This window comes from Solea senegalensis, linkage group LG8 (assembly GCF_019176455.1).
Source record: "Solea senegalensis isolate Sse05_10M linkage group LG8, IFAPA_SoseM_1, whole genome shotgun sequence".
NCBI classification, from domain to species: domain Eukaryota; kingdom Metazoa; phylum Chordata; class Actinopteri; order Pleuronectiformes; family Soleidae; genus Solea; species Solea senegalensis.
Genome location: NC_058028.1, coordinates 393,512 through 517,996, shown reverse-complemented (window position 1 = coordinate 517,996; position 124,485 = coordinate 393,512). Strand labels below are relative to the sequence as shown.

Below are 124,485 nucleotides of genomic sequence, written 5' to 3'. Positions count from 1 at the left end.
ACAGTAAATTTAAACAGGTGAAGACAAATTCAAGTTTTAAGATCCAGCCTACATAAAGTAAAACAATCTTCAGTCGGGCCAAAAGTTAACCAACAACCCACACAAAAATGATGAGCAGCACAGACAAACCAGTTCACGCTGTGCATGTTTTTGCCTGTCATGAGACATTCACTTTATAAATGAAAAATCATGCAAATGTCAAACTAAAATGTGCTATAGAAACTAGGCTAAATGAGTAATAAATGACTTCCTGTGGAACAGCTGCGCAGAAAAACATTTGTTATTTTAGCTGGATTAAACAAGGCTTCTTGTATTTGTGACTCAAATCTAACCAAATGTAAACATGATGATTACATGAGAGGCGCTAACTGGGGCTTGACTTCACACAGAGCTACCACATACCAGGCGAGAGCCATCTGAGAGCAAAAGAAACACTAGACTTACTGCAGAAGTGGGAAATATGTCGGGCAGCAGCTTAGTTTTACAGAGCACCAAGTTAAGATCGACTTCACTGCACAGTAAACTAACTCCGAACTCACAACTGATAAAAACAGCCTCTGAAAGGCCGGAGACAGCAAGCAGCTGCCACAAAACATACAGTTTTCAAACTCAAGTGCTGAGTTTACCTTTTGATGAAATGCTATTAAGATTTGTGGGGTAGATAATCCAATAATATACTTTGCTTCAATAACAATAGAACACATTTTTATCAGTTTATCTCATTGCTTTTCCTCCTTCATTCACCCATTTAATCACAGCACATTTTCTATCATTCATCTTTCACACCCATTCACAACAACGTGGCGTTAAGTGTCTTGCCCAAGGACACATCGGCAGAGTTGGGAATCAAACCCACAAGCTTCAAGTTGAAAGATGACTCACTCTATCACTAAGCTACTGTCGCCCCCAACTGGACTAACTTGAGCTAAGATGAAGAAATCTCACCTCTGATCTTCTTCAGTCCCGAGTCAGAACTGAGATCTCCTCCAACAGGTTATTCCACGACTGAGGAGTGAGACCAGACTGAAAGTGAATCTTAAGAGGAACAATTTCTTAAAATCTGTGAAATTGATTCCCTCCAGTTTAATAAACTATAGCTGATATAAGTGAAGATCTGTAACTGGAAATGCATTTTTGAGCTATCCCTGCTTCCTATACATGAGCTCAAGCAGAAGGCCGCTGTACAACAGGTATTTCCGGGAACTATTGATCACGATGATGACGTCGAGTTTCAGAAACCTGTTGAGCAAATCTGGAACACTACAACTTGACTCATCAACAATGAGACTGTAACAACAAGCCAGGCTACACTATGTCAGTAGCATCAAGTCACCAGGTTACTATGGTAACATACAGCATATCTACCTAATTGCAATATCACTCACTGTCATATGTTTTAAAATGAAATTGTAACCTAATTCACTAGTGATACAATGACTGACTGGATCTAAATTGTGAATAACATTTCTGATCTTACTGCTTGAAAAAAGATGCATAACTATACTAAGGAATATTATTCTCTGATGTAATAATGAAGTCACAGTGACATCCATATGATCAACTGTTTCCCCTCCATACAAGCTGGAGTGTTAAAAAGCAAAAAACAAGATGGTGATCCTGGCACTCAGAGAATTAAGAAGCCTTTATTTTGATGACTACATCATCTTATAAAGTACATGTTTTGACCAGAGGCATTTGACAGTGTCTGGATCACGTTCGTGTTTTGAAGTAAGTCGAGCAACTGACAAACAGACACTCGGAATGATACCTAAGCCAGTGTTTCCCAATTCTGGTCCTCGGGGACCCCTGTCCTGCATGTTTTAGATGTTTAGATGTTCCCTCCAGCAAAACACCAGGTGCACCAGGATTGGGAAACAATTACTTTTTTCTTCTTAAACTGACAAGCTCAAATTTACAAAGATACAATCTCAAAGAGTTTGGTCACAATCTATTTAAGCCTCCAAGTGTTCCTGTGATATCACAATCACAAGCTCTTTAACCTAAAGCAGGCTACATCTTCCCTGTACAAAAACACAACTTGTCTACAAATAAAAAGAAACAGGATGTTTGAAATTCTCACACTGAACTGCAAAACTTGACCCAGTGCTTGACAATGCAAACTGAAGCCATGATGCTCAAATGAAAATATCTCTGAGCAACTTCACCCAAGTCCCACAATGATGTTGCTCAGCAGTCTAGCACTCATGTGCTTCCTTAAATCCTACTTCCTAGGTTGAGATGTTCTCCCACAATACTGTATTTATTAAGGATGCCCCAATACTGATGCAGCACATTTGTATTCGTAAAACTCCTTTTATATTGCTGCACCCGATACCACTTTGTGCAACTCCAAGTGAGCTGAGCAGGTGTGCGGCAATTATTGCATTGTCAGTATTTTGGAAATACTTTTAAATGAGCAATAATGACTAAAGTAGAGCAGGCTGCAATCTGAACTCTGCTAGACTGTCACAAAGAGGAGGAGAAAAGTAGCTTTTTCAACACAGCATTTGATAAAAGATCTAAAGAACCAACATGACGCACAGCAAAGGATTTGCCACTAAATATGAAGTATTATTAATTCTAATAGAATAGAATAGATAGAATGCCTTTATTGTCATTATACAAGTTGTACAACGAGATTTACTTGACTTCACCTTGAAAGTGCATACAGCTAACAACGAAGAACAATAACAACAACAACAACAACAACCAGTGTATGGGTCAAGGACATCAAAAAGAAAAAGTGACCCTAGTTAACGTGAGGTGGGTTTTCAGTTGCAGCGTACTACATTAAATATGAAGTATTATTAATTCAAATCTAAATCAAGTACATCTGTACCTATATTTTTGCTCACCTAAAAATGTGGTGTTCCACTGCAAAGAACATATCTGGATGTAAATACTGAGAAATAAAAGATGAAATGCTAATCTCTAATCTTATATTCATCTTTTGTTGTCAAATGTTTGCCAAATGTTTTCATTGTGAAGCAAAAATCCTCACTTTATCCTCACTTTTCCAATAGTTTTGGAGGAGACTGCAAATGTTTTAATGGCAGCAATAATATCTAATGTTGTATTTTGTTCAGTTCACGTGGAGAAAATCAAATTTGTTTTCAAAACAATCTTTTTGCTGTGATGGTATTATTAAGTACTCACTATTGGAAAGTACTGTAAGTAGGCATATTTACAGTCAATTTTTTGTGAGTAATATTTTTAGTAGAATAAATTGTTTAACATTACTGGCGGCCTTTATTGCTGTTTAAGCAATAAAGGCAGCATACATTAAAGCAGCAATAGGCAGAATCTTTGGATGGTCACATAAGCAGATAAAGTTGTTGTGTCATCACAAAATACAACAATCCAACTTCTTTTTTCATCATTTACAGGTTAGAAATATGATAAGCAGATGTCAACACAGAAAGCTTGGGTTTATCTTACAGCAGCTGTTTCAAAAAGCATTTTCTCATTTGTAAACATCACACATAATATAATATATTCAACATGTGTTTCATGTAAAAGTGGAAGCTTCAGGGCTTGACCTACTTCACACTGTCAAAACACAGCTGATAACTCTGTCCATTTTAGGCAAACTGCTTCAATGTGGCTTTTACATACAGTACATAACTTTATTTTGATAGTCGGTTTTTACATTGGCTTCAATACAATACTTTACCTATATGTCCTATGGTTAATGTATGTGTCTGTGCTTTGAGCTGCTACTGGATGGTTTAGTTTCCTGCGGGATTAATGGAGTGACTGAGTGAGTGAGTATCTGCAGGTCAGTTACTGTTAAGTGATGCAGGTCCGTTACTGTTAAGTGCTGCAGGTCAGTTACTGTTAAGTGCTGCAGGTCAGTTACTGTTAAGTGCTGCAGGTCAGTTACTATTAAGTGCTGCAGGTCAGTTACTGTTAAGTAATACAAAGCTAAATGCAAATGCTGGCTTCAATGATAACAATGGTGCCAGTGTTTTCACAAAACACATTTCCAGGCACACAAATGTCTGCCAGTTGTTGACATGCTAACCATTTTAAAATGCTAAAAGTAGCGCTTGTGCATATTTTACAAATATCACCTTTAAAACACAAACATTACAGGCCACATCATTTTACGATCCAGCAAAAATCAATGCTCTGTATTCATCACCCACACAAAGACACTCGGGACTGCAGGTGAGCTGCAAACAAAAACTCCCCGGCTATCTCGCCTTTCCAATCTCTCTGTTAAAACATTGCCTAATGACAGAGCGAGGGAGAGGAAGATTTTAATTAGTCGGCAGAGGAAGCTTCATTAAATCTCTCCGCTGGCTTCTTCCATCCTGCCAGGCACTGTTCTGATACAAAACTCCCACTGCCAGGTAGGACTACCACATAATGACAAGAGGAAGTCAGTTAAAGCGACCGCTCAGCTCACACGGCTGACGGCTTGGCCATTTTCCTGGTATATGGGGGGTATCAATCTTTGCACTGTCGATGTCACTGATTGAGTTGTGTTCTCGAGTGATGCTGTGCGACGTGTTGTCGTTAATGTTTATATGGCGAGAAGGTCATCTGTGATTTTTTTTTTTTACCATATATACTGACACATGTACAAAGAGAGATTATGTTAACCTTATGACCATCATGATAATCTGGCTGCCTGGATTTATATTGAGTCCTGAGGGCTACCGTAATGACAAGTAGATGCGTGCAATGCTCTGTTTCTAGGCTTTCCATTATCCATCCATCCATCCATCTTCTACCGCTTTATCCTCCACATGAGGGCTGCACGTGGTGCTGTGCCTATCTCAGCTGACATAGGGTGAAAGGCGGGGTAAACCCTGGACGGATCACCAGTCCATATTGGTCGGTCGAGGAGTTATGGTAACGAGACGTACGCATGCCAAATCGTGTCGTCGACGACAGGATTGTCGGAGAGAAGGGTAAAACTTAATGTACAGTACTTTCAGTCTTAGTGAAACTGCTTCAGCATCTGCTTCATAACTATACCTTGTTTTGTTTCCATTGACATATTCAATGTAGTTTTAGTTTTTGCCTTTAAGTGACCGATACGATCATTGCCATCAGACCTTCAATCTCAAATTCAACATTAACCTTATTGGTTAATCTTGACAATTGTTTATTCCCTGGTAATTTATGAATTTAGCAATCAATTTCAGATTATCAGTCTTGTTTTCTGGATGCAACAAATAATAGATACTGGTATTATGTAGTGTGTTTATTACAATTTTGACAAAATTCAATTTGAGACTACCCGAGAGCCTAATAATCAAGCAATACAGTGCAAGTACATTTGCAATTGCCAACAAGGAATGAATTTGAACAAGAAACGGATGTTTAGGACGGTTTTGCTTCAAGCTCAAACACATAAAAATCACACATAAGAAAAATGTCTGTGATGTCAATCAGAAGAAGAAAAAAAAGAAATCCTGGTCTGTGCTCCGTATTTATTTAGCACGTTTCGAGTCGGGATGACCACTCAAAGCTGCTTGACACGAGAGTTTAAGCCACGTGCGGCACATTTGCTATCACTCATCTTTCACACCCATTCACAGAGCTAAAGTTGAGGAGAAAAGTTTCTCATGCTCTTAAGTTTTCAGAATGGCCAATTAGTGAGGTTGTCTTGAATGGTAAAGAGAAGGGATGAGAAAAGAAGACGAGCGGGGGAAAAGATGTTGAGCATTTTTAAAAGTGGAGCATGAGTAACAGCCAATTTGCCAAGAGAATAAGACACATAATATAGCATATGTGAATCAGATAAAGATGAAGCCATCAACCACTACTTTCTAAACGTGGTTCTATGAATAGCACAAACCCCACTCGCATCTGTCAAAGGAAAACAGCAACACACACACACACACACACACACACTTTCCCTCTTCCAATAATCTTGCCACTTTTCTGTTCCTCTGCCAGCCATCACAGTGCATCACTTTATCCCTCTCTCAAAGCTCCCGAGAGACGAGTGTTACAGAGAGAAAAGTGAAATGACAAATTCCTATTGCTGCCTAATTGCACGGCTGAATCGATCCTGTAACAGATTCCTTCAGTGTGACACCCAGTCTCTCTGACAGCACCATCAGAGCGACAAATCAGAATACTGAGCGCGCTTTCTGTTTGTGCGCGCTTCTGCGGGCTGCTCGGCCTTCACCGTGGCAGCCTGCGGACAGCCAGACATCCCCGCGATCACTTAGACCGAAGAGAAAGGCAGATTGAGGTTCCCAAATCCATCCTACCTATCATTTTGCTGGAGAGGGACTCCGATATAGACGACGTAGAAAAAAAAGAAAAGAAAAGAAAAGATGAGACTATATGAGACAGAACGTGATGAAAGTGAATGCTCTATCAAATAGGTGCTGGAAGGATCTCGTGTGGAAGGGAATAAAATAGCAGATCTGCACAGGATGAAATGTAGGAAGAATCCTTCACAGTAAAGGTGTTTATTAAACTTCATCTTTTTTTGGGGGGCAAATACAAGAGGTGCTGCTCTCATAAGGATGGCAAATTCTATCATCGGTTGATCATCAGTTACCCTATTTGCAAGACTGTGATGGTGCAGGAGCGCAGGCAGATTTCATGTGTTTGCAACAACAATAAACATAAAATATATAATTGCTTTTGTTCAAATTCACCGGCATCTGTGACTCCGTCAAACACCTGTTTTCCAGTGGGCAACCCTCCCAAGCACCTAAACAGCTGCAAGCCATTTCCAACAGAGGTGTAAAACCCCTTCTAATAAACCAACTGCGGCGAAGGGTTTTTGCTCTTTTTTTTTTTTTCCTCCTCTTTTCCTTGGGATCCAGCTGGAGTTCTAAAAGAGGAGGCCACACAGAGGCTGCAGACCTAAGTGCCCTCCTGTTTCCTCTGGCCTACGACAGAAAACCCTTTCTCCCTCCCCACAGAGGAGAGTGCAAACGAGAGAGGAGCCTTGTGAGAGAAACTGTGCAACAGTGACTTTGAGCTGCACATGTAATATTATATTGTTGTTTATTTTTCCACTGCCCATTTACCGGAAAACCAAATAGGATACCAAGTTTACGGTAAAAAAAAGACACCAATATAGACACGGATAATGGAATAAAAAGGAGTATTATAAGGTGAAAACATAAATAGTATGTGGCTGTATAAAAGTCTGCAAGAGACTATAAAATCAGCTTGAGGCCGTTCAACTTTTCTGGTTACCTACCAAATTACAGTGGTACCACTGTTAATGTTTCTGCTATTTAATCAACTATACGTGGGTTGTGTTGTTGGAAATGAACGTGCAATACAATTCCCTGGTTCCAGATTAGATTACATTAGATTACATTAGATCACATTAGACTTTATTGATCTCATACTGGGGAAATTCACATGTCGCAGAAGCAAAAGGACAGAAACAGAACCAAATAGAACAAACTAGAACACAGTTGTTGTGCAAAGTATAGAATGAGATATACAAAAGTAGAACAAACTGTATAAAATATGCAATAAAATCCTTCATATGTTGAAAATAGGAATCCAACAAAATACATTTACATTCTGTTTTCACACCATTTTAATTAAAATACACTTTTTCTACAGGCACAGAGATCACTGGTGGATTGTTACTGATACATGACATAAGGAAAATGATAGATGTCCTGATGTTGTGATCATTGAACTTTTTTAATTCAAAAGACAATAAAAAAAAAAAGTGAACTACACTTCCCTGCCCTACTGGCCACCTGAGACCATGAAAAAGAGATCAGTATCAGATGGATTAGAGAAGGCACACACACACACACACACACACACACACACACACACACACACACACACGATGAAACAAACTGATCCCTTTCATATTCCCACACATGAACTGACCCCCCAGTTACTTCTGCACCACTGCAACTAAGACTGTTTATGTGTGTGTTTGTTCTCTTATCTGGTCTGAGAACCACAGCAGCTGCTGGAGTTTTGCACCTTTTCACAGTGCAATTTCTTTTTTTTTTTTAACTTGAATTAAAGGAGACAAAGACAGTGAAACAGGGAGAGGAAATGGTAGCGAGTCAGTGGCTCCTTGTGTGCGAGCGAGAGAAAGACAGAGGGCAGACTGGAGTCAGGTTCAAAGGTGTGGGTCTGATACTCTGGGTCTTCTTGTGCCCTGACACACACAGAATGTTAATCAGTGTGTGTGATCTGGTCCTGCTGCTGTTAACACTCTGCAGACAGGGGCTACTTTAAAACACTTATTCAAATCCATGCCGTCATGCACAGTTAGACAGGAGTCCTGGGGCCAGACATATAAATTATGTATATGCACAAAAAAAAAAAAGACTACACTGGGATGTTTCAATAGATAATGTGCTTCAACTAGGCTTTACCCCTGAACTATTATGAGTCAGACAAAGGTGCTATGGAAGTTTTTCCAGTCATCTGAGTGTTTATAAGACAAGAGGGTTTATTACACACTTTGAGCAGCGCTACATTTCCAGGGCACTTGAGGTTGATGTGTGTGAGAATGGGATGTCAAAGAGACAATTACATCAACGAGAGTAATTCTCATGTCAGCGCTATAAGTCTGACACAAGTGAGCAAATAACATGTAGTGTGCAATTTGATAAGTGTGTGTGCGCTGCGGTTTAGCCACTGGTGACATATTAACATGATCAGACCAAAGAAATGATTAGAATAAAAGAATAGGAACAGAATTTGTGATTACAACTAAAACTGTGCCAATGTAATAGAGAAATGAGCATTAAAAAGGTTAAAAAGCTTTAAAGGGCCACTTTACCCATAAAATATATCGTTTTTTTTTTACTAATTTCGAGAGATAAATGTGTTATTCGATCGTCACACAGTGGATCTGAGAGACATGTCTCATTCCCACAACAACAGAGGAAGTTGGGTTTGAAGTAAAGTAAATAAAGCTAACAAAAATTGGACGTCAAAGTCACTTCCATAAAAGCCCTACACTACTTATGACAAGATTTATGAGTGAGTCAAAGATCTGAAAAATAAAATAAATAATAAAAAAACAACAACTGGTCAAATTCAATTGATTAAACAAATACTGCAGCATCATAATGATTTGAAGTTTATTCTTCACTTGACCAAGTGGGAAAAAAAATGGGTGAAACAGCCCTTTAAGACGGTATACCTATCATAAAAAATAAAGACGTCGCACATACAGTATTTCAGTGTTTGACTGTGTTTTCAGCCTTTTCACACGACCGGAAAGCATCATGTCAGAAAGGTAATGGCACGAAACATAATAATTACAAACGCGCTCATCGTCCTCTTTCATTGTCACACCTTTATTACCCTCTTTCACTCCGAATAAAGACAAGGAGAACACTTCACCGATAGAGACAGAGGCAGATCAATCCCCCATAAAACAAGCTGCATTGGTTTATAAATCAGCTCTGCGTTCCCCGCCTCTGGTTGCTCAATAAGCATACATCAGCTTTAATGTAAGGCGTGGGGTGAGCTGCCTGCTCGCTGCAGCTGCTGATAGATACGTGCACCCAAACACACAAATATGAGAAAGAATAATGTAGAAAACATGTCGATAAGATTCAGCGAGACAGAAAAGACTCCAACACAAACACAGGCACTTATGCTCCAGAAAAAACATTACACGTCGACAAGAAATCGGAAAAATAAGAGGAGAAAACAGCACAGAGATGCACACACACACTTATAATAAATGCATACAGTTGCAGAGTGCTCTTTGTCTCTGTAACCATTGGCCTTTTCTCTGATATAAAATGCCTCTTTGGCTTTTCCGAGGTTATACAAAGTTGAGCGTGAACCATCTATTTGACTAGTTACGGAAGCCTAATGGTGCAGAGTGTTACCATTACAAAGATTAATGGCAGTTTGAAATGGCTCCACACAAAAGGCAATATTCCAACGCTCAGCTGATTTGTTGCCGAGCACCACCACTTAAATCACAACCTCAAACCGTACACGAGTGCACCCCCACAAAAAGTTACACTTCAAAATGACTCTGCGTTCATAGCTGTGCATGCAGGAAATATTTTACCTTTTTTTTTTCTTTTTTTATACATGCATTAAGTTCTCCCATCACCAGGCTTTTCCAGGTCAGGACTTTATCCATTAATACTGTTACATAAAGTGGAAGGACTGAATTTTACCCAAGAGGAAGGCGTTAAACCTAGCGAGATTAGCTGTGGCTGTAGTTCCACTGTCATTCGTCTCACCTGGCAAGATGAACAGACTGTATAAATATTGCATTGTAGGCTGCCAACACTCACGGGCTCATTGAGGGATGGGGTGTTCATGTTTAATGTCGCTGGCCGAGGGCCAGCATTCAGCATTCAGATCTATGCCGGTCCCTATGCGCTGGTGATAGTGCGTCTCCGCCACAGTTCATTTTGTAACTGCAGCAGAGCGTGTTCGGCTTATTACTTCAACAACACAAACCCCCGTAACCTCTGGACGACAGAAAACCGAACTACGACAGTGAAGCGTGATGTGTGTTTTATTCCTCTGGCGGTAACTACATGAAATTCACAGAATGTGTTAATTAAGTTTGCAATGACCTACTGTAATTCCACTGAGTTTTCACAATAACCATTTTTTTTTTTAAAGCGTGTCTACCTTCCTGTAATTTGTAACCTCATTTGTTCTCATTAGTCCTCTGACGGGGCTCTCAGGGCGCTGGGCGCTTCCACGTATCGACGTACTGTATGTCCAGTTAAAGGAGGGTGTGATCAACACATCGATGGTGTTTGGAGTAGCCAGTAGCACAGCAGGGACACAACTAAACATGGAAGACAAACGACTAGACCAATTCTGATTTCTAAATCAGATCTAGATTAGACATATGGAGTTTTTGTCATAACAGGGGTGGGTCAAAATGTGTTGCCGTCCTTCCTCGTGCAATGCGATAATCCTCGTGGTGGTGCTGCGGAGAAGTCCTGCACCTTTAACCTTTCACGGATCGTGATGTATCACTTTATAATTGTCTTGCAATATATATATGTTGATCAACACAGAATCGTTGTGTCATGTTTCCAAGGCGCTTGGAGTTCAGAATGTGAATCTTCAAATCTGGTCTGTCATGAATCCAATTTAAACAAGTCTAGAATTGTCTCTTGTGATTATTATCGGGTTGTATACGGGCGTGTAGGGGACATTTCAAGCAACATATTTGTGAATAAAGCACTAAAATATTCATTTAAATGTTATGACCAAAGTGGTCGTTTAAACGCAAAGTCTTTTATGTGCCTCGGCCTAATAAAGCCTTAACCAGTGCTGTAATTTCAGCAGTGATTTTTGAGTGTTCTGCAAGATATAAACAATAGTCAATTCGGTTCTATTATTATTTGGAATATATGCACGACGAGTCCATATGGGATGTATAGTTGAGTGATTCTCAAGTACAAATACAGGCTTCACTGTAATGGTGTTTTCATCTAACCCCTAACATTTCTACCTGTTTTACCGGAGGTGCAACCCTCCATCACCCCCAACTTCCTCACATTTAAGTTCAATCTCGGCATGAAGAAAACCCAATTACAGCCACTCCACTTTATCCATGTCCAAAATACTCCTCGTGTGGCTTAAGCCCACGTTTTAGCCTGCTCGATGAAGTTGTCAGCATTAATTCAAACAGATTCCAGCATATTCTGAGTTTTCTTTGTACGTCTGTATTCGTTGGCGGGGTCAGCCAAAGTTCACACCCAAATCCACCCTGACGGCGACGTTTTCACACCGCGGTGTTCAGTAGAACTGACCCACTTCTGCTAACGCTGCTTGCTGCATTCAATGGCTGGATTAAGTCTATCCACGGGCACACTCGTGCATGTGCGACTGTGTGTGTGTGTGTGTGTGTGTGTGTGTGTGCGTGCGTGCCGCGCTTCACTCGTGTGACTAACAAGCTTGGCTGTTGCAGTTCAGCAGATTGAGAGACACCTACTGCTAGTTAAAGCCTTTCATACCCTGAGGTCACCGGCTCCCATCATGCACTGGTGCTGCTCATACATAAGATGAGAGAGGCCAGGATCAGGGAGAGCATTAAAAACAGGTCAAAGCAGAGTCAGTGGGCTAACATTTTCTTAAAAAGTGCAACATATTTGTATCAGGTCATCTTTGTGAGTTCAAATCAAACAACAAAAACACTCTGCAAACACTTATGACAGCTGATTTTTATATCTTTATATCTTCTCAGTGCAAAAATTGCGTGTGTGCTGCCTTTGCATGGATAAAAAATAGTGTTAAATTAGTGTTTGGAGCAGGTAAATATTCCATTACATCCTGGCACCATGTCGGATGCATTCATCTCAAACACAAACAATGTTCAGAGACGCGTTTGAACGAAGCCACGGACAAAAAGGAACGACAAGAGATCACCTGAGCAAATACACTCTCACGCCAAAAACATCTAATACATTATCACTGTGCCTTCTGTTCTGCTCAAACGCAACCCTCACGCGTAACTTGGCACACATGAATTATTTCTGGATCACAACCACCGTAACAAATCAAGTCAACCTTTCAACAGCAAAAGTTGTGCATTCAATTTTGATTCATATCAATCATATCATGGCTCCTGTTGTGTCCCCAGAGTTTCTGCCGCGTGCAGTTTTCCTCCATACTGACATCCGGGTGTCTGACTACCCTTCACTCATCTGTTAAATGTAAATCATGCCTGTTACACTGAAACACCTACAGTATGAAGCGTCTCAGCTCCATGCAAGTCTCCCTCTGTATTTCTCAGCACGGCAGTGTTCGGTTGGAGCACGTCACGCGACGAGGGTCTCGTGCTTCACACGGAGAGCGATTCATTTCACGTCACAGTTCGTGTAGATAGCGGCAGCACGGCGCTCGTACAGCAGGATGGCTGCAAACTATTTGAGTGTGGCGGAAAATGCCAAGAAGTGCCTGCTAATTAAGTGCCAACCTTTCAGAAGTGGAGCCGAAGCAACCCCCGGACATACAGCGGTTTCACGCGGGATAAAGGCTTATGCAAGATCACCTAGGCAGATCACATATGGAGGCAGAGCCAGCAGTGATTTGGTAATCACTCAGAATTCCTCATTTCATTCATTGTGTAACTTGCGGTGTGTGTGCTGCCGCCTTCCTCCCGTTCTCTCGCTCTCATCCTTCCTCGACTTAACAACTTAAGGCAGATTGAGGCACGTGGCCGCCCACCCTGAGTCTGGTTTTGCTCGAGGTGCTGAGGGTTTGTATGAGTTTTAACTTGGCACTGTGGCAGAGTGATTTGTGATGGTGGGAACTGCTAAGTCTCTGGAATAACATTATAAACACACACTCACACTGTTATGACTTGGCCCTATAAATATTATCATACGATTGACATGACATGACATGACCTGACACAGATCACACTGACGTCAGATGAACTGTCATACAAAAATTCAGTGGTTTTAAATAAATTGTATACAATGATCTTTACAAATTTGGTAACACTTTAGATTAGGGAACACATATTCACCATTAATGAGTTGCTCACTAGCATGCCCATTAGTAACAGATTGGCCCTTAATTAGTCATTATTATGTACTTATTAATGCCTTATTCTGCATGGCCTTATTATACAGCCAGTAAGCCATTAACTAATAAGTAATGGCTTACTGGCTAGTACTAGTAAGTAAAGAAGTTGTTGTATATGAATTAAGATCTCAATATGCTTTGCTTAGTATGGACTTTAGAAGGTGGTAGTGTCACAAGAATAGGAAACTTTAAATTAGGGAACATGTGTTGGTTAATAAGTGTTCAACTACTAGTGAATTAGCAGTGATCAAGATGTCACTTTAGTAAGGGGAACATATTCACGTAAGTAACAAAGACTTCATTTAGAGTTATTTGGACACTATTAACACTTGAACAGACCATATTCATTAGGTGTTATTGAGGCAGTATAACTATTCTTGTCCATACTAAGCAAAGCATATTGAGATCGTAATTCATGAATTCAAGACTTCCTTACTTACTAATAATAAAGAATAATTCTGAGGTTTTTGAGTTAACGGCGTAATGGCTGTATAATAAGGCCATAGAATAAGGCATTAATAAGTACTTAATCAGGACTAATTAAGAGCCAATATGTTACTAATTTGCATGCTAATGAGCAACTTATTAATAGTGAATATGTGTTCCCTAATCTAAAGTGTTACCAAAAATGTAAATGTGTGTTATGTTGGTTATAGGTAGGGATGGGAATCGGGTCGAAATCACTGAATCTGACATAGGACGGATAAAAAAGTAAAATCGGATAGAAACCAAAAATATGGGCTGTTTCTTTTCGGGAGAACCATATTTGTTACACAGTTGGTGAATTGTGTTTTTGAAATGATTCATAGTTCATAAATGGTCTAAAATGACTGTATTGGACTAATATCTGTATCAGTAGACACTTGAGTTTGTGATGTCGGGTATTGGACATAAAAAAGTGTCATTGTCCTATCACTAGACATAGGTAAAAGTTGCTCTGCTAGTTTGAACACACACACACACACACACACACACGTTCGACATTCATGACATGAGGGGACATTGCATTGACTTACATTCATTTCCTGGAGACTTACTCTAACCCTAACCACAATTACTACTGGCCTAATCCTAATCCTAACCCTAATCTCAATCTCAGCCTAACCTTAAAACCTTCACCTTAAAATGTAGTAATTTACGTTATGGGGACTTGCTTTTTGTCCCCACAAGGAAGACAAGTCCCCATAATGTGACTGTGTAAACAGGTTTACATTAGTAATACCTGGACACACACACAGAAAACTGGTTCCCAAGAAAAAAATGCAAAAGTGATTGTGATCGTCTATGCAGGTGCGACGCCAACTTTACTGCTTAAGATGAATAATTATGTCGATGAAGCCGTGGGTCAAGGAGCTCTGACTAATGCATATACAGTCTATCAATATGCATGAGAGAAATCCAGCTACTAATGGCGACATCTTAATTAGAACTTCCAAAACTCCATCACCACCCCACTCCCTAAAGAGGGCTGTTTAAATCATCGCTTCTTTACATGGTCGATGAAACATGTGTATATTTAAATCATTATTGGGCGCATGAGTATTAAATCAGTTACTTTACCGTTGCAGGATAAACAAACTGCCACTGAGACAAAACACAGTTAATACTGATGCTGAACCCCCAGTAACCCCATCACTTTTTTTTCTCTCCTGGGGAGGAGCTGTCACCCGCGCCTAAAACGTACTTTCATTTATGACAAGTCTGCTCTTCAATCCGATGCCTGTGATGTGTTATCTGGGCCATGTCGTGCTATACATACACTTTAATGACTAATTCCATCTCTTGGCTTACATACTAAAATAGAACACACATATATCAGGGAAAAAGCAGAATCAATTGAAATGTTGCAGTGCCTGACAGGACCGTGCTCCCGGAGGGGGGAAAAGAGAGACAGATAGAAAGAAAGAAAAGAAAAGAAAAGAAAAAGAAAGAAAAAAAGAAAGAAAGACAGAAAAACATCAGACGATGTCGTCTGCTTTTGTTTTCTGAGTGGGAGAGAGTGTGTGGCGTCGAGACAGGCAGAAGCTGTGTGTGCACACGGGGCGCCGATACGTTGGGGAATTTATTTTTTCAACTGTCTTTGATCACTTCCCCGGCTTTGAAGTAACTCTCGTCGAATGGGGGGGTGGGGGAGCCAAGCAAGTCACTGCAAGTTCACGCAGCAACTAGGACTCGCAGAAACTGCAATCTGCATATATTACTCTTTTAAACTGTTAAAACGCAAAGAGATGCAGAGATCTCCTGGTGCCCAATAAACCCACCTCTCTGTTTGACAACCCCAAATAAATACTCTCCATATTTGTTCTCAATTATGGCTTTAAGAGCAACAAAATGAGCGTCTCTAATGCTCATCAAGTGAGCCATTTAAAGAGACAGTGTTGAGAGAAAGAAAAGTGTCAAAGATCTGCAGGAAAGTGAGGAAACATGTGAATCAATCCAACACATTTTAGGCATTGAAACATTCTACTCTCACACTACAGTACATTTCTTTGGATTTTGTGTATTTTTTTATCATTTTTATTGAGCTTAACATGCTTTATAATCCCCTTAACAGTCAGCATCATCGTCTCCCATAGCAAAGAAAATTGTCAAAACACGACTCACAGAAGTAAAAATCAAAAGAAAAAAAATCTAACTATTTAACCTCAACTCAGCCTCGGCTCTAATCTCACTCTAATCATAGCATTTAATTTATTCTCTAACCTCATTTTTTTTTTTTTTGCTATGAAAACCGACCAAAATGTGCCGAGCCATGCACAAGAACAATAAGTTGTCAAAAGTAGGTCAGGTGTGTGCAACTCCAAACAGCTTCTCCACTCACGGTATGATCTAGATTTAAGGTTATTGCGTCATACGGCAGAGTATGAGCAGAAGCTCCGACTTGTGTAATATTAACATATTTATAGCTGGCGGGGGGGGGGTTCATCCAGAGACCATTTAAAAATGGCAACTTTAGTCTGATTTCATATTTGTAAAACATCACCATGCTGGCAACTATTAAAGGAATAATGGTATGATTATTGTCCGCAGAAAAACTTCATGGCTTTACGAGGTAACACTTTATATTAGGGAACACACATTCACCATTAACTACATGCTTACTAACATATATAAGTAGCATACTAAGATCCTTCCCAAATGTGTGTTAATACGTGCTTAATATCTACCAATAAAGGGCTTTTATGCATGTTCGTAAGCACCAATAGTGAATATGTGTTATATCTAACATAAAGTGTTACCCTTTACGGTTATAATGCAGTGGAATTTACAACATTACCCTTGAGTGGATGACATGTCAGAAAGTTAGATAAAACAACTAATCAACAACTATTTTGATAATCGATGAATCGGTTTGAAGAACAAGATTTTCGATTGTTTAAGCCTCTTAAATGTGAGTATTTTCTTCATTTCTTTGCTCTGGATAACAAAGAAATCATTAAAAGTTCATCATTTTGGTTTGTGGACAAAACAAGACATTTGAGAACATCATCATTTCCACCTTTGACGAACACAGATTAACATTTTTTAAGGTTTTCTGATATTTTATGGACCAAGCGATTCATTGATTATGAAAACAATGGTTAGTTGCGGCTCTAGATACAACTCTCCTTTACCTGTTTTGGCTGCTGTTGGGTTACCTTGTGCTGAAAACCCCCCATCAACCACTCAACTCACTGCTGCTACAAGTGAAACATTCACATATGATTCACTGCTGCACCAGCTTAATGTTTCAGTAAGTAACTTCGGCCATTGATTAGCTAATGTAGCCATGCAGCTGTTATTTAATGCCAGGTGGCAACAAAGCATTAACGGTGTAGTTACAGTATGTGCCGCCTCGCTCTATGCTGTATCTTGTATCTTGTTGCTGTACTGCACTTTAAGCTTGGCACATCCAGGCTTTTGTTGTGCTTGTGTTCTGCCAGCTACCGCTGCAGTAACATGTCATTGTCCCACTGTTGTTCACAGAAAAATGCGTGTACGAAAATCTCTGTTTGGTGTGACAAGTAACACTGTGTGCAGCTGAGCCGTCGTGTTTTTTTTCCATAATTTGTTAAATTAAATTAGTTTAACAGACACATCCCTACTGGCAACAATACAACTTACTTACTTGACTCTAATTAAAACTGGCTTCAGAGATAATAAAGAGCAGTCAGGGAGTCTTCCAGTGTCACTTGGAGTTGGTGGAACGCTGTGGCACAACCACCGACTGTATATGAATAAGACCTCACCCACCCTCCACTGGCTGCTGCCCACTCGACGACCTCCCTGGCCTGCTCCAGATGGCAGATGGTCAACACCCGTCAGTGGGACAAAAAAGTTTGAGAGTACACTCAAGGTCAGCAGGACGGGAAGACCACGTCTTATGCAAGCGATCGCTAATGAATACTTTAAAAAAAAACCCACCACAACTTGATGAGGTTTGAATGCGAGACGTACAGCAGCCGGTTTACCTTTACACCTTTCTTAACGATATTATATTATATCATGACATTGTTTCTGAGTTCTAAGTCTCACACTTTGTCCGTATTTGTCGAAAGCGATTTTTCAGTCCGTCAAAAACACAGTTACTGTGCTCATATGTGGCATTAATACTATATCTACTGTACATTCGTTGGAGAGTCATCCGTTTGTTATGACTCACTTGATGTTAAACATATTTAATTTCAATCTTTTGACTAACGTTTAATGAATGATTTCATTCTCACCGAATTGATCATTTTCTTTACACGTCGACAGCCCGTAGTGACACTAAATGGAGCAGTGGACTGACAGCAGCTACTTGCACGGGGCACGATTCAAGCAACATCAAGCCTTTGGCAGGGAAACTCCGCGCCTTTCAGTGCTACGCTGAGCTTAATGACAACTCAGGGGAAACGGGCATTAGCATACTGCCAGCATTCAAAGAGCTTTCAATTATATTCTTTGTGATAGCTGCAAAAACAAAATGCTAATACGACGGCTATGTACACAATGAAAAAACAAACAAACAAACAACAAAAAAAACTTGTAATCAATTTCAGCCATACTGTACAATTTGCTTTTATGTAGCCATAATCACCTTCGCCTCATCCTGATCGTCATGCATTTATGTCTGGGAAGCAAGTGAAGTCGGAGTATGTAACGGAACTACATTACAGAGGTTCTCTTTGATGCAGGACAACGGAAAAGACGGTGTGACATGTTGTTGAAAACCTCCATCTATGTGTGTGTGTAGATGCTGAAAGCAGTGAAAAAGAATGTATCTGACAATCAATCATGCACCACCAGCACACACAGCCTCTCTTTCCAGACAGTCCCAATTAAGCCAGAAGGGCCATGCTTGTTAAACTAAAACCATCCCTTTCTGAAATGTCACAGTGTCTCCCTGCAGTGCGGCCCGTCTGGAAGCAGCCCGCGCGTCTCCTCGCGTGTGTTTGTTCGAGCGTGTTTTTGTGACAGCAAAATGTTGTCTCACGCGTTAACACTTTGCGCTCATTGTGAATGCCTTAGTGCGTCAGTGAGCTGTGTGGTGTTGACTGTGTGACGCAAGGTGGCTCGACACACGCCGTAGAAGCCGCTGTGTGTCTTTGCCCCCGGTGTTTGTGTGTTTTATCCGTGTGATTCATTATGTGTGTGTGTCTTTCGCCTGTGCGTTGCCCCTCTGTCTCTCTCTCTCTCTCTCGTGTGACATCTCATTTGGTGGACTGACAGGCTGAAGGCTGTGTACTGTAATTGTTGGCCGACTGTCTTCATGCTGTAATTGAAAATGTCTTGAAACTGTGTGAAACTGCAGGATGTTTATACCGGCATGCCAATTAACATGACCACGGCTGTGCCAGTTACCTGGCCAATTACCTTTTAGCCCAACTCCAAGACACCTGACTGACGGACAGCCACCGCTAGCTGGATTGAGTGAAATATTAGGACAGGATATAAAAGGCATTATATATATACAAATCAATCCTAAGTTTTGAATTATAAGATAATCCATAGAATGTCAGGAAATGGTGAAATATGTCACTCAGTGTCACCCAAACCTGTTAATAAAAGATGATAAAATGTCAACATTCACTTTACACAACAAAGAAAGCAGCAAATATTCACATTCAACACGTCAAAATCTTTTTTTTTTTTATTTAATCAATTAAAATCGCCAAAAAGTTGGCAGTTTATTCAATTTAGTCATCTATTACGAATTAATTAATCAGTTGCGGTGCTATTTGTTATTTTCACTTACTTAGTTAAGTCTGAATGCATGTGGCACAGCATCATTTACAAGTAACGTAAAAATAGGCGGCTCACATTTTACTCCAGCCAAACAAGCGCAAGAGCGACTTTGATTTGGCAAATAACAAATGACACCGAGTGAAAAAAACAAAAAAAAAACAAAAAACAGGTGCTCACACATATAAATAAAGACACACACAAACACACTGTTATTACATTATTCATAGCACTGCGGAGAGCTCTTACGGAGAACCAAACAAACACACAGGAGCTGCTGTAAAACAGCATCAGTTACATTCTCTTACAGGCAAGCAGAGAGAGAGAATATAGTCAGTCGGGCAGTGAAGGAGCCGTCTTGTACTAATACCTTGCCAAGTCCTCATGTAGATCAAAAACTAGGTCCTAATGAGATGAGAAACTGGTTCAGTTGGTTAAATTTAGGGGTTAAATTTGAGTTGTGGTTAGATTAAGGTATTAATGAACGTAAATAAATGGCCTACAGATTCCTTTTTGAACAGCTATGAGCGACTAACACTTTGTAAACTTGAGACAAATCTGTGGCGTGTTAATATTTCATCGCCCCCTGCGGCTGAGAATGTAAAATAACAGGGCAAAGGTGCCTCAGCTGCTATGTGTACAATATTTATCAATGCCAATTAATCATTAACAGACATAACATACTTCACGTTTGCAAATGTGGAAATAAAGTACTCAAACCATAAACCGTAAACCATAATTTACAGCTTTTAAAAGCTTTAAAAGTGTGACCTTATTAGAAAGTGGTACCATTTTTGTTTTATTTGTGTAAATTTGATAGCATAATCGTGTTTTTTTTGCTTTCAATCAGTGATGAATCTAATCAAATTTAATTCATATCAAGCTGTTATCGTTGCTTCAATTCAAAGTTTCATGGGGGGAGAGAAAAAAAAATATGGCACAGTTTAAGCAGCTTATGTGTTTTTCCCTCTAAGTCTTCCTCCAGTCCAAATTTGACTTCAATTTTTAAAGTTACGATCAATATTTTATGAGATCAAATACGAGCTATGAAATAATAAAGACCAAAATACGTCAAATCAAATTTTGAGACGTGTTCGGTTTTTTTTTTTTATGAACTGACACAAATCTGTGCTAAATGCAATTACATGAATTCTGCGTATTTATATTTATATTTATATATGTATATGTATATATACACATATGATATGCAATGTAATTAAGCCTGAGTAGAAAAAAAAGCCATTTACAGAAAAAAAAGTTGGGACGCTTTCTAAAAATTAAAAGAAAACTAAAATCTGTCATTTGTTGAATTTTGTTGATTTAACAGATTAGCAGAAACGTTTTCTCCCGACAAACCTAATTCACAAACACATAAAATATAATAGAATGTGACGCTTGTTAAACACTCAGAAAAAGTTGGTAAACTTTGTAAGAATGAAAGGGGTATGAAGGTTCTGGAAGGTTCCACGATTAGCAGAGGTGAGAAAACTGGGTATAAGGGAGAACCTACCAAAAGACATGTGGTACGTTCATCTTAGCAGTCATCTTAGAATCCTATGTCTGTGAGGCTCTTCCAACTTTCCATGTTGGAAATCCAACTAGAGGTGGCTTTCCAGTTTCCAACTACTGATGAGAAACTCGGAAATTCCGACTTTTGACTATAACAGGAACATATCATTAGCCTTTGTAAGCAAGGATGGGTCACACCTCACCATTTTGGGCCAACCTTTGTGAGAGATTTGACACTCAAAAGGAGTCAAAGACGATGTTTATCAGTAAAAGATTTAGGTCTTTCACCATCTGGAGTTCATAATATCATAAAAAGATTCATGAAATCAGAAGAAACCTCAGCGCATTAAGACATCGGCTGAATACACGCTAGCCCTACCGTGATTCATCATATGGTCTCAGGAGAACCTTCAAAAATCTTTGTCACTTCAAGGAATACTTCACCTATTTGCATTTAGCGTTGTATGTTGTCGAGAAATATCTTCATATTTTTTTGTTACGTGCCCACCAGTGACACTTGGTCCTGTTAGTGTAACACTTAGCAAAGTGTGGAATTAGAGTCGCAATTCCGCACATTTTAATCCCACTCGTAAGGGGACGGGACCTCATTCCCAGAATGTAAACAGTGTCCGCCATCTTTGCTAACACTTACGCTAACAGGACCAAGTGTCACTGGTGGGCACGTAACAAAAAAAAGAATGAAGATATTTCTAGACTCAGTGAAAACTGTGGGTGGGAAGCAAAATCTTTCAAAAAATACTACCCCTATTCTAGTAATACAAAGCTAAATGCAAATCGGTGAAGTATTCCTTTAAGACAATCCATCACTGGATTTTAGAAACTGAGTTCTCAGGACCTGAACTCAGTAGAAACACGTCGGGTTCTACTTGCCAAAGACCATCCAGACCAGTGTGTGTGGTGGGTATGGAGGAGCATCAGTGCTCACGGCATGGGTGATCTATGAAGGTACCATATTTATACCGTACGATATTTCAATACTGGAGACACATTATGCTCCTGTCAAGACCAGGAACTCCATGTGGCTTCATAGACATGGAATGTGTGGCTTTGACTAGTCCGCCTGAAGTCCAGAACTGACTCGCGTAAAGCACATCATGAAGAGGAGAATCACTCCCAAATGATTGTAATTTAAAGAAATGGTGCGGTGACCCAGTGGTGAAGTTTCCTCTGTAGTTTCCCAACTTTTTCTGAGTGTGTTGCAGACATCAATGTCCACCCTTTTGTCTGTAAAATAAAAGTTCAAACCTCTTACCAAAATAACACATTTTAGGTTCTATTGAAAGTGTCCCAACTTTTCTTCAAATGGGTAGAATTTAAAACTGTGGAGGAAGTCTGGACTAAAGAGCAGATGTGGAGACGAGTCTCCTCTTTAAGTAAATGTGTGACTATTCACAGCTGGAGTTAGAGCACCTACCCTGAGGCTGAGATCTGGAGCTGTGGGGGCTCTGAGGGCAGCATCTCCTCCTCTGTCCTTCTCTGGGATGGCCTCTGCCCGAAAACATCCCTGCCCTCTGAAGGGGGTGAGGGGGACTGGGAGGGGTAACTGGCTGCGGTGGAGGCGTATGACAAGTGGGCACGATAACTGGGGCTGGGCTGCATGCCGCCCTGGCTCTGAGTGGGGGAGGCGCTCAGGGATGACCTGCGCGAGAAACTGACAGTGGCCGAGGGCTGCCGGCCGATCTCAGGCATCTCCAGAGACCGAGAGGTGCGGAGGATGCTGGGGCGCGGAGGAGGCCGCACCAGAATGTCTGGAGAACCTGGCTGGGTGCTAAGCGGGCTCTGGGAGAGCGGAGAGAGGCGAGAGGGCTGGAGGACGAGCGGCGGGAGGCTGGGGTCTGCCCGGCGCCCCGCCCTCGGGCTGAGCCAGGACTGAGGACTACTACTGGGGGCTGTGCTTGGGCTCCCTGCACGGGCTGCCGGGTCGGGGTAAGGCAACACTGGTACACCCACACCGTGGGACGTGTGTCTGAGCTGGCCGAGACTTTGGGCCTGTTGCATAGCTAAACGCCTAACCGGAGGCCCTGGGGGCCTGTCTCTGCCGGGGGGAGCCACAGGAACCTCCAGCTGCAGGAGTCCAGGGCTTGTTGGATCCTTCAGGGAAGGGAGGTGCAGGCGACTAGGAGGAAGAGAGTGAGGAGGGTAAGGGGGAGGGTCAGGGAGATCCTGGGGGTGATGTAAAGGATGATGAGGTGGGTATATGAAGCGTGGACCCTCCAGACCCAGGAAGGGCAGCTCGTGAGGCTGCCAGCTGTCTGGCGAGTGCGACGGAGGGCTGTGAGTGTGAGACAGAGAGTGGCCAGAGGCAGTGTACTGATGGTGCTCCAGCTCCCCGCTCTCTTCTGGGATTGACGGGTAACCGAAGGGGCCCTCGGCGGTGCCTGGGGGGGAGGACAGAGCGGAGCTACGTGGGCTGATGTCAGGCATATAGAATGGTGGTGGAATCCCTGATTCAGCACGGCTGCCTAGATACCCATAGAACGGGCCCTGGGGGAAGCCCCTGTAGCGGGAGGCCGGGGCCTGCCCCGAGGCGTGAAGAGCACTGCTGTCTGCAAAGCTCATACCTTCCATGGCCCTGTGAAGGCGGGGGCTGTAGGTGGGGGGCTGTGTTGACTCCAGGCTGGAGGATGTTGGAGAGAGCTGGGGCCGCAGCGTGGGCATGATGGGTGGCAGCGGCCCTGGGTCAAAATCGTTCTCCTCGTCAGACTGCCGGAACTCGGGGTACATGTCAGACTCCTCTGCGAAGGGGAAGCCCTGGATGCGGCGCGGTGGCGGGCTGGTATCAACCACAAAGCGGCCGTCAGGGCCACGGCTTATCAGCTCGATAGGTGTGGTGACCTCTGCTTCGTGCTTAGAAACGCTGTATTTCTTGCTGGCTATGGCACGCTTGGTTTTCTTGTAGAAGGAGAGCTCTTTGTCTTTTTCACTCTGAGGGCTGGGCAGCTTCCTGACATAAAGGCCTGGTCCATGGGAACCCTCCGAAGAAAGAGAGCGAGGACGAGATGGAGGGGAGCTCTCTGGACTTATCTTCCCAGATGATAACCTAATGGAAATAAATGCAGAGAAAACAAATTGGCTTGATTTAAAACAAACCCAAAGGAAGCTTGTTAAAAAAGTTATTTAAAAACTATAGAAAAACTTCTTAGGCTGTAACTTAATCAGTATTTCTAAAGGGATAAGTTTGATTTTTTTTTTTTAAGTGTGGCTGTATGAAGTATTGACCATGTACACCGCTGTTTCCAGGGACCAACCTGGGAGGCAGACACTCACATGGCTGCCAGCAGGGAGGGGAAGGAAAAATAGATTTTGACTACTCAACAAAAGGCTCACCTAATAAAAGATATGACTGTATAAATCTTAAGAATATGTTTGTCACTTTCTCTTGTCATTAGGTGGCATTTTATGGCTGGAAAAGGAAGTTTGTAAATGCACCAAAGTCCATAGAGAAAATCAGCGATTTTACATCACAGCACACAGGAGTTGTTGATTCACTGCTGCCTCTGTCAGTAATTTTAAGTGTGTTGTCTTGTGACTTTGGGATTTGAAACCTTTGGATTTACTGTAGTGGCACAAACTTACCAAATAAGAAAGCAATAAATAAGCAGTTCCTGTGTTGCTGCAGTTTAAAAACACAGATTTTCTCTATGGGGTTTGGTGCAGGAGGATGAGTGGTTAGTCAAACTTCAGTTTCCAGCTAGAAAGAGGCTGTCTAAGTGTGAGCAATAAGTGACAAAAATAATCTTAAGATATTGTAGACTTAAGGTGGTGTAAATTTTATGGGAACTGAGGTGCATTGTCAAAAGCCCATACAACCACACTTCAAAAAAAAACTGAAAGATCCCTTTACACTGATCAGTTGACACGATACAAAGCCAATGCACTCTTGTCCACACAGCCATAATGAAGGGTATTATAACAATGACAGCATTTTATGACAGCAGCTAATGAATCAAGCCAGAATGATAGGACGAGAGGAGGAACAATGACGTAACTGGAAAACACTTAACTACTGAACCTTTAATCTTCTTGTCAGCATGAGATCAAATTTCCATATGCTGCACCAAATTATGACGTGAGCGAAATAAAAAAGCAGATGACATCTAACCAGGCCTCAATTTTCTCACACCAGGAGCAGAAGAGTGGACATTTACCGGGTCAGTGAATACATCACGTATATATTTACATTAGGGACCATTCACATGCATCTTCTAAAAAAAGCATAAAAAATGCTTTCTGTCAAATCAGTCGTTGCTAAACAACCGCGACCTGGGAGCTGCTGAGATGACTCTAAAGCTGTAGTGCGTAAATTTTCAAACCTAAATTTATATTTGCTAAGACGAATCTGGTCCACATTTCTGTCCACAAATGCCTGCAACATTCAAACCATTGTAAAATGAGTTGATTAAGTCTCTCACTTCACATGACTCTCTGTTTTCTCAACATAGCTGTGTTTAGATCTCATGTCGCCCACAGACACAAAGTCATTGACTTGTTTTATGCAAAGACAGACAGAGGCAACATTGAGCAGGTGAAGGACAATGGCTGCAAACAGAATATAACTGAAAACACAAAACAGCGTCAACAAAAAGATTCAGAACTAAATTCTTCTTCTTCGTAAGCACTTCTTGTCCCCCCCCCGCCTTTTCTCTGCTGCTGTTTACACACAAACGCTCCCTCAGTCAGGTCTGACAAACCTGTTTCCAAATGAAGGATTCAGCAAATAAATAATGTCACATTGTTTCTGTTTATGAAGATCAAACAGATTCAGAATAATCAACAATCAACAAAAGTTACGCACTGCAGCTTTAATTCACATTAACAGGTAGGACATTTTTGGCACTTAAGGTGGTAAGAGGGGGTTTTTGACACTAAACAAAAAATAATGAGCAAAAAGAAAAAAAAAAGACGCACTGCAGCTTTGAACCAAAAGTGGGGTGATATAAGCCCCACCTGTCAGAAGAACAATAAAATCATACTTTCCATGTTATTATCCTGACCTTAAATTTATATTTTGTTCTCTTGGTTATAGACGTAATTCCCTGGTAATACAGCAAGTAGCAGCGTTGTATTATACATGGCTCTTGAAATTCTATTTGGAAAAGACTAAAAATTATTGTGTGAATGATGTTGGTTGAAAAAGATTTCAGGTAAAAGTGAAATTGCTGTTTATACAGGTGGGACATTTTGGCTTAAGGTGGTGAGAGGGAGTATTAGACACTACAAGAAAATAATAGCGCAGAAATAAAAAAAATTATGCACTGCGGCTTTAAACTAAAAGGTTCCTCGTTTAGTTAGTAATCCAGCAGGGGACACTGTTGTATTATAAGTGGCCTGTGAAATCTATTTGGAAAAGACTAAAAATGATTATCTTTATGATCGGGAATGATTTTGGTTGAAAATAATTTCAAATAAAAGTTTAATTGCTGTTGACACAGGTAGGACATTTTTGGCGCTTAAGGTGGTGAGTGTGAGTATTGGACAAAAACAATAGAGCAAAAACAAAAAAAAAAAAATTAGGAACTGGAGCTTTAGGCAAATAAGTGTGCACATGTGAAAGGCCCCTAAAGAGTGCATATATACAGTGTTGTACTGTTACATGCAACTGAACTGATGCTAATAAAATCCCTGTGGTTTGCATGTGAAAGTGCATGCAACAGGACCAGCGTTTGAATTCGCAAAAAAGAAAGAAAGAATAATCCTTGTCAATAGTCGTTGATCATTTGTGTGCAGTGCATTAATTAACCATGCAGCCGAGCCAGTGCAGTGCAGTGCAGTGCAGCACACTCACAAGGGGCTGGCGGGTGGGGGCATGAAACTGCTCCTGGCAGGCTCGTCCCAGCAGGGCTCTACCCCGGGCAAAGGGGTGAGAGGAGGCCTGCGGTGGGAGACAAACGACACGGGCCTGGTTCACCTTTATCTAAGTCACTATCACTAACTCACAGGTCAGTGTCAACGCCCTGACTCTGCCTGGTAGAGCTGCACCAAACAGTCAAACTGACGTTATTTTTTTTACGGGTACAAATGCGATATGATTCATAACTGATACGACTCATTGTTTTTGCTTCTTATTTTCATGAAACCCACATTTAGAGACGAGTTGGGACACTTTCTAAAAAGGCAATAAACACTCAAAAAATACGAAACAGGAAGTGGATTATTTTCTACCCTTAATGTTTGCACCTGCTACTTGTTACTATCCCCGCCCCTTGGATTTCTGCCAGTTTGTCTATTCAGTTTCTTTGATATCATACCAATATTACATGCTAGATTTTGTATCTTTTCTTGAAAACAGTCTTTGGCACGTATATTCTGACGTTAGCATTACATCACCCCTAAAAAACAGAAATTTGGACTTGTCTGAACCCGTTTCTACTGTCTTTCAGTTCATCTCAGATAAGATTCGGGGGTGGAGCCACTCAGTGGTTAAGACCGGTACCCTGTGTGTGAAAAACATCATGGTCGAAATGGTCGCAAGTTCGACTCCACCCCTGGCTGATTGTACTCAATTCCATTATAAGTCGCTTTGGATAAAAGCTTCTGCTAAATGACATGTAAAAAGATTTGTGTTTGGTGCAGGAAATAATGTCTGTGTTCAAAAAATGAAAAGGGAAAAACGCGTCTCCACAATCCAAAGTGTTAGCTGCTCCAGTTTTCATCCCCTCACCTGTTAACAGTTCACTGTGGAACTTTCCAGAACAAAATTAAACTTTTCAGTCTTCCAAACTATCCCAATTAATTTATTTTATTAATTTTATAACCTCACATGTGCTATTTTCTTGTTCTAAATTTACAAATATACAATCAGATTTGTCAGAGAAAACACTCAAAGTCTTTTCTTTGTGCTCTTATCTGTTGGAAAAAGGTTAAATTCATTCAACAAAAACAGAATTTAGTATTTATTGCATTTTTTTTCAAGTGTACAAACTGTTCTAGATATGGGGTTTGTACCAAATTTAAAAACATTTAATCTTTAATTTGCAGTCTGTCCAATAAGAAAACTTTCATCTTAGTACTATTTTGAATATAATGCATATTTTAATTATTTTGTTAAGTGTGCAGCTCCACGGCCTGAACTATTTGAACAAAAATAGACAAAGGCACCTGATGCTAATGATTTTCCCCCTGAAGTCAAACATTTACTCTGCAATGGGATTTACACAGATTATTGTCACAAATTAGCTCGTTCTGAAGATTTGAAATGCACTTGTACACAGGTAACACACACACACACAGAGACACACACACACACATAGCTGAAACTGTACATTAAATGTGCATCGTTAAACACAGAGAATCATGCAGAAAAGCAGACAGTGTTTGAGGTTAAAGAACACAGATGGATCAGAAATCGATATACACACACACACACACACACACAGAGTTCTGCAGCTTTGGCAAAAAAAATGTCTGAAAAACGCTGACGTGGCTGCTTTTATTAACCGTCATCTGAGACAGAGAGTTTGCTGCTGCACATGATTCTCTACACCATCTGAAAACAACCTCAAACAATTCATATAATAAATATACTAAATAAATAAATACTTGTTCTTCTTTTTACTTCTTCTTTTTCCCTGCGTTCAGACTTGTACCGCCACCCGCTGGTGAAGTGGGATACTACAGGACCCCGACACGCGAGTACACCAGGGTCACGCGGTCATGTGTACACGGAAGTATAACACAGGCTTTAGTGCTCACATCGCACAGACCAATGTCGCAGGTACAGCCTTGGTAAATTGCCACGGGAATTTTTTGTGTTGACCATGATTTTTCTGGTTTCACAAAAAATCATTAAAACTGAAAAGTCTTCCAGGTTTGGTAAACACTGATGTATGAATGTGAATATTTTCTAATCTCGGAATGTCAACATTTTCTAATCTCTGAATGGGTATGTTTTCTAATCTCGGAATGTGAATATTTTCTAATCTCTGTACGCCAACGTTTTCTAATCTTGGAGTATGAACATTTGCTAATCTCTGAACACCAACATTTTCTAATCTCTGAATGTGATATCCAGGTTTGATTCTAAATGTAATCGTTAGTTGCAGCTCTAGATTAAAGGTCACACCTTCAAGCTTGACTAAATGTGTTTTTTTCTTTCTTCTTATGTGTTTCTGATTCATTTTATATCCCATATTGTTATGTTTTTCTATTATTTTTGTTCAAACCAAGCAAACTTCCACAAATTCAATCAGATTCTGAACATTTTCAGGACTTTTTTTTGCTCAGGTGTGTTTATACGGAATATATATATACTGTTTATAATTCCATCATATTGCTTATAGGTTGTGCTGAATAAAAGGATATAAGACGCTCTATGTTGCACATTCTTAGAGCCTAAATGCTCTGAGTGTTAAAATGTGTGTCTCGTTACAGCATTTATATGATTTTTATAAAAGGTGCAGAGAGAGGATGCACAGCAGCAGCAGCAGCAGCAGCAGCAGCAGCGTCCTCAGGTAAACGACAGCAGCAGCTGAGGTTGTCTTTACTTACGGAGACTCGATGCTTTTCCTGAAGTGTGTCACCGACAAGGGAGGATCTGAGAGGACAAAAAATATGCCTTTATTTATAAATAAAAGCCTTTTCTTCTATACAGGATCAGGACAAAGTCAGAAACATGGATGGATGGCGAGAGCGGACGTTACTTTAGAGACTGACCTGGTTTACGTTTGAGTTTGCGCCGGTGTTGTTTATTGACGAAGCACGCCGCCAGAGTGCTGAACAAAACTGCCGCTGCCAGGAAGCAGATGGTCGCCACGACGCCGGCCACCACGGGCCGAGCCAGGCCTTCTTCAGGTAACTCAGCAGGAGGGAAGGGATCTGACAATGTTCGGAAACAAAAGAACAAAAATCTGTTTTCATTTCTGTATGCAAAAGAAACACATTATTTACTATTTGATTCAGAAAATGTCAACTCCATAAAAAAGAAGAAATTTAACTCATCAATTAAGAAACATACACGTAAACATAAACGATTCCACCAGAAATGTATGTTTTACAACGAAAGGAATTTCTTTGATTAAGAAAAATAGTGCAGAATTAAAATTTTGCAAAATAAATTCATAAGTTTATTCAGAAAGTCTTTTTTGAAAAATTATCTTGTTAATTCAGAAAAACTCTTTTGTGTTAATTTTACTGTGAAGAAACGTAAACTGACCAGTGCTGGACACGCCCACCACGTTGCTGCTCTCACTGATCAGGTCGTCCATGACGGCCATGACTCGAAACTCATACCAGGAGTCCTGTCCACACACATGTGATAAATTAAAGTTATAGCATCACAAAAACTGGTCAGGCTGGTGAAAACGTGGATTCACTGACCTGAACGAGGTCTTTGGCGATGAGCTCGGTCTCCGTGGACGAGATCAGGTCGTCCAGAACCTCCCACCTCTCCCCGAGACGAAACTCCATGATGTAGCGGTCGACGGGTGACGAGTGGTTGGCCGGCGGGAGCCATGTGAGTAGGACACCGTGCTGCGTGCGATTGGCTGTGAGGCACCGTGGTGGAGTAAGAAGCACCAGTGGTTCTGGGGTACCGAGAGGAGAACCTGAGGAACCCAATTGAAATTCATCCAGGCTATTATTACATATTCAAGAGCAGTTTCCCAAACTTTCCATAGACCTTACTTTCAGAAGAAACAAGTAACCAACCAAGAAGTAACTACTGGTACCGAGAGGAGAACCTAAGGAACCCAAATGAAACATCAAGTAGGTCATTGTATCTTCAAGAGCAGAGTTTCTCAAACTTTCCATAGACCTTACTTTCAGAAGAAACAAGTAACCAACGAACCAACCAGAAGATAAGAATTACTATCGGGAAAATTAGCTCCTACATTTTTATCGACCTTATTTTCCGCACAAACATGTAAGTTGACATCCGTCATTATTTTTGTGCGAGACTTCCAATTTGGCGATTCTGGTTAGTAGCTAGCTAGCTTTACACGGCAGCAGGACAACAACTTTAAACGATAAAATGACTTCTAGAAAAACAGGTATTGTACGTGTGTGAGTCGCTATGACAGTTGGTTTAAGCGAAAGACTTTAATGGAACAGGATGGGAATATGGACACGAAGCGCTGTACGAACTTTTTGTATCTATGTGTATGGAAACGCTACTGAAGCACTGTAGAGTCTCTATGTCTGTTTTTAAAAATTAAAAAAAAAAAAATAAAGCTACAGAATATTATCCCGTACCAGAGAAGTACAAATAACAAATTTGTACAAATAATTAGTGCGTATTAACTAATTTACGGCTATATCTGTAAAACCTAATATTTGGTTAATGAATAATTTCCAAGAAATGTTCTGGTAAATTAGAAAAAAAACCTAGTTTTATTTTAAACATAAACACATAAATCTATTTAGCAAATTTACTTGGGGACCCGAAAATATTCCCCCGCGACCCATCTGTTGATCCCAGTCCCAGTGTTTGGGAACCCGCCGTTGGGAACACGCCTTTGTCCTTTCTGCAAATTCAGTCACACACTCTCTCTTCTCTCTTTACTGTTTCTCCCAGTTTTGCTGAGTCACCAGTTTTTCACACACACACCTTTAAATTGGGTTTGTGAACACGGCCGAACAAAGACTGAACCGGCGACGCCCTTGAGGCGTGACATGGTTTTAAAACACGCAGGAATCTAAAACATGTTAATCTGTTCCCTTTTTTTAACATTTTTTTTTAAAGCACGTTACTTTGTAGCAGCTTAATTTTAAGATCTCAGACTGATTCCTTTTCCTTTTCCTTTCTCACCACAAACAAACGTGAACAAGTCAAACACAGGTGGCTCAAACACCATGGACAAAGAAAATGCCGTCTCTATTGTCCGTGCTGGTTTTTAAAGGTCCACACCTAAATGGAACGGTGCCATCGTTCACATCGTTAGTTACACTTGTGCTTTTCAAAGTGTTTCTACTCTACAGGTTTTCAACAGGGCGGCGTGTGTTTATTTAAAAGGATTTGTTATATTGTAATTATGTGTTTATTTAAAATTCTGTTTAGTTTGAACTTTGAGCAAAGACACTTAAGCCCATGTTGCAGCATGTGAATGTGAGTGAGTGAGTGTGAGTGAATGAGTGAGTGTGAGGTTGTGGGTTCAATTCCTGGCTCTGCTTGTCTACATGTGTCGTTGAGCAAAGACACACCCATGATGCAGCGTGTGAATGGGTGAAAACTGTAAGGTTAAAGCCGCTCATCAAGACTAGAAAAGCTCTATATAAATACAGACCATAATACCAACTTTTCTTCTTCTTCTGATTTTATTTGGTAGTTAGAGGAAATGTAGTGGAATAAAAGTGAAAGTTGCCAGAAATATAAATAACAAAGTACAGTACAACAGTACAACACTGTACTGCAGCAGTATATATGCCAGGCATGTATGTGGCCCTGTGTGTGTGTGTGAACCCACCTGCAGTGTTGACTGTCACAACTTCACTGAACGGACCGGTGCCCAGTTTGTTCTGCGCCAACACACTGAATTGGTACTCAGTCCCAGGCTCCAGCCCCGGCACCAGCAACCAGGTCTGAGCACCAGAGACCGGCATGGAGTGCCAGTCATGAGGACCGAAGTCTGTTCTCTTTGACCTGATCACCGGAAACAAAACAAAATCAATAAGATTATGATTAAAATATGAGACCGCAAAAAATAGAGAGTAATGGTCTAACACAGAGGTTCCCAAAGCCTGGGTCTGGACCCACAGATGGGTCATGGGAGACTACATTTGGGTCCCCCAAACAAATTTGCTGAATTTTTGCAACCATTTATTACAGATTTATTTATTTGTCCGGCGCCATGTCTTCATGTGTCTTGTCATGTTTTTGAAACCAGACGTTCCTATTGGACGATTCCAGCTCTCATTGACACTGGCGTTCATCCATAAGTGCCATATTTTAACATCTAGTTTCCTTTAAATATGAAATATGTTTAGTGTTTAGTTATACTGTATGTTCATTTTCTCACAGACTTACATTCACAATTAGTTATTTCTGCGACCAGCAGCAGAGTCACCCCCTGGTCTTATACTGGGAAAAAATGCATACATTTTTCATATAAAATCTATGATGATAACTTTTTTCTCGAAATCAAAATAACTGAATTTATTGAGTTCCAAATGTAAGAAATCATTGATTTATTGAAAAATATTCAGATCTTTTAAAATATTTTTTGGTGAAGCGAAGACCACTCACACTGGACCGTACCACACGGAGAAAGTCTGCTCGAAGCCGCCGTCGTAGCCTGGTTCCCAGGACACGTTGGCAGAGGTGGTTGAGGGTAAGACATAGATATTTCCTGGAGCGTGTGGGCTGGTTCCTGAGTGAATTAAACACACACACACACATTTAAAACCTCACAAGTAGCAATTTTCTTATCAGACATTAACACACTTATAATTATTAGTTTTTATCACTCGCAGTAATTAAAGCTACGGATGTGTTAACATTTAAATTATATATATGTATAACTGCTAATTCTGAGTTCAAGTTTTAAAGGCACATTATGTCATTTCTGCTCGGTCAAAACTATAACAGAGGGTTATAGTCTCTCTCTGTGCTCATCTTGCAGGTTGCAGGATCCAGATCCAATTTCGAGGCTGTTATTATTATTATTATTATCATACATTCACCATTATTATTATGCTATAATTAGGGCCCGAGCATGACCTATTGTTCCTGTTGTGATTATTATTTTTCTCCGGTGTTGCGCTCATTTTTGAGGGGGTTAACGTGCATAAAGACTCTTGAAATTTGCCACGGAGGCGAAAAATGTGATACTGGCATAGCACACAATCCCGTTCGTAGCCCTCTCGTTGCTCTCATGATTCCAATTTTGAATGTACTTATAATCACTCCGCCCAGTCAGAAGTCAGAAATGGCTAGTCTACGGATTTGAACAAACTCGTCCTAGCACGTCTGAGCTAGCCGCGTCAAACTCAGCCTATATGTTCTAGACAAGTTAATGATTAAAAGCCATCAAAGGATTTTCTCTACATCAAAAGGCGTGACCTCAGTGCTCCAACAAATTTGACATTGGCGGGAAAACGTCCACATTATTGTTAGCTTAAGGCAGCAAACGTGGATTTTTTTGTTTTTGAGGCACTTTTACCTACCTGAAGATACCATGATACCATGATTAGGCCCAAATTTTCCATTGCTTACAACAACATTGGTCCTCAACCACATTTGACTTGCTAAGGGTTAATGATAATGAAAATATAAAGAAAGACTTTTTAAGCCAACATCCTGTTGTGTGCACTCCCACAGTGGCCACTCGTGTGTGAGCACACGTGTGAGTCAGCCAAAATGGTGACACGATGCTTGGACGAGGAAAGGAAATCATCCCTGTTTGGGTTTTTGGACCGTGCCAAATTTTAAAAAAACTGAGCAGCAGGTCACCTTTGAATGGGACTGTAGTCGAAACACTGTCAGTGACATAATAACGAGTGTGTGGAAGGACAATAAAGACTTATTTCACATTTAAATTGGTCGGGAAAAGTTTTTTGGAAACTTCCTACAATGCTCGTTGAACTGTGACTTAAACCCGTAGCGACTTCTGTGAGTGAACGCTAAAGAACAAAACAAACACACACTGCAGAGTCTGGACCTGCATGACCCTGTCTTTGTCAACACCTCAGCAAATCAGTGTAGGAGTGAAAAAGACGTCCTTGACCGAACAGACACAGGCTGACGTGACAGGATTTTAAAAAGGAGGAGTGGACACACACACACTGTAATGCAACTGTTAAAAGCTATTACAGATATAATCAACTGATATGTTAATGTCGCCGAAGCAGAAATTGGGTCAAAGTAAAGAGTTTGAAGGATAAGAGTCACCTCCTCTGCAGGGGAAGAGAAAACTAACTCAAAAAGAAAGTGGAAAAAAATTTATATATTCACGAAAGACTGTTTTAAATCAACATTAACATCAGCAGTATTTATTTTTCGGCCATGAGCTAGCCTGAGTGAACCCAGCCGAAGCTGCTAGCGATTTGGTTTGACGCTGTTTTGGCTAATTATACATATATATCCCCAGAAAAGGGGAAACAAACAAATGTTTTTGTTTTTCCATTCCAAATAATGATTGTTAGCTATTTTGCCACGCCATTCTACTTGTTGCACATGTCATTCGCCTTGTCTCCTAAAGTAAACATAGTTAATGCCAATTTATATTTCTGTTAACTGTAATCCACGGAAGTATGGACTCCAAACCTGCTTCAACTTCATCCTGTGCTTTAAATTCTTCCGGAATTCCAATCAGATAGATCAGTCATTTAAAATAAGTGGGAATTTGTTCATACCGATAACAAGGATACGCGTGCTGGCAGTGATGCTAGTGACCACATTGGTGGCGACACACTCCCATTCTCCGTGGTCTTCCTTGCCGAGGGACACAAACTGTAAGCTGCCGCTGGGGAGGATGTTGTGCTTACTCCTGCTCGGCTTCCCCACCTTCAATAGACATTTCAACAAAATTTTTCTTAAAAATTTTACTTTACAGTAAAATAATTTTACAAATTTTTCAATATGACAGAAAAGATATTCAATCACTTTACTGCACCTTTCTCCAGGTGATGGATGGTATATCAGGGTCTCCAGAAGCAGCACAGGGGATAACTAGCTCTCTGCCAGCCTCCTGACGATACTCCCCCCCAGGCCTCACGTTAAAGTAAGGGGGATCCTTGATAAACATACATGAAAATGCATCATGAAGGAATGAAGGCAAATTCTTCTGTGCTTAAAGCTGTAGTATGTGACTTTTTTTTAATTCCTTTATTGGTATTTGAGGCAGTGTAGCAAAAATACATAACTTTTAAATGTAGTCAAATGAGCTAACACAGTGCTCTCGATCGCGTGTCACCAGGAGACATTCCCACACTGCATACAGGAAGTGATTTGTTTTATGTCGAGACAGTTGGAGGCAAAGTGAGGTAACAGCAATCAAGAAGGAGTTTGACTGAAAAGTTCACAAAACGATTAAGAAGAGAATTCTACTGCTGACAAAAACCTGATCGTTCAGTAGCTTTTCTTCTCGTCTCTGCCCACCCCAGATCTGCTGCTGTGTACACACAAATGCTGCCTCAGCTTGGTCACAATAAATGCTTTTTTTTTTACTATTTGTCATAATTTTTGATCCATTTTCTTCAGTTTGGCATAGAGCCAGCAGGTGGCAGTGTTGCATTGTAAATGGCCCGTGCAGGTCTAATCAGGAAATACTGAAAATCAATTAGTTTTGTTTTTTAATGATCAGGGCGGGTGCTGAAAAGCTAACTGTTGTTTGATTGCTGTTTATACAGATGGGACATTTTTGGCACTTAAGGTGCCGAGTGGGAGTATTAGACACTACACAAAAAATAATAAAGGAAACAAAAAAATCAATGTCTCTGGTAATCAGTGACTGTATTATCCATCCAAAGTAAGTATTACCATCATGGAGTACATGGAAAATGTTGCATCAAATTTTTTTGGGGGGGGATTAAACCACTTAAAAAATATTTTTTCTAATGATCATGATCATGTATAATGTTTAATTATAGTTTCTAGAACAGTTTTCAGCTAACAAAGTTGTTTGTTATTAATCTTTTTAAAGGTTTCATAGGGGTTAAAAACTCTTAAGTAAAGGGCTGGAAAACATGTCTCTGGGAATAAATACTTTCTTAAACATACAGAAAATGAGACACTGAGACTCAAACATTAGCAGGAGTGTACCTTTAGCACCAAATTGGCAGGGGGGGACATGCCCATGGTACCCAGGGCGTTGTAAGGCACACAGGTGTAGGTGCCCAGGGAGTCTTCTGTGGCCTCCGCCACCCGGATGCTTCCATCTGGCATCAGGCTCCAACCGGGGTACTACGCGAAAAATTAAAACATGACCATTAACACACACTCAGAGAGTCCTGAACGAGAAACCCATTAATGTTTTTAAAAATGAACGAATGACGAGTGAATGATGGCTTTCAAACTGTGGGCTCCCTCTAGTGGTACTTGGAGGAACAGAAATACTTGCTATGTCCAAAGACATACACTATGTAAGCAGACGTGGTTCTAAAGGATTTTGTCCAGCACATGGAGCGCACAAATGCTCAGCAACTGACAAGCAAGAACTCCTGTTAGTATAATTTAGCTGACTCATCTGGGGTTCCTGCTAGCATGACATAGCTAGGAGAGATGCTACAAGGCTGTACATCGAACACTGTGCCTTTTTTTTACCGTATTCAATGGGATGAACTTTAGCTAAACATTTGTTTTATATGATTTTATACGATTTTACGTATTCATGTGCATCTGGGCCAAATGTTCACACTGACCTTCTCGACCCGCAGAGGATAGCCATCTTTCTCCCACTTCACTGATGTCACAGGTGGGTTGGCGTCCACCGGGCAGCGGATGATGCCAGGCAGCTTCCGAGGGACGTAGATGATCGGGGGCATGTTGATCACCCGGGCAGGATCTGGACACCAAAATACAAATGTGAATACAGGACTGTGGTTGATTCTGGATATTTATTTTCTCCCTTAAAACCATATAAAATTGCCTGTATCTGTATTTCCCATCTACCTTTGGTCATTTAATAAAATATCCACCTTCCACTAGGTGTCTCTCAGTCAAAAACAGCAACAAAAACATTGTTTTATGACTGTTATTGGTATGTAATTGTATTGGATATTTAGTTTTTTTAAAATACTAGTATGACTTTACTGGGAGTGACTCTAAAACAATGATATGAGCTCAGTCAGGGTTAGTGTTCATACTTTTTTTTTCAATGTCAAGCACCTTTTAAGCACTTTCAAGGTTAATTTTTATGATTTTCCAGGACCGTACAGCTGTTAATACGACGAAAGAATTTCCCGCAAGTGATTAATAAAGTATATTCTATTCTATTCTATTCTATTCTAATAAAAAAGATTTTATACACATTTAGCGATTAATACACTTTTGCCTAAAACAGAAGTCCGTCATTAATAAGCGACCAAACCCTGCGATCTGCTGGGATTACCAGACTCACCGAGTTAACTAAAACATAACTAGGGCTGCAACTAATGATTATTTTCATAATCGATTAATCTGTTGATTATTTCCTTGATGTATCCATTTATTGCTTGGTCCGAAACATGTCAGATTTAGCTGACTCATCTGGGGTTCCTGCTAGCATGACATAGCCAGGAGACATGCTACAAGCTAAAGGCTGTAAAAGCTGTGCTCAGACTCAATCAATAAATTATTTTATAAATTACACATGAATAACAGTTTTAAAGGATACAGTTTCAGAAAGATTTCAAGAACAGATAGCTAATCTTTTAACATAATTTAAAGGATCTCATCTGGGGTTCCTTGCTAGCATGATATAGTAAGGAGACATGCTACAAGCTAAAGGCTGTTGAACAGAGCAAAGAAACCAGAAACGATTCACATTTAAGAAGCTGAAAACGGTTTTATAGAGAGTTGTTCTGTTGTTTTACAGTTTATTTTTATAGTTTGGTTTCAGGTCTCATGTTTCTACATCCTCCTGAGAACCAAAGGGAAAAAGTGTCTTCCAATTTTCTTGTTTTTGTATGATTGATAATGATAATCCTGGACACATGTTTTCTTTTTTGGTATGTCTTGTTTATTTATCTCTGATGTACAGCTGTTATTAAAGTGCTTTATCAATTCATACCAGCAGGTGATTATTCAAGTGCATAATCAAGTATAACTATTTCCTTTTATCTTCATCTTCTATAAAATCAAAATAAAATCACCTAAATTTCACACAGTGGAACCTTTAAAGGAGACTGAAAGTGTGTATTTTGTCCCAGAGACGTATTTATTCCTTCATGTAGTGAACCAACTACAGTTTTTTCACCTGGCAGTCTCACAGATTTGTCACTTTCCCAGCATTTCATCTGAAAATCAAGCACTTTCAAGGATTTCAAGCACCTGCAGAGTCAGTCTTTGCAGGAATTGTCCAGGATGCCGGTTTTTCCTTCTGGTCTGCTCAGTCTGTAGCCAGTGATGAAATCAGTGCCTGCAGTGCTGTGAAATCCCACAGCTCTCCCTCCCTCCCTCCCTCTCTCCCTCCCTCTCTCATACCGTAGCACAGTAATCAATGACCAGCAGCAACTTGGGAGAAAATTAGCTCAACGTGCGCACATACGGCTGATGGTGGAGCGAGCGGGAGAGAGAGCAGCTGATGAGAACAGGGAGGTCAGCGTTTCAAATGTTGGAAGAGACAGAGAGGGAGAAAGAATGAGACGAGGGAGGGGAAAGATGGAGACTGAGAGACAAGGCCCTGTATCCATGTTTGAGCGTGGGAATGAGGCTGAAGAGTCAGATAATAATTCAATCATGGAGAGAGAGAGAGAGAGAGAGAGAGAGTTCTGTCTGCCACGTCTGACCTTGAAATTGTGGATAGGTTACATTGCATGGTGGCGACAGAGCAGCAGCAGCAGCAGTATGGAGGCTGCTGTGTTATCTGCTGCTGCTGCTGCTGCTGCTCCTCCTCCTTCACCACCCCCTCCCCTCCACTCCACTCCACTCCTGTTGCCACGGTAACACTTACACTGAACAGTCAGGTAGGCCGATGCTGAGGGCGAGATGCCGAGGCTGTTGCTCGGGCTGCAGGTGTACTTCCCAGCATCCTCGGGTTTGACCCGGTAGATGAGGAGGGTGCCGTCGATGAGGATGCGCACTCGCAGCTTCAGGTCACTGCAGGAAGATCAGAGGTTTTATTTAATTTTATTTTATTTCATTTCATTTTATCTAATTTAATTTTTCATTTTATTTTATTTTGTCACAGCATGAGGACATTGAGTTGCAGTAGCGTGCCATAAGAGGGCGGCAGAGAGTCAGAAGTGCAGGCTGCTGCAGCTTTGAGGAAGGAACTGTCATGGTCGCCCCAAAAACCAAAAAACAGTGCTGCCTTCTTCTTCGTCCTCTCTGCCCCTTCAAACCGTTTAAAATCAAGCACAGCCACAATGAAAGCTCATATTCTGTTTGTTTTATTTTGTAATGGAGCTGCTCTTAAAATAAAAATCACAGTTTTACCCAAATAAATCATCGAAATACACGTATGAATCACATGTGGGCAGAATGAAATGACAACAAAATGGCTGATGAACAGAAATCCTAATGTTTTAAACTGGCACTTTGTTGACTGAATGCATTCTCTAGCCCCCCCTTACCCTTAATCTAACCCTAAAACCAGGTCTTAATGCATCACAGGAGATTTTTTTGGGGTCCCCTCAATCTAATTTGTAAAATTTTCCCAACCTTAAAGATTTACATATGTATGTTTTAAATCAGTGGTTCCCAAACACTGGGTCTGGGACCCAGCAGATGGGTCGTGGGAGATTTTTTTGGGGTCCCCCAAAACTAATTTGGTAAACTTTTGCAACCTTTTAATTAAAGATTTATATTTGTATGTCTTAAATCAGTGTTTCCCAAACTTTCTAGATGGTGACCCACTTTTTAAAGATCGCAACGTAGATCACGACAAGAGCAAATTTGTGCTAAATGTAGCGACTGATTTGCAGACATGACTAATCTTAACTAATTTTAATTCAAACCATAACCACAACTCTAATCTTAGTCTAATCTTAGCCTAAACTTTACTAGTTCCTCGGAAATTTGAGGTTTTGCCTAATTGGGACCAGGTCTGGACAGGTCAGTGTTTGTGACAGAAAAAAAGGTCCTAGAGAGATTACAAATACAACCCAATAAGTAACCCTAAAACCAGGTCTTAACCCTGAAAAAGCCCTTTAAAGCTCATGACAAAAAAGATGACAAGAACACACACACACACTCACAAACTAGTTTTCATATCTTAATGAGGACACATCATAGACAGAATACATTCTTTAACCCCTTACCTTAACCTAACCTCAATTCTAACCCTAAAACCAGGTCTTAATCCTGAAAATTGTCCTCACAAAGACAGATTTGTCTGTTTTTTGGACCTCACAAAGACATAAACACAAGAACACACACACACACACACACACACACAGAGACAGTTACAGGAGCACAGAATGAGTTTGATCATAACTTTACTTCTTGAAGTAGACGTTGTCCTCCTCCCAGTACCAGGTGTAGGTCAGGTTGCCAGGATACGCCTCCGCTTGGCAGGTGAAGAGTGCATTCTGGGAAATGTTGACGGTGGCATTTTCTGGCGGTGACACGATGTATGGAGGTCCTGAGAGAGACGGGAGAAACTTTAGTTTGCATTCATAAACTTCATAATACGGCATATTTTTAACACACAGGTATCACATGCTACTAATCCGGTGGTCCCCAAATACTGGGTTGGGGACCCTTAGACGGGTCGCAGGATTTATTTTTGGGTCCAAAAAACAAATCTGTAGAATTTTTTCAAAAATTTGGAGTTAAGATTTATATTTGTATGTTTTAAATCAGTCCGTCCCAAACACTGGGCCGGGGACCCGCAGATGGGTCACAGGAGATTATTTTGGGGTCCCCCAAACTAATTTGTTAAACTTTTGCAACCTTTTAATTAAAGATTTATATTTGTATGTCTTAAATCAGTGTTTCCCAAACTTTCTAGATGGTGATCCACTTTTTAATGATCGCAATGTAGATCACGACGAGAGCAAATTTGTGCTAAATGTAGCAACTCATTTAAATAAATATCTGTATGAATGAATCATTTTCCAATGTTCAATAAATTCATTAAAACATAATTTTATCAAGTAAATTGTTTCACAAACTTTCAAACAAAATTGGTACAAGAAAATGTGCATTTACTGTATATGTGGATGAGAGTAATTAATACTGTCAGTTCCCAAAAAAGAATTGCGAACTATTCTAATGATTAATCAGTTTGAGAAATTTTCTTTCAAGATTAAAACAAGTTTTCTGATTTTTCAGCTTCTTAAATGTGAATATTTTCTGGTTTCTTTGCTCCAAGTGACAAAGAAATCATTAAAACTGAATCATTTTAGTTTATGGACAAAACAAGACATTTGAGAACATTATCATTTCCAGGTTTCCACAAAACAAATACGAAAATAATGAATTACTTGCAGCTCGTCTGCTTCCACTGTAGGAATGTTACTTTCTCTGCGACCGCGAGCACGACTCCATGTTATTTACAATACATCACGGCGGTGTGACGTCGCCGACAGTTCCAGCATCGCGAGTCTTCTGCGTGTTTCACATTGTTAACCTTTTCACCCCCGCGAACGTTTCTCTCAATAAAACAGCAGAAGCCATGAAAGGTAAGCTGTCTTTTATGAGCAGCCACAGACACAAGACTCCTGCTTATTTTCCTCCCAGCGTGCATTGCTTTACACAGCACTCCTGTGTGTGCGTGTGTATGTGTGTGTGTGTATTTTTATCTTCATGAGGAACAAGAAAAAGAAAAAAAACACACACAAGCCAAAGGAAGCGAGGACATTTTAGGAAAGTGAGTACATTTAAGGGGCTTTTTTTAAGGGTTAAGACCTAGTTTTAGTGTAAAGATCCATTTAAACGTGTACATTTTTGTCCCAACAGTTATCGCCGTCACTGTCCTACTTTCCTCTGTGTGACATTTGCGTCGGTATGGACGTTTAGGACGTCAAGAAGAAGGACATGCCTGCAAACGCGCCTGGAGTTAAGCTGCTGCTGCTGCCACCTTGTGGTAATACATTGGTTTTGCACGTGTGTGTTTGTATGTATATCTACAGTATGTAAGGATAGGAAGGTAAGGTAAGGAATAGAGGACATTTAAGGTTTTTTTTTAAGGGTTAAGACCTAGTTTTAGTGTAAAGATCCATTTAAATGTGTACATTTTTGTCCGTTTTACGTCCCTAACCTTATCTGTCCTACTTTGAATTAGATTAAACTAGAGGAGATTGGAGTAGGGTGTAATAGAGTAAATTAGACTGGATTACATTAGAGTAGGGTGTAGCAGAGTAAATTAGACTGGATTAGATTAGATTAGAGTAGGGTGGAGTAGAGTAAATTAGACTGGATTAGAATAGATTAAAGTAGGGCGGAGTAGAGTCAATTAGACTGAATTAGATGATTAGATTAGAGTAGGGTTTTTAAATTAACTTTAGGTTTAGGCTAAGAGACTAGAGAGTTTGTGTCGAATTTTAGGTGCATCTCTTTTTACAGTCTATCATTGTTTTATTGTTAAAATATGTTAAAAAGAAATGATAAATTGAGAAGATTTCACCAAGGTATACTATATTTAAATAGATTTATTGTACATTAAAATAGAATCATAATGAAAAAACTAATAAAAACACTGCAAAATAAAGATAAAAAAAAATCCCAGTTACCATGGTTAAGGTAAGGGTAAGGGTCTATGGAATGCTTAATGTCTATGATATGTCCTCACTAAGACATGAAAACAAGTCTGTGTGTGTGTGTCTCACTCACACAACAATTAAAAACAGATCACCAGAGTGAGACTCAAGGCTCCGACTAACAAATGTGTTTGTTATTGCTCTGGGTTTTAATCATTTTCATATTTAATTTTATTTTTTTATGCCAATATTCAAACAAACTCAACATCAGGAAAGTCATTTCGTTTTTCTGCTTTGTCTCACTCTGGATTTCTAATGTGTCGTTGATTCACAGAGGTTTAATGAAAACAAAGAATAAAAAAGTTCATATTTAACACAGTCTAATATGAACAGAAAAATAAAAAACTTTAAAAACATATTCAGAAAATCACAATGACGTGTGTGTGTGTGTGTGTGTTGTACAAAGTAGACTTCGCCATTACGCTGATGATCCTCTTGTTTATTTCAATCACAGGTTATCTGTAAGCCGTCGCTCACCTGTCACCACATGCTTATTTAATTCCAGATAATATCATTTTGAATGGCTGGAAATAGTATTATTAATTATTTAACCATTAATAGACGGTCAGCACTGCATGCAGCCACGGCGAGCTCGGCGAAATCTGCCGAGTCATGACGCAGTACAATACTACATATGCTATAGTACAGACTGTTTGTCTGAGTTTGACTGTTTGTCTGAGTTTTCCAAGGAACATTTCCTCTACTTTTTTATTTCATCCATTTACGATTAAGTATGGAAGCATATTGCATTCACCTAAAATAATTTTTTAAAAGGCTCTGTTTTTACAAGATTTTTTGTCGGGTCTGTTTTTACGAGATTTTATTTTTAGGTCTGTTTTTACGAGATTTTATTTTAAGGTCTGTTTTTACGAGATTTTATTTTAAGGTCTGTTTTTACGAGATTTTATTTTAAGGTCTGTTTTTATGAGATTTTTTTCAGGTCCGGTTTTCGGGGGGAAAACATTGTCTGTTTTTACAAGATTTTATTTTTAGGTCTGTTTTTACGAGATTTTATTTTAAGGTCTGTTTTTACGAGATTTTTTTCAGGTCTGTTTTTAGGGGGGAAAAAAAGGGGTCTGCTTTTACGAGATTTTTTGGGGGAGTCTCTTTTTACAAAAAAAAATTCAGGGTCTGTTTTTACAAGATTTTTCGGGTCTGTTTTTACGAGATTTTTTTCTAGCCTGTTTTAACGAGAGATTTACCTAAAGTTATTAGCATTTAAGAGATTCCCTTTATGTGTGTAGCCGTAGCTAATTCATTTATAGTCCTTGTGTCGGTTTAGGCTTTTAAAATATAAACAAATACTGAGACAAATGATCCAGAAAAGAAGATGATGAAATGAGGACGATGAAGAACAGGATATGAAATAAAGGCAAAGTCAGTTATTTAAATCACAGTTTCTATAGATTTTCCTTTTTGTTTGAGTCATACAAACTCGATAATTTTTCAACATTATAAGGCAACAATTTTACCCAGTTTCGGTTTAAAGTTTGGGAAAAAAATCAGTTTCTCGAACCGTCGGAGGAAAATCGTGGAATGGAAACAACTTGTGCGTGAACTGTGGGACAGTTGTTTGATTAACAGACGGACAGATGTGTTTACGGATAGATAATGTGTGTGTGTGTGTGTGTGTGGAGCTTCATGTGGACGACGGAGGTTAAAAACTGACTCCAGAGTCGACACAAAGACCACATTGACCTACTTCTCTGGCTCCAGTATGAAAAGACAAGCTGGAAGCACTCGCCGCTTTCTAAAAAGTGCAGTTTTATTTATTTATTTCTACAATATCTCGGGTGCCCGGAGAAGCAGGCGTGTCACGACAGCATCTGAGTCTCCAGTGAAAATATTTGTTTTTTAATATAAAAGGAGGCTGAATGTGAAAAAAAACCAAAAAGGGTTATTTATGTCATCTTGAGGATTGTATTTATCAATTTCACTTGATTTTAGCCAGTATTTATACAGATACTGATACAGGGTAACAGATCTTCTCATCCAAATCTACTGCATTTCAAAATAGTCTCACAGTCTTGTTTGGAAACTGCACCACAGCAACATATTTTTACACCTTTTCAAATGTTTCTAAATATTTGTTTCCTCTTTCATGTTTGTATAGTTTCATGTGTGTGAATGTTAAAACCAGTGTGAAATTATGTATTATATTAAATGCAATAACATCTGTTTTATGTATTAACGGTCAGTTTTTACGAGATTTTATTTCAGGGTCTGTTTTTACGAGATTTTTTTTCGGGTCTGTATTATTATATTATTATATTAAATGCAACAACATCTGTTTCATGCATTAACTTTTTTAAATATACATATTTTTAACCGTTGCTTTGACAAGATTGACGAGACGGCCTTCAGTTAAGGATGAGAATATTGTACGCATGTAATTATTACATTTTTTACAGATTATTTGTGTTACTTTAATGGTTTTATATTATATCTAAATGATATATCATATATCATTTATATATGAATAAATAAGATAGGTAAGCTATCTGTATCAGAAAATACTGGCTTTATAATGAATTTTCAAGATCCGCCGATGACCACAACATGAGGCTAAATAAACTGATACCTCAGTCACTTCTATGCTGGCGCCCTCTACTGTACAACTACTATATTTTTAACATTTCTTTATTTTGCTCAATGGAGTGAATTTATATCTACTGATTGTGAAAAATATTGTGTTCATTTCACTGCAAAAAACATTGTTGCGTGTGCGTATTGACTTGTGTAAAGTCCTAGACACACGAGAGTGCGACGCTGGGATTAAACACTGTTGAGGTAAAACTCAGTTAAAAACTCCCTGCAGCCTCTGAGCCTCTGCTCTATCAGGAGACTGAGAGACGTGAGAGGAGGCTGCTATCACGACCATCTATCTGATCTGTGTCTAACACAGTCTGCTTAATGGACCAGAGAGAGGGAGAGAGAGGGAGAGAGAGAGGTTTTCTCACACATACACACACACAAACTCACAGCCGCTCCAGACTGAGATATCGACGAACTGATACAGACACAAAAGCTGCGTTACATGCTTCAGTCCACCACAGTGTTACAGCACTTTACACTGGAACGCCACAGACAGAGCAGCGACTCACGCTTACTTTCATCATAATCTAATAATCTGCGAATCCACGAATCAATCGTTTGGTCAAGAAAATGTTTAAAAAAAAGGTTGATCAGTGAACAGTCTTTGGAACTATAAGTAACATTTGGAACTAAAAGTAGAATTTGGAACTATAAGTAAAATTTGGAACTATAAGTAGAATTTGAAAATATAAGTAGATTTTGGAACTGTAAGTAAAATTTGGAACTATACATAGATTTTGACACTGTAAGTAAAATTTGGAACTATAAGTAGATTTTGTAAATATAAGTAGATTTTGGAACTGTAAGTAAAATTTGGAACTATACATAGATTTTGGAACTGTAAGTAAAATTTGGAACTCTAAGTAGATTTTGTAAATATAAGTAGATTTTGGACTGTAAGTAAAATTTGGAACTCTAAGTAGATTTTGTAAATATAAGTAGATTTTGGAACTGTAAGTAAAATTTGGAACTATAAGTAGATTTTGGAAATATAAGTAGAATTTAAAACTATAAGTAGTCTTTGGAACTATAAGTAACATTTGGAACTAAAAGTAGAATTTGGAACTATAAGTAAAATTTGGAACTATAAGTAGAATTTGAAAATATAAGTAGCGCAATTTTGGAACTGTAAGTAAAATTTGGAACTATACATAGATTTTGACACTGTAGTAAAATTTGGAACTATAAGTAGATTTTGTAAATATAAGTAGATTTTGGAACTGTAAGTAAAATTTGGAACTATACATAGATTTTGGAACTGTAAGTAAAATTTGGAACTCTAAGTAGATTTTGTAAATATAAGTAGATTTTGGACTGTAAGTAAAATTTGGAACTCTAAGTAGATTTTGTAAATATAAGTAGATTTTGGAACTGTAAGTAAAATTTGGAACTATAAGTAGATTTTGTAAATATAAGTAGATTTTGGAACTGTAAGTAAAATTTGGAACTCTAAGTAGATTTTGTAAATATAAGTAGATTTTGGACTGTAAGTAAAATTTGGAACTCTAAGTAGATTTTGTAAATATAAGTAGATTTTGGAACTGTAAGTAAAATTTGGAACTATAAGTAGATTTTGTAAATATAAGTAGACTTTGGAACTGTAAGTAACATTTGGAACTACAAGCACTTGGACTCAATAAGCCCTATTGAGTCCAAATGCTGCTTTGAAGTATGAGCTTTAAAACCTAAACTAACTTAAACTAACTAACTTAACTTATCTGCTCTGGCATTTCTTCATTACTGTACTTAAGTACAACATTCACATATCTGTACTTTACTTTGTTATTTATATTTCTAGCAACTTGTACTTTACTCCACTACATTTCCTCTCTTTGTTACTTCTTACAACTAAATAAAATCAGAAGAAGAGTTGGTATTATGGTCTGCTTTTCTAGTCGTCCTAGTCCAGGAATTGAACCCACAACCTTCCAACTTGAACTACTTCTAAAACTTAAGTACATTTTATATCAGCACATGACTTGAGTGATACAGTAAATGTCATAGAATTTAAGACTTTTACTTAAGTAATAAATATAAAAAAAAAATGACTTCAGTAATTTTCTGTTAAAATACATTGTGTCGCGAGTTTCTGATCTGAAATTGTTTTGTCACCGTAACTATTTGTGCCGCCATCTTGACCAGAAGAAATCTTGTATCTCAGTGGGACCTTTGGTGGCTAAATAATATCCACCTGTGAAATGTGGGCTGGACCTTAAAGAAACAATAACAGTTGAAGAAACGCACTGACTATGTTAATAATCAGGTGTTTTCATTTGATGTGTGTTCATTTGATAAAAAATACCTTGAACCAGCAGACGCGTGGTGTGGAGAACTTCGCCCTGGTCGCTGTAGGCTCGGCACGTGTACGCTCCTCTGTCGTCTCTGGTGATGGCGAGGATGCTCAGACTGCCGTCGTGTACCTGCCAAGAGATTTTTTGTCAAACCTTTGCTGGTAAAGACAGTATATTATTAACGAGAAGATTCTGCGGCAACATTTTTGATCGTGCCTGCTTCTTCTTGGTGCCAATGTTGTCAGGTGCAGGACTTGACCGGGAAATGGAGAAACATTGAGGTGAATTGAACCTTTAAAACTTAGAGAGAAAGAGAGTGACTTTTGCAGCTGGTTGCACAAGCCCCTCCCCCTCAAAATGGATGGATGGACACCGGAAAGCAGAGAAATAGAGTTTTGCGTCCATATACTTGTCATTATGGTAGAACCTCAGGGTTCACAGACGTGATTCACCAGCGCGTCACACGTCAGCTTCTCAGTACCGTAATTCCAAAATGGTTGACTAACTGCCAGATATGGAAAGTGAAGGTTATCTTGGAAAAAAGAAGAACTCACTCATTGACAATTCTAAAGCCATAAAATCTAAATAAATCCAAAAAAAGAGGGTTAAACACATTCACACTGGTCAAAAAACCAGTCCAAACCCGGGTTTAAATTTAAAAAAAAATTTTTTAATCTTTTAAGTCTCCTTTTGCTAATTCTTTTACAGTGGCTGTTTTTTTTTCTTTATGGATCCTGACACAAACAGCAAATGAAACAATCATAATTCTGATTCTGTTAAATTACAGGTGATAGCTGGGAATCTAAAGAAAAACGCATCAAACACTTCACGAATGTGCCACGTTTTTAATTAACTCCAGGCCCCCTGTTCCTGCACACAGTAACCGTGGAGACGTCAAACCCGCGCGCGAGTCCCCGTGTCCAGGGCAATAAGTGTTGAAGAAACACATTAACCAAACCTAATAGAAACACCCTCATAAATAATGCAACAGGTTTTTGGGGTTTTTTTTTGCGAGCGGCTTCTGTCCATTCAAGTCACACACAGCTGTAGTCTGTCCATTCACGCAGCACACACGGAATCTGCTTCGCCTGCACAATTTTCCTCCTATTCATCTGTTCCCTCCACTGTTTTACGGCCAAGAGATGGAGCGGGTGCATCGACCACGGCTGCGTTCGACTTGTGTCAGCCCTTTTTGGCAAATGTTATCATCCTCACTCTTGATTGGTCTATCACGAGATCACACATTGTGTTTCGGCGCCGCCTCACACAAGATGAGCGAGTGTTAACTAAACACTTGTGTTTTGTGATGCGTCGTTTCAGATCTTGGAAGGGCTTTTGCATTCCATTAAAAAAATGTAAAAAAAAAAGTTGGACAAGGTTGAATCTGCAGGAGTCAGAAGTTAATTAGTTAGTTAATTAGTTAATAATTGTCATTATTCTTCTCTTTCTGTTCTTCAGACTTGTACTAATCACTTTTCACCTAGGGCTTTTCCCCCCCCTGTTTTGTTTTAAACGAATTCTTGCCGAGAAGATACTTGATTACCGACTCTTTTTATAGAATTCTAGCTGTGAGGTTCAAATGTTCAGTTACTTTAGGTGTGATTTGCTTGAATTTCCACTGCCGGCGTTCCCAAAGAAGCAGTGTTTGCCCTCATTATTTTCTGTGGAACATGAGTGAAAACTGTTTTTTCAAGACATCAAGAGATTCCAGATGATGTCATCTTCACTAGGGATGAGCTTCCAACCATTGCACAATCTCAGCAGACATAGGGCGACCACTCATCCACAAATCTTCTTGTCTTTGGAAACTGGAGAACCATCGCACATATGGGGAGAACATGCAAACTCCACACAGAATGGCCAGGGATGAGCATTTCTAGCAAACATACTATTTCATCCATCCATTGTCGACCTGAGCGGTTGACAATCCCAAGACCAAGATGGGGTCTCGGGGTAGCAGCTCAAACAGGGGGCTCCAGACTTCCCTTTCCCTGGCCACATTGTCCAGCTATGATGGAGGGATTTCCAGGTTCTCCCAGGCCAGTGAGGGGATATAATCTCTCTACTTGGTCCATGGTTTCCTCCCAGTTGGACATACCAAGAACACCTCTCTAGGGAGGCGCCCTGGTCACATCCTTACAAGGTGCCCGAACCAACTCAACTGGCTCCTTTCCACGCAAAAGAGCAGCGGTTCTCCTCCGAGTCTGAGACTGAGCTTCTCACCGGATCTGTGAGCCCATTTCGGCGGCTTATGCACATAATCTCATTCTTTTGGTCCATGCCCATCCAACCCATCCCTCATTACCATAGGTGAGGTTTGGAATGGTAGATCAAACGCTTTACCTTTTGGCTCAGCTCCCTTTTTGCCAAAACGGTGCAGCAGAGTGAATGCAACCGGCCAACCGTACTGCAACCCCTCCTCACCATGGCTGCTCCTCACGATACTGTCCAAGAATATCACAAACAGGATTGGGCAGAAGGCACAGCCCTGGTGGAGACCAAAAGCCACCGGAAACACTTACACCACGAACCTGGAGACTATTCTGCTCAGTTACTTTGGACGGAGTAGCACCAGCAGTTCCTTTGAAGCTCAGCGTTTGCTTCGGATTCTTCTTTAACAGTGCTCACGCGTTGTTTCTCCAGGTGCTCCTGAAGATTAGAATTGCTAATCTTTTGACGCTGATTCAACTGCGCCACGCAGCGCAAACTACGTGGATAGAGAAGCTGTCTTCTCTTATCACGAAATAATGGACGCAAATCTAATCTATTTTAGAATTTGAAACTCCGTGGAGAGATAGCCAGTCCACCACAGGGACACATCCAGAGACAAACAACTACACACTCACACCTACGGTCAATTTAAGTGTCCAATTTGTCTAATCCTCAAATCTGACGATGGATCAGTGGACGATGGATTTCATCCATCGGGGTCGCGGGGTAGCACCTCAAGCTCTGACCGGGGGATTTTCAGGTTCTCCCAGACATCCGCTCTCACAACTAGGGTCGACTTAGTGTCCAATTTATCCAACCCACATATTGGATGTTTTTGGACTGCGGGAGGAAACTGGAGAACCCGGAGAACATGCCATCTCCATGCAGAAAGGCCCTTGTTCCGACGGAGTCGCAAACCCAGGTCTTTTTGCCCCAAGCAAGATTGCTAACCACTACACCAACTGCGTGGCCCGAAACTCATTTACTACTTGATCCGTTACTTCCAAAACTAACTGTGGTAGTCAACGCGGTAACTTAGATACAGCAATTTCCTCTCACGGCTGATGATGTATGAACATATGTGAGAGTTAAAGGGAGGTGGAAGTTTGCAGTCAGTGAAAAAAACATGGTGAGACATGAGATGAAGGCAGAGTCTGAAGCTCCGTGACAAGCGTTTTTCCCGACATATCCGGGGGAAAAAAATGACGTCTGGCTCTGCCACAGCAGGAGCCGGCTGTCGTTGTTTTGTTTTGTTTGTGATCTGACTGCACTTTGAAGGAACGACCGTCATGATTCCACCTGGCATTTTGTCTTTTCTTACAACCGTTTCGTGGCTGTAACTCTGCACCGGATGAAGTAAATACTCTTCCACCTCCTCCTCCTCCTCCTCCTCCTCTCTAACCCTGTCTGTCACATTCCCCCCTTTCTCCGTGAACGTCTCCATGGATCTGAGCATGCGGATGAGCAAATAAACTGTCACTGCTGGCTCTCGCACAGACACGCAGGCTGTTACTGCTTCTGCTGCTTTTCTTCTCGCCATAAGAAGCCACTTCTTTCCCAGGTCTGATGAGGTCTGGAAAATGTACGAAGAAAGCAGGAAAATTCTCTCAGTAAATAACCGAGCATGGCATTTGGCTCTCGCACACTTTCATCTTTAGTGTAACATTTATATTACGACTAATGTAATATTGATGCAGGAGAAGGGGATTAATAATGCATCAGAATGCTGTCTAATCATTTACTGAGGAGGAGGATGCAGGGAAGGAAGGAGGGAGGGAGGGAGGGATGAATGGTGGAGAAAAAAAAAAGGCGAGGATGCAGACAGGCCTGTATGCTCCTGTCACTTCCTGTATGCAGTATCACACAGACAGCAGTAAAGATCTGATAGTGCCTGCAGCAGTCTGCCATATCAGTGACACTGGCCGATTTGAAGGCATGGAGGAGAAAGAGGAGGAGGAGGAGGCATCAGATATTTCCCACAGAAATTACAATTTGGAATACGTTTACGTTCCCACATCTCCGTTGATATCAAATTCAAGCACTATTCAAGGACTTTCCAGGACCAATCCCCTCAAATTCAAGGACTGAATGTGCGGTGTAACAGTTTGAGAACTGTTTTCAAATTCACACACACTTTCAAGGATTTCATTGACCAATGTCTATTTACGGACATTTTCAAAAACTTTCCAGGGCCTTGAAAATGTATTTTCAAATTCACTCATTTTCACTGATTTCAATTTAGGACAACTTCTAAAAACTTTCAAGGGCCTTGAATTTTTTCTAAAATTCTCAAACTGTCAAGGATTTCAATGACTCATGTCTATTTAGGACAATAAAAAAAAACTTCAATGGCCTTGAAAAATTGTTTTCAAATGCACACACTTTCAAGGATTTTAATAACCCATGTCTATTTCAGGACACTTTTTAAAAACTTTCAATGGCCTTGAATTTTTATTTTTCAAATTCACAAATTTTCAATTATTTTCAATGACCCATGGCTATTATGACCTATGACAATTTTCAAAAACTTTCAAGGGCCTTGCTTTTTCAACGATAAGAAACAATATGGATTGATAAAAATCTACAATGTGATTAAAAAATCCTCCATATAAATAAACTGTAGACTGTAGAAATGTAAATAAAAACCAGCACCAGCATTTTAGATGAGTCGTTAACAGTTTAAATTGTTTAAAATGTCTAAAATGACTGTATCATGTTACATGAGTAACACTTAAATAAAGTAAGTGTAAAAGTCATATGAAGACAATTTCATTTCAACTTCTTAACTTTAACAAAGATTTTCTCTCACACGTACAATTGAAAGTGACTTTGCACTTTATACTGAAGGTGAAAAACCCCTGCATCATCATCATCATCATCATCATCTATGGAAGCTTTATTTAAGTGTTAGTCATCTGTGAAGAAAAGCAGCGTGAAGAATGTCTGACACCACAAACCTGATGTTTATTGTTGACAGTTTATTTAACAGAGACACGTCTCTGTTCTCAGCCCTCGCTGAGGCTTCGCCAAAAATATCCTGCCATGACATCAGGCTGTTTGCATTTGGGAATTTATGCACAGGAATATAAAAAAAAAAGAATAAAAAAATGTGAGCAGACAAATGTGAGGTGTGGTGCCTGAGGCTGTTCTTCACACTGTTCAAATGGTTTAACCTGTATTTTTATCATTTATTACCACATTACAGAGATGTGGGAGGAAGAGCCGTAAGTTTGTGTTCCTGATTACACTGTTGTAATGTCACAGAGTACAAATACTTTGTTACTGTACTTAAATACAAGTCTGTACTGTAATTTGTTATTTGTATTTTTTAGCAACTTTTACTTTTACTCCACAACGTTTCCTCGTACACATGGTTCCGACACGCCTCGGCTCGGCTCTATATAGTTTGGTTGGAACGATAAGTAGATTTTGGAATGTTAAATAGATTTTGGAATTATAAATACATTTTGAAACTATAAGTACATTTTGGAACTATAAGTACATTTTGGAACTATAAGTACATTTTGGAACTATAAGTACATTTTGGAACTTTAAATACATTTTGAAACTATAAGTAGATTTTGGAACTAATTGTAACCCTAAGTTTTAAGTCCTTTTAACTGATTTACAATTTAAGTAGAAATACTTGGAAAATACAGTTATTAAAATGTAAATGAATAACATTCATTCAAACTAAAGTTTGCAGATTATATGACGACTACTTGCTCACTCTTTCTCTACTCTGAATCACTGTCACATAATCCATTAAGGTGTTAACAATTATCACGTTAATTGTTAAATTTCTATTCATATTCTGATACAACTACAAACTTTTCCAAACTTTCTATATGGTGACCCATATTTTTAAAGAAAAGGTAATGTAAAGGTCATGACCCAATTTACAATATCAACCATGACAAGAGCAAATGTGGATAATGTAGTGACTCATTTACAGACGTATCATGTCTGTAACAACTAATATAATTTTTGATTTGGTAAACAAATAATTTCCAATTTTAGTTACTTTTGTTATTTTTTATTTTTTAAACATATGCACATTTATCTTCAGTAAAAGGTTGGGAGCCAAAAACAAAAAAACCCACGACCCAGTCTTTGGGAACTGCTGCTGTGAAACATCATGGAGCCTCACATTTAAAGACTAAATGATAGAAAAACATCTGACATTTCTGCAGCACAACATAATAAACCCATAGGAGTTACGTTCTTTCAGTACAGATGGACTCATTGCTCGATGCCATCTGTGCTTCTATTTTTGACCACAGTCCTGAATGAGAATTATGGCGGTTCTTACTGAATATTTAGCGTTGTTCACGAGCTCCTCCCCCTCCCTCAGCCAGCTGATCATTGGTTTTGGATTTCCCTGGGCGGAGCAGCTGAGTAGAGTGCTTCCCCCTTCCTTGACTTCCACATATTGAGGTGGCGTTTCTGTGAATGAAGGCGGGGCTGTGGAGGAAAGTCGACAAAACAACAATCGTCACGACAACAATGAAGAAAAATGCCTTGTATGCTCTGTCCACTCCTTTTTTGGTGTTTCTATTATAGATGGCAGCCTCCCTACCTCCTTTAACATTAACATATTTGTATTTCCTATGTAATGCCCATCAGTTTGGTCTAAATTTGACATTTTGCACAGACATTCAACTTTATAAATAACTAGTACATTTGCACATTAAAGACAAATAAACAAAACAACTTTAAATGTTGAAAATATGGTTTTTCTTCAGTGGTGACCAGTGTTGGTGACCACCTACTGGTTCAATATTCTGCTACCTTTACTGTAAACTGCACTTCTGTCATATTGGTTTCACAGTAAATCAGTCGTACACATGATACTGCCTTAATAGACACGTTGCTATGCTAGTTTGTGTGAGTAAAATACTGCGTCAACTGGCATTGCTAACAGTGGCTAGCCTGAGATATAGGTTAGTGTTTCCTGACTTCTCAGAGTTCCTAAGTAAATGGAAATGCAGCATTAGTGAACTAACGCTGGAGCAGTAGACGGAAACACGCGTCGATAAAAAAGCGACACGGTGACATCACTGCGTTCCCAGCTGAATTTCTGATCCCACTCACGACGTCTCCGTCACCTACCGCAGCCCAATAAACCGCAGCTCCCTCGGCCGACTGCTGTCGCCGTTTCAACATAATATTTTGATGATAAATAGTATTTTATTCAAGAGAGAAAAACAAAACCCTACTGCTTTCAAGTGGGTCACTGCCTGCTGCTGTGAGCGTTTCCATGATGCACAAAAACACCCAGTCTGGAGTAAACAAATGGTCCAATTAACACACAGAGACATCTGCCAGTCCTCAGTGCCCTCTCACGTCCTCACTCTCACTGCATTATATGATACATTAGATTAATGGAGAGCCTAATAAAATGCTTGACTGGTTTATGAACCCCCTCCTTTGAGAAACACGGTCGACGGGTCAATGGCTACGGAAAACAAATCATGATGCACCATCAACGGAGGAAACCAACCTTGTGTCGCTTACTACGCTGTTTTTTTCACACCGAGCTGCTCATTCCTGTGTCCAGCACCTACTATATACATGAGCATGTGGTGCATCATGGGTAAATGTATGTACACGTTTGAACATAACACAACCACACAACATTTGAAAGAAAGAAAGAAAAAAGAATGCATGAATTCTGGGAATAAAGTCTGTAATTCTGAGTATAAATTCTGACTTTTTCCCAGAATTCTGAATTTGTCCTTTAATCTTTTCTGAGAAAATGTCAGCTCAGAATTACAACTTTCTGATCTCTTTAATCTCAGAATTCTGACTTTTTCCTTAAAGCTCAGAATTCAGACATTAATCTCAGAGTTCTGACTTTTTTCTCAGAATTCTGACTTCAAGCTTAAGTCTGTGGCCAATCCATGTGAAAAAATGCTGACTCTTTCTCTATGAACCATTTTTTTTACCATTCGAGCCAAATAAATACTGGCATTGAAAAAAAAACTTCAGTATATTTATTTAGTCAGCTGACCTATTTTTCTTTTAACAAATAACCAGGCAACCCCAGAACATGACACTTGCCCAAACAGGCTTGTATGGTGGACACAAACCAAATACTATATTATGCGTTTTTTGGCCAGGCAGTGTATAAACTGCTTGAAACCCAAAAAGGGAAAAATTCTCCAATATTCCACAAATAAATCCATGAAGGGTTGAATGAAGGGTAATTGGATTTGGGGGGTGGACACTTGAAAGATGTTCCCCTGCTGTGAAGTTGCCTCTCAAACTGAGGAAGACTCTTGAAGCAGAGGTGAATTAAGCCCAGGAGACCTTGATTCAACCTTTCTGGAAAAACCATGACCTGGACGATGAAGATCGTTCACAAACATGTTCTTAAATAAAGTAAACGTTGGTGAAAATGCAATCACAGAGCTTCACTACTTGATAACGTTGGTAATCCTGTATGCAGATGATATTTGAATTAAAATGCAGAATGTTTATCTTTACCTTGTGGCACTGCTTCTTTCACATAGTGGTGGAAGAACTTTAAGAAACAGTGTTGAAATACTAGTACTTAATATGTGGAATTAGATTTGGTTTTTGTTTAGTTGGTTAGGTTTGGTTTTTGTTTGCAATGATGGGAGTTTTGCTTTTGTACTCCAAACTAGTTTTTTGCACTCTCTGGCTTTTTGTTTATGATTCTGTCCACAGGCGGGGCTTAGGACGATGCCTGCTGAGGTTTGGAGTGACTGCTCAATGGACCGGAAGTAGACACAAGCTTGGAGTCAATTTCCACCTGAAACTCGTTTGTAAAATCTCGGATAATCTGACAAAGTAGTCATTATAAGTCTGACATTATAAGTACCTTGGATGTCGGTGGGGGAAAACTTGGGGGAACAAGTTCCAGACGGACAGTGATGCAAATACAGATTAAAGTCAGAATTTTGGAATTCTGACTTCAATCTGAATTCTGACTTTCAGAGGTAAACATTACATCACAAAACATGGTATAACAGGCCTGTTCCTACTTGATCAGTACCGAAGAATCAATAAACGTCTGAACAAATGTTGCCACTGCTGATATTTATTTAATATTGAGTCTAACTTTTGCTTTAGAATAATTGAAATTTGAAATTTGTAGCACATGCTGCTTTCATTTTCTGATTCCTAGTAAAAATATAGTTGTGGTTTACACTACGAAATCTTGGGGTGCATTTTCAAACAAACAAAATACTAAGGTACTAAGGTTACAAAAACTCCACAATTATAAATGTACAGTACTTCAGTGAGTCAATTACTTCCCACCAATGCCTTTACTTAAGGATCTGAGTGCTCCTTCGACTACAGTACTGCTGTTATTAATTCTAATCCTAATTTAGAGTTCCCTCAGGGGATTGAGCATCAGTTGAGTGTCACATGGCGGTGACAGCAGCAGCTACATCGAATCAGCGGGGAGATGTTTTCACAGCGTCAGGTGTAGCTCGGCACTGAGTGGCTGAGAAACATGGGAGTTGCTCTACAAAAGAACAAGTAAGCTGGGCATCAAACCGTCGACCTACTTCCCGTGTAACTCTTCATTGAGGTTCCGTGAAGACGCCGCTGCGGTGCCGCTGTTCTTCTCCGCAGGCCACACACACACACACAGCACGTTCTCCTTCACTGTTTGCTCACTATCTCCAGAGAGAGAGTCTGCGTTCATTTTGTTCCCCCTCACTTCCTACTCTCGTCTCTGCTCCTGCTACATATAAGTACACATTTTCATTGATTTCTCATCACAGGCCTCAAACGTTTTAGCGTAAGTTGTTACAAAGAGATAAAAGAGGCACTCAGGAGACTTTCCTCCCGCTTCTAACATCAGAATACCCATGACACGCACTTCATCACGACCATCCTCCCCTTCCTCCTTTTCCTTTCACGTAAAAAGGAACACAGATCCACCATGCTAGTGTTGCCACATTAGCTGAACATTAACTTTTTTCTTGCTGTGACCTGGTTGACAGTTATGGAGACGACATACTGATTAATCACAACTTCACAAACGGTTTGTTCCATTATGTAGAGGTCATGAGAAGTCCTAAATTTCCTGTGTAAGGAATGTCCCCAAAATGAGGAAACTTGGAGCAACCATTGAGACACACTTTTTTTAATTGCACTTCTGTCTTAAAAACACCATGTAGTCGTTATTATCAGCTGCTAATGCTAAAAAATGACCTGCGCTATGTAGGGCTGCAACTAACAATTATTTGTATTTGTTATTTTCTTGATTAAGGGTTTTCTTTTGTCCAGAAAATGTAGAAAAGTGTTGAAAAATGCCTATCAGTGTTTACCAAACCTGGAAATCACATCACAAATTCAGAAATTAGAAAATTTTCACATGCCGAGATTAGAAAATGTTTTCATTATGAGATTAGAAAATATTCACATTCCGAGATTAGAAAACGTTGGCATTCAGAGATAAGAAAATATTCACACTCTGAGATTAGAAAACATTCCCATTCAGAGATTAGAAAACATCAAGACTAGAAAAGCTCTATATAAATAGAGCCCATAATACCAACTGTTCTTCTTTTGAATTTTTTTGATAGTAACGAGTAACAGAGAGAGTTAGAGGAAATATAGTGGTGTAAAAGAAAAAGTTGCTAGATAAATAACAAAGTAAAGTTAAGTACTGAAGTACAGTCACAAAATATTTGTATTTGTTCCATTACAACACTGCAGTTAAGTAACCATAAAAAAAAAACGCAGTTTTGGTGGCCACACGTTTACATTTATAAACTCTGGTTGACTTCTCGAGTGCGACGAAAAGTTCAAACTTGATTCTAAGAAGATTAAAACTCTGTGCGTTTGGACTCGTGTGTGTGTCTGATTCAATCTGACAGCCGACAAATCAGTGACCTACTTATAGAAGCGTCACCGCGGGAGGGAAACGGCACAATCCAATAACACACTCTGCACCTACACAGGTGAGGATCAAACCGTCAGCCATTTTCTGCTTAACGCTCCTCATCCTAAAGTTAAAGTTAACATTTCATTTTTAACGATTGAGAATCAAATTATCCATCCATCCAACAAGATTCGATTACGTTTTTGAAGGCAACGATTCTCAAACCACACTTTGGTTAACATCAAATTCAAGGACTTTCCAGGACCACTTTTTCTCAAATTCAAGGACTAAATTTTAATACTAGATTGGACTTTAAATTACCCATTTTGCTTAGGACGATATTCAAAACCTTTTTCTTTAAATTCACAAACTTTCAAGGATTTCAAGGATCCGTGGGAACCCTGTTCAACGATTTTAAAGACATTAACTGCATCTTAATTTAAATATCCATCACAGGAAACAAGAACAAAAATCAAAATGCTTTTTTGAGTTTGCGATGAGCTTCACGTTTTCTCACTTTTGTGGAAGTGTGTTTAGCCGCCACCTCCGGGGGGCGCTAAGGTGCCATGTTGATGCTGTCGCAGTATTTTTGTTTGTGCAACTTTTGTGGCGGCTCGCTTCTTCCCCCGTACTTCATAGAAGACAAGGGTTTTTTTCAGATCTTAATCCAGATTACGCTGGTGGGATTTTACACTTTAGCACTAGGTCTCGCTCGGCCATTTTTGCAAAACTAATTTCAGAATTCTGACTTTCTGATTTCAATCTCAGAATTCTGACTTTAATCTCAGAATTCTGAATTTCTGACTTTGATCTCAAAATTGTAACTTTAATGTCAGAATTCCAATTTTCTGATTTTAATCTCAGAATTCCGATTTCCTGATTTTAATCTCAGAATTCTGATTTTGTGTAAATGTGTATTCTAACTTTTCCTTTAATCTCAGAATTTTACACATTTACACCAGGTTACGGTTAAGTCGTTTATTAGTTAATGATGATTGGACGCTTGTTCCACGAACATCACTGAGGTTCTACTGTAATGACAAATATATGGGTGCAATGAAAGTGCTATCTCTGCTTTCCTGTATCCATCAATCCATCCATCTTCTACCACTTTATCCTTAGTCAGTCTCTAGTTTTGGAATTTTCTAGACCGTCACAAACGGTCTAGGAGTTACGGTCATGAAAAGTACGCATGACAAAGGGTTAAATTTGCATCTTGGCATCCCAAAAGAAGGACAGTTCTCATTGGCTTGAACTTGTGTAAACGATCGCGTCCATTAGTGGGAAAATACACAGAGCTGCCGGACAAATGAGCTGACATTTAAAGCCCAGCTGGGTCAACCAAATGAGACCTAAATGCCAGCGCCATCACTAACCCAGTGACACAGTGTCTGATGGTCTGATTCTTTATGTTTCAGTGTGACGGTTAAGTTTCTGATCTATGGAAGGAGGCTGCTGATGCTTGCAGAGTAAACAGCAGAAGGAGGGACAGCGGAGACAAGACGGAACAGGAGAGGAGATGGATGGAGGGCTAAAAGAGAGGGAGAGAGAGAGTAGCCCCAGTGTCTTTTTTCGGGCACGAGGCCGTGCCATCTGACACCTGCCACTGAGTGGGCACCAATTCCCTGTCCGCTTGGCAGGAAGTGAAGGCCAGCGAACCGCGACTCAAAGGAGGAGTGTGTGTGCAAATACCAAAGGCCAAAAGGAAATGGGTGGACTCCGCGTCGGTGGAGACGCCAGACGCGAAAATGGCACCTGCTTCCCCTCACAGGCGGCCATTTAGAGGACGACGACTGCGGCATGAAAGCCTTCATACCAGTGAGATACAAACTGCTTATTTTACGGTTTTATGCAATCATTCTGACCTAATTTATGATGTTTCACAGTATTTTATATATAATAAAAAAAAAGCTTCAGTGCAGTGGTTCTCAAACGTTTTATACCAGGTAGCACCTGAGAGATAAAGTGACTCTAATTATTTCTATTTTATTTGTTTAATTTTCCTGGAATGACAGGATCTGCCTGCACCATCACCTGGCAAAAATAGGACGCGCGCAACAGACCGACGGAGCCGGTACACAACGCAAACGGAAGCTGAGACACTGACTAAAATGGATGTGTATCACTTCTGATACAGACTGCGACGGACTCTATGAAATCCTATCTGAGGGACCGAGACGCTCGGATTGAAACAAATCTGTAAAAACACCTCGTGCTTTGAATCTGTTTTGGAAAAAAATCGAATCTTTTAAAACAAGCTAGATACATAATGAATATGCTTAAAATTAAATTGAGCTGCAGTCTATAACATGTTACCAATTTTCTCAATGAACGATCACCAACAATCGAACAAATTCCCCCCACAATCACCACTTATTTATCGTACGTCGTCGCGTCCCAGAGTAAAAAAAAAAAGACATCAATTTAAAAAATTTTATTAGTCGCTTCAGCTTCAGCCAAAAGGGCTCAGAGTGTCTGATAAAAATGGAGAAGCAGAGGAAGGAGGGAGCAGAGAAAGAGTGAATACTGATGAGGCCCAGCTACACAGATGCAGGATGCTATTTACACACACACACACATACACTTACAAACTCCAAACACCACAGTGTTGTGCAGCAGCGTACGACCTTCTCACTCTCCGGCTACAACTTCATCCAGCAGACAGAAATCTCATTTAGCCGACACGCAAACACACGACGAGACGCTCAGTGTGGAACGTGATGCACTAACAAATGTACAGAAAAGTAATTTTCACTCAAAAAACAACAACAACAAAACATCAGCATTTTTTTCATTAGACAGCGATTATGCGGCGCCGTGGACTTAATACATGAAGGCTGTTGCAGTGTTTTGCATACACTGCGTCGTAATCATTATTCACACGGGGAGAGAATTACATCCATTGTAAAAAAAAACAACAAAAAAAAAACATGCCCGATCACATCGAATATGCATGAGTTTCACGCGGCGCTCGTGAGTTCGCGGACCAAAAATATACACGTGAGCGAGGCTGACGGGGCTTTTACTCACACAGAGGCGGAGACGTGTGAAAATATCTGTACCTGTTCAAGAATATCACGTCATTTTAAAGAGAAGTATTAATTCAATGACTGCAAATAAACAAATTGCAAACAGAGTATGGATTTAATCGTTCAAAAATATTGTATTTTATTTGTTTGATTGCAGTGATTGGAATTTTGTTTACTCCGACTCCTTTTCCGCGTTTGCGTTGCCTCACTTGTGGAACTCTGACAGGTTCTGATGCTGATTTTGAACTGCCGTATTGCCTGGCGGCTCATGAAAGCCGAGTCACGTAGCATCCGGAGCCCATTCTTGATAATATCGTGTATTTTTAAGGTCTCCCATTAGCCTGTTAGCATGTTAGCCTGACTACAACTGTCTTGACCATCTTCATTTTTATGATGAAAACAGCCGGAGAAGAGACGAGTTCTGCGGCATTCTGTGTCATGTGTTGACGAGTACATACAGTACATCTATAGAGGTAAACAGCGTTGTTTCCTGCCAGAGGGGGGCGCTAATTCGGTTGTGTGACGTCAGCTACCGGAGCGCTTTAGGTTGCTATCAGTGGATTTACATTATCAAGATAATCATAAATGAGGAAAATCGTTAATATTTCACAATTTGTGATTTGACAGTGACTCTTTAACTCGCTAGTGTTTTATTTTGAAGAGCCACTAGGGGGAGCCTCAATCTTTCCAGTCAATTCCAGGTCAATTGTTCAGTTTTTTACCCTAAAGTATAAGAAAAAGAAGTTTTTTGTGACAAAGCGTCTTTACGTAAGATTTTTAGATCACACAATTTATTTGTTCGTAATGTTAGTAACATATTTTTATACAACTTAACAACATTGTTTGTGACTTTATTGTCACGTAATTATTTGTAAAGATACAGACACATTAGTTTTTGCAAAATTACAATATTTATAATAGTTTTTTGGTACTGTATGTTTAGTTTTTTGTTCAGTAGATTTGTGACATTGTTTTTTAATGCATATATTTTTAATATTTGCAACATTTTGTAATTAAAAAAAAATTAAAATAAAACCTTGAGAGCCTTTCACTGAAGACTGAATACACAGTGTGACGACAAAGGACTGACTGACCTTGTGCTTTTCACTCAGAGAGAATACACACACTGTGATAAGTATATGTGCAGCTTTAACGTGTGACGCAGGATTTGACTTTTCTTTCCCCGCGTTCGCGCCCACAGACCACACAGTGCGTAATTCCCCGGTTCAGCAGCGTATATGTGTGTGTGTGTGTGAACATGTACACGTGTGTGTGTGCGTGTGATGCGATGACTCACCGTTGACGGTGAGGTGCACCCAGCTGCCGTTGTGGAAGGTGTCGTACTGTTGCTCCAGCATCAGGACCCGGCACTCGTACCAGCCCTGGTCCTCGGAGCGCACCGGGTCGATCTGCAGGGAGGCTTTCCCGTGCAGGGAGGCTCGACCTGCGCACACACACACACACAATAATTCTATTTTTATCCCTGAAATTCAGGACAAATACATGTTGTGTCACCATTCTCCAAATCCTCGATTGTTCTTGTAGCACAGATCGGTCTGTCATTTTTTAGACATTGATTTTATGTCACGATAACTCGTTTAATTTTGTCCACATGGTGTCCATGAGTGATATAATGTCAGGCCTTATTGTCAAATTTAAATCACTTATAAACAACAAGAATGTAATGAGTCATGTAGCTCTGTGTTGAAGATCTGCAGGTCTGGCAATCACTAAATCTGACCTCTGACCTCCAATAACATGATCAGCCAATGGAAGGAAACACCTTTGAAGTAAGATGTGACCTGCTCGGCATTCTGTAGCATGGCTCTAGTATTCTTCCTTAGAAACGTATAAATATTATATTATATCTACATGTTACTGGCCCAAAAAGATGAGCCATACTATGAATTTTGCTCAGACCAGAGGTCCCAAACTTGCGGCACATGGGCCAAACACGGACCCCCCAATTGATTTCCTGTGGCCCACCAATAACTATTAAATTATAATTTCAAATATAGTTATTTCTTTCTTCATGTCAATGAGAACCTTCAGAGACAAGAGACGCTAATGCTGCTAAAGTGATGTGCACCATTGTTGTTTCCACTTGGTTCCTCCCACAGTCCAAAAACAGACTTGGGGATCAGAGCTGGAAGATGTGGCCAGAGAAATGGAAGTCTGGGGCACCCTGTTAAAGCTGCAACACCGATCTTGGATAAGCGGTTAACGGTGGATCGACGGATCATCTAAAGCAATACTATACACAACCAGGGATTAGGCAAATTGGAAATTGTTAGTCTCTATGTGGCCACTGTCATGTTGTCCAGGGTGTGACCCCGCCTTTTGCCCTATGTCAGCTGGGATTGGCACCAACAACCTTGTCCGAGAGTGCAGTTTTTTGGTGATGAGTGTTAAAGCTACACGCTAAATGTGATTTAACTGGTTAGCGCCTGTGCTGGATATTTGCAAAACATGAGTTGATTGGCAGGCCAGAAAATTGGTGTAGTGGTTAGTGCTCTTGCCTTTGCAGCAAGAAGACCCGGATTCAAGCCCCGGTTGGAACACGGGCCTTTCAGCATGGAGTTTGCATGTTTTCCCCGTGTGTGCGTGGGTTTTCTCCGGGTTCTCCAGCTTCTTCCCACAGTCCAAAAACATGCAATATGGGGATTAGGTATATTGGACACTCTAAGGTGTGAGAATGAATGGTCAAAGGGTCGTTTGTCTTTATGTGTGGCCCTGCGATGGACTGGTGAATTGTCCAGGGTGTACCAAGCCTATCGCTCTATGTCAACTGAGATTGGCACAGCACCCCCCGTGACCCTGCTGTAGAAAATGGATGGATCTAAAACTGATATCTTCCTTCATCTTCTACCTCCGGAAAGGCGGGGCACACCACAGCGCGTGAAGCTGATCAATATATGAAAATACATGCATATTATGACAGAAAACGGACAGGAGCTTCTCCTTGTTTAGCTTCCTCTCTGTGCTAAAGTAACAGCTGTGGCTGCAGCTTGGCTATAAATGAACCTTATGGCTTGGAAGTTTCAGTATTTATGCATCAAACTATCCAGAAGCCAATCTAAATTAAAATGAAGCATTTTGGTGTGTGTGTGTGTGTGTGTGGAGACTGCAAAGCCAGACCAGCTCTACTTCACACAGGAACCATCTATTTCTCATAAAAAACCTTCCCCGTTTTTTTCTTCAAGGCTGAGGATAAATTGGAATTCTGAAAGGATGAAACCGCAAAGGGAAGAGAGAGGTAGTTGAGGAAATCTTCCGCTGCTAAGCTGTCCGTCTTCGAGCCTCCATCTCGCTGCTGCTCCGTCTGACGACTCGTCTGAAGCGTTTCCTTTTTTTTTTTCTCCCCCAACTTTGATGTGTAGCTGTAGTGTAAGCACTGTGTCCTGTTACTGCAGACTGACTGTCAGGCTGATATATTGATGTTGAGGGGGAGGGGCGCCGAATTGCTCTAGCAGCACTGGGTAGAAATGCAAACGATAGATACCCCTCGAACTCTGGGAACGCTGCCATCATTGGGGTGGAACACTGATGTTTTATTTTTTTTGTTAGCGGAAAATCTATAGAGCGGAGAGAGAACAGCGTTGACTGCAGTCTTGCAGTAAAATGTCTTTAAAAGTCTGTTCTGACTCTTGTCTGGACATTGGAGTGCTGAGCGTGGTGGGCGGCGGAGTGAAGGGTGTGGATCAGCCCTTAGCAGGGGACACACTACACAACTTTCACAGTCGTTAGCGATTTTGAAAAAAGACGACTGGAAAACTGGGGATCACTGACGACATGAATTGTCAAACCAACTGAAGTGCATTAAACGCCATTGCTGTTTTGATAATCCCGCTACTTCCTGTAGTCTTCTTCCTGTGTCCCACTTACTCTTTTTCATTGGTTGGTGGCAGCATGTTTTGGGTCGGTAATCAGTCCACACTACCCAATGGTGTCCAAAAAATTCAAACGTGTCTGATTGACTGCAACTGAGGTCCGGGTCGGGTCTGTTACGCTCACACAGTAACAGATTTCTGGCCATGCCGACTGTCCCCAACTCGTGCTGACTGATGTGGACTCTGTGAATTGTGGGTAAAATGGGGCAAAAGATCTCCCGAGCTTTAGTCCACATTCGTCAATATAATTAACACTGCTGTATCCACGTCAGGAGAACACTTACACAGTCCACTCATGGTCCGAGCTCATCTGTGTTCTGAGTAAATTTGCAGTCAGAGTTCAACCGCGTTCCAAGTTTAGACGTTTTCACAGGTCATTTGTTTGCCACGTTCATCCGCATTCCAAGTTCTTTCATTTACAGTCCATTCTTTTTCAGAGGTCATTCGTTTTCCACGTCCATCCACATTCCGAGGTCATTCATTTCCCATGCTCATTAGTTTTTCCGAGGGCACTCATAATCCGGGTTCTCCGTGTTCTGAGTACATTTGCAGTCGCAGTACAACCGTGTTCCGAGTTCAATCGTGTTCAGAGTTCAGTCGTTTTCAGAGTTCAGTCGTGTTCAGAGTTCAGTCGTTTTCAGAGTTCATTTATTTCCGCGCTCATCCACATTCCCAGTTCACTCGTGGTCCCAGCTCATCCATGTTTCGAGCTCATTAGATTTCCAAGCTTACCCGTTTTCAGAGTTCATTTGACTTAATTTGCTCCGTACACACGCGACACAACCTGCACCAAATGCTCGTCTACTTGCACCTGTGCATTGACTTTGTACATAATCTCAAACATTTTCACGTTCAACACCCTGAAACCCAAAGCTAAAAGACGTTAATAAAAAACATGTTCTATGACATCAGAGACCTTGACTTTCTAAACCTTAACCAGCAAAATTCGATTTCAGCCCGAACGCTTGTATTTAAGTTGCAGAATTCTTTTCATGGTATTTCTCAGATATCACCTGCAGAAAAACAAGATGAACTACCTGGAAACATCACAACTACGCCTTCTCTGGCTGTAACTGCCAACACAGAGACACAACAACAACACAACACCTTCTCGTGTACACGTAGGAAAATAATCTCATAAAAAAATATGACATTATATGACGTTTTCCAACAGTTTTCCCCTCAGCGGGAGAATGTAACACTAAAATTTCTACAGCCTGCACATCTGCAATATTGAATGCAGTTTTAAATGGATGGGCCAGAAAAAAAAAATGTAAATGTTATCATTTCCATAAAGCTGCAGGACAAACTGGCAACACCATCCAGCACAGATTTTAGTCTGTGAGAAGAGGCTGCATGCACACAGTATTTAAACCAAAACAACCTTCTCCTACCATTTCTCATTTAGCAGAGAATTAAGACGGTGGATGTGAATGAAAATATTCGAATCGTGTATCAAAATGAATAAACTGTAGGCCTTTTAATGAACACTGGACATGTTGTTCCTTAAGCCATTTATTGTCGCATTAATAGTGGGCGTTTTTTTTAGCCTGTTTTTAGCTCAAACATCAGAGAGACCGAATTTGGATTGCAGCTTCTTTTCGGGGCACAAATTTGGATTCTTTCAAAGTATAGCTTCTGTTAAAAATGTATTTGGCATCATTAGTTTTTACGAACATTTGACGAAAGGTGAGCGTTGAGATTTTGGCTTGGATTCTCGTTTTATTAAATCCCTGAAGGAGTTTATGTTGTCATCTGTGTGGGTTTATCTGTAGGTTTGTCCTTCTTTTAGCAACTTCCTGTATGTTTTTGACAGATCAAGCGGAGTATTTTTGTCATGAGTACCCCTTGATTGCGTCAGAAAAAAATCAGGGTTCCCACACCTTTGTTGACATCAAATTCAAGGACTTTCCAGGAACAATTCCCTCAAATTCAAGGACCGAATGTGCTGACACAACTTAAGATGGGAGGCGCGACTTGTAAGAGCTTGTCTTTGTCCATGATGGCGTCCACTTTTATTGATTTGCAGCACGCTCTGCATCTGGACAAGTGATTGTCCTTTTTGGGATCTTGGTCAAAGTCAGCCTTTGTCATTTTCTTTGGTGAGACAGAGATCTTGGATTTTGGACAGTGTCCACAACGCGGTGAGAAATTATGACTCCACATTTGCAGGCCTGGTCTACATACATCAAGCAGTGAAGACATTTACCTAAATACCAACTCGCACAAAATTCAAGCACTTTCCATGACCCATGTTTATTTAGGGACGATTTTCAAGACCTTTCAATGGCCTTGAAACATTTACAAGGATTTCAAGGACCCGTGGGCACGGAAAAAACCTGTCATAAATTATCAGATTTGATCAGAAATTTATGTATCGTGGACTTTGTGGTAATTTGAATGTCACATGGTTCAGATGTGCACATCTCAGCGGCATCTTAACAGATCAAGATGAATTTTGTCTTGTTTATGTAAGACGGTAATAGCTAAAAGAAGGTGAAGTTTTACACAGATCCACCAAGTTTTCTGGATCCAGTGGATGAAAATGTAGAAATATGAAGTGAAGTCTCAGGAACCCGCAAAGCTAGGGTTTTTCTTTAAAGTTTGACCTCACTATTCAAGATTCCAGGCTGAAAACTGAACATTTTCTGTTCCTCCCAATCCTCTTCCACTGGAAAAAAATGGCCTGTCATTTCAGCACAATGCTCCAAAATGTGTTGATACTCAGAATGTTACGGGCGCTTCGTGGGATTTAGGTGTAAATAAAGCCCCGGTGCAGTTCGCTGAAGCCTTTACAGTAAAGAGACACAGAGAGAGTGAAAAACTGCGGCGTTTTATTGAGCTGCACTTTGTTCTGTTCTAACACGGCGGTTGAGGGCAGAGCAGAAACGTCTGCTGCGTCTACAGTAAGTGCACAAAGAGAAATAACTGTGTCTCAGCAATTTATGACTGCACTGCACATACATGCTTCCCTGCACACGGCAGTGATGATGCAGCACAGACTCTACAGAGTCTGTGCAGCACATCACAGAAAGAAAAATGGACCGGACAATGTACATACAGCCAGAGAAAAACTACGAGGCTGCTTCGTGTGGAGAATTAAAACATTTTAACACAGATATATTTAGATATCTTATGTTATTTGGTTTTATTTTTAAGTTGAAAAAGTTTTAAAAAAACATTTTCTTTAATTAGCGTAAAAGTAAAGTAAAGTAAATCCACACTTAGTGCTGAATACTGAGCCACTTTTCACTGCCTTCTAATATTACACAAAAACTCTGCATGTGACACTGGTTTGCAGTAATTAACCAAAACTATAATTAGTGCAACCTATAACCTATAACCTTTTATATTTTTATCAATAAAAGTGAAGCATGGGTTACTCTGTAGTGGTGGGAGGGGCCCATAAAGGCATGGCCTGCAAAAATTGCACAAAAGTCCAAAGTATTCGAGGATTATTTGAAGCCTAATGTTCTAATTGTTTGCTTTTCAAATATCCGCAGTCTACCTGCAGTACCATCACGGGACACAAAAGGGAAACCACAGTGTTTTCCTGTTTCTTACCAGTGTACTTTGGATCCACATGAGGAGGGTAGAAGCGGTAGTTGATGAAGAAGGGAATAGGCACTCCGAACTTGAACCACTCCACCACATAGGGGGGCTGCTGGCCGTCCAGGGGAGGGGACACGTCACACCCCAGGATCACGCTCTCTCCGGCGCGCGCCGTCACAAACCGGGGCTCGTCTCTCACTGCGTGGGCACCTGAGAGAGGAAGAAGAAGGAGGAGGATGAAGAATTTGCAAATAAAGCATAAAGGAAAAAAACGTTCAAAAAAAGGCACATTTTCGCCATTTTACAACAAATTGGCGTCAGCGGACCTTCGTGAACCAGCTTTGGAAACAGCCACTTAATGTCAAATATCAACCTACATCAGCTTCAGTCTATGACATCTTAAGAATATGTCTTTTTTCTAATTGTAGGCAGCATTTTCTGACCGGAAACTGAAGTTTCCAATCTCACACACCAAAGCCCAGGGAGTGTTTTTTTTCTTTCTGTCCACACGTTGGATGATGAAAACGTCGCCACTCAAACAGCAAATGCCTCACACAACCACACGTCCACAAACCCGAACTGACCCTTAATCAGGCCTTTTTTCCCTAAGATAATTTCGGCAAACACAGGATTGGTAACTGAAGGGTTAAGGAGCCCTGAGCACTCATGGACCACAACAAGCTCGCAGTAAACACTGAATTGCCACCACACACATGCTTTTCATCAGCTTTCCTCACTCCTCTCCACCATCATCTGTCGCCTCTATCTGCTGGTGAGTTTTCTTGTGGCTGAGCCACACTGTTACTACAAATGAGCTGCCAAAGCCTCCCATTGATCATGGCTGGCCGTTGCTCAAATGAGCTTTACTATGAGCCTCACCAGGCCTGGCGTTTAGCCATAAATGTCCAGGCACTCTGCCGTGTGTTGACCTATCAGATGACTGAAAGGTCGGCATACCTGCCTCAGCAGAACGCTCACTCCGGAAATGGATTTTCTCCAGCTGCCACCCCCGCTCTCATTGAACCTGCATCTCCAGCAATCGGAGCGGGCAGCGCCGACCGTCCACGCACCCCTGACCGCCCGCATCCCCACCCGACCCTGCCCAGGGGGAAAATCACTTCAGGGATCAAGAGACATGCTGACGTTTCACTTCTCACTCCGGAGAAACGCCAGCTGAATAACGTGGTGCTTTCATTAGCAGAATCATTTGCATTATCAGGGGAAAATTTCTTTACAAGGAACAAACAGTCCACGCTGGCACCGTCCACGTTACCGTCTGCTTCATGTTCCGCCACCATCACTGTTGTGTGAAATGGAAATTTCATGAGTGCACGCGCCAGGACTTTTCAAGTGTGCACGCTGAACTAAAAAATAAAAAATATACGTTCACCCATAAAGAAATACAAAAAAAACAAAAAAACAACCATCCCCGAAGGCCATACGCACGATCAATGAGTGATTGTGTTCACCGGTTTAATCCGTGACACAGTTAATCCACTTAATTCTTTTCAACCAGCGCAGATCTTGGACTGAAACAGAGCAGATTTAATCATATTACATGTTTTCAAGTAAATCTTTGGTTCACATCAGGTTACACCTTAGTAAGAAGGTAAAAAGCAGCCTTTCTACATGAAGCCCCGGCTCTCTTCATGTAGTAAAACAGTCAACAGCACTGCTAGCGTTGTGGCAAAGACCCCAAATTATTTTGTAGAAAATTAAAATAAAAAAAAAACTCAATAAAACCTCATAACTGAATTAAAAATGTGCTGTCTAAGCTAACCTAGCCTAGCACAAGAGCAACAAGGGTGAAAAGAGGTGAGCTTTTCACGATAAACTTACTCTTTGCTGAATGTAGCTTGATATTCACAGTACAGACAGAATGAAAATGACAGACAGGTTTGTTTGTTTTGAATAAATAGTCTTGAAATTAAGCCCTGACTCACACTCCTCATGTGGTAAAACAGTCAACAGCACTGCTAGCTTTGTGGCAAAGACAACAAATTATTTTGAAGAAAATTGTAAAAAAAATAACTTAATAAAATCTCATAACTGAATCCAGAATTTGCTTTCCAAGCTAGAAGTTATTAGCTCCGCTTAGCACAAGAACCAGAAACAAAGGGTAAAAAGAGGTTGGCTTTACGATAAGCTAACTCTTTGCTGAATGTAGCTTGATATTCACAGTACAGACAGAAGGAAAACGACAGGGAGGTTTGTTTGTTTTCACTTGACATGAAGCGCAGACTCACTCTCTTCATGTGGTAAAACTATTATTTTCGCTGCAAACAGTTCAGGTTACTGGAGTTTTAGCAGCTCTGGTTTCTCAACGACTTTATTTTTGGATCCTGATGTCGAGGGGAGCACGTTCTGTTTCCAGAGCTTAAAGATTTGTGTCAATGCAATATGCTATGCAATGCTACAGCTAATAACACTCCGGTTTAAATCAGCACATTCTCTGTCACTCCTTTGAATTTCCGTTTTTGGTGTAGCAGTTACTATGAGGGTTTATTTAAGGGAGAAAGATACAGACGAGATAAAAAATGAGGTCCATACTGAAGCTTTTGTAGATGCACAGAGATCAATACAGTTAAGAAAAGACAGCAACACAAGATTGCTTTGGCACCGATAACTTCAATTCAACTTAAGTGGAAATCCTCCTCCCCCCCAAAAGAAAATACACAGAGGCAGAAATCAAGCAGCTAATAAATCCAGGAGACCAATATGTTTTATGAATCTGTCCTCGACACAGAACGGATTTACCGCGGCGATCGTGAAACCCTGACGAGTAACAGTTCAGTCACCTGTCAGATAAATCATCACAATGACAGGTTGGTCATGTATGAAAAGCAATAACTCGCCGTTGCCGGTCGAACGGGCAAAGTCACAGCAGGTTAGCGAATGATTATCTTCATTATCGATTAACCTGCCCAAGGTTTGACAAATGACCCTTTAATTTGGTCTTTAAATGGTCTTAAAATATCTCAAATTTTGAATTCATATATGTTTACATGTGCAAAACTTCTTCATTTTGTAAAGATTAATTTCCAAGAATTATTTTCTCGCAAAAAACGAAACAGTAGGTGTCATCATAACAAACAAAGGAGACATTTACCTAAATATTTTACTAACTTCACTTCTCTCTTGCACAAAATTCAAGCACTTTCAAGGACCAATGTCTATTAAGGTGATTTTCAAAAACTTTCAAGGTCCTTGAAATTCTGTTTTTAAATTCACACACTTTCAACGATTTAAATAACCCATTTCCATTTAGGGCAATTTTCAAAAACTTTCAAGGTCCTTGAATTTTTTTTTTTTCAAATTCACACACAGGATTTCAAGAACACATGTGTATTTATGGCGATTTTCAACGATCTGCGGGAACCCTGAACAACCATCATGAACCAATGAGAGACATCAGTCTGACATAAACCTGTCCTCACCGCCAAAACAATCGCTGCAGCAGCAGCAGCAGTGCAGGGGCATGTGAGGTTACATCTGCATCAGATTTCAACTCTCCTTTTGTTTTTTTTCTTTTAAAGTTGCATCGAATTACAGAAAATGGCTCTTTTCCAGCACTTCACCCCAAGCGAGCGATGATCACAGATTTGTACACTAAATAGATTCTCGCTGCAGTTTGGGGCTTTGATAATCAGGCAGAGCTGAGCTGGAGAAAGTGTTTTGACAGTAATGAGCCTCAATGACACACTGAACAACATCCAGGAAATACTGTATATGAAAAACTGTAGTGTGGAGCTCAATGAGAGACACTTTTAAACAAGCAGTGTTTTTAAATGTCTCTCCTTTAAAAGTAAAAAAAAAAACAGTGCAATATTTTCACCAAGAAACACTAAAATCTAATATTTACCTCATGCTCAAATTTGATCCAGCATATGAGCGAGGAGGAGAATTACTCACTGCAGCTACTAAACGTGTTACGTGACCCAAGTGAGACATTGTTGAAACACATGCAAGACATATTTTTGAATCATGGCAATGAAGAAGAACGACAAGAATCCGTGTATCGTTCGCTCATTCGTTCAAAATAAAAATTTAAAATAGATAAAGAAACAGTTGAAAAACGAAATGGAACAAATCTGCTGACTCACCTGCTAGCTTAGCAATTTCGAAACTGTGCAATTTCGGAACTGACTAAATCCAAGTTTAAACATCATTGTAACTGGTTTAAACAGGTTTTAGTTAGTTTAAACCCATTGCTGCAATTTAACTGTTCTATTTTTAATTATTTGCCAGTTTAAACCGTCTTTGAGGTCTTATTTTATCATAGATAATATAAGTTAGTATCAGTTAATAAGTTAGCAAGTTGATATTAGTGAGCCATGTCATGTTTTAAATCTGTAGCACAGCAATACTGAGATATTTTTCCCCAAACCGTTTATGCAGGCGGAGGGAATTTCCCGGTATGTGTGGCGTAATATTCGTTCAGACTTGATTTTCTGGATAAAGTGACAGCCGTAGTGAGGACACGAGACCCGCGTCATGCCAGACAGAGCTCACAATGTGGAGGATGTAATGGAATATAGACTGGACGGAGGCTCAAGGACGTGCAGCCACTGGGCTGGACGGGATACTGACAGGGCAGTAATTGAATGCCAGACTGTGTGTGCTGAAGGTCACGCAAGAGAATAGTCTCTGTGTGTGAGTGTGTGCGTACATCTATCAGTGTTAACCTGGGTCTGTAAAATTCAATATAAATAACAACTGGACTACAATAGAATAAACAACAGTGTGTTTAAATTACAGATTGGGACTGTCAATTTTTCCAGGTTTTTATCAATATTCAGATGCCGAATGTAAAGGAAGCCGATAAAAAAAGCCATGAGCATTGACAAGATTGTGAATTATAATCAAACACTTTCCCACTGGTCACAAATCTGTGTAATCCCAGGTTTAAACTGATGAAAACCAGGTTCAAACAGGTCAGGCCACGATTAAGCTGGTTTTTGACCAGAGGAACCGGGTTCAACCCGCTGACCTGAGTGGAAACAACGACCTCAGTGACTCCTGCTTTTTACTTTGGTTCAGGGACAATTCAAGATAGACTTGGCCTCTTCATTATTAAGCTCACTTTAATAGAAAATGTCCCTCCCTTTCAGGCAAGCAATGCTCAGTCAGGGATGGAATAGATGTGCTGACACCTGCTCAAACACAAAGCAAGGACAGAGAGAAAGAGAGAGAGAGAGGATGTGTGAAATCGGCCCGTCTTGCCAAAAACGGCACAGAGGGTGAACCCACATCGCTCGGCACTGCGCTGCCAGAGCTGCACATGACAGAGCATCTTTGGCAGAAGCTGTAAATCACAGTATTTCCTCAGTCCAGTCATGATTCACTGATTTTTCAGAGCCGCTCAGTGAAAAACATGAGTTTTAAACGTTTTGGCCAAAGTGTTTCAAGGTAATTACACGGAGGCATATCACTGCTAATAGTGTTGATTAGTGTTTAATTGTGGCGGGTGATTCAGGATCAATGAATCCTAAGTAACATGGGTGTCACTCTTTCCAAAGATTAAGTCTGAGGCATTATCATGTGATGCATTCAACTGCATTCAAGCAAAGAAATCCAATAAAATTATGATAACACCATGTAAAAATAAAATACACACAAACATAGTCAATTTTAAGAAGAACTCAAATTAAAAACAATAATGTTACACAACATGGCTACTGGCAACTGGCAAAACAAAACCACTGTCAAGAATAATTCTAGTGTATTTAAATTTTCTTACAACCCTACATGACTCTGTCGGGTCATGTAGGGTTGTCAATCATGACTTTTGATTCCTCAAGTAAAGCTAGTAGCGAAGCTAACAGGTAAGTCAGCAGATTTTCCCCCCCTTACTAGAACTAGAAATATTTCAGGTACTCTGGTGTTGTGGTTGTCCACCAGGGAGGACGGTGTTCTGAAAGCAGATTTGTTCTACACATGTGCAAAAGTGAGGCTACTTCCTGTCACCGCTAGTGTTTTTGTGGGTTGTTACCCTAGTTACTTGATAAACAAACAAAGACAGCCGTACCTCAGTTTTCACGATTTTCCAACAGACAAACACCTCTGTAAAAACTTGGGTGAGGTCCCTCTTTTACTATTCTTATTATTAATATTATTATTATTAATTCTTATTATTAAGAATAGTACACAAGTACTTGGTCAAATTTTTGGTAGATGAGAGAGCGAAGTTGTCCTGGTATGACTGGCAGTCATGTTGAGAGCAATAACCGGAAGTAGGGATACACTGATTCAGCGATTTCTGAGGGCTACTTTCAGGAACCAAGGCCTATTGTTTTGACAGGAAGTAGCTGCACTTCATTTAAAGGTCATTCAAAGTAGATTTGTGGTATGCTCACAGCGCCCTCTGCTGGAACATAAGCGAATACCTTCAAATGTTCTGATGAATTACTAGCCTGTGTATTTTGTGTCAGTAAAAAAAAAAAGGGCAGAGGTTTCCATGGAACTGCTCAGACTTCTACAGAAACATCAGCTCCGACTTCCAATCAACATAATTCACTTCTATAAAACCTTCCTCACTCTCTCACTTCCTGTTTCTATGACTCCCTCTCTCTCACACACACACACACACACACACACACATTAGTGCGGATTAAATTCTGACACGTTCCCCCCCAAATAAAACAGAAGAAAGATGCGACAGATTGAGTATTGAAAAGTTTCTTTCAGATCCATGAAATGTCTTGATTGCAGAGGTTTTTGGAGGACGGATGAAAATAGTGTTGATTAATATGACGAACATTATGTCACTAAATGGCAGCTGTTTAATTACGGCATCAGTGAGATTCAGACTGAACGTCTCAGTCGCAGCAGCATTCGTCTGGATTTATGTTCCTGTCTGTTGTTGACATATCTGTCATTAAAATGTGCAACAAAAATGTATGTAAATGTACCAGCATTTAAACAATTCATCAAATAATAATTACACTAAACTTAGTTATTATGTGTTGGGAAAATCTTTCACTATTCCAAATAAAAAAAAAAATCAGTATGTTAATAATTGGCATATAATAAGTTTTTTCTGAGGTTTCTTTTCAGAACTGTGTCAAATCGTTTTGGCAAATTATTCTCCATATATTTACAAAATCAACAAATATTCAAACGTCACACAATGAGCCTCAATGGGCCTCAATGGGGAGAAAAAAACAGAGGACGAAATCTCTGATTTAAAGATGTGCAGCATCTGCCTAGACAGGTTGTGGTGAAAGGAAAAATGATTGGGGACAGAATGGACAAGAGGGAGGTGAGGTAGCGATAGAAGAGAGAGACCAGGAGCATTTATTTTAATAGAGTTCTTTCTTTGGTTTCCTTTCAGAACCATGGCAAGTAGTTTTGGCTAATTAACCATACATTTAAAAAAAACCAACAAATCTTCCAACATATAAAATAAAAATACAATACAAATATGTCATAATTCTTCTGTTTAATTTTCTTTTATATTTTAATTTTCACTTTTTTATGAGGTGAGTGAGCAAATGTGTTCCCTATTTCATCTACTGTATGGTGTTGAACAAGAAATACGTTTTGGTGTCACGATTGTTAATTTGGAGGATGTTTACTTTTTTGTGTCTTATTTTTCTGATGTTTTCTGATTTAACGTGAATCTAAGGCTATGTTGTGCTCACAGGGCCCTCTGCTTGACCATAGGTAATTACTTCAGGCGGCCTGTTGTACTTCTAGGCTGTATATATTTTCAAACTGTGTTGTGTGGATATTTTATGTGACGCGAGACATATTCTTAGATTTTGGATATCGTCATGATAAAAGTATCTGTGATGACTTTTAAAGGCTGTTGCATTGATAATTGTCATATCTAATACATTGAACACATTTGTGAAATATACTAAATACTGTAAATATTGATTAACAAAAATTACATTTAAAGAAGTCAATTATAATTACTTGCGTTAATAAGCAGGTATTATCTGAAATAAAAGGTAATAATAAGTGTGCAGAGAAACAACCTGTGTGCAGCTATATATCCACATATCGTGATATAAGTGGATATAATTCGGGATATACATCATTATATCGCGATATACAGTATATCATTATATCGCGATATATATCATTATATCACAATACATATATCATTATTTGCAATACACATTGATATCAAATGATGTAAATTAAGTATATCTTGATCATATTTTTCCCGTATCGCCCAGCTCTACTACAAACCGATATTTGAACAGCATTTTTGCTTGAAATACTCATCCTTGCACAAGTCACAGCTGCACTTATCATACATGTAGTTGAATTATCTGTGTGCCAAAGCATTCAGCCAAACTATAAATATGCATAAACCTGTAATTGATTACTTAATTAAGACAGTCAGGCTCATCCAATGTATCCTTTTTAAAGTTAAACATGTTTGGGGTCTGGATGATTGAAGATTGGTCTCAGAGGATCTTTGCTTCATTTACAAAAGACCTGCAGTAATAAGAATAATGATAATAAGGATTGTTTTCTTTTTTTTCTAAGGACTGTGTCGCTGCTACCTGCTCATTATTTAATAATAGCCAAACACTTTATTTTCTTTTATAATGAGCACCACACTGTGTGTCGAATATCCTTGTGATTTCCAGCTGAATCCAAGCCAACTTTTAGAAATGTACTTTTCAAGGAAACGAGATGGAGATCACGACGAGTTACCGTCAACAGACGTGACGTAAAAGCGGAAACATGCAGGATTTTTAGCCTCATTCAAGCATTGTAGCATTCTTTTAGTCCAGGGATCAGCAAGTAAATGTGGCCGAGGGCCAATTCATTTTGTAAACAACTGAATATTTGGGCACCTTTGCTGCCTTAAACTAACAATAATGTGGATGCATCATTTCAATTTTAAGAATTACTCCTTCTTTGAGCATATGAGAATACATATTTTACGGACATTTACTCCCCAAACCTGGCTGACTCCATGACAACAGCAGTGTTTTTCAATTTTCAGACCAAACATTAAGTTTATGTGAACTGTAAGTTCATATTTTTTCAGAATAAAAGTTCGGAACTCGATATGAAATACACATTTCTTTTTGTGAAGATAAGCAAATAATTTAAGATCAGATTAATTGCTGACCACTGTTTTAGCGGTTGTCGGAACTAACGATGAAGAGAACACCACTCACGAATAAACATCGGAGCAGTGAGAATTGAAAAACACAGAAACTTAGAAAAACTGATGCTGCCCGACATCGATATGGCTCCACGTCTATGTTGATACTAACAAAAACCAAAATGATACCACTTTTTTTATTATATGGAGCAAAGAAAACAGAAAATACTCACATTTAAGAAGCTGAAAAATCAGAAATACAACACTAAAACGATTCCCCGATAATCAAAAGAGTCAGTGATTGATTTTGCTAATGATGACGTGTAAAAATCTGCACGATACCACGCTGTATTTTACTTGTAATGAGCACAACATGTTTTCAGAGGGATGATAATCAAGCAGCTCAGAGAGCCGGTGCGTCCAGCCAAATGTGTGTGATCTGAAAAACTGGCATTCCCAGAATGCTGCAGGGAACGGAGACTCCACTGGGACTTGAGGGGAGAGGAGTGGAGTGAAGAGGATAGAGGAGAAGGGAGGATGGAGGAGGAGGGGGAGGAATTGGCACATGCCCAGTTCAACCATTCCACACTTTGAGCGCAGGCCTGAAGCTCATTACTGAGCTGATCGCACATAATTGTAGTACAGCATGAAAAAATAATAATGATAATAAGAGTAAGTAAACATGTGAAGAGCTGGAAATGACCATTAATGTTGTGCCTTTTGACCAATGAGCAGAGCAGGGATGGAAGATGTTCACTGTAACTGTAAATTCGGGTCAGGACAAACAAATCATATTACAATACTGTGATAATCAATATAGTATTACACTGTAAATATCGAGCCCATACTGTATATATTCAGGTAACTGCCTATAATGTACATTCTATTTTAACTTTTTATTGTGGTCTGTGACTATCCTGTCATCGCCAAAAAGAATGTGGCATGCGTACTTCTCATTACTGTAACTCCTAGACAGGTTGTTATATCTAGAAAATTCAAAAACTGTGACCCTACGCCTTTAGCTTTATAGTAGAACCTCAGGACTTCCGCGGAGCGACCGTCCAATCACAGTCGGGATTCACCGGCGCCTCACACGTTTGCGACGTCAGCTTCTCAGTACTGTAATTACTAAACGGTTGAATAACTGCCAGATATGAAAAAAGTGAAAGTTATCTTGGAAAGAAGTCACTCACTGAACATCTGTGGACAATTCTACAGCCATAAAATCAAAATAAGTTCAGGCAACAATCACGATATTATCTTAGACGATACATATCTTGCCCACCTCTATCCCTGACTGTACTTACACTACCTATTTTTCTAGAAGCCGTGTTAAGTTTGCTGTCCTGCCAAATCGGAAGTCTCGTACAAGAATAAGGGCGGACGTCTACTTCTGCCTTCTGCCCAAAAATAGGTCTATATAAATCTGTGCCTTCAGAACAAACTCAGCAGTGAAAAGAACAAGTGTCTGTGATCACGAGGGAGCTGTGCATCCTGTGAAATATCAAGGCGCCATTTCACAAGCAGGGAATTTCACATCGAGACCATCTGGCCAAGAGCCAGCTCAACAACAAATGCTACAAAAGCAAAAAGGGGGGAAAAAGTCCCAGCACATGGAAAAATAGTCCTTCAAATCATCCACTTCTCAACACTTGCCAATGACATTTAATTACTTCCACGGTGTCATCAGTGTCCCTGTTGCTTCACCTTGATTTGTTGCCAAGTCACAACTGCTTTTCTTGAACTAACCTCGAGTCTCCCAGAACATATGCTGCCTCCCCCGATGTGCACTTGGCACCAGGAAACTTCTTTGACCATCCATTTACTGTGACTGATTATTCATACTCGAGCTATTCTGCTGTAAATCACTGGCTGATGTGATTGCATTGCTTGTAATGTCGTTGGCATTTCGTCTTACATTTCTCTTATTGGCTTTTTCTGTAGAACTTTATGTTCAATCGGTAAATTTGTTCTATGGTTGTGTATACTCACTCACTCACTCACGCACTCATCTTGTACCATTTTATTCTCCACATGAGGATCACTGGAGGAGGGGTACACCCTGGATAGGTTGCCAATCCATCACAGGGACACATAAAGAGACAAACAACCATCCACTCTCACCAACACCTAGTATTGCTTTAAATCATCCATCCATCTTCAACCACTTATCCAAGATCAGGGTAGCAGCTTTAGCAGGGGGCCCCAGACTTCCCTTTCTCTGGCCACATCATCCAGCTCCGATCCTTGGGGATCCCCAGACTCTCCGAGGCCAGTGAGGAAATATAATCTCTCCACCAAGTCCTTGGTCTGCCCCTTGGTCTCCTCCCGCTTGGACGTGCCAGGAACATCTACCTAGTTCCTTGTGGCATCCTTACCAGGTGCCCAAACTTCCATTGTCAACCGCTTATCCAAGATCAGGGTAACAGCACTAGCAGGGGGCCCCAGACTTTCCCTTCCCTGGGCCACATCTTCCAGCTCTGACTTGGGGCTCTCCCAGGCCAGTGAGGAAATATAATCTCTCCACCTAGTCCTTGGTCTGCCCCTAGGTCTTCTCCAAGTTGGACGTGCCAGCTAGTTCTTGGGGGAATCCTTATCAGGTGCCCAAACTCCCTTAACTGACTCCTTTTCACGCTAAGGAGAAGCAGCTCTACTCCGAGTCCCTCCTGGATGGCCGAGCATCTCACCCTATCTCTGTAGGAGAGACCCGAGCTTTAACTTATATGTGAGATGTGGAGGTGTACTTACAAACATGAAGTCGTTTTTATGGTCAAAAACGTCCTAGTCGCTACAAACGAGACGATGTAAATGTCTCATCACTGACACTCTCGTCAGCCAGGCTGTTTCAGACCAAAACCACAAACGCAGAACACGGACTGTCTTGTGATTGGCCAGCCAACGAGAGCTTTCCCACTGTCTTGTGATTGGCCTGTTACCTGGAAGTGACATAATTGCCACGTCAGCTCTCAGACCCGCAGCTCCCCCTCTGGAAAGGCGGATGCACCGCTAGCAGTTATCAAAACATTGAGCAATGCCATAATCCCTTACGTATTTGATCCGGAGTCTGACCCAGAGTCAGAAGACACTGTGACCACCTCCAAACTGAACCACCTCCATATCAAAGACTGCTGCAGGACGCCTGTAGCTTGAATAACGTTGTGGTTAACGATATGATAAACACACATGAAAATTAAACACGAGCGTAGTGTGTAGCTTAGCCTGTAGCCGGCTATCGCTAATGCTAAACGACAAAGCAAGCACACAAAGACAGTTTTACGGTTTGTAAAAATTGTAATATACGTATTGTTGGCACTGCTCCTTCCTTTAGGTGAAGTTTGGTGCTGTGTACTGCTTTATATTACTACCTTCAACCGTAGAAGAAGAAGAACTACTCTCGTTGTAGCTGCTAAGCTCTGTACAACCGATATGCTCAGCAGCTACAACAAGAGTAGTTCTTCTTCTACGGTTGAAAGTACGTCACCGGATGTGCCCAGACTCTAGTGCCCGGACTAGGAGGCGCTGCTGTTCCATCGTGACCCTAGTGGTCACAGGGCCCTACGATGTCTTGTTGATTCTTAAATTAATCCAGTTTCAGCCACTCACAGCCAAATTCTAACTGGTGTGAATTTCAGTCCAGGCTCATTAAAATTAAACATAATCTTAAATAATTCCCACAGTGTGATAAATCTGTGTTTTAATGTTTATTTTTAATTTATCTGTAAAAAAAAACAAAAAAACTTCTACAGTTTATAAATCACAGAGCACTAAATTTCAAGAAATACAGTGGCGGGGCAAACTTATTAATTAATATCATATGATATAATCCAGTCAGTTACATGAGTTACTGATACAAAAATATTCTATATGATATCTATTATAATTTTCAATTGGACATTACTTATGTTTTATGTCTACATCCACCTGCGGACGCACTGTTCTTTTGTTTTTGCCAAACACTAAGCAAAGTGCAAATATTACAAAAATACCACTCATGAAAACAGGAGCCAAGTCACAGCTCAACTGAACTCTCCAATAACGCAGCCTTAATCCGACTTTTCTCCTGTTTGTTTTGGAGATTATTAGTCGTTAACCATCTGTTTTCACTCACGTCCGTCTGCACTTGAAAATCTGTCTTGAATTTGTTGTCTTAGAGGATGAAAATTTAAAAAAAGAAAAGATTAAGTTGCATATTTACTTTTACCAATACTTTTGTCCATATAGTGTATTTCAAACTAGCCAATGTTAGCAATGCCAGTCAATAACAAAGCTATGCACAGTGCAGCAACATTTCCATTTCCACAGATAAAGATTTTCCAGTAGAAACTTCCAACATGGAACGAGGAAATTCAGACTTCCACCTTCAACTGGAATGCATCACTAGTATAACAATTCAATTCATTATCTCAAGGTTTGGTAACCAACAGTTCACACAATGAGCAAGCATTAGGCATCAGTGGAGAGAAAAAAACTCTCTGACAGAACCAAAAGACTCAAAGATGCGTGGCCATCTGCCGAGACAGGTTGTGGTGAGAGGAAAACTGAGGACAGTGGATAACACTAATGGTTACGTGGAGATGTAGCATGTTCCAATTCTTGTTAAAGTAGAGGAAAAGCGCCAACTGTTGCTTCAAACTGAGATTTTGGTTTTCTTTAGTCACTTCAAACGAGATATTCCCCAGTTTAACCAAATGCAAAGAAGCTAATGCTACTGTCATTATGCTAACATCGTTTAGCATGTCACGTAGCTACGCTAAACACAGCAAACTTCAAACAGAAACGTTACAAAATATTCCCCAGTTCAACCAAAGAAGCTACGTAGCTTGTTAGCCACAGCAAAACCTGTTCAGTTGTGCAGTCTCTTGAACATACAATAAACCGGTCTACAAGTAAAGATGTGATTCTTTGTTTGCGTTTCTAAATTTATTTAGAACATGGGATTTAGAGTTTGCGTTCCAACGCCTTATTACATGCAAAATTGTTCATTAAGTGAATAAAAACGTGACGTTTGAATTAATTTCAACGAGTTACAGCTCATTTGTTCAAACTGAATTTTTTTAGTTTGAGTAATACATTTCTGCGTAAAAAAACGTAACGCATTTTAGCTGGTTTGTGTTAACACATATGAAAGGCTTATTCAAAGACTACAAAACCAAAATGATTTTCATTTTAAAGCAATTAAACACTGACACAAACACACTTACGGGGGGGAAGTATATTCAATTTCTGCCAATAAAACCCTCCTAAATGTTACACATTAGACATTTATGACATTGTGGCATATCTTCTAGCGTATTTCCATTGATCTTGCACTTCACACACATCTGTCTGCAGATTGTGTTGCATAAAAACTTGCTTTAAACACTGTCAGAAAGCAGACCGATTGTTGTTTCCTTGTCTTTAGCAACGAGAGATGAAATAACAAGCCGGTGTCTGCGTGTCTGTGCGTAGACTCCAGTCAAATATTATATTCTGAGTCACCAGAGGTAAACCGGCTCTCGTTTTCAATATGTTGTGATCTGTGACTCTCTGGCGCAGCCTGTAATGCTAAGATAAATCACCTTCACTGCAGTGCCGATACCAGACAACACCTCAGAATCGATAATATCGAGCCACCGCTGTGCCGTCATAAAATGGAGAATTTGTGCTTTAAGTAGGAACAGCACTGCGAGGCTCCCTGTTCCTAAATCAAACACTATTCACTCCCATTATTAGCAGATAAAGTTTTCATATCGTCGCGCTCGGGGGCTTCAGTCTGCCCGATCCTCACCCACAGGAGGAGCAGACCAGTTCTGACTGGGTATGTGGGGGGTCAGTGGGATCAGTTACCAGGCGACAGCTTGGCACATGTCTCCCCCGTCTGGACGTAAGTGGAAGAGCAAGGTTAAGTAAGTACATGGGTCAATGCAGGGAGCTCAGGAGAGGCATGAAAAAAAATGAAACAAAAGGGATATTGTGCCATTTGCAGCTCCAGAAAAAGACTAGTTTATGAAGCAGGTCTTAACTCGGCACCAGACGAGGTTTACAGCTTATGTGAGCTCAGTGGTTCACACACACACACGCACACACACGCGCGCACGACACCATAAAGAAAACACACACACGCATGTGGAATATGTGAAATTCAGCATGTGGATTCTGTGTCGTGAAGCATTATTCAGCTACCGCTCCGTTCTGAGGGGCTGACACGGTCACCGCCCTCTCCTGAGAACTCAAACAAGACTCATGATGCTTATGATGATTTATCGTAACACATTTAGCTTCAGCTCTGGGACGTGGTTTTCATATTTACTCAGCGCTTTATCACACAAATGAGTTTCGGGATACAGAAAACATGAAAATCTGTCCGAACCCTGCACAGACGTCCCAGGAATGGGAAGATATGACGACTTTGTGACTCAAAAAAATTAGTTTAATTTACAATATTATTGCAACAAAAAAATCTTAAACGTAAACAGATTTTAGGTTTTTGGGCTCATTTTCGAAAAAGATAAACAAGTGTTTCTAATGTTACGATAAAACAACACTACTATTTTTAATTTTTTTTTACAAAAAATCGTACATAAGTTCCCGGTTAAAACATTTACATAAAACGTTACCGAAATGCACAACAAAATTTTGCAAAAACGTGACAGCATTGCGAAAAATTTCACAAATTTTGAAAAATACATTTTTTTAGAATGTTACAGAAATGTTATTAATAGTATGATTAATGTCACTTGTGTCGCCAAAAGGTAACATTATAAAAATGTATCACTTACATTTCCACAAAATTTTATGAAATGTTAGATTACAAAAACCTGTTAAATTACAAACATTTTGCAAAAATGTGTTACAGTGTTACGAAAAATTACAAATTTATAAAAATAATTTTTTTAGAATGTTACAGAAATGTTACTAAGAGCACAATTAACAAATGTCTTTGACTTAGGATACATATATTTTTTGCAAATGTTCAAATTGGAAAAAATAGGAATCGTAAAAAAATAAGAATTGTTATCAACCACAGGGTCCTAGACTTCGGAGATCCAGGCTCCCCCTAGTGGCATTAACACAAACTCCACACTGGCGAGCAGGATAGCATTTTCAAGTCACTCAACTTTCAACAATTTTCTCCGTTCACGATTCTGTCCCAACAATGGTCATTTTCCACGATTGCGGACTTTTATATTGCGATACATGATAATATTGTATATGGTGGACACCAGCATTACACGTTGAGCGATACAGGTTTTTCTGCCGATTTATTTGGGTAATATATTTATCACCACTTCTGATAAAGTAAAACTCTTTAGCGATAACAAATAACCAGTTACTGAAATTTACTATTTTACATCACAGAATTTTCAACAATAACAATTTATAAAATACTATAAAATTTGGGGATTAAAAGAAATAAAGTTTGAGTGAGTTAGCAACATTTTTTTTCTCTCAAGATCCTGAAAACAAAAATGTGTAACATGTAAAAAGTGGCTGATGAATGTGCTGATTAAAATATCCGCCCCTATAGCATTTCTATCACATGTGGATTATTTAATCTGAGATTTAATCTCTGATACAACACACCTAATTTAAATGATTGGGTGATTATTGACCACTGAAATCAGGTGTGTGGATGATGGTGAGCAGTGAAACTCTCCATGTGATTCAATGGGATATATGTATATATATAAACGTATACATACACATATATATGCGTATGTATGTGTACATACATGAACACATATGTACGTGTACATGTATACATATATGATGGCGAAATTTCACATGTATGAGTGAGTGAAACTCTCCATGTGATTCAATGGGATATATACATATAGATATATATACTGTATGTATACATATATACGTATATATGATGGTGAACTTTCACATGAAACATGAATGAGTGAAAGAGCCTCACGCGCCATGTGATTCAATTGAACATACATATACATATATATATATTATGACAAAGAGCAGCAGCAGACAGACATTTACTCTGTGTGTGCGCGTGCGTGTGTGTACGTGCGCGTGCGTGCGCGCGTGTGCAGCACATTGTGCACTTCAACTCACCTTGAGCGGCGGTTCCTCTGCTGCTGAACACACTTGCTATCAGAGTGGCCACATACCAAATCATAGTACTATCACCGACCAGCTCGCGCCACGCAAAGTGCCCCGTTCGACCAATCTCTCATATTCGACCTTGCACCTCGCGCGCTCGCTCTCGCTCTCTGCCTCTCGCCCGCTCTTCTCATATCCTGTCGTCTCCCTGTGTCCTCGCGGCGGCGGTTCCCCTCATCCCTTCTTCGTCTTCTTCTTCGTCTTCTTCCCACCCGCGTCCTTCCATCCGCATCCTCCTCTCCCGAAGAGACAGAGACACCTGCACCGCCGCGTTCGTAGTAGACGGAGGAGCCCGGTTTTTTTTTCCTTTTTTTCCTTTTTTTTTTTTTTTTTTACGAGCGCATAGTGAAACCAAGTGTGCGGCTGAGAGCCACAGGTCCGCCCCTGCTCGCATCTGATTGGCTGCGGGTGGATGCTGTGGGAGCGCGCATTGGCTCATCGGTGCGCGCCCCCCCCCTCCCTCCCTCCCTCCAACGGAGTGACAGGAGGAGCGCGGCCCGTGCGTGTGTGCGCGCCATCCCGCGTGCGTCGATTCAAGGTGAGTTGGAGCGTGCCGTAGTAGTGGAGCCGCAGTATCATGCGCACTGACAGAGCAGTGGAGAGGGGTGTGTGTGTGTGTGTGTATGTGTGTGTGTGTGTCCACATCTTTAAATACCCAACACTGGCCCCCACGTGCACCGTCATCCATTCATCCGCACAGCCGCGCGCGCCGCTCCTCGTCATCCATGCGCCGACATTTTTTTCCCCCTCTCCCAGGATTTATTTTATTATATGTTATCTTATTTTTATTTTTATTTCCAGTCAATGTTGCGTGATTTGAACCCACTGGATAGTAGTGGGCGTTTCCACAGATCTAATCTAACTGGATTATTATTTGAAATGAAGACATTTATATGATGTTTAGTTTAGGACTCATGTTTTTAATTGATGTTTTGTGTTTTATGACGCCATTAAAAGTGTTCAATGTGATGATGATGCTGTTTGTCTTCACCAGGTCTGTCTTATAAAAGTGAATTCTTAATAATAACAATAATAAAATTATAATAATAAGAGATTTGGCAGTGTGTGTGTGTGTGTTTCAGGTATTACTCATGTTGTGAGGACTTAAATCTGTTTACACAGTCACATCACAGGGACAGACATCATGTCCCTGTGATGTAAATGATCACTGATAATTCCATAAACCTTAGACATGAAGCTAGGTTATGTTGAGGAAGCAAGAACATCTTGAGCAAGCAAGGGCATTTCGAGGAAGCGAGGACAATTTGAGGAAGTAAGGACATTTTGAGGAAGTGAAGACATTTTGAAGAAGCAAGAACATCAAGTAAGGACATGAAGCCAACGGAGTGACAGAAGGCTAGGACAGTTTGAGGAAGTGAAGACATTTTGAAGAAGCAATAACATCTCGAGCAAGCGAGGGCATTTCCAGGAAGTGAGGACAATTTGAGGAAGTAAGGACATGAAGCTTTGAGGAAGCTAGAGCTCGGAAATGAAGCTAGGACATTTTGAGGAAGCAAGGAAATGAAGCTAGGACATTTTGAGGAAGCAAGGAAATGAAGCTAGGACATTTTGAGGAAGTGAGGACATTTTGGATGGTCCTCACTTTCTGTCACATCTTAAAATGATTGTTTTTGTTTAAGTGAAGGTAAGGTTAGTTTTGATTAGGTTAGGGTCAGGGGAGATCTATTCTATTGTATTCTATCCTGGACATTTTGAGTTATATCACATAGTGTTTTGTCTGGTTCTCACTTCCTGTTACACCTTGAAATGGCTGTTTGCGAGTTAAGACCTGGGTTTTAGGGTTAACGGTAGAATGAGGTTAAGGATTAGTGTTTGGTTAGTTATGATGGTTTAAGTTAAAGTAACGTAAGGGGTTACGAGAATGCATTGTGTCTATGGGTGTCCTCACTGAGACTACAGTACAAGAATGAATGTGTGCGTGAGTGTGTGTGTGTAGCCCTTGGCTGTTGTCATGTCGCTGTCACTAACATTAAAGCGCTCTCTCTCTCTCTCTCACACACACACACACACACACACTTGGGTGTGGTAACACATGCGACACCACCGCCTTCATCATCATCCTCATCTTCATCATTCGCCTGCTTTTCCTCGACTGCCACAAGCATGTGGCTGCTCCGCTACTGCACACACACACACACACACACACACACACACACGCTTCCACCACACACACACACACACACACACTCCCCGTGTTTTCTACTACACGCATGATGACCCACTGAGGATTGGTGACGCGTGTGAGCCTCTGGCTGTTGCACCCAAATACACACTCCTCACATCTACAGTTGCTGTGAGTGTGTGTGTGTGTGTCTGTGTGTGTGAGCGTGTGTATGAGTGTGTGTGTCTGAGCACCATATTTTTCCTAAATCTGGGTATTTTCAGCAGATTTTTGTCTCTGTCTCACAGTGTCTGCCTCCTCCTTCTCCTCCTCCTCCTCCTCCTCCTCCTCGTCTGTCACATTCTCTTGTCTGAAATCACAGTCTCACTGGGCAACAAACCCAAATGAGACTTTCTCCATTTTTGTATGCAAGACCACTGAGTTGTGTATTTTCACTCATTTCATTTATTTAAATGTGCGACAGAGTATTAGGGCCATGCTGAAGAAAGAAAAAGCATTAGAAACAAAGTCGCAATACGCTGAGAATGAGAATAAAGTAGCAGTATGACAAGAATAAAGTAGCAGTATGACAAGAATAAAGTCACAATACGACGGGAATACAATTGCAATACGACAAGAATAAAGTCACATTGCGATTTTTTTTGTATAATTCTGACTTTTTGTAATAGTGTGACCTTATTGTCGCCATATTGCGACTTTTTTATATAATTGTGACTTTTTTGTATAATTGTGACTTTTTTGTAATAGTGTGACTTTATTCTCATCATATTGCAACTTTTCTGTATAATTGCGACTTTTTTGTGTAATTGCGACTTTTTTGTATAATTGCAATTTTTTGTATTATTGTGACTATTCTTTTTGTAATAGTGTGATATTCTTGTCATAATGCGTCATTCTTGTAATGTTTCAACTGTATTTTCGTAATATTAAGTTTTTTCTTATAATATTAAATTTTTCTTGTAATATTACAACATTTTCCTTGTAATTTTCGTAATATGAAGTTTTTTCTTGTAATATTACAACATTTTTCTTGTAATTTCCGGAATATTTCAGTTTCTTATTGTAATACAACAACTTTATTCTCATAATGTTCCAACATTTTTCTTGAAAGCTTACGTCTTTTTTCTTCAGTATGACCCTAACACTCGTTGTACATATAAATACATTTTTCACAAAGTTTGCTTGGCTAGAATATTTGAAACTAACTGCAAACAGACCAAAAACTTGACAAAAGTGGCCAGAATTTAAGCTTAAAGTAAGCTGCAACATCTTATTAAGACAAACATATTTATTATTAAGTTATTAACTTACAAACTTATTTTTTCTAAATAGAAAAAAGTGCAAAACTTGCTCGTCAAGATTCTTTTTCTTTTTACGACAACTATAAAATAATAAGCATCCTCATTTCCCAGAAATGACTTTCTTGCAGTGCATCGTTCCTTTCTTGCCCTGAAGTGTAAAAAGCTTCCAGACTCACATGCTCCAGTGACACAGACGTATGGATGTGTACGTTGAGCGGATTGTTGCATCAGTCAGTCAGCGAGCAGTCGACCGATATCTGTTTATGGTGTTTTATAACATCAGCTCTCTCACTCCCCCATCATTACTGTACACCTCACATGTTTTTCAATGTTTTAAAACCATTTGATTTATTGTCGTTTTTTTAAGTTCATAAAAAGAAGACAAAAGTGAACATCGTTACGCAATCTTTCTGTCAAAACAACTGACGTCAGTTTCAAGGATTTTTAAGTCATACTTAGTTTTAGTCGTTTTGGAGCTATTCATGTAAAAATAAATACTATACTGGTTGTTGTTTTTTCCGCACTTTTTTTCCGTTGTTTGGCAGTGACAATTAGGGGTGGGGAGAATTTGATATGGTGAAATATTGCGTGATATAAGTGGTGATAATTTATTAACATATAATTATTTTAACACATTTTTATGGCTGAGCCAAAAACAGATTTTTTTATTGACGTTTCAGTCCAGTAGATGGTGCTCACTCTCACTAGAGAGATGTTGTGTGAGTTTATCACAATGTACAATTTCACAAATAAATATAGTATTTAGCGATATCCTATCGTGGCGTTTCTGGGGACTCTCACCGCTAACAAAGTAAACCGTGACCAAACATGAGACCTTTGTGACCAAGTATCGCGGGATTTCAACTTGTTTTAATTGTTAAAAAAAAACAAACAGTAAAACTGAAAAATCAACAATGATAATAGTCGACGAATAATTTAGTTAGTGATTAATAATTGTAATTTTTTCTTGAGTTTAAAATGTACGTGTGTATCGCGTGATTTCAAAAGAAATTGTTAAAAAAAAATGTTTTTAAAAATGTATTTATGAAAATCTACCGTTAGCTTAGCTGTCACGGTTATGCGTTCTGGAAATCTTGAAATAAAAGTATTTTTAAAAAGTTATTGGACGTCCACTGTTGAATTTAAGGACACAACTTTACAGCTGTTTTTCCCCGACTTCATATCCTACAACCGTTCCTGTTAAAGTCTTAGCTCTTAGCATCAACACCACAGGCGATTAAATCCTGCTGTTGAACCCCCTTTCAGCTGGAGGTAATGGTGTACGGTTGCCATGGTTTCCCACGTCTCTCTCTTTCTCTCTACAGGTGAACATTACCTCCAGAAATAGTGCTCCTAAATTAACCCAGACCCGGTCATTAATATTCCAGGGGGAAAAGTCAGCCAGTGACCACACTGTGGAACAATTCACGCCCCAAAATGTTCTTAATTTAAAGCCACCTGCTGATTTTAATCACACCGTACTAAACATTATTTATTTTTCTTTCCCCTCCTGTGCATCACGTTATCTTTCAGTTCACATGTGAAATCTATTAATACCACAGTGTTAATTGAGCCGAGCTGCTAATTCCTGACTCTTGGTTGGCACAGCATCGCACATCATTTAGCCCGAGTGACTGTGATGATCAGTCACTGTTGGTGAGTTTCCGTCAGTGGCAGAGAGAGGGGAAAAAAATACGTCTGAAAGCTGCTGAGGTTAAAATCTAAATAACTGTTCCGAAGAGATGGAAGAGAAAAAAGGCACATTACAAGTTTTTTTATTTACTTCCAAGTCATTAGTGTGGGTTAATGAGATTAGGTATGTATGCAGGATCAGATAATCTACCATCAGACTAAGTTTCATTCAAATCTCATCTAGATTATAGATTATAGCATCTATCGATCTATTATGCTAAAATTGAACTATCTATTGCTATCTTTCTCTATCTATGCTATCTATTATGCTATCACTCTGTTATAATACCTACTGTATATGTTATCTATCCATTTTTTCTACGCTATCTATTGCTATCTTTCTAAGCTATCTATTGCTATCTTTCTACGCTATCTATCTCTATGTTTCTACGCTATCTATTGCTATCTTTCTGCACTATGGACCTGTATGCTATTTATCTATTTTTCTAGGCTATCTACCCATCTTTCTACACTATCTTTATCTCTATCTATGCTATCTAGTATGCTATCAATCTATCTATGCTATCTACATATGTTAATTATCCATTTTTCTACACTATCTATCTCAATGTTTCTACGCTATCCATTGCTATCTTTCTACGCTATCTATCTCTATGTTTCTACGCTATCTATTGCTATCTTTCTGTGCTATGGACCTGTATGCTATTTATCTATTTTTCTAGGCTATCTACCCATCTTTCTACACTATCTTTATCTCTATCTATGCTATCTAGTATGCTATCAATCTATCTATGCTATCTACATATGTTAATTATCCATTTTTCTACACTATCTATCTCAATGTTTCTACGCTATCCATTGCTATCTTTCTACGCTATCTATCTCTATGTTTCTACGCTATCTATTGCTATCTTTCTGCGCTATGGACCTGTATGCTATTTATCTATTTTTCTAGGCTATCTACCCATCTTTCTACACTATCTTTATCTCTATCTATGCTATCTAGTATGCTATCAATCTATCTATGCTATCTACATATGTTAATTATCCACTTTTCTACACTATCTATCTCAATGTTTCTACGCTATCTACTGCTATATTTCTACACTATTTATCTATCTTGCTATGCTATCAACCTCTATGTTACTACGCTATCTATCGCTGTCTTTATCTATCTATCTATCTATCTATCTATCTATCTATCTATCTAATCACCTTATCTTCCGGCTTTTTAGAAAAACGACAGCTGAAGAGAGAAGCTGCCAGAAATCTGTTGATAAATATGCGTGAATCATGCCCATTATTCTTATTTTTGTATTTATTTTTGATTCGTATGTGTGTATGTATTTAAAAATGAAAAATATCATGTTTAAGTGGCTTTAAGGACTTTTGAAACAGCTTATAATATGATATATACTGTAGTTCCATAAATTGACACAAAATGGTGCTATGATGTGGATGAATATGTATGTGTGTGACAGCTTGACAGCTGCAGTCATGTCTGGTTATATACTGCCCCCTGCTGTTTATTAGCAGGAGTGCAGTGCATTATAATCCAAATAAAAAAAAAAAATAACATTAATCCAGTTTCAGAAAAGGAAGTTCAGGAAACTTCTGATTTGTGCTACATTTTATTTTATTTATATCTTCCTGTGTTTGTACGTCAGTTATAGGATCAGTGGTGTTTCCATGACGACGCCTGTTGGGGTTTATTCTCCGGTGAAGAATAACAATGATTTTGTGTTTCAGTGTTGTAGAGAACACACGGACCAGAAAAGTGATGTGCAGGCATTTCCTGTGTGTGAACATCCATCTTCCTCCCTGATGCCTGATGTCCTTGTGCAGATTAACATGAGTGTGTGTTTGCCCTCAGTGATGTCTCACAGGCAACTACAGCCGTTTGTTTTATGCCAGGTTTATTTGTACTTAAATTACCTATTTTATTTATAATTTTAGATTTTCCTTCATTTAAATGCAAATCAGTGTGTTTCACATCATGTTGTTGTACTTTTTTGTGCTGAAATTATCTATTTTATTAATAATTTTAGTTTTTCTGTCATATAAATGAAAATCAGTATGTTTTGCACCATATTCTAGTAGTTTATTTATGCTGAAATTATGTATTTTCGTAGTAATTTTTTGTTTTATGCCCATATTAGGCAAATCAGTATGTTTTACATCATGTTCTAGTGGTTTATTTCTGCTGAAATTATCAATTTAACTATATTTTTTAGTTTTACGTCCAAATAAAGGCAAATCAGTATGTTTTCATCCTGTTCTTGTGTGTTTATTGTACTGAAATTATGTATTTTATCTATAATTTCTAGTTTCATGCAAATTAGTATGTTTTATACCATATTCTAGTCCTTTATTTGTGTTGAATATTATTTGTTGAAGATATCAGGTATAAAACTGTGTAATTCAACAACTGAATGATTAAAATAAGATTTTCTACCTTTAAACCTACCTTTATCCATATGTTATATCTATCAATTGATGGCCCCTAAAGATTCCAATGAAATAAATCAATAAATAATGATCACGACAAACCCTTTTCAATGCTGCTGAAAGTAACTGTGATGAAAAGCCATTTGTTGCGTTTACAAACTCATAAATATGCAAAAATTGATTACATTTTTTTTGATGGTTTAGAACAATAGATTTACAAGTTTATTTGAAACAAAACAGGTAAATGTTAAGAAGCTTTGACCTGCAGTACCTCTCATGTCCAACGGGAGGAGCTGCTCTGCTGGGGCCTGTCAGACAGGGCTGAGGGCGGAATCCTCCTGGGTTGCTGTTGCTATGGAAACTGGTCGATGGCAACAGCCTCCAGTGTGTCCTCCCTCCTCCTCTCTTCTCCTCTCCTCTCCTCCTCCTCTCACAGAGCAGAGGGAGCAGAGGTTCCGCTGCTGCTGCCGCTGTCACCCACAGATGATGAGACGCTACAAGATGGCGGTGACGCGGCTCGTGTCTTGTCTCGTGCTGTGCTCGAGCCTCGGTGAGTGTGAATGCTTTTATTTGACTATTTTTTTTGCCGTAAAAAGGTGTCGCAGGTGTCGTTAAATCCTCGAATCAGAGGCGTAGCAGCTGACACTTCATGCTAACCACGTTAGCTTCGTGGGTTTGTTTTTTCTTTTTTCTTTTTTTTTTTTTTACCGCGGGTGTAAAAGCGTCACTGAGATTTTGTTTGTTTTGCGTTAATATTTCGTTTCACACATGCCGTAAATGTTTGCTGTGAGACGTTAACTCATTAACTCACTCAATCACTTAATCACTCACTCATTCACGGCAGCTCATAATGAGACGTTCACTGACTCTTTTTATATGTATATTTTTGCGTTAATATTTCGTTTCACACCTGCCGTAAATGTTTGCTGTGAGACGTTAACTCACTCACTCACTCACTCATTCACAGTAGCTCATGATGAGACGTTCACTGACGCTTCATTTTATCACAGTCTGATATTATTGTTTTATTTTGCGTTAATATTTCGTTTCACACCTGCCGTAAATGTTTGCTGTGAGACGTTAACTCACTCCCTCAACTCATTCACGGCAGCTCATGATGAGACGTTCACTGACTCTTTTTATATGTAAATGTTTGCGTTAATATTTCGTTTCACACCTGCCTTAAATGTTTGCTGTAAGACACTCACTCACTCACTGACGACGAAACGTTCACTGACAGATTTAGTTTTTTATATACATATATTTTTGCGTAAATATTTAATTGTTTTTTATAACTGCCGTAAATAAGACTTTCATGAGACGTTCACTCACTCACTCACTCACTCATGATGAAACGTTCACTGAAGATATTGTTTTTTACATACATATTTTTTTGCGTTAATATTTCGTTGTTTGTTTTTTTTACCTGCCATAAATGTTTGCTGTGAGACACTCACTCACTCACTTACCCATGCATTCATTCATATCGGCTCATGATGAGACGTTCACTGACGTTTTGTCACTGTTTGTCTGATAGTATTGTTTTTTTTTACAACAATGAACCGTTTTTCAAATGAAATTATAAAATCTAAAAATCATTATTAATACGTCCAGTTCTCTGGAATTTTATTGTGGAATTATGAATCAATGACGTTGAAAATAATTATGGACCCAACTGGAACGCGATCAACAAGGAGGTCGGACGTCACTAAATAAAATGTTATGCTGGATTACGGATTTCCCACACTGCAGTTTTTGTAATTTTTGTTCTTTGAAATTGCGATGTTAAAATGATGAATGGTTCAGTCCGGTCTAAGAGATGAAGATGAAAAACGCTCCTGTGTGTGTGTGTTGACCTTTCGGGGATGAGGTGGTGACTGATGTTGGTGGTGGGTGTGACGTCATCAGCGCAGCAGGTCGAGGACACCAGTCATGGTGAGGTCACATGTGTGAGGTGACACGTGTCCTGAAACAGCTTCACAGTGATGGATGTGCTGTGTCCACTCTGCTGTGAACGTGCAGTCAGGTCACTGTGCTGCTGCTGCTGCTGAGTGGAAACTGCTGGAGCGAAGACTGAGTCTGCTCCAAACGACAGAGCACATCAGTAAGGTGGTGAGCTTAACATGACTCGGGTCTTTTTACTGTGTGAATCACATGACTGAGCAGGCGACGGAAGAAGCGTAGGTTTAATGGGGCGGCCATATTTGAGGGGGTTGACATGTATGAAAACTCATGGAACTTGGCATGGAGGTCAGGTCTGGCGAAAAATGCGATATTGGCATAGTTCCCGGACCCGTGTTGCTCAAGGGCTCCATAGTGCCCCCTAAGGTGTCCAAGCATGTTTGTCGTACTGACAGTTGTTGAAAGGTTTCGCAGATTTGGCGTGGCCATGGCAACCCTCTGCGTTTTGGCTAATTTCGACCATTCGCCACGAAACAGGAAGTGCCCTATGACTTCGGCATAGATTGAGTTCCATCAAATTTGCCGAAACTTGGTGGGAAGATGTGATAGACCAAGATGAACAAAAAGTCGACCGTATCCATGGCCTCAACTCAACAGGAAGTCGGCCATTTGGAATTTTGGCGATTTAGCACCCTACATAAATGAGCGAGCTCATCCAGAGTAAGCATATGGATATTATAGAATTTGAATAGAAGCTGTCGCCACTTCGCCGCTGGTAGGCGCTCCTTCCAGGCAGTTGCCCTGAGGGGTGGTTAGGCTCCACCTTCGTCTGGTAATCCTTGATTTGGCAGTAGACGCACATTTTGTGCTTTTTTTGCCGGGGCCTTGCGACGCATGGAAAACCATACTATACCAAGTAGAGACATGCTGGGACTGTATCGTGGAAAAGCACCAATCTCTGAAGACGTTTTAAGACACTAGCAACAGTCTGTGGCAAATTTGAGTTACTTTTTTTAATGATAAATTTGCTAAATTTGTCTATTTTTGTGCAAGGTTGGACAGGTTTTGGCCAGATAATCAATTGTGTAGAAAAAACCCATACGGGTAAAGCAACATTTTCATGTTTCTCTTCCATACGTTGCCCTTAATTATACATGACAACGTGACTCTCTGTGTGAGTTTAATCTACTGGAGAGATTAACTGTTATTACATGTCGCTCTGCGAATCCCAGCGCAGCCAAGTCTGCCCTCGGCATATTTGCATCGGAATGTCTGGGAAAAAGGCTTTTTATAGACGCACTGGATCAACAACTTTCAGTTGCAGGGATGAGAGGATGACAGGATGAGGGGATGAGGGGGTTTGTTTTCACAATTATCCCAGAAGAAGATTGTTGAATGTGGGCTATTTAGAAAGCGTGTTTCTCTCAGAACAGTGCATAATAAACCTGTATTGTTTGTGCGGGATTAGAAATAAGCGCTGAGATTATTTTTTTTATTGTCTTCTCTACAGCCTGCATTGTTTCACTGAGGCACCGAGCACATACAGTAACTCTTATAGCTTTTATTCTAAACCTGTTTGAGTAATTAGTTGGGCATTGTCTTGTTAATTGACCGGGTTTAGTTATTCTTTCCCACGACCTACTTTTTTGTTTGTCCAGTTTGTAACATTTGTAACAGAGACTATACTGGCAGATATTAACTTAATGTATATTGGTATGAGCATATAATTACTTAAAAAAAAAAAAAAAAAGGTTTTCATAGCCTTGGATTTCAGAAATCCCTGTAGCTTGACAGAAAACACAAAATTGCACAAAAAAAACTGTTTACTAAAGGTAATGGCATGAACCATGACAATATGCGGCATTTACCAAAACATAACATCTTCTAACTGTCCAATGGTTCACTTGACAGTCTTCACTTATTTCCATAATCAATTAATCTGTTGATTCTTTTCTCGATAAATTAACTATTTGTTTGGTCTGTAAAATATCAGAAAGTTTTGAAAAAAGTTAATCGGTGTTTCTTCAAACCTGGAAATGATGACGTTCTCAAATTTCCACAATCTTATATTTAAAAAATTATTCAGTTTTAATGATTTTTCACATTTAAGAAGCTGAAAAATCACAGCAACTATAAAATATTCACATTTAAGAAGCTGAAAAATCACAGCAACTATAAAATATTCACATTTAAGAAGCTGAAAAATCATAGGAACTAGAATATATTCACATTTAAGTAGCTGAAAATTCACAGAAACTAGAAAATATTCACATTTATGAAGCTGAAAAATCACAGAAACTAGAACATATTCACATTTAAGAAGCTGGAAAATCACAGAAATTAGAAAACATTCACATTTAAGAAGCTGAAAATTCACAGAAACTAGAAAATATTCACATTTAAGAAGCTGAAAAATCACAGCAACTATAAAATATTCACATTTAAGAAGCTGAAAAATCACAGAAATTGGAAAACATTTACATTTTAGAAGCTGAAAATTCACAGAAACTAGAAAATATTCACATTTAAGAAGCTGAAAAATCACAGAAACTAGAACATATTAACATTTAAGAAGCTGGAAAATCACAGAAATTAGAAAACATTCACATTTAAGAAGATGAAAATTCACAGAAACTAGAAAATATTCACATTTAAAAAGAAATTAGAAAACATTCACATTTAAGAAGCTAAAAAATCACAGAAACAAGAAAATGTATTTCTACTTATACATATATTGATAAAATACAGTACAGTGTTTTACTTCTTTTAAACAAACAACCGTTTTATGGTTTTATGGATCGCATCAGATTTAACCTTTTTTTTATCTGATCCAGTGATTTTGGCCAGTGTTATGATCATACGAGCTTATTCTGCGTTATTAATGAGTTGCATCCTAATTTTTGGATTTCCCATTAACCTTCAGTAACCTACACAATGTATAATCTATAATGTGCTGCAGAAATAAAGAGAGGGAAAGTATCTGTTGGACGTTTTTGGACTAACGGACATGGAAGAGGCGATCTGTGCCAAAGGTCGCCTCCAAGGCCCTTTTTTATCAGTGTTCCAGAGAGCTTCATAAAAACAAATGGTCTGTGTGATGCGTTAACTCTGCCATGTTGTAATCCACTGAAATAATGAGTTTTTAATGTGTATTTGTTGGTTTTTGGAATAAGACACTCAGTTTTTTTGAAAGGTTTTTTATTTTGTCCCCACAAAACAGGCCCTCCTTCGCTTCAGCCCTCTGTTTGAGGGAGAGTTTTTGTTTTTGTATCTATATTTTTTTTTTTGTTGGACAAGCACTTCTTGTGTCTCCCAGGACGTCCAGTCACAGTCGGGGTAAAAATAGCTCGCCGTGGACAGAGTGGGAAAGTCAGCAGCAGAGACCTGGGAGTCAGATCTCAGCAGCGTCTGCAGCTGTGCTCATGTGACCGGACACACATTTACTTTCAGGCTGTAAGTGTCCGCTTTATGTTTCGGTCACGGTGGCCCAGAGTCACGTTGCATGACTCAGGGTCAGTCGTATGCTAACAAGGCTGTTTCCATCAAAGTCCTTGTTGACCCTGGGGGCGACGTCCGAGCTGGTATCGCTCTATCATTAGCGACTACACTCTTTTTTGAGGTAGCAGAAGAAGATGCAACGATGGGAACCCAAAAGCAACAGATTCCATGGTTAGCCATTGGTAAATCATGGACTCAGACTAGATTTACCAAGAGCTTGTCTGCACAGGAACGTTATACTGCCTGTTGCTAATGCTAACGTTACGCAACATTATGCTCATGCTATGCTTACCCTTGCAATGGCAACAACTCTATCTTTAGTAGGTAGACTCCAGAGTTAAATGTTTGTCACAAAGCCAGATTGAGACCATTTGTTTCACTCCAGGCTCTTGTAAACTTTATGTGATGTCAGGATACTGCAGGTCTGGAATAATGTCCTTTACACCTGTTTACAAACTTGTAAAAAAGACAGCCGGGTTAGGTAGGCATACATGGAATGGCACAACAGTACCAAGTGCTGCTACTCCCAAGTTTGGACTGGAGGTCCCAGGATCAAGATGGTAGACGTCTACAAAGGAGGTTGAGAACTACAGAGCTAAGATCCTGTGGGACTTCCAGATGCAGACAGACAAACTGGTGCTGGCTAACCAGCCGGACATATGCTATGTTTCCATCATGGTACTTATCGGTTTGGTACAGTATATTACAGTTTGGAATGGTAAAGCCGAGTCAGGCTTGTGTTTCGACAGAACAGAACAGAACCTTTACTTGGTAGGCGGTGTGTGACCTGTGCCTGTGCCACGTAATGTTGCGTCATACAGGTGCAACAACAACAAACAACGACATTGAACGCAACACAACAGACAATAATGGAGGACATCCAGCCAGTCTAGCTTCACCCTGACCGCATCGTACAATTTTAATCTGGTACCCCAAGGGAAAGGTGCCAAAGAGTGGAACGGTTATTTTGGTACCTTACTTTACCAAACTGAACCGTTCCACTCGGTGGAAGCATGCCTGTAGTGGTTGTTGGAACACGAGAAGCTTGAGAAATACCAAGGGAATACCAAAGAGAAGCTAGAGAGTGGGGTGTAAAGGCAATTGTGGGCCCAGTGGTGATAGGAGCACGAGAGACTATAACCCTCAAACTGGGAGCAACTGACTCCAGCAGATTCCAGGAAGAACATCTGAGATCTTTGTCCAGAAGAAGGCAGTCCTAAGATACTGTGCAGAACCCTCAGACTCCCAGAACCTGAGGATGGAGGAGACAAAAGATCACCCAAGTGGGCGAATGGGGAATGTTGCAGTTGCTAATTAGTTAAAAAGAGCCTGTGCAGATGATTATTATTGTCTATTTTCAGCTTCATTGTAAACCCTTCATATTAACCACAGGCAGAGGCTGTGAATGTCTTTATTAGTCAGTGTGAAGCTGCTGTTAGTTCCATCCAAACCCAGCAATTACAACATGGAGGAAAAAGGCAGACATGATAGTTTAAGTACAGGGTGGCAACATGCTCATTTATCCTCCGTGTTTTCAATGGAGTATAAATTGTAATGCTCACATTTATGCTAATTTGTTAGTAATTCGTTGTTGTTGTTAATCCAATAATTCTGTCGTAGGAAACTTGTGTCTCTTTCTATTATAATCTGACATTTACAAAGTAAACACTGGTAGCTTGAAGGCGTTCGCTCAAGCAAGAAATTTCAACTAAGAAAATGTCATGTACGGTTTGTGCCAGAGGTCACGAGGTTAAAATGACGTTGATTAAATATGTTTTGAAATTAAGTTATTTCTGTGCTTCCGAGGTTGTTTTGTTTTGTTTTGTTTTGGGGGATTTTAATAAATAGTTTTTTCAGTGAAATTCAGTGCAAGTTAGTGTCTCAATTTATTGAAGCAAAAAAAAACCTCTTTTATTCTGTTGTGTTTTAGACAGTGTTGTTTTCGTCAACGATGACGATGCCGAAATTATTTTGTTGACGCCCCTTTTTTTCATGACGATAACGAGACGGTGACGAGATGCACATCTCATGTTTGACGACGAAAACATGACGAGACGTGTGTGAGTTTTCGTTGACGAGACGAGAATGGACGTAAATGTCAGTGTGTGGTTTTTCAGTACACAACATTTCTGCTTATTGTGCGCGTAATCTGTCAATCAAAACCTAAAAATGACTTGATCCATGTTCCAAGCCCTGATGATGCGACGCTGTCGGGGTGCAATGAGGACAGTCTGCTCTGATCAACAGTCGTGCCAGGAGCAGGCGGGCGGGAGAAGCCGCAGTGAGTGCACATGTCCGTGGCCCCGGGAAGTGGCGAGGTCCGGGCAGGTGTTCACTGTAAACCACCTTCGCCCCGAGCCCTTCCAAGCCCATCTAATCAGTCACGCCGCACCACCAGCGGAGGGAATTTCATGTCAAACTTATGTGTGACACTGTTGTATGAAGAAGTCGGCATAATCTCCAATACTTATTGACAAAAATGAATTTGTTAAAAGACTATACTACTTTTTCTTTTTTAAAACTAAAGCTTTTTTGAGTTTTCATCGACTAAAATTGGACTAAAACTATCACATATAGAAACGACTAAAACTGGACGAAAACTATCACATATACTTTGTAACCAGGAAAAGTGCTCACATCATGAATAAATGATTTAATAGCACATGAGGCCAAATACTGAAATGATTATGACATTTAATGTTATTTCAATGGAGAAAATTAAAATTGTCTAATCTAAATTAAATATTCAGAATTAACTATCAGATTCCAGTGCTGCACGAATTCAGGAAAACATGCGATACATGAAAAACATTGTTCAATACTGTGATGACGATGAAGATGGGTTGGTTAGGATAGGTTTACCTTTATTTCTTTATCTAGTTTCCTGACCTATTTGTATGATATAACTATATATTTTACAGCATTTATTATCCTTTTGGTTCTGGCCCGTCTGTGAACTTTTATTTTGGTTTGTACCTGTGTATCTTTTTGAGTTACTCTATTTTATATGAAAATTGCGATATAAATTTATCCGGTTGATTATTTGATTACATTCATTAAAAATTAAACAATATGACATAGAGTTTTGAGTGGTTTCAGGAGCTTTCAGTCTTTAGTCTTGGTTTTAGTGGCTGAGGTGAAGTGACTGTGGCAGTGGAAAAGATCCTGCTTTGCCGTGTTTGTATGCTCACTGTTCTGCTGCTGTGACCTGAGGTCAACACACAGAGGGACTGTGAGTGAAAAAGCCTCCTACGCTGGCTCCTCAGTATTCACTGATGTAACACCCTCAAAGAAAAAGAAGTTGAGAAGCTGAATGTCAGCACTTAAACTTCAGTCACAGTCTCAGCCCAAATGCAGTCAAAGTCAAAAGATTAGCCATTCAGGCACTGGTCACTTTATTAGGTACAGAGGACCTTTGATAAAGTAATGCCTGGCCAAGGCTGTTTACATACCAACACCTGAAACTTTTACATTTTGACCCACTGGATCCAGAAGAACCTTCTCGATCTGTATAGAACTTTTCCTGCTTATAGTTATTACCGTCTTACATAAATATGTCATGTAAACATGTACCCGTCACAAAAAATTCGGATTCATTTCTCAATAAATGTAGACAGGAAGTTGATAAAAATAGGACACATATGCAGACAGACCAACGATGCATCGTTCCTGGTACGTGTATTGCCACCGTAGTCTCCTGACGTGCTTGGGAAAGGGTTGCAATCTGCTCTCTCACCATTAGATGGCACTAACTGTCACACACTGGACCTTTTAAATTAACTTTCTTCTCCATTCTGACACAACATTTTCACGACGTTGGAGTGACGTCACCTCTGAGTCTACCGTGTTACGGTAGAGAAGTTATAGTGCAGAGTGTTTTTCCTACTGATGTTAGCAGCAGCCATTTTGTTATCCCTTGTCAGGCTTTCTGAGTTGTAAATCCAACTTGAGGGGGGGCATTCCATTTGAAACCTCCGACTAGGATTCCAACTAATAACTATGACTGGAACATACCATAACAAGCAGTTGAGCCAGTGTGCCTAATAAAGTGACATGTCCACATATTATTGGAGTCCGTTTTTGCTAAAACACAATAATGTGCAGGACACATGTTCATTTAAAAACTGCACATTTTGGCACCAGGTGCTTATCCTCTTAAACAGAAACGGGACTTAACTGTTGGGATATGTTTACCCTAAATGAAACCCCAGGCCTCTCACACACTCTTAGTTTCTATATTTATCTGTCTAATACTCTGTTTACTCGGCAACATGCCCGGTAGATAATGTCAGCTAAAGCTTGTGAGTGCTGTCAGGGTTACTTAGCGTTTAGAGACTTACTTTCCTTTTTTATTTCCAGATTTGCACGAATTAAGTAAAATCACTGATTATAAAAACTGCTGGCTGGGCAGCGACTGAATAATAAATAAATGTTCACATTGATCTAAACACTCATTTAATTTAATCCTGATTGTTCATACACAATTGTGGAAATTAGACTCAAACTGCCTGTACACATACTGACATTTTCTCCAATATTCATTTATTAGGTTGAGTAAAGAGCACTCATGCTGTTTCCCGCTGTTGATCTGGCCTCTCCATTCATTTCCTATGGGGGAAAAGTTGCAGAAAATGTGAAATATTTCAAAAGGTTTTAAAATAGAAGATAGAAAGGTGAAATTTAAGTGAGAGTGCCCTGAACAAGCCAAATAGTGTTGATGTATGATGTGTTGAAATCAGCTAAAAAATTTAATAGCAAATGAAAAACTGGAGTAAAGGGCTGAGTATGACTGGTGATATTCTGCATCATTTAATTTTAAATTCACAAGGGCCTGATTTGACTGATTTGGCTGTTTTCATTGTCTTATCCTAATTTAGCATTCTATTATTATTATTATGATTATCTTCTTTAAACAATGCTGAGTACTGCATTTCATTTTGACACAAAAAGACAATGGAGAAAATGTAAACTTTTTTCCATATCGACTGTGAGTGATTTGAGTGTTTTCACAGAAACGAAGCTGCAAATTGTACGAACTTTCGCTTTCGCTAACCTCGTGCATCATTTAAAATATTAATGTTTATGTTAAATAAAAATGACCCCAAAATAGTTACATTAATCCTTTTTTAATTGGACCATACAGTGTATCTCTGCAGTACAGCCTAGAAGTGCATCAGACAGTTTGAAACAATTGCCAGGTTTTCCAGCAGAGGGCACTGTGAGCACAGTTTAGCCTGTTTCTGTACCCTCTTTACTTATCACTTACGCTGTACACTTAAATGACAAGCAAATCTGCAAACTCAGCAGCTAGCTAAGCTTAAAACGTCTTATGTGACTGGCAGTCCTTCGAGAATTGTGCATTCGAGGATACAGGAAATGACCAATATTTTAAGATTTAATCGATATTGGATTTTCTAAATGAAGATTGATAGGAACCCTTTTGGATAATAATTTGTACTGCGTGTAAATGTACAGCCTAGAAATGCATCAGCAGTTTTAATTGAGTAATTACCTTGTATTTCATGAGAGGGCACTGTGAGCGCAACTTTTTGCTCACAACAGCCAACAGAGCAATTTTGCCTTTGCAGATAATGATGTAATGATAAGGGAAGCAGGAACAATGAGGTGGAAAATGCTGACTCACTCAAACATATTTTCTTCTTTTTTTCTGCTCTCTCCACAGGCCAAATCCCATCGTCAGTCGGGGTGACGCTTCGGACCACGGACAAGATTGTGTGGGCGAATGAGTTTGAGCGTAAGTTTCAGGAACCTCCTGAAAAAAGCCACCTAACCAATGTCGATCTTTGATGTTGCTTCTCATTTTCATATGCCTTTCCTTTCACAGCCATCGAGTTGACCTGTTTAATAGAGTCCATTTCTACAAACAACCCGAGGATTGAATGGAAAAAGATCAAAAACGGCGTTCCCAGTTATGTTTACTTTCAAAACAAGATATCAGGTAAAACTCTTTTGAAAACTCTCTCTCTCTCTCTTTGAAAATCAGCGGACCACAGAATTTAAAAGCAGCCTCTCAGGAATCAAACCTCAGCTCAATGAATGAATGAATGAAGGAATGAATGCTTCCTTGAAAGACGTTGGCACCATGTTCTGTTTTTGCTCTGTGAAGTGATGTTGTGCGTTTCAATGAGCAATTGTAAAGTGTTCACCCTCTCTCTCTCTCTCTGTGTGTGAAGGCGACCTGGAGCACAGAGCTCAGCTCAGAGAACCGGCCAACATCATGATCTTCAACACCACTCGCTCTGACACGGCGGAGTATCGCTGCGAGGTGGCCGCCATTGATGATCAAAGGGACTTTGATGAGATTCTTATTAGTCTTGCAGTGAGAGGTACAATGGGCGGGAGAAAAAAACCCCACTTATGACGGGGTGCACCACATCTATAGTTCATTTACATTCATGTGTGGAACACACGGTGTCACTCTGCAGTACAGTCATAGCTGATGGTTCAAACGTTCTTATGAGTTCAAACACACAGCGACATTTACTTTCTTGTGGGAGCAGCAACAGGACAGAAAATTAAACTGCACGTCAGATATCAAAAATGTACACAAATGTCTTCTTATTATAGAATAAATATTTGAGAATTTAGATGCAATATTTTTGAGTTGCTAGCTAGCTATTTATACAGTGTTACAATTAAGATCCAGATTTCAACCCAACTACACTAACTACAACCAAACAGAACCCTCACGTTTACAAACGACACAAAGAACTGTAACATGACATTTTAACAAAGCAATACTGACGTCTTTAACAGAGCTATAAACGGAAATGTCAAAAACTCCCATTTGTCATAATTATTTCTTCAGAATTTCATCAGTCTGTTTATTGTTGTTTTAATATAATAAAAAATGATAATGATGATATTCGTACTAATAATGATAATAATACGGCCAGTAATTGTATTGCCTACCAGACTAGCCCGTGGCCAAGTGGAAAGGGAACTTGGCTTGTAACTGGAGGGTTGCCGGTTCAAGTCCCCACCAGGTCAAAAGGGCTGGGGTACGCTGCTACTCAGTGTGCTCAGCTGCCCACTGCTCCTAATTCTAGGATGGGTCAAATGCAGATAAATAATTTCCCTAAGGGGATAAAAAAGTATAAGTGAATGAATTTGCCTCATCTGTGTGTAAAACACTGACTGATGTATAATCACCTCACCACCACTTTTAAAAACTATCCTTTTCATGTCTTTGTCCTTGAAATTTCTCTTCACAGTTTATTAGATCATTCAGTGAAACTTTAAAAAAAGATGATCACTTAAAAACCTTCACATTTATTAAATAATATATTAATATTTCTTTTATTGTGTTCCCTTTTTCCTGTCCTATTAATTTTACTGGTTTTACTGAAGCACTTCATTTTTAAAAGTGACATTTAAGTTGATTTGTCACTTCCTAAATTTAGCTAACGGTCTTTTTGGTTTCCTGACTAAATCTTCAGCAAATTGTGGGACTTTTTCTTGATGTTTTTATTTCAGTGTCTATGAATTTGTGATGGTGTCAGCTTTGGGAGTTTTTTAAGTCAGCTAACAGTTAGCTGTAGCCTTGTCTTGTACACATTAGAAATTCAGAAATAGTTCCTACTGAGGCTCTGAAATTTGTAGAGAAATAAATGAACATTGAAAATCGGGTTTTTTTTTCCCCGTCTTGCAGTGAAACCGGTGGTGCCTCGGTGCAGCATTCCAGAATCTGTCACCGTGGGAACGACGACGGAGCTGCGATGTCTGGAGAACGAGGGTTTCCCCGCTCCTCTGTACCGCTGGTTCCACAACAACGAGGAGCTTCCTCAGGATCCTAAAAACAGCCCCAAGTTCGTCAACTCCTCGTACACCATCAACCCCGACACTGGAGGTCTGGTAAGAAGGGACAGCAACGACTTTGATCGTAGCAGCTTATTTCAGCTACTGTTTTAGTCATTGTAGCGTGTTAGCTGACATCTCATTATATGTAATGTAATGTAATGTAATTTATTTTTCAAGACCGTGACAATGCACAATCAAACATTAATCTTGTACAACAAGAGAATATGCATTGTGCCAGGTTGTCCACCTGTAGTCCCAGGTCAGGTTGATTGAATAGTACATAAAAACAACATACAATAATAACAACAACAACATAAAATTACAGAACAAAGGACGTGGAAGCAGATTCAACATGACCACTAAGATTTAAGGCTAAACTGCCCCCCACCACACACACACACATACACACAATTCTTAGATGTGTACACTCCTGTCCTGACAGTAGCCAACGCTTAGCAAGATGTGAGAAGGTGTGGGGACTTCTACATGAAATAATGTCTGATGGCAGAGTATTCAATTGAGTCATGGCTATACAGGAAAAAGATGACTTTCCAAATACAAATTTGCATTGGGCTACACTACACTCTCACCCCTAGATACAGAAAGTAACATACCTTTTCAAAGGGGGAGCTACAGCATTATGAATAATTTGTATTTATTTGTTTAGTATCTGACAGTGACGTGGCTTTTTATCATGGATTTTGAGGGCGGTTCAAGTGGTTTTAGAACGGTTTTGTTTGCTTGAGACCAGCTTGTAATACAATACAAAAAATGTGTAATAATAAATAATCAAAACATGGTTACAGTTTTCTTCTAGGTTTAAGGTGAGGCATGAGACTTGTAACCAGAGAGCAACCTTTTGCATTGATTTAGTTAGATCCTTGGCAACCTCTGTAGCACTCTTACCATGAGTATATATGACAGTGTCGTCTGCATACATTGTTATGCTGACATCATCACACACGGAGGGCAGGTCATTTATGTATATGCTAAAAAGTAATGGCCCCAGAATTGATCCTTGTGGTACTCCCAGTGTGCATGCTTTAAATGGTGAAACTATATTGTTTACATGTACACACTGGTGACGGCCACTATGATTTGATCCAGTTTTGGGTGTGTGACGAGAGAGTATAATTAACAAGTTTGTGAAGCAGTTTGTTATGATTGACAGTATCAAAGGCCTTACGCAGGTCTAGGAAGACTGCACCAACCACTCCTCCCTGGTCTAAGTTGGTTTTAATGTCCTCAAGGAGGTACTGTAGCAGCAGGCTGTGTCAGTGGAATGTTTTTTCTTGAAACCAAACTGCAGGGGATGTAAAAGTGCCTTGGATTCAAGATGGGCAAATGAGTTGTTCCGCCATTGCCTTTTCCATGACCTTTGAGGCTGTTGGGAGTATGCTAATGGGGCGATAGTTACTGACCTCCTGTGCATCACCAGATTTATGGACTGGAGTTACTATAGCTGTTTTAAAAATACTGGGAAAGATACCTTAATTTATGGATTTGTTTATTATTATAGTTAATTGTGAAATGACAGACTCTTTATGTAGCTTTAGGAAAACAGTGTCCAGGCAGTGTATGTCTTACATCTGTAAGACAATACAACTGTATTATTGAATACATTTCAGGTCCATGTCATAGAATGGACATAAAAAACACATTGTTCAACCCTCTGGAACTTGTCTTACTCAGAAATTTCGTCGGGTGAGGAAGGAGGACGCGGGAGAGTATTACTGCCAGGCCAAGAACGACGCGGGACACGCACAGTGTCCGCCGCAAACCATGGAAGTCTGTGAGTGACGTGTGTTTGTGTCAATGTTCTGTGAAAACATGAACCCAGAAACCAATAGTGAAAATTTTACATGAAGGAGACAGACATTGCATATTTCAGAGCTTCGGTTACAGCTACTGAAGTAATATTATGTACTATTATATATTTTTACCAGTGTTGTAATGTAACAAAGTACAAATACTTAATACATAATAATACATTCCCTCTAACTGTCTTTGTCACTCGTTACTACCAAATACAATCAGAAGAAGAGTTGGTATTATGGTCTGTATTTATATAGAGCTTTTCTAGTTTTGATGAGCTACTTTACACTACAGTTTTCACCCGTTTTCACTCACTCACTTACACTCTCACTCACTCACTCACTGACTTACACAATCACTCACTTACACTCTCACTTATTCACTCACTCACTTTCACTCTCACTTACATAAAGAATACATTTTTGAAAGATCACATGTTAAAACTCTTAACTCAAAGGCTCTAAACCCCCCCCCCCGCTGTTTAAATCTGATATGAGATAATCTGTAATCTCTGTTCTGCTGCAGATGACGTCGACATCCTCGGGATTTTCCTCAAGTGCTTTGGCGCGGTGATCGTTTTCTTCTGTGTGACCGCGTCCATTTGTCATTACCTCAGACGTGGATGCTTCCACAAAAAAGGTCACAACGACAACAAGTGAGTACAAATAAAAACCACACTGTGTGTTTTTTAACGTCACACTCACTTCCAACAGAAACAAACCTGTTTTATTTGAAGAAATTATATCATGAGACAACGTATGGTCATCATATTGTGATTTTAGGGCTGTAATCAACCAAAGAAATTCATGGTCGACTGAAGCCCTGAAATTTCGACTCAAAATCGACTACGCTTTCGGCTGACGGCTCTGAAAGCGTTTTGCATCTTGTGCATCTGCGCAATATCATAACGCACGATTTCTGAAAATATACTATCAGCGCGATATCATCTGTTGAGGATTATTTAGATAATTTGACAAGTTAGCTTACCGTTTTTATATGATATGTTTGTAGTCAAACTATGATACGCAAACTGTTGCTGGCAAACTTTGCTTTTGACTTTTTTTATCGCCATCTACTTTTGTAAAATGCTGCCACGCTGCCGATGTCTTTGACATGGATGTTAGGGGAGGACTGACTGTAGCTCAAAATATATATATATATATATACATATATATATGTATATATGTATATATATATATATATATATATATATATATATATATATATATATATATGTATATATATATATACATATACATATGTACATATATATATATATATAGTCTTTCTGTCTCCTGTGGGTTGGGCTAATCCAAAATACTGAAAACAATGGGGGCTGTTCTCTGAAGACTCGCTGTGATCTGTGGAACAGGGGTGCTCTGAAAACACCCCCATTAGCACTTGGTACATTCCTCCAGATGAAATCAAATTAACCATAGAGTGTATGAAATTAAAACGGCAAAAAGTCGACTTATCAGAATTTGAATCGACTGATTAATCGACCAGTCGACAGGGACTTTACAGCTCTAGTAGATTTGCCTTCAAAAAAGTTACGTTTTTTATTATTGTTTTAAACCAACATCAGTACTTTACGTACATATCAAATATGAATGAATTTTCAAAATTTTTAACCCTTAATTTGCCAAGTTTTTGTCATGGTGCACCATCATTTTATCGTCTACTAAAAAAAGTGTTTTTTTCATCAAAAAGCGTGATTTGAATGGGTTTCAATGAGGACATTTTTGTCAGTAGGTGTGTTAGTGTGAGTATTTTAAATAAAGTTGTTTACAATAGACTAAAAATAAAAAAATACATGAAAAATATTTAGAACACTCAAAAATGCGCAACCATTTTTCAACAATTTGCATGAAGAAAAATATTAAAAACTGAAAGGGTGAAGTGCCTGTGGTGACTTTTCCTGGTTTTGAACACTGTTGCTTTGATAATCATCATATAATATTGAAAACATTAGTGAAATACACTAAATATTATATAAAGTTAAAGCTACTGTGGTAATATTATATATTATTATATATCTTTACATGTTTTTATTGTCATATACAGTACTGTGCGAAAGTTTCAGGCACCACCAGCTCTGTTGTTTTTTTCTGTCTGTCAAATTCTATGATCATTGGAACTGGAATGACGTGATGCGACTTAAAGCTGGTCTTATATGTTAGTGAGTTTAACTCATATAACATGTGTATGTAATGCTCAAGCATGTCTTGAATAAACCTGGCGTAATAGACTTTTTCTTTAAATGTAATAGTAGGACAAACACAGGATTTACCAGTAACATTAATTGGGGTTCTACTCCAGTATTAACAGAGCTATGTTATTGTTCAAGTATAAGGGTAGATCACGCTAAATATTTGACACCTGTATGTAGAGTTTTTCTGATTTTGAAAACTGCATACATATTTTCTGGATGTGTTCCAGTAAAGTGATAAAAAATAATTATCCTCTATTGTCATTATAGCATTGCTAAAACAACAAATCAAATGGTGGCCTAAGACTTCTGCACAGTACTGTACTTATGACGTATGTTTATTTCAGTTATAACTGGCCAGCTCAGCGTGACGGTGTTGACTACGGTGACGCAGACGAGGTGAGTAAACAGTATTTTTGCACGTTTTATTTACTCTGAACGAACGACAAGGACTGTTGGACTCATTCTATTGATACTGATTCTTTGCAGGGCCACTTTCGCCACAAGAGTTCGTTCATCATTTGACGACCGAGAGAGAGAGCGAGAGAGAGAGAGAGAGAGAGAGGAGACAAGATGGAACCGAGGCAAAAAACAAACACAAACTGTTAAGGTTAAACTTGCAACAATGAGACGTAACATGGCACATGATTCTCTGATGCACATCAAAAGCAAACCAACTTGCCAAAGTAATTTTAAAATCATTTTGTAGCACAGTTTTCTCTTTTATTTATAAAAAAAAAAATGTATTTGGTTGGTATTGATTTCCATTTGAAACATTTGGTTTTTACTACGGAAGTTTTTTTCTGCCACTTTCTGAAAAAAAGGCAAGCACAACTGAGTCATAATTATGAGACGCTAAGTCATGATAATAAAATGCTAAGTCATAGTCTCTTACAATTATGAGACGCTGAGTCATGGTAATGAAATGCTAAGTCATAGTATCTTATAATTTATAACTTAATATCTCATATTTATGACTTAGTAGATCATATTTATGACTTAATGTCTCATATTTATGACTTTATGTCTCATGAACTGAGCCTCCTTTTTTTCCCCCAAGTGGCAGTAACATGCCTCCATATTTTACATTTTAATTTAATTAAGTTGTTTGGGTTTTTTTTTACAAATTTTCCAGCATATTATTATTTATTTTTATTTAAGAACACCAGTTATGTCAAAGCTGTGATATTTGCTCCACGGTGTCAGAAGCTGGAAGCTGCGTCAGTCTGTCCACATTTTCTCCGGACAATTTTGTTAAAATTCGTAATCTTTTTACCGAGTACACTGACATTTTTTTTTGTTTTTTTATTGTTATTATTATGTTGTTGTTTTTGTTCATAAGTTTGTTGCACGTGGGGGGGAAAGGTGAGGAAATTGCTCTTGTAGAAACTGTCGTTATACAGACAACTAGTAGCAGACTGCAAAAGAGTGATTAGCTCTAATTGACATGGCACAATTTATTAGCCTTTATTATATTTACATACAATAGACAAGTATTTACGAGTACAGAATAACCACTGAGTTTGAAAACAAACAAACACATGTATCCCACTATGCTGCAGAATTATTACAGACTATAACGGTGGTGGAGTATGATTTTCAGAGTGCTGTTTCTGTGTATAAGTGACCTTCTGTACTTACTTATTCTGTTAGTATTGGACATATTGTCCAGTTTTTTTGATTACTGAGTATTAATGTACATAAATATACATATTTTGACCTTTTGATTTTCATACATTGCCCTCCATACCTTATTATGTACATATGGCGATAAAACTGTTGGAAAATAAAATGTACAGTATTTACTGTTGGGTGTGTGTGTGTCTGCAGTGTCGGTGATAACCGTTTATTCTTTATTTGTGTATGAACTCAGGAACTGTTCGTTTGATATTACTGCTACTACATGTTCATGTTATTTTGTTACTATTAAATACAGTTGAACTGTACATGTTTTTGGAGATTCTGAGGTTTTTGTGAAAAAATATTAACAGCAGAGGCTAAAACATACTATTTTACTGCAGTATATTAACAAAGTGGACATTACGATTGACATTACATGTTTAGATTTAGATTGTTTACATATACAGTTCATGTGCTGTGTCGTATTTTATGACAATTTAATAAAAATATACACAAAAAAATAATCATATTCCAGTCATCAAATGTAAATCTGCAAAGTAACAGTGATTCTTGGATGGAAATACTCACAATAAATATGAAATAAAGGTGAGTAGTGAGTAGATTTACATAGGTTCTGAACTACATTAAATGCTTTTTTATATTTACTATAATGTTAACTAATATTTCTACCTCCTGCAAACATTTTCTTTCATATTTTAGATTAAATCTGCTCCATTTTGTGCATACTTCTGAGGCAAAATGCTCCACAAAATGCTTAGAAGTGGATAAATCAATGTCACACAATATATACATTATATGAATGTCTACACTCACAAGACAATACATAATATACATATAAACAGTTGTATACATCACAATATACAATACAATATTGTCTGATAATAATAGTTAATATTGCTTAATTATATATAATTAAATCCTAAAAAGCAAGACTTTAAATCAACAACACTTATGTAGATTTATACTTGTGTTTATTTATGTCAGTTATAATTATGAACTAAAATCGGTATTTACTAGTTACATTTTACTTTGAAGGTTTTGTATTTTTTTAATCTAATCATTTTTAACATAGATTAAATAGTTTGGACAACAAAACAATGACAATCAAATAATAATAACAATAATACTCACAATAATAATAATAATATTGATAACAATAATAATATTGATAACAATAATAATAATAATAATAATATATAAAATCATTATTAAATCGCTCGAGCGACCATTTCCGGTCTGAGGGGCGCAACGCTTCTCTGCTCTTATTTTGAAAACCTCCCCCCGGAACTAGTCGCGTGGGTGCAGGTGGCGCACTTCCTGTTCGTTTGACAACATTATTCGTACGGCTGTTTTTCTTGTGTCAGAGGAAACAAACATGTCGTTTACGTCATCCTCGCTGTGATGACTTCGCTGTGACGTCATCAGGAGGAAACGCAGAAACGGCTTGACTGCGCGCGGACGCGTTTCTGTGCGTGACTTGGCTTCACCCGTGGAAATGAGCGCTGACATGTAGCTAACGTGGAGTTATTCTCCTGTGGAACGTTCTCGTCTCTTTCAGGTCGGGGTTTAGGGTCCTTCTCTTTCAGGTCAGGGTTTAGGGTCCTTCGGTTTGCTGTTCGTGCGTTTCCGGTCTTTTGTCGCGCGCCTGTTGTCTACTTTTAGGCGTTAGCAAGGTTGCGTTAGCGGGGTTGCTAACCAACCGCACATTGATGGAAAGGACTCCAGCGTGTTTTGCTGTTCACTGAGGAGAAAAATATCTACAAGCTGCTCTGTGAGAGTGAGAAGGCTCAGCTGGCTGAACAGGAAATCATCCTGTCGCTGCAGAACATGGGCGTGTCGCTGGTCAACAGCAGCATCGGCCAGGAGGTCTCCTTTATTGGGATCACAAGGTAGATAACCAGCATATAAACATGTCCTAAACTGGTCAGGCCTGAGCCCTGAAGGGCAGGTGGTCATGGCACATGTTAGAATGTATGTGTTAAAAATATAAATATATATAGTACTTGTGGGTGTTTTGTAAATTTCAAAAATCAATAAAAATCAAACAAACTGAAATTATAATTTTTAAACAATTGAATTCAAATTTAATATATACTAGTGAATTAAATCAGAATTTGAAAAGTAGATGTTCAAAAAGTCTATATTCAGTGGTTGTTACCGTGTATAACAACTGGACCTTTTAATCATAAATTATATAACAGCTGTGTAAACACGGATATAAACATAGTATGTGCGTGGTTTTACATCCTGTCGTTTCTGTTTTCTGGTTGTAGCTCTGATGTGGTGTGGGAAGTAAAGCCTAAGAAAAAGAGGCGGTGGAAGACTTTGACCACTAAAGAAGTGGAGCTTTTGGAGAACAGCTTCAAACATTACATTGAATCTGGATCTTTGGACAATGCCATCATTGATCTGGAAAACAACTTCCAGGTAATTCTCTGAATATTCTTCATTCACGTTCACGATGGAATTGGTGGAATTCTAAGTACTTCCTTTCTTGTTCAGTTTTTTTTTTACCCTTTTTGGTTGCTAACTTATCCCAGGGTTCAGATCAAAGATAGGATGAGGGTTACACTAATATTTAATGGAAAAAGCATGGCAGGAAAAACATTCTGAAAGAATAAAAAACAATAGTAGCAGGAGCATTCTGATGTATGTCGTGTTGAAATTGGCAAAAAAAGATGTTAGAGGACATGGCAACTAAAATATGATGGAAACAAGAAAAACAATAGTTGGGAATCTACATTCCCAGCTAAGTATTTGCTGGGTGAATGGTTAAAGGTTTTTGACTGGTGTCTTGCAGGTGTCCTTTACCCCCAAAGGCGTGGATATGCGGATGCTGCAGCCATGTAACGCCCCTCTCAGGAGGCACTTCCTGCCCGGCGTGAAGGTGGCGTATAGCGTCTCACCACGACAGAGTGCCTACCGAGTCCAGATCCATCGCATACAGGTGAAGAGAAGAGCAGTTTAAAATAAAAAAGAAAGTTAGAAATGACAACTTCCCTGTTTACATGGACCTGTTTTGAGATGGACAGTTTTCCGATTGTCTGGAAAAATTGTCTGGTAGCCTAAGAAGAAGCAGCTTCAATTTGTAGTGTATTGTAAAGTAAACACTATTGGTTTTCCTAACCTTTTGACCTTCAACTTCAATCTTTTGTTTTATAATGGCGCCTCTAGATCAGTTTTCTGCTCTTGTTTCCACATGTTTCTATCCATTTCCAGCAACGTCAAACAATTGTTTACCTGAACACTGATTGAAACAACGCTTTGTCTAAAACACCCCTCCTTAGTGGAATAAAACTTCTCTCTAAATTTCACTTACACATACATATCCATCCTTCCTCCTGCAGATCCAAAATCAGCTGCCAGGAGCCATCTTCCCTTTTGTCTTTTACCCTGTGAAACTGCCAAAATCTATCACCATGGACTCAGGTTTGTTCATCTGTCTCATACATTATGTTTAATTTAGCATTTTTTGTTTTTAAATACAATATTCTTGTCTGTCTTGCGATTTTATTTTGTTTTTTTCCTTCCAGAACCCAAACCTCTGACTGATATCAGCATTGTTACCAGAGCAGCAGGGCACTCTGATATCTCTCGCATCAAGTAATTCTTCTCATTGCATTCCCCTCATGATTATTTACTTTTCCTTCCTGTAGCAGGGAAGACAGATTTTCATATTTTTTCTGTTCCTTAAAGTCTCACTCTCGACTTTGCTGTTTTTATAAGGTTGGGTCTATTGAAACTGTCTCTCCACCTCTCTCTCCAGGTATTTCAAAGTGTTGATTCAAGAGATGGATCTGAAGCTTGATCTGGGTTTCCTGTATGCCATCCTGGACTTGTTCACCCCTGAGAATGCCAGCTTCATAACTACAGAGCAAGAGGTCAGTTCCACACACTCATGCTCTCACGGTCAAGGTGCTCGTCGTTTGTTCAGAGTCATGCTTATTTGAGCTGGTTTATTCCTGTAGGTGGAACTCTTCGACAAGGATATCGAGTATATCAAGACAGAACTCGAACACGCCTCTGCTACTGACACCTCTCCCATCAGCCTCTATGAGTACTTTCACATTTCACCAATCAAAGTATGTGAAAATGTTCAGTTTTGTAATTCTAGCAACACAGTTCTTAAATGATCACCCTGCTGTCTTCTTCATCAACACTCTTTTTTCTCTTTAGAAAATAAGGTCTTAGAATGATTTTCTGTCTTAAAACTGTGTGTAAATTTTAGATTAAAGAAATGTCTCTATTATATGTCTATTGTGACCAACATCTGCAAACAAGTTAGAGTATGACTGCTTCAGAAGTGAACTCTGACCCCAGTTTGACAGGATAAATGCTTCTTGCCCCTGTATACTCACAAATGCTGCCCTGTCTGGTCTGATAGTATTGTTCGGCAGAGCCTATTTCAGATCTTAATGTTACATTGTTTCTGTTCAAATATATTAACAGCTGAAAGAACAAAATACAAATATCACACACTGCAGCTTTAACAAAATAAAGTATGTTTTTTTTTTTGTTTGCAGCTGCACTTGAGTTTCTCTCTGAGCACGGGAGGAGAAGACGGGCTGAAGTCGAAGAGGGACCGAGAAATTATCCCCGTGCAGTCCCTCAATTTGCTGCTTAAGAGTATCGGAGCAACTCTCACTGACGCGCAGGATGTCGTCTTCAAGTAAGAGCGCACAAAAAGGCCCTGGGCAACACATGAAACCTGCACAGTAACATTAGTTTATTTTTGTTACATGTATTGTTGATACTGCAACTTGACTGATTTATATGCTATTTATTTAAGACTGGCCTTCTTTGAGTTGAACTTCCAGTTCTGCACCACACAGCAGCTACAGTGGGAGGTCATCAGACATTATTCAAAGCAGGTAACAATTGGCAACTTGTGCAGTTTTGGTTTTTCTTTAAGTAAGAGTAAGTATCCTGTTTGAGAACTCTTTATTGTGTTTCAGGCTATTAAACAGATGTATGTGCTGGTACTTGGCCTGGATGTGCTTGGAAACCCCTTTGGGCTCATCAGAGGTCTGTCTGAGGGAGTGGAGGCCTTCTTCTATGAGCCCTATCAAGTAAGAAAGTGTTGCTGACCAGTAAAATATGTATGAAAATGAAGTTAATAACATTTTCTGGTAAAGATTTTAAAGGCAGATTCAAGGTGCCCTATAGGAACATTGCAACAGAACGGCACAGAAACAAAAATGAAAGAACTAAAGTTAAATAGAAAAGTAGGATTTGGTTTAGAAATATATAGGTAAAATCAATACATTATATTTTAAAGCTAAAAACATGGTTTTAGAAAAAGTTTAAGAATGTTTGTTGTTAGTTTGTTTTAGTTTAATATTGTAGTAGTTTATTTAAATGCACTATTCAGTTAAATGTTTTTAGTCTAGGTTTCTAATTTAGGTTTAGGTCAGTATTTAAAGACTGATAACAGTTATAAAGAGTCACAGCAGTGTGGTCAGTGGTGTCTTCATGTGTTATTTTCTTCTGGGGTTTTGCAGGGAGCCATTCAGGGGCCAGAGGAGTTTGTTGAAGGAATGGCTCTTGGGGTGAAAGCTCTGGTGGGAGGAGCAGTAGGTAAGCACCCAATCACTGTGTCAAGTGTGTCATAGTGACAATTTTTCAGCTTAAGCACAAATGTACATTTCTGTTGTCCAGGGGGAATAGCAGGAGCGGCTTCCAGAATAACAGGTGCCATGGCAAAGGGCGTCGCTGCCATAACTATGGATGAGGAATACCAGCAGAAGAGACGAGAAACTATGAATAAACAACCCAGTGGCCTGAAGGAAGGACTAGCCCGAGGAGGAAAGGGACTTGTGTCCGTATGTACAACATTTAGTGTTCACACCTTTTCTTTGAAGCATTTATTACAAAAAAAAGTGCATATTAGCAGAAATTTCGACATTTTCCACTTTCGACACAGGCTGCTGAAATTGTAAAATAAAAAAAATAATGATAGTGTAAAATAGCCAAATAAGTTGAAGTTAAACCTGTCATTGTTTCTTCTCAGGGATTTGTAAGTGGAATCACAGGGATTGTTACCAAACCCATCAAAGGTATGTTGAGTTTGACCCTTTTTGGCTATTAAATGGTGGAATTATGCTCATTGACCACTTTATTAGGTACGTAAGCCACCAAACAGGAGTGGTCCTCTGTTGCTGAAGCTCATCTACTTCAAAGTTAGAGGTGTTGTGTATTCTGAGGTGGTCTTTATATTGTAAAAAGTGCTTACTTGAATTACTTTATATAATTCCGAACAAGTCTGGTCACTCTCCCCTATTCTGAATTTTCTCTTTTTTTGCACCATTTTCTGTCAACTCAAAAGATAGAGATGTGCATGACAATCCCAGTAGATCAGCAGTTTCTAAAATACTTAAACCAACAACCATGCCACATTCAAACTCACTTAAGTTACACTTTGTCCCCATTTAGATTTTTGGTTCAAACTTCAGCAGGTTGTCTTAACCACGTCCACATGCCTGAACACATTGAGTTGCTGCCATGTCATTGGCTGATGAGATATTTACATTTGATCACACATTTCAATCTGTTACTGTTTGCAGTTACTTTATAAAAATATTAAAGATGACATCCAATTATATCAATTTTCCATGAATATGATATGTGTTGTGTTGATGTGTGACTTTCCAGGGGTGGACTGACTGCGCCTTCAACCAGCCAACGACTTCATAGAACCCAACTGGTGAGGGACATAAAACAGAGACGAGTCTAAAATCTAAAGTCTAAAACGAGTCAGATAATAAAAGACTTGATATTTCCAACAAAGAGCAGAGCACTGGGATCTAAAGAAAATATCTGAATAAAGTGGGAATAAAAGTCAACATCACTATTATATGTTTTCCAGAACTCTGCAGAAGAACAAGAACCTTTCCTGATTGGTTTGCTTTTTATAACTGGGTGAAAGTGACGTCATCCATTCATTGTCTGCCATTTTCTCCTCCACATGAGGTTTGCAGGTCGTCAGTCCATCACAGTACAAACAAAGACGGCAAACCAGTCACTCTCAATGGGACCAGGTTTTTGGACTGTGGAATCTCCTCCATGACACTCTTGTTAAGACAAAGTTATTTTTCCATTGCAAAGCTTGTGTGTTTACATTCTTTCTCTAGTCTTGACACTAGGCTTACTTGAAAATCAGTTTTTATGGACCCTTGTAATGAGTCCTATTTGATCCTAAACATATAAAAACAATGTTTTATTGTCGAGCGAGATGATGACATGTGAAATAACAGGACAGTGGAGTGTTCTGATCTAAAAACCAGACTGAACATCACTGAGAAGTGTTAATTAGCCAGATTCAAGTACTTAGATAATGGTGAGACGGGACTGTAATTACTGCTCTCTGATGGGATGCCACAGTAATTGCCAGACATGTGAAGACTTCCAGAGTACACATGAAGGACGTACTTCACACTCAAACGTGTCACCTTTGACGTGACTGTTGTTTTCTGCTCTTTAAAGTGACATCAGAGTTCAGATATAGGAAGATGTTCCCATATCTTGGCCTTCACTGGGAGTTTCCAAGGAAACCCTGCCGTCTAACCTTTACTGCAGTATTCTGTCACTAGTTTGTGTACTTGCATATGGAGCTACACGTGAGTGTCCTTCATTGCACTTTTGTGTGTCTGTGAGTTTCTATTTTGAAAAAAAACAAAGTGACAGTATCCCACAGAGTCTGAGGAAGAGGGTCATTCTGTTGAGATCCACCTCATCCTCAGCTGTCTGAGAGCAACAGACACAGACATGGACACAGACATGGACACAGACATGGACACACAGACATGGACACAGACATGGAGACAGACATGGACACAGACATGGACACAGACATGGACACAGACATGCACACAGACATGCACACAGACACATGGGACACAGACATGGAGACAGACATGGACACAGACATGGACACAGATATGGATTACAGACATGCACACAGACATGGGACACAGACATGGGACACAGACATGGGACACAGACATGTGACACAGACATGGAGACAGACATGGACACAGACATGGACACAGACATGGACAAGTAGAGCGTAAATGTCCCACACACACATCATATATTCTGAGCTATCACTGCTGCCCTTCACCCTCTTATATGTCGACACAGTCGACCACCGAGGCCGGGGAGGGACAAGGCATGAAGCTGTCAGACATACTGAGCAAATGACAGTTAAAGATGAAATCAGGCCCATTCACAGCTGCACGAACATCACATGTGAACTAAAATAAAACTATGGCAAGAATTCAGCGTTTTATGGGACAAAATAATATGTTTGAGCATAGATGTTTACAGGATATTACAGTCATGGTGTTCATCAGACACACACTGGGACAAAATCCCACAGACAGGACTAATTGATAAGAAAGTTACGCAGCAAGTGCACGACTGCATCAATCCATACTGATTCATCTCAACTGTAAAGTTTGTTCTGTGTCAGAAACAGACATGACCTCTTGACCTCTTGTGTCCATGATGCTGTGCTGTTGGCACCGCCCACCTCACATCTACGCTGACTTCCCGGGACAACACCACAGTTCTCATGGAGCACATCCATGATCGGAAGCATTTGCATCCAGCTTTGAACTGTGATGTCCTTTAAGTGACTTTAAATAAATGAATGAATGAATGAATGAATGAATGACTTTATTATTAAATAAATCTTTATGATACACCCAACAGCAGCTGTCTTCTGTGGGTCCTGATACATGTTACCATGTTGAAAGTGGCTACTGTTGTTATCAGTATGGTTGTTAGTAACCCCATCAGTCAACCATAAGCCTACCATCACTGCATGATATTTTAATGTATGCTTTCATTTGGAAATTCATTCTTTAAGTATTTAATAAGTTAAGTGCAGTGGCACTTGGTCGTTTAAACAGGTTGAAACATTTTCTGTGTATTTTTATTTATTTTAGAGCAGCAGATGATCTAATGTGTCACATCACCACATTACAGCCTTTAGGAGTGACCATACAAACAACTACAACGTTTCCACCTCAACATACAACAACACTGTGAAAACCTGACCGATACCTGTAAATAGAACACGCCCCTCTCCCACTTCAGATCTGTATGTTATTACAGGCGGTCCATCAGTGAGTGAAGCATGTCGTACCATGACTGTGGCTCACATGTGGGTCTAAGTGGGTGTGAAAGAGAATGTTAATCAGCTCATATGGATGCGTCCATGCTCAGCGGGGGGGCATTTCAGGGCATCCTACATCAACAGCTGGAGGAGACCAACTGTGAGGCAGTTAATCATCACACGCAGTGCACAACCGGACTGGACTCTTTTACACAGTGATCTACTGTGGTGAACCAAGACATCCTCTTCAATCACTCCTAACCAAAGGCATTCTTTCAGAGGACAGTGTGTGTGTGTGTGTGTGTGTGTGTGTGTGTGTGTGAGTTTACTGTAAGTGCAGCTCAAAGAAGCCATGACGGGGGGGTGAAGTCTGGAAACTCTCCAAAATGACAAAGCAAGCACCATTGTAGAGTTTCTGGGCTGTAGTGCAAGTGTTTGTGTTTCTCATTTGAGTGTGGTTTGTGGCGGGGGTGAGATAGATGAGAAATACTACAACTGCCCCCCACCCACCCCCATATATTTGCACTTGTCTCGTAAATCCAGCATCTGCCCTGTCATTCCCCTGTCATTCTCTCCCATTGGTGACATTCAGTCTGCTGAGTCGTTGAGGATGTGCTGACCGCTCATTATCATGTTCTTCTCTTTGCTTTGTTCCCCTGTCCTTCTGCTCAGTGTCTCTTGTCCTCACCACACTTATCTCTCCCATCTCTGCAGCAGAGGAGAGTCATGACTGGAGGGTACAGCCACGGAAGCAGAAGCAGAAGCAGAAGCTGCGTCCGTCGTACACCTGATCACATGACCATCCAGGTACAGTGGGCGTGAATCTGCTTGTGCAAACAGGAAGTTTGTGGGACACACAGTGGTGTACTGGCCTTACATAGTAACACTGTGATGATCGAGGACCTTTCTGTCTGGAGCTCGCATGTTGTCCCTGTGTCAGTTGAATGAATGAATGAGACACTAAATAAATGATAGTTGAGACTAGTTCTTGAAGGCCTCGGTCTCTGTTTTGAGGGACTTAGATGCTCAGGTAGGGCCTTTGCTAAGAATTCAGAAGGATACAGACGTTTATACGATGAATGTCTTGATTTCTGTAGGCTCAGAAACCGTTGGTTTGCAGTGATGGACACCTCTCCTGGCTCGGCTAACACCAAACTGCAGCAGTCTCAATCTCTTGAGTATTACACTGGAAAGGGTGTAGTCACCTCCCACTTTCAAGAGGCATGACAATTGCCTGGATAGACCTACAACCAATCAGACCAATGATATGACTGACGTCTGCAGAGCAACAGAAACCATGTTTGTTGTAGTTTTATAGGAGTGGTGGATCTTGTCGTGCCGTCTAACGACTTCTGCACAGGGAGATCCGTGGAGCTAGTCCCTTTAAATGGAAGTAACCAGACGGCTGCTCTACGTCACTTTCATCGCGGTAAGCTGATCTCTAGTGAGTCAGGAGTTTGTGGTTCCCTTTTTTGGGAGATTCTGAAGTTGGCCAAAGCCGCGTCCTTAACAGACTCGTCTGCCGAGCAAAACCAAACCTCTGGCAGGCGTCCTCATCTCTACATTCACTCTGGATTGTTGAGACCAACTGAAAACACTTGTACTGCTGATTTTGTTGATGAAATATCTGTGTGGGGCTAATGTTGTTTGCCTTTGCCCCATCTGTTATTTGAGTCATCAGTTACTCCACGCTGTGATTTCAATCTCCAGCTGAAAGAACTATAAGTTTGAGTGTATGAGTATAATAACTAATACATTCATTTCATTGCTAACTGTGGAGAACTGCATCAGCCGCTGCCCACCAGTGCTAATATTTC

At 39.6% G+C, this 124,485-nt stretch overlaps 3 protein-coding genes across 3 annotated transcripts; 2 read left to right on the top strand and 1 right to left on the bottom strand.

Moving 5' to 3' along the window:
* Window positions 1-21,911: 21,911 nt before the first annotated feature.
* igsf9ba (immunoglobulin superfamily, member 9Ba) lies at window positions 21,912-87,507 on the bottom strand. The gene is made up of 18 exons (XM_044031250.1): window positions 87,072-87,507; window positions 69,959-70,156; window positions 63,802-63,948; window positions 54,922-55,073; window positions 48,410-48,527; window positions 41,252-41,393; window positions 39,762-39,907; window positions 37,531-37,673; window positions 36,932-37,072; window positions 35,784-35,903; window positions 35,524-35,674; window positions 33,416-33,539; window positions 32,637-32,812; window positions 30,553-30,779; window positions 30,389-30,473; window positions 29,890-30,051; window positions 29,725-29,770; window positions 21,912-24,277 (listed from the first exon to the last, which is right to left on the bottom strand). Exons 1-18 carry the CDS (start codon window positions 87,133-87,135, stop codon window positions 22,648-22,650), a joined length of 3,972 nt encoding a protein of 1,323 aa, XP_043887185.1. The 5' UTR covers window positions 87,136-87,507; the 3' UTR covers window positions 21,912-22,647.
* A 7,107-nt stretch (window positions 87,508-94,614) lies between these two features.
* On the top strand, window positions 94,615-112,921 carry LOC122773059 (junctional adhesion molecule 3B-like). The gene is made up of 9 exons (XM_044031439.1): window positions 94,615-95,214; window positions 105,748-105,819; window positions 105,910-106,023; window positions 106,259-106,411; window positions 107,737-107,939; window positions 109,578-109,677; window positions 110,226-110,355; window positions 112,257-112,308; window positions 112,399-112,921. The coding sequence occupies exons 1-9, from the start codon at window positions 94,941-94,943 to the stop codon at window positions 112,432-112,434; spliced, it is 1,134 nt and encodes a 377-aa protein (XP_043887374.1). The 5' UTR covers window positions 94,615-94,940; the 3' UTR covers window positions 112,435-112,921.
* A 2,343-nt stretch (window positions 112,922-115,264) lies between these two features.
* On the top strand, window positions 115,265-120,169 carry LOC122773028 (vacuolar protein sorting-associated protein 13A-like). Its single transcript, XM_044031395.1, has 13 exons — window positions 115,265-115,439; window positions 115,824-115,977; window positions 116,351-116,497; window positions 116,898-116,979; window positions 117,084-117,153; window positions 117,317-117,431; window positions 117,519-117,632; window positions 118,074-118,219; window positions 118,340-118,421; window positions 118,506-118,619; window positions 119,052-119,127; window positions 119,209-119,372; window positions 119,561-120,169. The coding sequence occupies exons 1-13, from the start codon at window positions 115,378-115,380 to the stop codon at window positions 119,636-119,638; spliced, it is 1,404 nt and encodes a 467-aa protein (XP_043887330.1). The 5' UTR covers window positions 115,265-115,377; the 3' UTR covers window positions 119,639-120,169.
* The last annotated feature ends 4,316 nt before the right edge of the window (window positions 120,170-124,485 follow it).

Coding starts and splice junctions, on each gene's coding strand:
- igsf9ba (XM_044031250.1), bottom strand. CDS start 87,135: ATGATTTGGTATGTGGCCACTCTGATAGCAAGTGTGTTCAGCAGCAGA. Junction 70,157..87,071: donor CAGAGGAACCGCCGCTCAAG/GTGAGTTGAAGT, acceptor TTCCTCTCTCAG/GTGCCCACGCAGTGAGAGAC. Junction 30,052..30,388: donor GGTGGGCGTGTCCAGCACTG/GTCAGTTTACGT, acceptor GAACATTGTCAG/ATCCCTTCCCTCCTGCTGAG.
- LOC122773059 (XM_044031439.1), top strand. CDS start 94,941: ATGTCCAACGGGAGGAGCTGCTCTGCTGGGGCCTGTCAGACAGGGCTG. Junction 95,215..105,747: donor CGTGCTGTGCTCGAGCCTCG/GTGAGTGTGAAT, acceptor CTCTCTCCACAG/GCCAAATCCCATCGTCAGTC. Junction 106,024..106,258: donor CTTTCAAAACAAGATATCAG/GTAAAACTCTTT, acceptor CTGTGTGTGAAG/GCGACCTGGAGCACAGAGCT.
- LOC122773028 (XM_044031395.1), top strand. CDS start 115,378: ATGGGCGTGTCGCTGGTCAACAGCAGCATCGGCCAGGAGGTCTCCTTT. Junction 115,440..115,823: donor TCCTTTATTGGGATCACAAG/GTAGATAACCAG, acceptor TTCTGGTTGTAG/CTCTGATGTGGTGTGGGAAG. Junction 117,432..117,518: donor TCATAACTACAGAGCAAGAG/GTCAGTTCCACA, acceptor TTATTCCTGTAG/GTGGAACTCTTCGACAAGGA.